Source organism: Pelophylax lessonae (assembly GCF_965119305.1).
Source record: "Pelophylax lessonae genome assembly, chromosome: 8".
Classification (NCBI taxonomy): domain Eukaryota; kingdom Metazoa; phylum Chordata; class Amphibia; order Anura; family Ranidae; genus Pelophylax; species Pelophylax lessonae.
Genome location: NC_138775.1, coordinates 252349997 through 252494175, shown reverse-complemented (window position 1 = coordinate 252494175; position 144179 = coordinate 252349997). Strand labels below are relative to the sequence as shown.

Sequence of the window (144179 nt, the reverse complement as noted above, 5' to 3'; positions counted from 1 at the left end):
TAAAATGATAAAAAATTTTGATTTTTACATTTTTTTAGGGGGGAATTTCATATAAAAAATGTGAAAAATATTGTTATTTTTTCAAAATTGTTGCTCCTTTTTTGTTTATAGTGCAAAAAGTAAAAATTGCACAGGTGATCAAATACCACCAAAAGAAAGCTCTGTTTGTGGGGGGGAAAAAGGACGTAAATTTTATTTGGGTAAGGCGTTGCATGACCGCGCAATTGTCAGTTAAAGTCACACAGTGCCGAATCGCAAAAAGTGGCCCAGACGTACGACAGCAAAATCCTCCGGTGGTAAAGTGGTTAAAATACGTAGTTTTCTCAGGAAACCCAGATACAAGAACATACAAACTCCATGCAGATAGTGTCCCTGGCTAAAAATAAAACCTGTAATAATACTGCAGGGCAAGTATGTAAAATGTGTCACATTTATAGTAACGTGGCAGTAATGAAATATGACTATTGCTAAGATAATTTAAACTGACCAATCAAAATACATCTGGATGTAGAAGGTGGTACCAAAGTCCAATAAAATCTTTCCTTACAGAACACTGGCATGCAGCATTACTTTGAGAGGGAAGTGAAACATCTGGAATACTACGAACAGCGAAAAACCTTCCGAGCCTCAGAGAAGAGATCACTGGAGCTGAAGGAGCTGAGCAAAAAAAATGTAAGTGAGCATTTTCCAAAAATATCGCAATCATCTCCATCTTCTAGTCATCCAACCCCAGATTGAGGGGATAACATTTGCCATACATTAAATCCAGGATATTTGTGCCATCTGGTGAGAAGAGATTACTTTTTGTCAGGTTTGGGCAAATACTGGAAAATGTTTATCAAATACTGTAGTTTTCCTTCCCTGGTGCCCATCCATGGCAATATACTTATGGATAGGCACCAGAAATTTGTTTAAAATGCTTACCATAATTTCCCATTCCTGGTGCCCAGCCATAGGTATGCTGCCACATAGGCACCAGGAAACATGTAAATCAGGCATGTGCAGGCTGCTAGAAACCATCCCACAATATGCATGTATACAGCCACATGGCACCAACCGATAACTTCCATCCCAGCCAATCAGGTATTGGAACTTATTTCAATTGTAATTTTGACATATCAGTAGAGCTCCACACAAAGAGGCATTCTGGTATGCAAATACATTTTGGCACATGAGCACAACCCTTCACAACTTTGTGTACATTACTGTTGGTTCATAAGTATGACTTGGAGGCTCACTAGGAGGGCATGGGAGGTGGGTTTGTGTTTGGGCCAATCACCAACATCAGGAAGTGAAGTGACAACTTTTGGGGCTCCAGGACTGCTCCACAGTTTTACCAAGTGTGTTTTAAGGTCCCTTTCATATATTTATTTGTAGTATAGGTTTATTGTAACGTCATCCCGCTGATGTGGTGCATATACGAGGCCCTATGTAAACACATTTCGGTGCCCTGCACGCTCCCAACACAGACCAGAAAGCTCCTGATGCATACTAGCGATTGGGAGCTTCTTGATCATGTGACTGCTTTGACAGCCAATCACAGTGATCACATGACTTGAATGCCCGCCTCCTACCATTTAGAAGCTCTTAAACCAGGGTTTCTCAACTAAGGTTCCTCCTGAGGTTGCTAGGGGTTCCTTGAGCAATGGACAAATTCTGCCTCTCAGATAAGTTTCCAATGACACCATTATTCCTTTTAGCTATCTGTAAGGGAGTAATTCTCCCCAATGATGACAAGAGTAAGGAGTGTTCTTCCCAGTGACTGTCACACTAATGTATCATGAGTTGTAGATTTTTAATTTTCAGCAAGGCCAGAAATTTATTTTAAGGGTTCCTCTGTGTTGAGAAAGTCTTAAACCATCTGCAGGCACCCTTTAATACACGTATGTGGTCTCCCCAAAGTCATAGTATCATATTTAGCTTGTGTATTAAAGCGGTATTAAACCCAAAAGCAAACATCTATTATATTGCAGCTTACCGATTCTTAGATGTTTTGGCTGCATTCATTTTCTTTTTAGGCTTTTTTGCCCTTATTTTCACATGCTGATCCTGACTGTAAGTTTGTCGTTTTTCAAAAGAACACGCTCTCCAGCAGAATGAAGCAGTTACAGGGATAGAACAAACCATTTACCACTGACTGGGGTGCTTACAATGATCAGATTTTGTGTATTTATGTAAAACCTTTATCCCAAAAGGAAATAACTGTTTGCTGTAACTAATTATAAAGTGTTAGCTGCAGTTGGGTTTCAGTTTGTTAGTGTATTTAAACCTGCTAGTCCATCTAACAGGCCCCTCCCCCTAGACTGAAAATGCTGCTGTCTGCTGTGCCCCCTGTGCTCCTTTATCCAGAGTGGGGGCACACTAATACAGAATGTGTGTTACTGGCCAGATCATCAGGTGAAAACAGAGGGGGAAAAAGCCTAAAAAAAGAAAATGCAGCCACCGCCTCTAATGATTGGTAAGCTGCAATCTATTACATTTTTGATTTTGGGTTTAATACCGCTTACAGTATAATGTGCCTTTATACTGAGATACACATCATCTCTAAAGTGGGTTATAGGACTCATTCACACTACAGCACCCATTCACATTACAGCACCCATTCACATTACAGCAAGGTGCACTGCAAAGCATGCATTTTGTACATAGGCAGAAAAGCAGACACCATTGGCACTTGTGCATTGTGGTGTGCTGTAGTACAGCCAGGGCTGCCATCAGGAGGGTACTACCAGTACTCCTGTATGGGACCCAGGCACACAGGGGAGCCCGGACAGCGGGAGGATTGATGGAAGGGGGATCAATGACAGAACGATGCACTGTGTGCCTCTTCCTCCACCAGCTGAAAGCCGGTTTCTCCCCCTCATCCTCTCAGCTGCTTGTCTCCGCCCACACTCAGAGCTGGGACAAGGGGACGGCAGCCTGGAAAAGTGGTGGAGAGGAAATAACCAGGAAGAGGTGCGCTGTGTTGTGCTCTCCGGGCTCTCTCCTCCTGTCAGAACAACACTTGTCCATGCAGCATAGGAGAAAGGATCGCTCTTATGGCACTTTTCCACTGCAAGTACCGGCTCGGCTCTACTCGGCCCTGCTTGGCCCGGTTTGCTTTTCCACTGCTGGTACCGCATGGTATAGTGTTGGAACGGTTCGGTACGGTATGGTTTGCTTTTCCACTAAAGTAGTACTAAAGTTAAGTGGGTGGGATAACAACGGGGTGGGTGGAATTCTCTGACCAATCAGTGGCTAGTAGTGACTGCATGTGAAGGATTGTGGGATATGGTACCAGTTTGGTACCTGTTGGAACCACAATCGAGTAGGTACTGTTTTTTCAGAGCCGTACCGTACCGTTCGGTTCCATGCAGTGGAAAAGCGCCGCCGTACCGTACCGAACCGTTCCTACACTATACCATGCGGTACCAGCAGTGGAAAAGCACAAAAGTGTGCCAAACTGTTCGGTTCCATGCAGTGGAAAAGCGCTAATACATTGCATCAGGATGTGCGCACACACACACATACACACACACAGTTTGATTACCAGAGGGGGTCAGGTAGGCTGTACGGGGCCCTGGGATTTCTAGCGGCAGGTACATCAGCATGCAGTAGATATGCATTGGGGTGCAGTTGACACTGAATAGCACAACACATTGCAATGCGGTGCGTTACCACGTAGTATGAACATCTTAGAGAGCGTGCCTGCTCAATAAGCTTACAACAGGTACTTAGGGGAGCTTAGGGGGGAAGAATACTGGAGGAGGGCATCACCAATAGAGATTCTCACTAGAAGTCCAAAATGCAGGCAGGAACCTGGGCAGAGCACAGAACTGGCATGGAGTCAGGTTCTGAAAAGCATTGCCAGTCTGCTCTTCTCCTTCCCTCTATGTTTAAAACCTTCCATAGAAACATGAGAGGTCAGCAGAGGAAAATGTAAGCCAAGGCGTCCTGGTAAAACTTTAGAGGGACATTGAGTTGTTTTACTTGGAGTTGCAGTTGAACAATGGCCAGTTCCAGGCTCTGTGGCTGTTTTTTTTTTATTATAAAAGTCTGGACCGGTTTCCATTTTTTGTCAGTACACTGCCCCGAGCAGAATGTGGCTTTTCTGCTTCTTTTTTTTGGTTGGAATGAACAAATTCTTAGCCATCTTGTAAAAAGTCCTAACTCCTAATTGAATCCTTTTGCAGCAATGTTGTGGAAACCATAATATGAATAAATGATGTTCAACATATCAACAAGTATTTAAAATCCTGCCTTGTCCAGATTGTCATTTCAATGTTTGCTTCGATTTATTCTATACATCAATCATCATTAATGTGGTTACTGTAATCTGAATAACTTGCCTTGTTTTAAATCGAAGGAAACGGCTCTACCAATCAAGACGAAGGAACAGCTGGAGGAGGAGCTAAGCAAAGAATATGCTGCGTATTTGGCCTCGGAGAACGCCATCCTCATAGGACTTGGTGTTAGGAAAGAAACCGAAGAAAAAGCAGTCAAAAGTTGATGTTTGATGTTAAAAAACTGTAAAATGATTATGATTGGACGTTACGTGTTGTATGGAAAATAACAGACGGTTTGCAGTAGATGGTGTGAGATGGTGGTTTTTTTTTTTTAATAGGGTGGTAAATGGAACAAAAAATGTAAGATGTATTTTCACTTTAAAACAGCTGTGGCCCGAGATCAGAAAAAAAAAGATTTGAGTGGTGAGCAGAATGCAAAATCAGCTTCCTGTAAAAGGAAAAGTGAGATATGGGAAATGCTGACTTGTTTTTAATGGCACAGGCTTCAGGGCTTGTCATCCTGATCCTTGCTTTATGACCTCTTAAATCACCTTATATAAGCGTTTAATCACTCTGACATCACCTTTTAGCACATAGCGTTCCCAAAATATAAAAGATTATAAACTATAGAACACAATGGGGTGATTTACTAAAACTGGAGAGTGCAAAATCTGGTGCAGCTCTGCATAGAAACCAATCAGCTTCCAAGGTTTTTTTTTTGTCAAACTCCTATTGAAGAAGCTGAAGTTAGAAGCTGATTGGCTACCATGCACCGCTGCACCAGATTTTGACCTCTCTAGTTTTAGTAAATCAACCCCAAGGTCTGTGGATACCTGATGATCCGGATCTCCAAGGTCCCATGTTTCCAGTAAAGTGCAGTGTTAAATGTTTCCAGTAAAGTGCAGTGTTAAAGTGTTACTAAACCCAGGAGCCTGCATTCACTAAGAGCCGGTTCACACTATTACGACTTGGTCAGCCTGGCAAGTCGCGCACCGTCGGGTCCATTGAGTAGTAAAGGACCGGTTCTAATAGGAGCGACACAAGTCACTCCGATTTAGAAAAAGGGTCCTGTACTACTTCGGGGAGACCTGGAGGCAACTTGCATAGACATTCATTTTATGAAGTCTGTGCAAGTCGCGCCGAAGTCGCGGTGCACGTGACTTCACAGGTCGCCCCCTAAGTCGGAGCGACCTAATGTGAACGGGGGCTAAATCTGTGCTCCCACAGTACACAGAAATTTAATTATTTTAGTAAATATAAACCGCTAAATACCTTTTCTCATCAGCAGTTAGAGCAGTTCTGTGACTTCTATCAGAGTCCAGGCAAGCACTGGTTAAAGCTTGTATGAGGAGTTTCCTGACTGTCCTATGAGACTGCAAGACCCCTGACCCTCTGTCTGGAGCGTGCTGATTGGCCCTGTGCTGATCACATGCATCCTCTCAAAAAAAAAAAAACATCTCTAGCGATACACACCAAACTGAGCATGTGCAGCCTGACTCCATAAACTCTGTGTTATTAGGAAATGATAAGGGGACAGTGGAAGGAGAGGAGGGTCAGAGAAGACAGAATCAAACAGCCTTTTTATACAATGTGGAAGATTAACCCCTGAGGTTCCACAGTGAGTATAACAAGCATGCTTTACTGCATATACAGACTGATTTTACTGTTTTGGGGTTTAGTAACACTTTAAACTAGCCATAGATGGATCAAATCTCAGCCAGTTCAGAAGGGACCGGCCAAGATTCCATCCCAGGGCTTGACAAATTTGCTTGAAATCTAGGAGCCAGCTAAAAAAGTTAGGAGCCAGCTTTTTTTTTTCGCACATGCCGAATGGCCGGCTTCTGTCGGACCGGCTGCCATACACACAGGCCCAATGGTGGCCAGTTTTATTTTAACCGGCTGATGTTACCCGGCATTCAACCAGTGTGTACTTTTTTTTACTTCTTCTGAGAGCTATTAAAGGAACACTCCAACCACCATGACCACTTCAGTGATTTTAAGTGGTCATGGTGGTAGGAGTCAGAAACACTGCACATGCTGGGATATTTACAATTATGTGCTGGGGGCTAGTTGCACCCCTAGCACATGTGACTTACTGCTGGAGGTTACTGCTGCCTGGTACTGCTGGTGGGTACTGCTGGCAGAGATCACTGAGCAGCACTGGAGGAAGCATACAGAGCTGATGCTTCCTGTATCTCTTCTGTCACAGGTGGAGTGCATTTGATATCACTCTGCCTGTGACACAACGGAGCCGGAACTACACTACAGGACGAATTGGCTCTGTTCTGTCACACAGAACATACCGTTCTTTCATCCGACATTCCAAATCTCTTGCGAGGTGCGGGAGTCTCCCGCATGCGGGCGCGGCACTTGCGGGTGTTAGGGAGCTGCAGCCACCATGCGGGAGGCTCCCGCAACCTCGCAGGATACTTGGGATGTTTGGCAACAAGAACTCTTCGGCAGGGTAACCCAGGCGCCAGGCCGCTAATTCTAGTCGCCAATGTGACCTGGTGCCCAGGGTTTGTCAAGCCCTGCTCCAGCCATCTATGAGTAGACTGATTGTACCCAAGTTGATCCATTGATCAACTTGGGTACAATCAACAGGTCTGATTTATAGCGTGTGATTAGAGCCGCTAGCAGTAATCACTGTGTTCTCCCGGCAGGGATTGCTCCCTGCTCTCCCCCCCCCCCTCCCAGAAGAACACAATAGTTCCGCTGGAGGGATTCCTCCCATCAACACTGACTGTGTTGATGGGGGAATTAAGGGATTTCCTTTCCTGGTTGCAGGAAAGAAAATTGCATAATCTTTGTCCTGCTTTAATGCTACAGAATACAAAGACATTTTAGACAATCATGCACTTCCGACTTGGTGACAAAAGTTTGGTGAGGGCCCTTTTCTGTGCCAGCATGACCGTGCCCGTTTGTAAAGCCAGCTTCATTAAGACATAGCTTGATGTGGAGGAACTTGAGTAGCCTGCACAGAACCCCAACCTCAACCTTATAGAACACCTTTAGGGATGAATAGAAACTAATTGTGAGCCAGGTCTTTTCCATCCAACATCAAATCCCAACCTGACAATAAGCTTATTGTGCTGAATGGGCACAGATTCCTATACACTTTACAAACTTGAGGAAAGCCTGAAGGGTGGAAGCTGCTAAAACTACAAAGGAAAGGCTAACTCCATAGTTAATGCCCATTATTTTAAAATAGAATGTTTCACAATCCTGTATAGGTGTGAAGTCAGGAGTCCACAAACACTTGGCCATAAAGTATAGTTTCATTTTCTTGATGGCACTGAATCTCAGGCTGAAAAAGAGGCCAGTATGTTTCCTGGTTCCAGCACTGCAGTCCCTGTATACTCATTAATGTTTTCCAAAATATAAGATGTACTTCCCCTGCCATTGGTACAATGAACATTTTAGAACTTCTGAGGAGAACTGCCTTGTGAGAGGCACAGTGCAACACACTGGAAACAACATTTGCACCTGTGTCCTGTAGAGCTTTGCTTATCTGTGTTAGGGTGCAAATAAAAATGGTAACAAACCACAGCACACAAATAGACGGTTCCCATGTAAACACGCCTAGAGCTAACCATACACGTCTCAAATTTTGGATGATTCCTACTGAATCAGCTGAATTTTGAGCAGTGTGGGGCCCTGTCAGCACCACCTGGCACCACAAAAGTCAACTGAAAAACCAAAGTTGCTGGATCAAAAACAGTTTATCTAAGGCCCCTTTCACACTTGTGTGACCTAAAAGTCACACGATTTTGACTGGACATGAAGCAATGCCTGTGTAATCTTGAGGTTTATGGACCTCAAAACGCATCAAAGTACAGCGCAGGGACTACTTTGAAGTCGTTGCTACTTGAAGTTGCACAGATATTGAACGGTACTCACTGGGATTCATGGAGTACGACTTGTTATTCGATTTTGCAGTCCCAAGTCGCACAAGTGTGAAAGGGGCCTTACAGAGATTGCATCCTATCATATTGGTATCCAGAGATCGGATGGTGCTGAGGCTGGCAGTATACAATAGCCCGTAGTGAAGATTCCTCCAGTCCTGCTGCTTTATTTGCATGGGCTTGCCTTGGAGTCCTTTCGCAAAATTGTCTTAGTGGAGGGGATTTATGAACAGATCCCATGATTAATGAAGCGGAATGGAACAAACATCACTTTTGTGACATCTGTTGTTTAGTTGCTTTCTGCTTTTTGACAGTGGACCTTTCCCGACCAATGCTTGATCTATGGGCTACCTTTGATTCCTCACATTTAGATCCAGAAAATTGAAAAGGACGAGACTTGGATGTAAACAGGTGCACGTTTGTTTACATTCCCCTGCCCATAGACTTGCATGTAGCTTCTGGTCCAGTCTTGCCTGTAAAACGTAAAGTGCTTGTTACCACAGCATTTCATATTCCAGATATGTGCCTGCTGTACCATGTACTTGTATAAGAAAGTATCATGCTTCCTTTGTGTGAAATCCCGGGTGTTCCTGCCAGTCCCTTTTGCTTTCCTATTAAAAACTGACCACACTAAGCAGGAGAACACACCATGGTCAATGCTCTAGCTGTGCTGTGAAATCAGCCTGCTCTCCTCCAATGATTACACTTGTCCTGACACACCCACTTTTGTTGCCAGCAGTTTAGACATGACTGTGTGTTGAGTTATTTTGAGGGGACAGCACATTTACACTGTTATACAAGCTGTACACTCACTACTTTACATTGTAGCTAAGTGTCATTTCTTCAGTGTTGTCACATGAAAAGATATAATAAAATATTTAAAATGTGAGGGTTGTACTCGGTGCTGTATCTTGACCTAGGCCAACAAGGCCCAGGCCGGCACTTTCCAGCTGGGCAGCAAAAAAGCTGCTCCCCCGCATGAAAAAAAAAACAGCCTCCTCACGGCTTCCGCACGAAAAGGGTCCCCACCAACTTGCGCTACACTGTTAGTATAGTGCCAGTCTTATGGGGCGAATTGGGCCAGAGGGTGGTGTCCAGGAGGCAACTCAATCTGGCACCACCATAGGTGAGGACATGTGGACAGGCCGCCAACCACATTTAATACAACTGACCCAAGAGGCCGCCAATGCTAATAAGTGTGGCACTGCAGCCTAATGCTCCACCTACCCTCCTCCGCTCCCAGGGATGGCAGGCATCGTGCCAATAATATTAAATTTCTTTAAGCATCCTTGTCCTTGAGCGAGAATATTGATTTGCATCATATACAAATAAGACTTTTATTTGTATATGATTGCAATAATATTTTGGACCTTCTCACCTCATATGTGCTATCGCAATATGTCACTGGGTTAGTAAGATTACTCCTATCTGATAAGATATATGGACTTGTGTTTGCTGCCCCTGAATATTTCACTTATTTATATGACTATGGACTTCCTATTCATTATACAAATAAGTGGCAGCAAATACAAGGATTACAATCAGTGGCAGCAAACACAAGTCCAAATATCCTAAAATAAAGAAGTAATCTTACTAATCCAGTGACATAATGCTGTACTAATGGGCACTGATAAGGCTGCACTGAGGGCCACTGATGAGGCCACACTGATATGCTGCACTAATGGGCAGTAATGAGGAGGCACTGATGAGGCTACACTGATGGGCACTGATAGACTATGGTTTACAGATGACAGGGCGGGTCAAAAACAGGAAAGGGTGGGTCTTATTTAAATTAGGGGTTGCACAAGTTTAGTCAGGTCTGGGGCAACAAACAACCTAAATACACCACTGGGTGTACTCACTTTTTTGAGATACTGTAAATATGTAATTCTGCACTTCCGACTAGGGGGGGGCGCGTGCCACCGCTGTGATTAGTCACAGCAGATGCTGATCAGCAAGTGCCGGCCAATGGTGTCCGCCGGCACTCGCTGATTGGTGAGGAAAGGCACAAGACAGAACTCTGCCTATGTAAACAAGGCAGAGCTCCGTCTGGTCAGGGATGTGGTGGATTCGGTTTCCCTGCAAAACAGGGAAAAGAAATGAATTGCATCCATTAGTAAAATATCACACTGAGTACACAAACACTGGTTAGGCACCCATTTAACCCTTTGATTGCTCTAGATGTTTAACCCCTTCCCCACTCAGTGCCATTAGCACAGTGACAGTGCATACTTTTAGCACTGATCACTGTATTAGTGTTACTGGTTCCCACAAAGTGTCAGTGTCAGATTGTCCACCGCAATATTGCAGTCCCAATAAAAGTCAAAGATCGCCGCCATTACTGGCGTGTGTGTGTTTGTGTATGTATGTATATATATTCCAGTATATATCCTAGTTTGTAACCACTATAGCTTTTGCGCAAATAGTTGTTTTTTTTTTTTATCAAAAATATGTAGCAGACTACATATTGGCCTCAATTTATGAAGAATATTTTTATTTTATGTTTTATAGCAGAAAGTAAAAAAAGATTGGCGTTTTTTTTTTCCCCCATAAGGCTACATTCACACCTGAGCGTAGCGTTTTTCGCGCGTTTTTTACCGCGATTTTTGCGGCGTTTTTTACCGCGATTTTTACCGCGATTTTTGTGCAGGCGTTTTTAGATTGAATAGAGATCAATGGAAAACGCCTGTAATCTGCCCAAAAAGAAGCTCATGTACTTTTTTGAGCGTTGGGCGTTTTGTATACAGCGTCAAAACGCTCAGATGTGAACAGGGGCCATTGAAATGAATAGGATTTGTCTTGTTGGGCATTTTGAGAGCTGATCCTAGAGCAGAAAAACGCCCCAAAAACGCCCCAAAACGCCTAGATGTGAACGGAGCCTAATTGTCGGTCTTTTCTTTGTTTATAGTGCAAAAAATAAAGAAAAAACCCAGAGGTAATCAAATAGCACCAATAGAAAGCTGTATTTTTTGGGGGGGGGGGGGGGACAAATTTAATTTGTGTACAGCGTTGCAGAACTGCACAATTGTAAGTTAAAGTAACGCAGTGCCGTATCGCAAAAAAAAAAAAAAATGGCCTGGTCATGAAGGGGGGGGGGGGGGGGGCTGAAATCTTCCAGACCGCAAGTAAGTGGTTGATATACACAAACACAATACAACACACACAAAAAAAAGAGAACAATAAATCAAATATTTTATATATTAACAGTTTACCAGATTGTGTTGTAACAGTTGTCGAATACAAGAAAAAAAAAAAAAAAACATAATATATATTTTATATTTATATATAAATTACATGATGTAGAAAATACAAATTTTGAAGCATTTAATAACAGCAGAACTTTTTACATGTCAATAAGCAAGACTGAGTTCACATTGGGTTGTGTAAACAATTTTACCAAAAAAAAAAAAAAAAAGTGTAGGGGGGGGGGGGGGGAGTATGTAACATGTGAGTAAAATAAGAATAATACAGGCAGGCGTGTGTATGTTACAGGTGCAAAATACTTCCATTTTCTTTTTTTCCTAAGAAAACAGCACTGGCTGCCTTAAAAAAAAATACCATATTGCATTGAGTACAAAAATAGAACTTGGTGCTGTATTGTAAAAATATCTGTACCTCATCACCGCACGTTTCGAGCATCTGAGAGACCAGATCTCCCACCTCAGTCCAAGATTTCCCAGAACCCTCTGCTGCTGTCTAGTTGTACAGCAAAGGTGGTGGCAGCTGGCAGGCTATGGCTAGGATACAATGAGCCAGCTACAACCGCTGTCCCAGGAGCTCACAGTAACCAGCACTGTCATCTACAATCCGGCACTGCAGGAAGAAGTCATTATTATATCTTATAAATACAAGTGGGGAATTGTACTATTTAGCAGGGTCCAAACTTTCCTAAAGGGTTAACCCTTCCAAACTTCACATTTCAAGTAACATTCTAAACCCCAAAACAAGAATAAAATATATTGCAGCTTACCAATCCTTCCATGTGATGGCTGCATTATTGTTCTTTTTTTCACACTAAGAACATTTTCTGCAATTACAGAAACATTTTATTTGATTCGGATGGAATTTCCTGTGTACTGGACTGATATTTTGAACAATGTAATCATTTTCCAAGCAATCTTCTGTGAACTACAAACAAAACCACTCCTCTCTATGTAATGCAGGAGAGGTTTAGTGTCGGTTCACACTAACGCTGCACGACTTCGGGGGCGACCTGTGAAGTCCCGTGCACCGCGACTTCGGCGCGACTTGCAAGGACTTCATATAATGAATGTCTATGCAAGTCGCTCCAGGTGGCCCCGAAGTAGTACAGGAACCTTTTTCTAAGTCGGAGCGACTTGTGTCGCTCCTATTAGAACGGGTCCTGTAGCACACAATGGACCGCGACTTGTCAGGCTGACAGGTCACGGTAGTGTGAATGGACACTTATAGTCCAAATGAGGAGAGCAGTCCATGGTGGCAATGATGCTCCTCCATAGACCCAGCATGGTGAGGGAGTGTTGTCACCCCAGGACATGAAGTGTTACTGGCAGGATCACAAAGGGAAAATAAAAGGATAAAAGCCTTAGAAATGAAAACAAATGCAGACACCATATTGAAGGACAGGTATGCTGCTACATATTACACTTTTTTTTCTTTGGTTTAGATACACTTTCAGATTTGGGTGGATGCCAGAGAGTAAAAGTGTTTGTCCTTCCAATTTTTATTTTTATTGTGGATAGAGGAGGAGAAGAATTGGAATCACTGTCAGGTTTCTATAACTACCCAGGTCTCTGCTAGAGACTTTCCCTCCTTCACTCGCTGTCCCAATGAATTATTTTACCAGACCCCGAAGTGTGAGGTTTCACCAGAGACATAGGGGGTTGATTTACTAAAGGCAAACAGGCTGTGCACTTTGCAAGTACAGTTGCACCTCTGAAATTCCAGTTGCTCCAGAGCTTAGTAAATAAGGTGAAGCTTCACTTTGCTGAGAATACCTGCAAGGAAAAATGTAAAAATTATATATTTTTTGCTTGCACGCGATTGGGTGATGGTCATTTACTAAGCTCTGGAGCAACTGCACTTGCAGGAGGTGCAACTGTACTTGCAAAGTGCACAGGCTATTTGCCTTTAGTAAATCAACCTCATAGATGGCAATAAAAGCGTAATGGGGTTCTAGCATTCCCCTACTCAAAAAAAAAAAGGTTTGATTTCTGTTGCTGTTGGAGATTTGCCATCACCTCGTTTGTGGTAAATCGTTGTGACAAAGACAGGAAGTGAGGGGACAATCTGTCTAATATGGCCCCTGATAGCAGCCAAAGCTGGACAGGGCTTCTAGCTAATAAAAAAAAGACAACAAAAAAGGGGGGGGGGGGGTCATTTGGCTGAGCATACACTTCAGGTCATTTGCTGAATCTTATGTCCGTCAGGGTATCTGCATCGGAGCCCAACTCACCAACTGATGCAGTAAGAGCCCTTAGGCCCCATTCCCATCTAGTGCTTTGGGATTGCGGGCTGAATTGGCGTGATTCTGCTTGTGTTTCCAAATCACACTAAAATCGCAGCAAGACACTTATTTGGGTGCCATTTATTAATTGCACCCCAAATGCAGTGCGATTTTGCATTGATTTTGTGCAGCAAAACATGCATGAAAAAAAACAAGTCTGGTTCAGGACCAAAATTTGGTTCTCAAGTTTCTGTGGCGTGACAAACGCAAATAGGACAAAGCCATTTATGTGAATGGGCTGTCCTGTTTGTGACACGTAGGAAGAAAACGCAAACATGAATGCGCCATCCTGCTACATGAAATGAGAACGGGGCCTAAAGCCCCGTACACACGTAGCGATTGTCGGCCGTAAATATTCGGCCGCCGAACGATCGGCCGATTGTAGGCTTTTTAGTATGATGCTTCGGACAACCGACAGTGACTTTTCGCCTGAACAGAATCTATTGTGCAGGCATTAAAATTTTTGTTGGCCAACACCAGAACGGCCGATTGTTCGCCAGTCAGTACAGATTTCGGCCGACAAACAGCCGATTAGCAAGACTGGGCATGCTCAGAAAAGAAAAAAACACACGGAAAGTTAACCATCACATGACATCACTTCTGCAGCCGGCTGTTGTTGACCGACAAAATTCATGTGCAGTCTTTTGCAGTTTTCAGCCGACAGGACAGCACCGGACAAAAGACGGCCGATCGTTCGGCCGACATTCGGGACGTGTGTACGGGGCTTTAGACGATAAATTATTTAGAGGTCAAACCATACAAATATAGAAAACAGGAGCCAAAAGGTCATAAAGCAAACTTATATACCATGAAAAAATGTGACCTCTTACATGTGGAGATCTTTTTTCATCCAGGCGCCCGTGTGTATGAGGCCATAATGGTCTGTAAGTGCTTCCATCTATTCTAGACCCATTAATGTTCCTAACCGCCTACCTAAATAAAATTCTTCTTGCATTCCTCTAGCTCAGTTTTCAATCCCAGAATGATCAATTTATGGACATACATGCACATACGTGTTAATTACTGACCACGGACGCAGAATTTCCCATATTTATTTTACGCATTTTTACTGAGATCAACCCAGCTGTGTGAATGGTGCTATTTAAATGCTGCATTCAAATCTGTAAACAGATATACCCTGTATGGATCAGAATGCAGCGTATCTTACGTCTGTACGTGAGCCCCAAGCCCCAGTTCACACTGATGCAGTGTGGGAAATGCAGCGAATCCTGTGCGTTTCCTGCACTGCATCACAATTGCACTGCGTTCTGCGATCTGCTGTGGGTGTCAAAAGTTACCAAAACCCCAAAAGCAGGACGCAAACAGTGCATTTTCCTGAACTGGATCACATGGGTATAAAGTAACACCTATGGGATTTAATTCCGGAGCGGCTTAAAAAAAAAAAGGGGGGGGGGAGGCGGCACCTTTTTGATGCGGATGTGGTGCGATTTAAGCCATAGAAATGAATGGGCGCAAAGTGCACCTCCCAGAATTGCATGTGATTTGCATGGGAGTACGATTCACATGTGGTTCCCAGTTTGAACCTAGGCTGAGAGGTGGAATTTTGTTCATGGTATATAACTCCCACAGCAGAAGGACACAGCAGGATTCCATGGCTTTGTGGGGGGGGGGGGGTCAAGATCTCACTCCTGATATGCCAAAAAAAATACAAGAAGCCAGCAGGTGCATCAGGCCAGCGACATCCACCCATATCAAGTTTAGGTGGATCGACCCTTTAAATAGACCCTTTGTCTACACACAGTTGAGCTCAGCCACTTGGTGAGCTAAAACACAATATGGCTTGTAAATGACTAGGAAGATGTCACAGTGCTAAAGACATAGAGCATAAAGTGGCCCCCTCCCCTCTGAATTCACAGACCGCGGTCTAATGCCTCGTACACACGCACCGATTGTTGGCCGACCGATCGGCCGTCTTTTGTCCAGTGTTGTTGTGTTGGATGAAATGTGCTCTAGACTGCACACAAATTTTGTCGGCCAACAAAAACCAACTTCAGAAGTGATGTCATGTTCTGGTTTACTTTTCGTGTGTTTTTTCTTCTCTGAGCATGCCCAGTCTTGCTCATCTGACTTTTGTCGGCCGAAATCTGTACTGACTGACGAACAATCGGCCGTTCTGGTGACGGCCAACAAAAATTTTATAGCCTGCACACCAGATTTTGTTCGGCTGAAAAGTCGCAGTCGGTTGTCGGAAGCATCAAACTAACAAGCCGACAATCGGCCGATCGGACGTTGGCCGAAAATTTACGGCCAACAATCGGTGTGTGTGTACGAGGCTTAACTATCCATCAACAAAATAATCACTTCAACTATGAGTAGGGGGACAATTCTGTCTTCATTTGAAATACAAGGACCTGCCAGACACTTCAAGGATTCACTGCAAAGTCCAACGTGTCAGCTAAATTGGATTGCACCTTTAAAATATTTACAATATAAAATTTTTTTTTTTTAAAACATTAAAAGATATTTAAAGATTTCTATATACACGCACACATATATATATATATATATATACTCATTAAATAGCCACTTGAATTATGTTGTCGATGAATACTTAGAGTGATTCTCTCTCTGTATATAGTTATATATATATATATACTCTGTCACCGTCTTAAAAGATGTCAGATTTTGCTGTTATAATGGGAAGGGATATATGTACAATTATATTGCACATCCTTGTATTGCATATAACATATTAGCATAGATTAGCATAGATCTGCAGAGTTGGGACTCAGGGTATTGTATCTCAGTATACAGAAAACAGGAGTAACCTCGGACTTCCATAGAGACAGAAGTGTGCAGAATTCACACAGCCGTTCAAGTCACGGGAATATCCTAAAAGTGTTCCTTCACCTTTTTAATTTTTTCTGTAATGGTGAACTCACTCCATGCACCCTCCCCACTTACCAGCTGGTGAAGCTGAGCTGTCAGTGTTCCCACAGCTGGTCCAACGGTCCGGGAATTTGAAATCCGCGCTCTTCTCTGTGCAGCACTTCCAGGACAGAGCAGAGCAATCAGAATCAATCTGGTCTGTCCTGGAAGCAGTGCACAGAGAAGAGGGAAAAGAACGGGGATTTGAAATCCCAGGACTGCTGATCCAGCTGCATGAGTCCTGACAGCTCAGCATAGCTGGAGGTGTGTATAGCAGTGACCCGGCAGGGGGCGGGGTTTAGGGAGGGTGCACAGTGTTCATCTTTTCATTTTACTGTAAAAGGTGAACGAACACTTTAAGTCCCGGTTCACACTATAGCGATGACAGACATCGAATGTGATTTGGAGCGAACTGCTCTGAATATCTCATGCGATGTCTGTGCGATGTGAATTCAGCCACACAGATTGTATGGCTGAATTTGCATCGCATTCACACAACTCGCACAGGACCCTTTTTTGGGTCTGCAGCAGAATCAGATCGCATGGTGGTTCACACCTATGTGATCCGTTTCATGTCTGAATCGACAATTCGCACTGCGATATGCAAACTGATCTGGGGGTGTCGTTTGTATTGACACCCCCAGCAATTCACATATGGCAGTGTGAACTGCCTGCGATTTGAATGCGATGCGGGAACCCGCAGTGAACCGGCACTCAAGTTGTACTCTAGGCAGATAGATATTAAAGGCACAAATTATTGCAGCTCTGTAATCATTAATAAATCATCAAAATGTAAGCAGTGCCGGTACCAGAACTAGGATTGGTATAAGCCGCTTGTATCCCTGTGTAGCAGAGCTCAGGCTAGGAAAAGTCAAAACAGCACAAGGAAGCAATTGGTTGTGTTGCGGGAACAACAAGGAACATGCTAACCGGAGGAGAGAGCAGAGTGACAGAGAGAGGAACTCATCAATCAGTACAGTAACAGGCCAGGAGAGGGGAAAACCTGGTAACTGCAGCAGGGAAAAAAAAAATGCAGTCTTCTCTGTAGGACAGGGCTGTGCTGTGTGGCAGAGCTGCATACATTTCAGAAGCGGATCGACAGAAATACAAATTCTACAGGTAAACCAGCTCCCGTGTATGTATTGGTCTTTTCAATGACTTGCATGCAGTTCAGCTTCAATAGAATCAGAAAAGCCATCAATTAATGCAACAGGCTGTGCAGACGAATCAACCCCATTTTCTGCCTTCATTTTGTGAACTGACAGGAGGTCCTCGAAGGATCCGTCCACTAAAAATAGATCTGATTGTATCCAATGGTTACATGTTAATTTATCTGCTTTTAAGAATGCTGATGTCAAGTCCCCAGGTTTGCCCCATTTCCACACCCATCTTGATGGTTTCTTATTCTCACTAAGGCTTCCTACAGATTTATTGATTTTCTCTCCTTCCACCACGGGTAAAGGAAAGAAAAATCGCTAGATTCCCCCATCAACACATTCAGTGTTAATGGGGGGATGCCTCCCACATTGCTATTGTGTTCTGCCAGCAGGGGGGGTCATGTGAAGCCTTCCCAGCTGACAGAACACAATGATTACTGCTAGCGGCTATAACTGATACATGCTGGTTGTATCAAAGTCGATCGACGGATGGATCAACTTAAGTACAATCAGAATGCACTTTAATGAATTTTGATCCATGTATGGCCAGCGTAAGGAATGAGATTCTTCTCTGCTTCAGCAACAGAAGGGAGACTACAAGATGAAAAAAGGGAGCAGCAGGGAAATCTTAACAGACACCCAATGGGGGATATAAAGAGTGTTATAACTAGTCTACATCTGCTTTAAAAATAATAAAAGAAACTTGTTTGGGTGGACTGACTTCTAAAGATCCCCTACACATATCAGAGCTGAAGTCTGCTATGTGATTTCAACTGGCATTAATATCCATAGACTGAAGTGTGTGAGTAGTAATACAGCTGTGAGAATACACTTTTTAGCAGCTCCAAGTCTTTCTGATTAGGCGCTCGCTCACACACCGGTGCGATTTGTCATGTGATTTAATGGCTCCAAATAGCATGACAAGTCGCACTCCATTGTCGCCAATGGAACCGTTCTAACTGCAGCGACTTTGAAAAAGGTTCCTGCGCTGCTTTCTTCCGATTTGGTTGTGACTTGCATAGACTTTGTCAATCGCTTAGCGACTGGGCTACTACAAGCTGCGTGGAATTTCAGAAGCACAGACCTTCTATTCACTGCAATAAATTTCTTCCCTAGCAACAAAAACACTAAGGAAAGCAATTCTCTAGCTGCTCCATATTTGTCCGTCGAACATGACCCTGGCCCCTTTCACACATGCTGTCCGTTTGTTCGTTTTTCATCCATCCGTTGACGGATGAAAAACAGACATCAATGTATCTCTATGTAAAAACGGATGACAACGGATGATCATCAGTTAACATCAGTTTTCATCCGCTTCCGTCAATGTCTGTTTTTTTGAATGGACGAATGCCCTATTTTTCATCCATCACAAAAACGGATCGGATGAAAACGGATAACAACTGATGAAAAACGGATAACAACTGACGAAAAACGGATGAAAAACTGAAACATTTTGACGTGACTGAACTTATGAACTGAACAGATGGATAGGGCTCGTTTACACTAGCAGTTTGGGGGGGGGTCAGTAAAACCCTGCGGTTGAGCTGTGCTTTTATCCCATTAAGGTGCAGAGACACAGCAGTCAGGAGCATCCATAGCCAGAATTGTACCCCCGTCGCCTCCTCACCTCCTGTCAAATGTTCTCTAAATAGCAATCCAAACATTTATCACTCTTCAGAGACCAAGACTAGTTTGTGCAGGCCCTTAGAGCAACACTCACTATTCAAATAAACTACAGTGTAAAAATCCACTTTTCCTGCTACCCCTGAACATCTCATGGATTGGATACCCAGAAATCTTCTGCTGAAGTCCGCTGAGAAATAGCAACTTCCAGGAGTATCATTTTCCTGGGTCCCCTACAGCTCTTGATGGTTCCTCTTAGTGACCTCTAGGTCATTACAGGACAAGAAGTCAGCAGATGGAAGCACTGGGAGATGTGGGAGACCCCAGAGAAAATCTGATGCAGGCAAACATACACAGACATACAGCTGTTCTGAGCCGTCATAACCGTGCATACCAAGCTAGCTTCCATAGCCTGCATGAAGCGCTCTGTCTTGTGTACACAGAGAAAAGGGACACATTGCTGTTCTGTACTGACAGACAAGCAGTGGTGTCCCTAAACACGGATTCATGTTCTGATTGTCTGCCCTGTACCAAGGGTTGCAGGAAAGAAATTTGCACAATTCCCCCATAAACACAGAAAGTACTGACAGGGGAATCCCACCTTTCAGACTCACCTGCCCCCTATCTATCCATTAGCTTGTATGCGCTTCCACTGTGGAGACTCTCCTAAATTTACAGGAGTTAGGACTGCAGGTAATACAGGGTGCCGTGAAGTGGCCCTGCAGCTTACACATGTGTTTGCAAATGTGTGCTAACTAAACCCCTGTTTTGACGCAAACTGTTAGACAGGTTAATTTGGTTGGTCAGCAAACTGGTTAGAAAATTGAACTGGGAAATTTTTATCGGTATTTGTCTCATGTGCGTTGCCCTTCCATGTGTTCTTTGCTATGAAGGCCAGTTATAGGTGGGGGCAGAGGCCATTTTCTTTGAATCCCTCCTGCTGAGCAACTATCTTCTCCCGGCGGGGGAAGACCGTGATCATCACTAGCCGCTATAGCAGCTGCTGAACCGGCCAAGATTCAAACCGTGTATGGCCAGCCTTATTCTATCACTGGTGTACTTCATATGCTTAAATAAATCTATGCATTGGTTTATTCACCCATACCATACCAACATATCCTTAGCTCTCCTTCCCTCTCTCTTCGCTTTGTTCAGCTGGTGGGAGCAAAGAAAATGCCCCGTACTTCCAGGTTTGAAGAAATGTGCACCTCACTTGCATGTGAAAGAGCCAGGCCAATTGCCAGCGTTGTCACAAAGAAAAGGCCGTTAGACTCATATTTAGGGTGTAACATGCATTATGCTCCTATCCACAAACCTCCAGCGACCAGCGCTCCCCATTCTGTGGGCTGAGGATATTATCCCCGCATGCTGCTGTAAATATCTGAAAATAGCGGGGCTCTGCCCACACAGCCGTGTTCTTTGTTCGCAGTGCCCTCTTACCTCCCAATGTTGATCTTTTTAACTGTTTTCACCCCTTTTTGTCCCTCAAATCCACCCTGCTCTATTACTGATCTGGCTGCAGCATAGTTTTTTTCCTTCTGAAGACTACAAGTACTGTCCTCCATTGAAGCCGACGTCTTGTAGTTCTCAATGAGCTACAAGGGCGCTGGTAAGTGTCTTTATAGTTCATTGATCTTCCTGCCATTCAGTAACTGCATGCCTGCATCTGAGGTACGGACAGACAGGGGTCGATTTACTAAAGGCAAAAAGACTGCATTTGCTCCAGAGCTTATTAAATAAGGTAAAGCTTCACTTTGCAAACAATACCCAATCAAGGAAAATTAAAAAAACAGCATTTTCCTTGCATATGATTGGATGATGAAAGTCAGAAGAGATTCTGCTCATTTACTAAGTTCTGGAGCAATTGCGCTTGCAAAGTGCACAGTCTATTTGCCTTTAGTAAATCAACCCCACAGTGTAATGAGAGTCTGCAGGATCCTGATATTGCACCTGCCGTCTGTTGATCACGGGTGCTATGCTTTACAGGCTTCCAAGAAAAATAATAAATGCATGTTTTTTTTACCTGTAGAAAGATGTGCATTTACTATTTTATTTTTTACAAAAGGTGAACCAGGCCTTTAAGTGTATCCTGCTGGGTATGGAAGGATTAAAGTAAACATTCACATTAAAAGGCAGTCCACCAAACACTGAAGTTCTGGTTACAGATGGATGCTAAATCACCAACTCTGACAAGATCTCTTCACTGGACTTAGTGCGGTTGAGCTGGTTTAAATAAACACAGGCTCCAGGGCTGTCATCCTCCCTCCTTAAGCTTGACACAGATGGTTTGGTTTGTTTTTGTTCAGCCAGCAGACCTCCACACAAACGAGGTGGATGGAGGAATCCTCTCCCACTGGAACATTGTATTCTGACAGCAACTCTTCACTGTCAAAATACACTGATCAGTGGCTGCAGCTGCTGATCAGTAAAAGTTTTCCAGCCCGTTTGATTTGACTTCTGTCAAATGGGAATGGCCATACACAGATCAAAGGTCGTTCGGTCCCTGCTGAACCAGGTTGCATCTAAGGCCAGCTTTAGTGAATCACTGGCAAAAAACAACACATCGGTCTGTTCACTCTTTATATGGTGCTTCCTTGTTCAAGTTCAGTGACTAACCCAGTGAAAAAAAGATAAGGAATACAGACCTCTGCACCTTTTAAGGCAAGTCAGCAACAGAAGTACATTGCCCTCCTATGTGTCCTTTATTATAAAACTCATCGGAAAGTGTGGGACCACCTTGCCATGGAAGCTGCAGGTAGGCAAAAGGTGGGATTTCCGTGTCCGGGGTTGAGATCATATTATTCTTTAATGGGAAGCCATTTGGATATCTTCACACCTCTACATTTTGTGTATTTTATGAAAAATAATAACCCTGCTTGCTGCATCTTTGGTAAAAAAAAAACTTCCACCAGAAAGCAACTTTATGGCGATGAATAGTAACACAGACAAAACATGTCTAAAACACAAAACAAAAACAAACACCCAAAATGAAAAAATGCAGAGGTGTGAATATAGCCTTAATGTAAAATCAGCATTTACCTAGAACTGAGATCCGTTACACTTTACAGGCAGTCCCATAGGCACTCTATAAGGGAAAACATGTATAAAAATAGCATAGTAGTTATTGCATAAAAGACCTTTTGTATCTATTCTGTGTGAATCTCATTCAGCAGAAAAAGAGAAGCCCTCTGCCTTTCAGACTGGAGATCTCCTGCACACAGAAAGTATCACAGCTTGTGGTCTTCAGTTTTGTGTATACGTGTGACTATTCCTACTTTCGGTAAACTTGTAGTGTTTAGAGCATACCCAAATTATAAAAAAGGAACTTAAAGAAGAACCCTGGTAACCACAATTATTGCCGATGAAGATAAAAAATTAATGTAGCTCAGTATTCAATACCACATCACTAAAGCCAAACTCTGGCCACACAGAAACTTACCAGCATGTAATCAATCATATTTTTTGCACAGATTTCCACTCACTTCCTGTTTGGCTACGGAACAGGAAGTGAGGGTAAATCTCCCCAATGGGACACAGATGGCAAAAAATAAACCAACCCTTACCTTATCTAAAACGGAAAAAAACAAAAGAAAAACGTTTTGCCTATAGTCTACTTTACCTACTTCCCTACCCCGCTGTATTCCATTAAAAAAAAAAAAAGGCAGAGAGGTAGACGTCTAATTCTGGGATGACCTTCAACGCCTACATCAGAGCAGGGCAGATGTGCAGCAGGAACTGTACTCATCCCCATCCCGTCCTCTACATGTAAAATAGATGATCTAAGAAAGTCAACGTGGCAGGGGTGGCATTTTAGGAACGCAATATATAAATGATTTAACGCTGGTAACTTTTTGGGCCCAGAGTTCAGCCCCAAATGTATTTTAGTTTTTTCAATAGAAGCAGTGTAAGTACCTAGATTTCATTTGGTATAAGCTAGGGATCGACCGATATAATTTTTTCAGGGCAACTACCGATTTTCCGGCCACCCTTCAAGCCAATAGCCGATATAAGTTGCCGATATTCTGTTCCTTTTCAAGTTTTTATTTTTACACTGTCCTTTTAAATGTATTTTTTTTATCACTTTTATTGCTTTCACAAGGAATGTAAACATACCTTGTGATAGTAATAGGCAGTGAGAGGTACTCTTTATGGAGGGATCTGGGATCTATAGGACCCCGAACCACTCCTCTGCACTTAAAAGCATTCAAAACGCTAAGTTTGGTTGTTTTGAATACTGTAATTTTTTCAAATCTGGCGCCTTTAAGGATCGAGTAACCGGAAGTGATGTCATGACATTGCTTTCGGATTGCTAAAATAGGAGACCCGATCAGAGCTTATTCTGGCTTTGGTCGGGTCTTCGGTCAGCCGGCGGACGTGTCAGCTGGTCGCTCGGGCCTCCTGGTGGGATGGGAGACCCGGACAGGGCGTCGGGAGGCGTCCCCTCTCGCTGCTTGTAACACCAGCCGAACGGCTGCTTAGCTGCATCGGTTGTTATTACAAGAAAGCCGACTGTCGCCTCTAAAATCTAGCTGCATGCATCACAACGGTACAACCACTTGAAGCAATATCAGTCATATTGGCAAGTTTGTGATGGATACTTCAAAAAAAGTGAATATCGGCCCCTGATAATCGGCACTGCCCATGGGCTAAAGGACATGCTAACAGAAGAATGAGAGCAGAGTGACAGAGATGAGCTCATCAGTCTTCTGCTTCTACTGTCCACACAGAGGCTGGGGTGAGAACAAGACCCTAAAATGTTATCAAACTGCAGCAAAGAAAATATGGTCTCTTGCCCTGCCAAACAGGGCTGAGTTGTGTCTGGAGTTCAGCTTTAATGTTACCTGACCACATAACGTAAGCGCATTCTCTGACCCAATGATCCCACCGCTCTGAAGTACCTCCTCTATGGTATCAGTCAGCATGATCTAATGGAGGGGAATAGACACTGCTGGCTGTCAGTTCTTGGACTAGATAATGCTGCTAATACAAGACAAGACTACAAGCTGCTGACAAAACATGGAACAGAAAGCGGAAATCTGACTGTATTCAGCGATTGGCTGTATTCAGTGACTTTTTTTTTTTAAATAGCTAATTTTAAATTTATATCTTCGGTTCTTTTTTATGTCCCCTAAAGTACATTTTATACAGTAATACAATGATTTCCTAATTTTGGGTATAAATAACAGGCACTTGAACTTTTCTTCTGTTTTTTTTTTTCATCCATTATGGAAGCATTATAAAAGTTTATCGACACGGCAGAAAATAAACAGTGATACTAGTACTGCCGCAAACAGGTCCCATTAGATTTGCACTTAGTGTTAGGAAAGGTTTATTATGAGAGAGAAGTCCGTATTTTCCATTCCACTGACAGACCAGCAGCTGCGGCAGCATGCTTCAGACCTAACAGCGGAGGGATATTTAAAAAACCCAACAAACCGCGATGCGGCCATCACTGAGCCGGCAGCCAATATTTTCCTCTAAGAGGATACGTACCATAGAATTGTTTATTTCCTGGAAATCCTGCCATGCACATGACAGGAAGCATGGAGACAGACTAATTTCTTAAATGCCATCGCAGCAGAATGCTGTACAGGCATAGACCCTCATAGGGTTAAAGGAGGACCATTCTTCTAATGAGAAGAGATAATAGCAGAACAGTGAGCAGAGAGGATTAGAAGGTGACGTTCAGCCGATTCTTGCTCAGCTCTCTCTCCAGGTTTCCTATCAGGGTGTCTATGCTCTCCTGCAGATCCTGGAGGTTAACGTCCTGCTCCTCAAACACACCTCCTGCACTGACTCCTACCACAGAGTTCACCGATGCTTCTTTGGCTGTGATTTGCTCACTTGAGTCTTGTGTCCGGACGCAGGTGTCCGGGAGTTGCGGGGTTTCCGATGGAACGTCTGCATAATCAGCTTCCTCTCTGGGGGCCAATAAGTAGCTTCCTTGGCAGCTGCTCCAATCTCCTGCATATCGATTGCTGGAGGGGCTGTCCAGGCGGGCTGCCCTTGGCCTCAGGACTCTGCAACCGTCCGAGCTGTTTAAATTAAGCATCTGTGGCCGTGACTTCTTCCTTCGCAAGCACGGCTGGGACTCTGCTTGCATGCGGTTTGGTGTGGGGTGTTTGGGAGATTCGCTCTTTACTGTAAAAGAATATAATTTACATTATTTAAAACAAATTAAAAACTATATTTCACCATACATGATAACTGAGCAGCTTACAGGGCAAGTCTTCCCAAAACTGATTTTTCAGTTCTGGGTAGAGTCTGATGGACTGAATTCCCCTCCAGCTTCATAGATCACTTAAATTACCCATCTGGAAGGCTCCATTGTGAGTTGTGTGGGGTGGAGGGTTGCAGTTGAAAAGCCAAGAACAACAGGAGAGACAAGTCAGTGCTGGATTGCAAAAGGGATATAAAAGGCCATGATTCAGCCCACCACTGTCCACCCATAACTGAAATACCAGGTCAATCTTTTCAAGCAAAAGCACAACCATGCTTAAAGAATTAGGGTTTTTTTTCCTATATGTAGAAAGCACGTTTTGTTTGCTTGAATGCAATCTTTTTGAATGGGTATTACTTTGTGACAATCAAAGTGCACCTGTTCTGTTTCGATAACTACAATGCTGGTAAAAGAAAGAAGGATGCTGTACTTTACTTTCATAATGAGGTCATTTTAGTAAACCCAATAGGGTTAGTAAACCTTTACCAAAAAACTGCCTATGTAGGGGTAGGGCAATCTTGTAGATAAAAACAAACTGTGCAGCTCTGACTAAAACTGGATAATGCCCTTGCTATAGGTGTAGGCCTTTACCGTACCCCCATAAGCCTGATGGAAAAGCTTTCAGATATTGCATCATTCAGTCCTGCGTTGTTGCTAGAACGTTACTAAGACACTCCCGCTTGCCACTCACTTCTGGGGATTACCCTTCAGCTCGGTCTGGTCACCTGATTGATGACTAGAACGACGGAGCGGCGCCGGACCCGGGTTTCCAAGATAGCGCTGGCCCACGCCCAGCCTTTACTGCTTATCCACATCATAACAGGAGCGAGCCTTCAAACCTCCACACGTGTGGTCCACTATTACCTCCCAGCATCTCTGAGCTCAGAGCTACTGCCACAGGGGGCAGAGAGTGTATGCAAGGGGCTTTGAATCAGCTGAGAGTCTTAGCAACATCCAAACACGAGGCAGAACAGGATGATGCCATATCTGGGAGTTTTTCCCGCAGGCTTGCGGAGGTACGTAAATGGCCTATACTCATAGCAAGGGCATTATTTAACTTTGGTTAAAGCTGCACAGTTACTTTGATAAAGGTGGATTAACCCTTTAAAACTGTCATGTATGAGACATCTCTAGTCAGGTGAGCCTCTGTATAAAAGGAAGTGAGGCATAAAGAATATGTACACCCAGTAACTAAAATTTAGTATAAGCTTTAACATAGTAATGTGCTTTAGAAAGCAGTTTTCAATTGTTTAAAATAAAATCTGGTGATCTCACCATATAGGCCCTTGTTCAGGCACTTCCTGTTATGGGGTGACAATGCCCTTTCCCCATCCTCCAATTCTACTCCTACGTTGTCACCCTGTCACATACACTTACTGGTAGAAACTACAAGTTGCCATGCCAACAAATATTGCACAGGCGCAGTCCACCACTGTCACTGTTAGGAGGCTGGTCCAGGGCAATGATCAGCAGATAGACGGAAGTGAGTGCATGCAGACAGAAGTGACCTCCAGCACCGAGATGCACAAAAACCCAACCGTTCTAAAACGAATATTAACACAGTAACTTTTGTATGATTTTTGCAGCAACTGTAGTGTTTTTTTTTTATGCAGCACAGGATTACGCTAACTGCGATTATCATCTAATATACATAAAAGCTTCATCATTAAAAGAGGACACAATTTTTTTTTTCCTTTAACAACATATCATTTTTGCCAAAGCTACAGGTGCACTTTATATTTTTGTTTGTTTAGTTCAAATTATTAGTATTAACATTTAGAGTGTTAACTTTTAAAGTGTTATTTAACTATTGACATATTACTAATAATTATTACACCACCCAGGTGAAATATGTTATTGGAAACAAGTGTATACAGATTAAAGCTTTACATGTTAAGAGCAAAGACACATTAACTAAAAAAGCTCAAACACGTCCTGGCATAGGTGGGACCCTTCTCACCTGATCACATGACGCTTCATGTGTGTGTACTGGCAGTAAAAATGTTTCACCATTTGCAAAATAGTATAAAAAAGGTGGGGCTAAGTAGGAAGGGGTGGGGCTAAGTAGGAAGGGATGGGGCAGGGCACATCAGTCAAATGTCATGGGATGTTCCATCTCCGCTCCATTTAGAGTGGAGAAGTGACGTAGAACTGTAGTGGGTTTTAATGGATTATCACAATGATTAGAAATCCAAAGGATACCAGCTGGCCTTAAAGTTGTTCTAAAGGAAGAAGGTTTTTTTACTCTAATGAATTCTCTGCATTAAGGTAAAAAAAAACTCCTATATGCAACAACTCCCCAGCCCCCCCCCCCCTCCCCCCCCTTATACTTACCTGAGCCCGATTTTGATTCAACGCTGTACTCCATAGCAGCTGCTCTTGGCTCTCTCTCCACACTGGACAGAGGCAGCAATGGGAACCATTGGCTCCTGCTCCTGTCCATCTCAGCCAGTGAGCAGAGAGCAGGGCTGAGCTGTGCTCCACGGGACACACAGAGCGCACCTTTTGATTGAGCCCACATGAGCGGCTTGCTATGGAGGCACTTGGCAGAGGGGAGGACCCCAGAGCACGGGTTGGGGACCGGAGAAGAGGAGGATCGGTGAACTTGAAGCTCACAAAGAGAGAACATTTGAAAGGGGTAATTTTTTTTTTACTAAGCATCACCCTGAAAATGTGTCCATTGTCTGGAATTCCTCTAGAAAAAAAGCATTTACTGGTATATGCAGTGTGGAAGCACTCCTGTGCTTACAGCCTCATAGCTGTATATCTTCAGCATGAGATCTAAGGCACCGCTATCTCTGACTGCTAGTCTCTGAAGATTTGGAGTTAAATTTGGTGATGTCAAAATCGTGCTGATCACTGTTGGAGGTCCTGACAAGAAAAAGCAAAGCCCTGCCTCCACACAGAGACATCATGCAAAACAAGTCAGGGTAAGTCAGTAATAAGGAAATATCCCTTCAAGGAAACCATAGGCATTAGTGGGGACTAGTACTTTGCCCTCTGCCTGCTAACATGTCTACAGACACAATGGATAAAAAAAAAAAGTCTACACACCCCTGTTAAAATGTCAGGTTTCTGTGATGTAAAAAAATGAGACGCAGATAAATCATTTCATAACTTTTTCCACCTTTACTGTGACCTATAAACTGTACAACTCAGTTGAACAACAAACTGAAATCTTTTAGGTGGAGGGAAGTAAAAATAAAAAATAAATAAAACAATGTGGTTACATAAGTGTGCACACCCTCTTATAACTGGGGATGTAGCTGTGTTCAGAATCAAGCAATCACATTTAAACTCATGTTTACCCACGTTCCCATTGGTCTGATTTGACATGTCAAATCAGAGCCAATTGTCAGCAATTGCACAGTCCGTATCAGTGCAACGCCGACTTTGCGGAACGGCCCCGATTTTATAAAATTAGTTGTTAATGTACTACTTTTGGCAACTTCGGAGGGAGATTTCCATAGACATCTGTGCAAGAACCCGCACAGATGTCTGTGAAATCGCCCCAGAAGTTGGACTAAAATGCCGGCTTGAAATCGTTCAGCTTAACTCGCATGATTTTAAACCGGCCTCAGTGTGGTGAATCTGGGCTAAATAGGAGTCAGTACACACCTGTCATTTAAAGTGCCTCTGATTAACCCCAAATAAAGTTCAGCTGTTCTAGTAGATCTTCCTGACATTTTCTTAGTCTCATCCTACAGCAAAAGTCATGGTCTGCAGAGAGCTTCCAAAGCATCAGAGGGATCTCATTGTTAAAAGGTATCAGTCAGGAGAAGGGTACAAAAGAATTTTCAAGGCATTAGATATATCATGGAACACAGTGAAGACAGTCCTCATCAAGTGCAGAAAATATTTTACAACAGTGACATTAAGAACTGGACGTCCCTCCAAAATTGATGAAAAGACCGGAAAGAAAACTGGTCAGGGAGGCTGCCAAGAGGCCTACTGCCACATTAAAGGAGCTGCAGAAACATCTGGCAAGTACTGGCTGTGTGGTACATGTGACAACAATCTCCCGTATTCTTCGTATGTCTGGGCTATGGAGTAGAGTGGCAAGACGAAAGCCTTTTCTTACCAAGAAAAACATCCAACCTGGCTAAATTTTGCAAAAACACAACTAAAGTCTCCTAAAAGCATGTGGGAAAATGTGTTATGGTCTGATGAAACCAAGGTTGAACTTTTCGGCCAAAATTCCAAAAGATATGTTTGGCGCAAAAACAACACTGCACATCACCAAAAGAACACCAAACCCACAGTGAAGCATGGTGGTGGCAGCATCATGCTTTGAGGCTGTATTTCTTCAGCTGGAACAGGGGCCTTAGTCAAGGTAGAGGGAATTATGAACAGTTCCAAATATCAGCCAATATTGGCACAAAACCTTCAGGCTTCTGCTAAAAAGCTGAACATGAAGACGAACTTCATCTTTCAGCCTGACTACGACCCAAATCATACATCCAAATCAACAAAGGAATGGCTTCACCAGAAGAAGATTAAAGTTTTGGAATGGCCCAGCCAGAGCCCAGACCTGAATCCCATTGAAAATCTGTGGGGTGATCTGAAGAGGGCTGTGCACAGGAGATGCCCTCAAAATCTGACAGATTTGGAGTGTTTTTGCAAAGAAGAGTGGGCAAATATTGCCAAGTCAAGATGTGCCATGCTGAAAGACTCATACCCAAAAAGACGGAGTGCTGTTATAAAATCAAAAGGTGCTTCAAAAAATATTAGTTTAAGGGTGTGCACACTTATGCAACCATATTGTTTTAGTTTTTTATTTTTACTTCCCCCCACCTAAAAGATTTCAGTTTGCTATTCAACTAAGTTGTACAGTTTATAGCTCACATTAAAGGTGGAAACAGTTCTGAAATAATTTATCTTTGTCTCATTTTTTTACATCACAGACATTTAAACAGGGGTGTGTAGACTTTTTATATCCACTGTACCTTGAGCTTGCAACCAACTACACTATCCAAGAATTATGTGCTGTATGAACAGCGCTAGGCCTTCTTCTGGAACAAAGCATTAGAAGGTTAGAAAACAAACAGAAAAATAAATTGAACCTATTGTTCCAGGCAGCAAGGTAACTTCTCAACTGAGTCCCTGGTGAGACATATTGTCAATGCCATTTCACATCCTCATTTAGAGAAGCATCCGCTACAGTTAGGTAGACACTGCGCAGAGCAGAGCCAAATATGTAAATAAGACATGCTCCGCCTGTAACGCCATGCTCACTGCACACGGATACGCCACTTCACTCACATTACAGACCAATTACCTGTGTCACGGCTGCAAAACACCTCCGTTGTGTCATCTGCCTATGGCAAACAGTACACAGTGCTTTATCCCCTTACACCTTTGTGATTATATTTTAAAAAAGACATCTCTATACTTAGTATATGTATGTAAAGGCGCTTGTAATTTTCTGTGAATCACGCACAAGGCTAGAACAACATATCTGTGGTTCATAGGGAACCCCACTAAAGGCAGCATTACTTAGTTTTAGGGACGGTATTTAGATCTGATGGCTTTAAACAAGGATCTGGCGACTAGCAAGTTTGATAAAGAACCTAGATAGCTTCCAAAAAATCTCAGAGTAATTATATTAGCCAAAGGCAAAAACACAAAAAAACTGTGTTCGTGGTGAGGCCAAACAGCATACCTGGCCATAATTGCAGTAAGTAATGAAGGACTTCAATGTGTTTTTTGAAATCCAAAGCACTGGCAAGCTCTTCTGAGTCAATGAACACCCGATTATTGTGATTGGACGTTTCTTGTCTCTGACTCAGGAGGACCGGTCCAAAGCAGACAGCCAGGTTCTGGCAGGTCATCTTGTTCACTTCGTGATAGGAGGCAACCAGCTTCAAGTGATCCAGGAGCATTTTTAAGGTTGCCTGAAAGACAAACATAAAACAATAAGAGCAGTCCCGTGTACTCTTCAGGATATAAAATGCACACAACTGAAAAAAGAAATACAATGTTTACAGATGTACCAGAGGATACTGAAAGTTACTTAAATGTCAACAGAAAGGCAAGACTGCTAAACGTTTTAGTGCCCATTCACACTACCGCGACTTGTCAGGCGACTGGTCAGCCTGACAAGTCGTGGTCCATGCAGTGCTACGGGAACCGTTCTAATGGGAGCGACTCAGGTCGCTCCGACTTAGAAAGTAGTTCCTGTACTAATTTGGGGTGACATCGGAGCGACTTGCATTGACATTCATCATATGAAGTCCGTGCAAGTAGCGCCGAAGTCGCGGTGCACGCGGCTTCACAGGTCGCCCCCGAAGTCGTGCCGCGCTAGTGTGAACCGGCACTTAAAGTGGAACTTTAATTGAAGCAAAATGAGAACGGACATTTTTTTTTATAATGCAGTACAGACGCTGGGGCTGATTTACTAAAACTGGACCGTGCAAAATCTGTTGCAGCTCTGCATCGAAACCAGTCAACCTCCTAGGTCTTTTTTGTCAAAGCCTAATTGAACAAGCTGAAGTTAGAAGTTGATTGGCAACCATGCAAAACTAATTGCAAGACTAATTGCACTCTCCAATTTTAGTAAATCAACACCGCAATGTCTCTTCTAAAATTAAAGTTCCTTAAAGCGGAGTTCCGGGCACAGAAACCATTTTTCAACAAACATACCCCCGGGACAGTCAGGGCTAGTACATTCCACAATGGCTAGCCTCTGATCTGTCCCGGTTCGCACTTACCTGCAAGAAGAAATACTCACTTATAAAATTTCTTCCACAGCGTTGCCATCTCTCTTGTGGGCAGCTGAAGCCGGCGCGATCCTCTTCCGCGTCTTATCCGCGCCCTCTTCTCCCAGAATGCGCCTGCACCGGCCCCTCTCGTCACTTCCGGTGCGGCGCCGCATTCCTCCACAGCTTCTGGGCATGCCCAGAAGCTGTTTAGCAGGGAATGCGGCGTCGCCCCGGAAGTGACGAGCGGGGCCGGTGCCGTCGCATTGATTCCTGGGAGCGATGACGTTCAGCTCCCAGGAATCATTGCAAGCCAGGAAGTGACGGCGGAGCCGCGGCGCAGAGGGAGGAAGTGAAGAATAGGTGAGTATATTTGATCTACAATTACAAGGTGAGTACAAAAAAAAAAAAAAACCTAACTATCCAATCCTGTTTCAGGTGAAGGAGAACAAGCGGAAGGGCACAAAAAAAAAAGATTGATTTTGTGCCCGTAACTCCGCTTTAAGCTGGATACACACTATACAACTTTTGTTGTTAGATTTCCTTTAGATTTACCTTCAACTATGTAGTGCAAGGGCCTGGCAGATTGCATACAAATTAAAAAAGTGTTTAGATTTGACCTTGTATTATATGGTTTTGGTAAACCTAAAGGAAAAAGTCTAAAGACAATTATATAGTGTGTATGGCCCATTAGTGGGAGTTGAATGAACTCCCATGCATTGGCACTGGTTACACTTAGCCTGTCCAATAAAAACTACCAAAGATCTGAAACCGGAAGGTTGGCTGAAGATTTCTGCAGAGGATAAGGGAACTCGGGAGGCATTACAGTTCCACGTTAAAGCTTTCATTTTCATTAATAGCAAAGATCAGAAGTGCTCTGCAATCCAAGTACCGATCAGCCTCCTGGTTCTAGAACTGACATTGCCCTGTTTGCTTCATTATTCAGGCCACTTATCAAAAAACAGAAAAATAGTACTATTTTTGGAATGGGAGAAAACTGAACAAGCCACCTGAAAGCTGGTGAATATTTGCATAATAGAGCACACTTGGATTTAGAGGTGCAGGGGAATATAACACTTTAACTCGTAATTGTACTCCCCTCCAGCAATGTGACCTCCACATGCTCTCCTGATGGCATCTTCACCTCGTCCTCTTCTTGGTTCTGGATCTATGGCCTTCTTGATTGGCCAGGCAATGATGAAGTAACTACCGTGCATGTGTGTAGATTCTGAAATTGTACACTGAAGTGTGAATGCAAAGTTCAGTGTACATATTTGAGGATTGAAAACAGGCTGGTAAGAATCCCTTATTACAGAAGAGATATAGTATGGTGCCACTGGTCTCCTTGCTGGAGGCTGACATGGGAAAGCAAAGCCCTGTACCTCTGCCAAGATGACTGCTTCCACACAGTGACAGTGCAAAACAAGGCATGGTAAGTCAGTCATGGAACAAATATCGGCTGCAGAGAGACCCCACAGGAAATACTGGCGACTAGTCCTTTTCCATCTGACTGCATTTGTTTTGGGCACAACTTCCAGAGTTCAGTTCCTCTTTAATCATGATGTTAGAATCATTTTATGATCTGTGCTGGATTTAGTGTTGGGGAATATTTGTATACCATTCAGTAGTGCACATTCTAGTAATAGCAGTACTCACTCTCTCCACATCAGGCAGCCAGTTCAGGAGCTCCACTGTGTGCTCGGAGTCCCGCAGGTCGTTTTCACAGCCATTCCCAGACATCTTTAGCGGTTTCTCTGCCATGGCATGTAGAACGGCTTCATATAGCTGCTTGGTAATCAGTGGAGAAGGAAGCTCTCTCAGGTAGTCCTTTAAAACACCTACAAAATAAGAGGCAGAAACTCATGAATATTTATAAAAGAGTAACTTGGTGCATAGATTTACTATAGAATACCATAGATGTACACAGTACAACAGACGGTAAATTCTTAAACTCCATTAAAAATGGATAACCTGGTAAAATGCCAGTGGCAGATTCACTTACCAGCATTTATACCACATAAACCTGAGCTGTGTTTAAGAGAATCTGAGGCTCAAAAGAGCCAAAAAAATAAACAATTTCCCTTGTAAGACATCATTATCCACTCAGTAAATTAGACAGGCTCTGGTTGAGGTCATGTCAGGCCGTTCAAAGTACAAATCCTGCAAGCCAAAATTACAGTCTGCTGTAAGGCAGTATTTCACTATAACAGTCTGCTAGTTCGGACAGAGGAATCAACAAACCCAAAAGTTTACCCAAGGCGGAAAGATAGGATAGAATATCGCTTCTAATACTAGGTAGAGCAAAACTCACTCCAACCCAAACTGATAGTTTAGTTTTGAGTGGGCACTGGTAGCTTGACTTACCCAGAATCCTATATCTCTCTTAAAGATTCCAGTATTAAACTTATCTTGCAGTAATTTGTGTCTCGCCTCCTCCTACAAGGCTACAATATTGTTATCACTCTCTTGCTGAGAAATAACAATATCTGCATTCTACACTACTACTTCCAACTGGGAATTCCAGTGTTGATACCCTACAGGGTTTTAGATGCAAAATAAGCTAGCATGTGATTTAACTGTGCAAACGAAAAATTAGATTTTTGACTTACCATAAAAACCAATTTCTCTGATTTTTATTGAAAGACACAGCTCCTGATCTTCTTAATTGGGTTATAGTGCCCCCTACAGGAGTAGGACACTAGGCAGAAAAAGGTCTGGCGATGCCTATGGGCAGTCCCAGGGGGTATACTCCCTCTCTCTGCTATAGGTACTCTCTGTTAAAAGGTTTTTTACAAGCAATGTCAGAAGAATTACAACTCCACAGGAGGAGTGGGTGCTGTGTCCGTCAATGAACATCAGAGAAATGGATTTTACGGTAAGTCAAAAATCCCATTTTCTCTTTCGTTCATTGACGGACACACCTCCTGGTCTTCTTAACCATCAGGACGTCCCAAAGCAGTGTTAAGCATGAGGGGTGGGAACAGCGAAAAATAAACTCCCAAGGCTAAACTATAGCCAACCAGGTAAATCAGGAGCTCAACCAAAACAACTGGCGCTCACCTGAAAAAAACAATACACCCTCAAAGAGGACAAGTACGCTAAACAGCAGCCTGCATAACCTTGCGGCCAAAGAAAGCATCCGCAGATGCCAAACACATCCACTTTGTGAAAGTGTGCAACTACGACCAGGAGGCCACCCTGCAAACCTGCGCCACTGACGCCTGATGACGGAATGCCCAAGAGGCATTGAGCGCCGGAGTAGAGTGTGCCTTGACAGGGAAAGGAGGAACCTGACCCTTGATGGAATAGGCCTGAATCATCGTCTGTCTGATCCATCAGGAAATGGTCGCAGAGGAAGCAGACAACCCTTTCTGAGGCCCATCCATGAGCACAAATAGGGAGTCGGATTTCCTAAAAGACTCCATAGCTGCCAGGTACACCCTAATTGCCTGGACCACATCCGAGGCATGCAAGGCAATTTCCTTTGGATGTTTAAGCCTGGGACACAGGGAAGGCAACATGTCTTCATTCAAATGAAAATCAGAGACAACCTTTGGAAGGAACGACGGACAGGGACGAAGAAGCACCTTATCTCTGTGAACCACTGAGTAAGGTGAATGACAGGATAATTCTGACACCCTGCGCGCAGAGGTGATAGCCATCAAGAAGGCCACCTTCTGGGACAGCATAAGCAGGGGAATCTCCTGAAAATCTTCAAAAGGAGGCTTCTGGAGGACTGAGAGCACTAAATTGAGGTTCCAAGGTGGCAACGGAGACCGCACTGGAGTGGCCAAGTGCCTACCTCCCTGAAGAGAGGTACGCACCAGGGAGTATGTGGCCAAAGCTCATGGAAAGAAGACCACTAAGGCCGACACCTGAGCCTTGATAGTACTTAAGGTCAGTTTTTGCTCAAACCCCCCCCATTGAAGGAAGGTCATGAGACGAGCCACCGGAAAAAAACGAGGATAAACCCCGAGAGACTCACAAGAGAGACTTCACGTACGATGGTAGATCTTCCTAGAAGTAGATTTCCTAGCCTTTAAAAGCGCTGGAATCACAGACTCAGACAAACTTCTATCCATTAGCACATGGCATTCAACAGCCAAACCGTCAAAACCAGCGAATGTAAAGCAGGATGGAAGATTGGCCCTTGGGACAGCAGATCCTCCCTGAGAGGAAGCTTTAAAGGAACATCAACGACCAGCCACACCAGATCGGCATACCAAACCTGGCGAGGCCAGTCCGGAGTCACTAAGATGACCAGATGTACTTCTATCTCGATCCTGCATAGAAGTCTTGGCGGAAGCTGGAGAGGCGGGAAGGCATAAATCAGACGATACTGACCCCACGGGGCCACCAACGCGTCTGTGGCGTCTGCCAGAGGATCCCGTGACCGAGCCACAAACCTAGGCACCTTTCTATTGAGCCAAGACGCCAACAGATCCACCTCAGGGATGCCCCACTGGAGACACAACTGATGAAACCCCTCCAGATGAAGGGACCACTCCCCTTGGTCCAACGCCTGCCGACTGAGGTAATCCGCATGCCAGTATTCCACCCTGGGAATGTGTATGGCAAAGAAGGCTAGAATGAACCGTTCTGCCCACCTTAGAATGCCAGCTACCTCCAGAGCCGCCAGGACACTTCTTGTACCCCCCTGGTGATTGACATAAGCCATGGCTGTGGCATTGTCCGATTAAATGCACACTGGAAATCCCTGAAGACAATCCGTCCAATGGTCCAGGCAGTCTGATCGCTTGGAGTTCCAAGATATTGATCAGTAGTCTGGACTCTTCCAGTGTTCACAGCCCCTGAGCAGAGTTTATGCCGAGGACGCCTCCCCAGCTGGACAGGCTGGCATCCATGGTGACCACTGTCCAATACAAGGAGAGAAAGAATTTGCCCAGCCAAATCGCAGGAGAACGAAGCCACCATATCAGGGACTCCCTCGTTCCTTGGCTCAGCCGGATCCGATTGTCAAGATTCTGGTCCCATTTGGCCAGAATCTCCCTTTGCAGAGACCTAGTATGGAACTGTGCAAACTGAACTGTAACGAAGACAAGTTTTCAACCAGAGCAGTAGGAGACTCCGCTCGCAGAAGGAGGTTGTCCAAGTAGCCCAGTACCCCAATCCCCCATTGGCGTAACAATGCCAGCACCGGGGCTAAAACTTTTGTGAAGACCTGAGGAGCAGAGCCGTAACGTCACAAACTGATAATGCGAAAATGTGTGCAAGCAAGCATCCTTGATGTCAATAGAGGCGAGAAAAATCCCCCTGATGCAGGGATGCCACAACCGTGCGAATGGACTCCATTTTAACTTCTACACTCGCACAAAGCAGTTCAGCGCCCTGTGGTCCAGGACAGAACACACCTTGCCTTCCTTCGTGGGGACTGTAAACAATTTTGAGTAAAAACCCTGAAAACATTCTCAAGTCCGAACCGGGACAATCACCCCTTGAGGTAACAGGTCTTGTACCGTCCCAAACAGACCCTGTAAGCGATCGGGGGATAGGAGCAAGTTGGAAAGAAAGAACCTTGCCAGGGGAAAAGAGCGAAACTCAATCTTGTAGCCAGACCTGATACGGGTGAGGGGGCACCTTCATGCTGAAGGAGCCTTGTCCGCGGGTCTGGAGAAGCCAGCTCTCGGTTTGCCAAACCAGAAACGTCTGGATCCTCCACAGGAGGCCCTGACAGGCTCAAGCCCTTGTAAATCGACCCTGAGGAACAGAGAAAAAACTTCTTAGGAGCCAAGGAGGAGGGTCCACGTCTACGACGAGGGTCCTTGCCCGTAGTAGCCTGCGGAAGAAAGATACCCTTCCCCCCTGTGAGACGTCCAGGGTAGTTCCAAACAGGCGATCTCCTTGAAAGTGGAGAGCAGTCACGTCCTTTTAAGAAGTCTGGTCCACAGACCAACATTTAAGCCATAAGACACGCCGAAGGACCACTGCCGAAAAAGAGAGCCGAGCCACTAGGGGAGCCGCATCCAAAGAGGCATCACAGATAAACTGCAGCCCCTAGACCAGCTGGTCTGCCAGCTCAACAAAGGCAGGGGGGGGGGGGGGGGCAGTTCACCTTTCCTGGTAACGGTGTAAAAGCTTAGCTCACTCAATCGGAGTTTGCAACACCAGGGCAATGGTAAATACCGGCCTTAGTGCCGACCCAGCCACAGTAGCCTCTGCCTTCCTGTCAGCCAGATCCTTAAAGGCTGAGGAATCTTCAATCGCCGGGGCGGCCAAATTAGATTCAGGCTCTGATGAGACAAATGATGAGGCAGGGGAATGCGGGGCGATTTTCGCTAGTCCGTCGCTTGAAAAGCCACCTCCACCCGGGACACAAAGGACTCCAGGATCGCCTTCAGTGCATCAATGAATAGTTGGGACTCGGAGGGCCCCGCAGCCTCAGAGAGGGGATAAGGTGGGGAGATGTGCTCCAAAGACTCCATTATTTACCAGGGGCACTGCACAAAAATGTTAAAACACTGCAAAGGGACAACCCCCACCGGGCCGGCAGCAGGGGGAGAGGGGGACAGCTACACACCATACCAGGAACCAGGCGGGCACCACTCCAGACAGAACCTCCTCTACATCAAAATATGGGGGGCTGTCAGCCAGGAGGAACGCTGCGACTCGGGCCGAGACTCTGTCAACTGCGACCTCGCAGAGCATTTAACTCGCAGGCCAGCCCCTGTCCGGTGGGGCTATGTCGCGGCCGAACTAGCGTGGAGTTAAGGCCAGCATGCGCTCGCTGGCCAGATTAGGGTGACTAGATTATCCAGCCCATCGCCCAGTCCGGTAGTTGATTGTACCAGGAGAAAAATTTCCATCTAAAAATAAAAATATTGCCAGGACCAGAGATCCGAGCAAGGAACTAGGTCCTTACTCCTGACTAGGCAGAAAATAAACCTACAGAGAGTACCTATAGCAGAGAGAGGGAGTATACCCCCCTGGGACTGCCCATTCTGCCTAGTGTCCTACTCCTGTAGGAAGCAGTATAACCTAATGGTTAAGAAGATCAGGAGCTGTGTCAGTCATTGAACGAAAGAGAAATGTCAGTTTTGGATCATGCTGGTATTTAGGTTTGTGAATGATCAAAAGGGAAAAGAAAAAAAAATACTCTTCTTTCTATTTAATTATTATTGTGGCCAATACCCCCCAGCCCTACATCACATCTGTGCACACGACAGCCTGTACCTTGGCCCGCCCCCAGCCTGGACAAGGAAGGAGCAGCATTAGCATATTCTCTGCACTCTCCTTTCCTGTATTGCATGTTCCCTACAAGCAATGGAGCCCCGACAAGTAAGATCACTGACCATCTCTCCCCCCTGTACTGATACTTTTGAAGATTTGGGTAAAATGTCATCAAGATAAAAGGGACTTCTGCTATATCTCTATACACATAAAAAGTACCTACTGCTAGACATAGAGTTAAAAAAACAAAACAAAAGACCTGTTCCCCAAATATTCCCATATGATCTGGACCCTGGATCACATGGCCTCTGGCTACCTACAGCACTATGAGTCTTTTATATCACTAAAGAGAAACTTCACTAAAAAGGAATGCTTTTCCTCCATCACCTCCTCCCCTACCACTACTTTTGGATGTTTGGTTGTTTTTTTTTTTTTTTCTGGGAGTGGGTACCTATTTCTGGAATGTACCCACTCTCATTTCCGCTCGGCTTGCCTAGGCATTCGATTGCATGTACTGGGAGGCTGCATGTCTATACAGAAAGAATGGCACAGCTCACACATGCTCAGTGGGGAGCCAGCTATGAGGCCACAGAAAGTCACAGCCAGCTGATCGCCGCCATTACTAGTATAATAAAAAAAAAAAAAAAAAAAAAAAACAGTATTTATCCCACATTTGTAGATGCTATAATGTTCACGTAAACCAATCAATATACCCTTATTGATTACAGAATACATATTATTGTAGCAGAATACATATTGGTCTAAATTTATGAAGAAATTTGATTTTTTTTTTTTTTGGATATGTTTTATAGCAGAAAGTAAAAAATATATCTATTTTTTTTTTTTTTCAAAATTTGCGGTCTCTTTTTTTTGTTTAAAGTGAAGAAAAAAAAAACCCAGTGGTGATCAAATACCACCAAAAGAAAGCACCATTTGAAGGAAAAAAACAGCGTTGTATGACCGTGCAATTGTCAGTTAAAGTAACAGTGCAGTATAGCAAAAAGTGGCCTGGTCATTATGGGGGTAAACCTTTCGGAGGTCAAGTGGTAAATATGTGTTTAATTCCCCTGACACAAATTAGGATTATATACATTACGATGACCACTTGTGCACCGAGAAAGTCTATAGTTCTTAAAAAAATTTCTCATGAGCAGCTCATTGAGAAAATAACATGAAGAAACCTAAAACATTGAGCAGAAGGGTAAAGTCCATCGGTCGGTTTTGTTTTGAAAGTAGAATTCCTCGACGGACCGCAATGTGTTCCCACTGTCACGCAAATGGCTCGCAACTCCCTGGAGTATTTTACACAAGTATGTGACGGTGAAAAATTCTTCCCCATGTCATGTTGTGACATGAGTAAAGAACTCAAGACAACACTGAGACCATGCTTGACCTCCCCATACAGTCTGCGCGGGTATTATCCCAGTGATTGTCTTCTGCACTGAAAATACATCAGCAGGGAGCCTCAGCTCCCTTGTCTCGTGTGATGACGGATTGCTCTGCATCAGACTACTCAGGCCCAGCTAACCTCTCCAAATAAGGAATCAGATTTTCAGACTCTACTGCAACTTTACCGTGGGAGAAGGAGGAGGGGGAAAATGTTGGATGAAAGAGCCTGGATTCATTTAAAGGCATGTTTCACATTTCTTGGGCTCTATGCTTCACACTGGAAGATTTACTAGGCAAAAATATGTGCAAATTCCAAACTCAAGAACATAGTTTACAAAAAAGAAAAAAAAACAGCAAATGCAAAATCACAAATATTACCACATAACTGACGATGACTGAGACCACATTTTAAACAACCATAATTAATTTTGATAATTGAAATATGTATTCTGCATTGAAATATGCATTATGGCTAACATTTTAAACTGAAATCCAGTCTTCCTTTTAGTATTGCACAGTTGTAATATACAGTGGGTACGGAAAGTATTCAGACCCCCTTAAATTTTTCACTCTTTGTTATATTGCAGCCATTTGCTAAAATCATTTAAGTTCATTCTTCTTCCTCATGAATGTACACATAGCACCCCATACTGACAGAAAAACACAGAATTGTTGACATTGTTGCAGATTTATTAAAAAAGAAAAACTGAAATATCACATGGTCCTAAGTATTCAGACCCTTTGCTCAGTATTTAGTAGAAGCCCCCTTTTGATCTAATACAGCCAGGAGTCTTTTTGGGAAAGATGCAACAAGTCTTTCACACCTGGATTTGGGGATCCTCTGCCATTCCTCCTTGCAGATCCTCTCCAGTTCTGTCAGGTTGGATGGTAAACGTTGGTGGAAAGCCATTTTTAGGTCTCTCCAGAGATGCTCAATTGGGTTTAAGTCAGGGCTCTGGCTGGGCCATTCAAGAACAGTCACGGAGTTGTTGTGAAGCCACTCCTTCGTTATTTTAGCTGTGTGCTTAGGGTCATTGTCTTGTTGGAAGGTAAACCTTCGGCCCAGTCTGAGGTCCAGAGCACTCTGGAGAAAGTTTTTGTCCAGGATATCCCTGTACTTGGCAGCATTCATCTTTCCCTCGATTGCAACCAGTCGTCCTGTCCCTGCAGCTGAAAAACACCCCCACAGCATGATGCTGCCACCACCATGCTTCACTGTTGGGACTGTATTGGACAGGTGATGAGCAGCGCCTGGTTTTCTCCACACATACCGCTTAGAATTAAGGCCAAAAAGTTCTATTTTGGTCTCATCAGACCAAAGAATCTTATTTCTCACCATCTTGGAGTCCTTCAGGTGTTTTTTAGCAAACTCCATGCGGGCTTTCATGTGTCTTACACTGAGGAGAGGCTTCCGTCGGGCCACTCTGCCATAAAGCCCCGACTGGTGGAGGGCTGCAGTGATGGTTGACTTTCTACAACTTTCTCCCATCTCCTGACTGCATCTCTGGAGCTCAGCCACAGTGATCTTTGGGTTCTTCTTTACCTCTCTCACCAAGGCTCTTCTCCCCCGATAGCTCAGTTTGGCCGGACGGCCAGCTCTAGGAAGGGTTCTGGTCGTCCCAAACGTCTTCCATTTGAGGATTATGGAGGCCACTGTGCTCTTAGGAACCTTAAGTGCAGCAGAAATCTTTTTGTAACCTTGGCCAGATCTGTGCCTTGCCACAATTCTGTCTCTGAGCTCTTCAGGCAGTTCCTTTGACCTCATGATTCTCATATGCTCTGACATGCATTGTGATCTGGAAGGTCTTATATAGACAGGTGTGTGGCTTTCCTAATCAAGTCCAATCAGTATAATCAAACACAGCTGGACTCAAATGAAGGTGTAGTACCATCTCAAGGATGATCAAAAGAAATGGAAAGCACCTGAGTTAAATATATGAGTGTCACAGCAAAGGGTCTGAATACTTAGGACCATGTGATATTTCAGTTTTTCTTTTTTAATAAATCTGCAACAATGTCAACAATTCTGTGTTTTTCTGTCAGTATGGGGTGCTATGTGTACATTCATGAGGAAGAAGAATGAACTTAAATGATTTTAGCAAATGGCTGCAATATAACAAAGAGTGAAAAATTTAAGGGGGTTTGAATACTTTCCGTACCCACTGTATATTGAACTTGCCTACTCTGATTTCACTGCACACTTTGAGCTACAAGCCACAGCTCTGCTTTTTCTAGACCAGCTTCCTGGGTTACATTATTTTAAACTTAAAGGAGAAGTACAGCCAAAGCTTGTTTGGTTGTACTTCTACTGTAAAACACAGGAGTGGAGTTTGTTCTGCACTCCTGTGACCAGTTTTCAGCAGACAGCGGGCTGAAGCCTGCTGTCTGCTGACATCAAAGAGCCAGTTGCCGAGAGCCTAAGCCGGCCACTCCCTCCACAGCCCAGCGCTCCAGTGAGCAAGTGGGGGGCAGAGCAGACAGCGGTGGGAAAAAAAAAACCTGACAGTCAGCAGCTCTCTGCTCAGGGAGCCTTGAGAACCAAGCAATCGGCGGTGTTTGATCGCTTGGTTCTCAGTGTTAAGAGTCGACCGATGCTGCATCTACCTAGGCAAGTGTGATTCTGCAAAGAAAAAAAAAAAAAAGTAATTCTCAATAAAGAAGCACTCACAATGGAGCTGGAAGGGGCAGGACTCTGAACTAATAAGGGTTCTATAGGTTTGTTCAATGTTTGTGGGTACCCAAGGTGACATAACACAATTAATTAACTAGTACTGTAGGTCCTAAACTTACAGAAAAATTAAAAAAAGAGGAACATCCAACAACCTCCTCATGAATTGTGGAACATGCTCCAAACTCCGGGAGAGGTTTGGGGTGTAACTGTGGGCCACAGCTGGAGCTATACATTGACAACAGTGTAGTTTGCCAGGAGACCCAGGACCCAACTTATGTTGTCTGGCAGAGGAGCCTTGATCACAACATAGGGTAAGCACAATTGACAGGCACTAACGTCAATAGCGCTATAATTTTAAATGTGATGACCACAGTACCTCTTCAAAAGAGAAGTCCACTTTTCTAATCATGTTTCATGGTACACCCATATTTATTGTGGAACATGAAACATGATCACAGTCTGCCCCCCTCCCCTCTAAATTTGGAGGTTCTTCTCCCTGGAGTGCCCTCTTTTTTTTTGACAGGGGCAGAGGGACTCCGCTTTCAATGAAGTCACCGCACTTGTAATCCTTGGATACATCCTTCAAACCCGTAAATAAAGGTCTGTACCCTCACCCTGGACATTGTCTAGACTCTAGAGCAGGGGTCTTCAAACTACAACCCTACAGTTGTTCAGGAACTACAATTCCCATCATGCCTGGTCATGTCTGTGAATGGCAGAGTTTACAATGCCTCATGGGATGTGTAGTCCCGCAACAGCTGGAGGGCCGTAGTTTGAGAATCCCTGCTCTAGAGGAATAGTCTGCAGAAACCTGAGTATTGCACCCACAATTTACTGATCACAGTTGCAACGCTTTGTGGGCTTCAATGCAAAATTATAAACAATGCACATTTTTAAACCAATGTGGGTGAATTTAATATTTTTTTTTTTCCAAAGGATGCATAAGCCTTTAAAATATTACATGAGACTTGGATCTTGCTGTAGTGAAACCATTCTTTTGTTGATTTAGAGATATGCAATGGGTCGTTGTGCTGAAAGGTGAAATTCCTTAGGTTTTTGTACCAAAATTGACTGATATTTGGAATTGCTAATAAGTCCCTCCACCTTGACTAAAGCCTCAGATCCAGCTGAACAAAAACAGCCTCAAAACATAATGCTGCCACCACTATGCTTCACTGTGGGTATGGTGTGGTTCGCAGTGTTGGTTTTGTGCCAAACATACTTTGTGGAATTATGGCCAAAAGGTTCAATGCTTAACTAAAGAGAAATGTATTCTCTGGGATTTTAAAGGTAGCCAACTAATTTTATTTTTATAGCACTAAAAACATGTAGTTTATTGATTTCAACAATTGATAAAATAACCTGTATAAAAACATTATTTGTGGTTACAGATCTAGTAGCCAATGGATGGTAATACACTTGTCATACATCACAAAACAATTCAACCATGATATGTAACAACAACACCCAACGCGTTTCAGGGTAGTTGCCACATATCATGGTTGAATTGTTATGTGATGTATGACAAGTGCATTACCATCCATTGACTTCTAGATCAGTAACCACAAAAAATTTTATTCATTTTATTTTATCAAATGTTGAAATCAAAAAACTACATGTTTTTGCTACTTTAAAAAGAAACTTGGTGGCTACCAGGAAGTATATGGGTGCCAGATTCAGATGCCCACATAAGCAAATCGCTGCCGCCAACATTTCATGACCACAGGATCCGAGAGCAACTTGGCAAGTAAAAACTGCACAGACATAAAACACAGTAACAATATTAGATGAGGCAGCTTTTAAGTCTCCATTCACACTGGTCAGCCTGACAAGTCACGCACCGTCCCATAGTGTAGTACAGGACCGGTTCTAATAGGAGCGACACAAGTCGCTCCGACTTAGAAAAAGGGTCCTGTACTACTTCGGGGCAACCTGGAGCGACCTGCATAGACATTCATTTTATGAAGTCCATGCAAGTCGCGCCGAAGTCACGTTGCACGCGACTTCACAGGTCACCCCGAAGTCGGATCCGACATAGTGTGAACGGAGTCTTAGAGTCACAATTATGTTTTTATTTACACTTTGGATCGGAGACTGTAGCTCCTCTTTAACTGACGACATTTATTTTGTAGTATAAATAACTGCCATTTTTTTTAATACGGCTTTAGCATTTTTCTTTTTATACTTTTTGCATCTCAGTGCTGCTGAGCACCTCCAGTTTCTTAAAATCACTTTGGGGGATATTTACTAAAACTGGAGCAAGCAGAATTTGGAGCAGCTGCTCATAGTAACCAATCAGCTTCAAACTTCAGCTTGTTCAATTAAGGTTGGACAATAACCCACGTTCACATCGGGCTGATTTTACATGCGATTTGACATGTCATATTGCATGCAAAATCGAAGTCTATTGCCAGCAACTGCACCATCTGAATCAGAGCGACTCATACTTTGCGGCGCCACACCGAACCGATTCCCAAACGTAGTTCTTGCATTATTTTTGGTGACTTTGGGGGTGATTTCAATAGACATCTGTGCATGAACCCACACAGATGTCTCTCAAATTGTCCCTGAACTCGGACTGAAATGGTGGCTTAAAATTGTGCGAGTTCAGATTTCAAACCTGCATTCAGTGTGAACCTAGACTAAAACCTAGATGATGATTGGTTACTATTCACAGCTGCAGCAAATTCTGTGTGTATCCACTTGCTCCAGCATAGTTGCAGACCATTGCTCTGGACCGCCTTCCTGCTACAACAAGGGATCATGTCTACACAATTTTTGTCACCTCAAAAGAGAAAGTGCCTCTACAAGGACTTTCAATAGAAAATCACCAGGCATTATATAAATAAGGCTGCAGATATAAAAAAAAAAAGAATGAAAACCACTTTTGAAATTCCGGAAATACTTAGCTTATATGAGATTTGGGCGATTAGGTATTAGATCCATTTTATTGGCACACTTGAAGATTATAGGACAGTTTAAAAGTTCAAGGCAGACACCCATACATGAGATCTACCGACTGGGTCCAGATTATCAATTGACTGTATCACCTGAGCTTTATATCACAACTGCAAGTCCTCTGACACCCTCATGACTGTTTTGCAGACAACACTCTACTCAGCAGCTGCATTGTCACTATAAGCCTAGCACATCTCAGTCATATTGCTAGAAGAAAAGCCTGTGTGTGCGTGTGTTGGGGTCGGCAACTGCCAAGAAATAAAATTACAAACAGGAAGTCAATCTATCAAAGGCCTCTATTTCGTTAGCTGGAGGTACGATTGCCAAGCTAGAACGGCTAATCCCCAAAAGCATGACAGAAATACCATCTGTGTTTGCTCTAAAACAAAGGAAGGCTTGTTACTGAAAGTCAATGTGGTCTCTGGAGCAAATTGTGAGCCATCACCACAAAAGAGAGCCTTTGCAGGAAGAATTCTCCTTCTCAGAACGCAACTTTCAATGCAGGCAAGAACAAATGCACAATCGGAGCCTGAAAAGTTGGCTTAATTGTGGCTCCTGGAAGGGAGCGTTTTATGCCTTGTGTTCCAATGCAGTGACACCGCCGACACGCGCACAATAACGAACACAGGGACTCCGACAGGAGAAGGTAAACATGCTGAGAAATGCAATAGAACAGCAGCTAGGGAGTCTTTTGTGTTCTTTTGGTCTTCACTTTGTGAATTATCATGGAAGAAGTCCGGCTAACTAAAGGAGGGGAACCTTGTTAAAAAGAAGCCAACAAACACAAATGGAGAAGGAAGCTAAGAAATCATTTGATGTAAAGGAATGCTACTGTCAATCTTTAATGAATGCCTATCATAAAGAAACTCTAGGTCTACAGCTTCCTCTTTTTTTAATAGAAAAGGCAGCTAGATTCCACAAGTACTTCCCTATCTCCTGATGTAGAGGGGTTGATTTACTAAAACTAAAGAGAACAAAATCTGGTGCAGCTCTGCATAGAAACCAATCCGCTTCCAGCTTTTTTTTTTTTACAAAGCTTAATTGAATAGAACAGAGCAAAAAATAGGGACCAAGAGAGGTTCCAAAAAAGCGGGACTATACCGGCATATAATGGTTGCAGGAATACAAGACAACACTGATATATAAAAATATATATATTTATTTAGCTTAATTGAACTTAAAGTTAGATGCCGATTGGCTACCATGCAGAGCTGCATCAGATTTTGCGCTCTCCAGTTTTAGTAAATCAACCCCAGAGTTTCTTGGAATTCTGCACGATGACACCTTCACTTCTACTATTTCATGAATCTGTGTGAAGCAGAGACACCAACAGGGTGCTCAGGAAAAGACAGCCATTCAGCGATTCTGCCCTACAAAGAGCTGCAATGAAGGAAACGTGAGGGTGGCTGGATTGCAGAAAACCCTGATCCAGCAGTGGGGAGGATTAATCCATCCCTGTGTGGATGGGGGAATCCTTTCGCTTTTAAATAGAATAAATAAAAAGGATCCATCTATGGCCAACTTTTAGGCTAGGTGCACACCTATGCTGGTTAAGGGTGATGCGTTTTTTATGTTTTTTTTACACGCGCTTTTAATGTGTTTTTGGGAGGTGTCTTGTCATATGGGGAAAAACAGCAAAAAAGGAACCGGGTGAAAACACACATATGTGCGTGTCTGCAAAACTGAAAATGTAAAGCAAAAAATAGTGCAGTGCTGTGGGCAAGGACAGAACTGCGATTTCTTTCTGCACCCAGAGCCGCTTTCCAGGGATTTCCTGCTGCTGTCTCTAGAGCAGAGTAGTTCCTGGTTTTACCAGATGATGACCTTCTCTTACCACTGTGGCTGATGAGCCAGTATACACATAGGCGTTTGTTGACCGCTCCTACAGGGGTCACACGAGATCTGCTAAGCAGGATTTGAGTGTGAGAGGAGTCATTGGGTTTATATCAATGTTTCCTAACTATTACTATGGTTGTGGGAGTATAACTTTCACTGGATTTTGGGACTTTTACATATGATTACTGGACAGTTTTTTTCACAGCGCTGCACTATTATTTGCTTTATATTTGTTGTGTTTTTGTATCATGAACACAGTGTTCAGCAGCTTTTTCAGTTTAAGGTCCCTTTCACACGGGTTTTCCAATCTGGTCCGCCTGTCAGTTTTTCAGACGGACCGGATCGGATGCTCCATGCAGCCCTATGGAGCAGCGGATGTCAGTGGAGACATCTCCGCTGACACCCGCTGCTATCCGATTCGATCCTGTTTGTGAAATCCAGACGGATGGAAACACTATTTTCCATCTGTCTGGAGGATCGGATTGGATAAGATCTGATGAAAACAGACAGGCGGTCCGTTATCATCCGATCTCCCATAAAGGACAGCAGGGCTCTGACAGCTCCGTCTCTGCACACAGAGCAGAGACGGAGCTGTCATCCACCTGCTCAGCGGGGATCGGTGAATCGATCCCCGCTGAGCAAAACGGACACCGTCGGGCGCACCACCCGTGTGGAAGGAGCCTTATTCTGGTGAAGATTTGATTTGTTTGTGAAGATTCAAAACTGAAAATGTGCTGCAAAACGCACAGGTGTGAACCCAGCCTTAGAGCATGGATGCTCAACCTGTGGCCTTCTAGCTGTTTGCGGAGCTGCAAGTCCCATCTTACCTCAGCCTTTGGGAGTCATGCTTGTAACGGTTAGCCTTGCCATGCCTCATGAACTTGTAGCTCTGCAACAGCTGGAGGGCCACAGGTTGAGCACCCATGCCTTAGAGTCTACCTGTATAGGTTGGATAGGAGTTCTTACAAATAACCACTGCACAGTGTTGTTTAACCCAAAAGTGATACTCCAGTTACAAGTGTTTGGGTTCCATCATCATGGAGACTTCAGCAACAAAATCCCCCAACCATAATCTTGGCTATATTCCCAGTTCCGGCTTTTGCCACCAAAGAGGTGATCATTTGCTTTATTTCTCCATAATATGAAATTACAGGACTTCCTCTCTTCACTCCCGCAGATGAATTGAGCAGCGGGCGAAGGGGAGAAAACCAAAAGTAGCTTTGAGGGACCAACATAATTCGCAATGTCACCAGGCATGCACGATCGTGAGAGGAATTCTGGGTATTGTGGTCTGCAGATCTCACCATACTTGTTTGTTCTTTTAACCTGTGTAAAAAATGCTGCATTGAGGATTTCATACTATGTGAGCGTTGTGCTTTTTTTTTTTACTTTCCCAGAGTACTGATCTTGAGAGGTGCGTATGAGGTGGTGGAATGTGTCTGATTAGTACAAGCACTTTTTGACTTCTCATATATTGAGAGCCATATGCTCTCTGGTAAGTGTATATATGTATATATGTGGTGTCCTTTGGGTGTTTTTCACGTATGAACTATGAAGATAATTTAAAGACACAGAACACTTTTAAAGATTTATTCACAGGTGTGTGGATTTTTTATGTGTTCATTTCATCTTTAATTGGTAGTTTCCACATTTATTTATATATCCCACAAGGATTTATTAATTTTATGTGTGTTTAGATGTTTACAATAAGCGTGGCGGGATTTTGAAATTATTTTAAGAGCCGGTTCACACAGGCGCGACCCGACTTGTGGGGGCGACCTGTGAAGTCGCGGTGCGCAGCTCGCACCGCGACCTCGGAGCGGCCGGCACGGACTTCATATCATTGAAGTCAATGCAGGTCGCTCCCGGTTGCCCCAAAGAAGCTCAGGACCCTTTTTCTAAGTCGGAGCGACTTGTGTCGCTCCTATTAGAACGGGTCCTGTGCTACTCTATGGCAGGCGACCCACGGCAACTTGTCAGGCGACCAGGTCGCCTAACAAGTCCCCCCAGTGTGAACGGGGTCTAATGAGAAACCTACATGGACAAAGTGTAAGTTCATTTTTAGCCGATGTGGCAGGATACATTCACCCTTGTTTTAAGCCAACATTCAAGCAAAGCTTGCACCCCCTTTAAAACCAGTAATAATTTACCTATAAGGATTGAAGCTCTGTAGTCAAGGCCTGCCAACAACAGGTCCTTATATTGCCCCTCGTTGGGACATCGCGATTTTACTGTTTTCTGGAGCCTGTGAAGACCCCATCACTAGTCAGCCAATGGAAAGTGTCCACGTCACCCAGGCAGAGATGTGGGCACCTAAAGAAGGACCCTCTCGTTCTGCAGCCTGGAAAAGGGAAGACTTTGAACCAAGCATGTCACATGATCATATAATCACAAACTCCGGTCTTAGAGCCTGTGTCGACTGGTTTTGGACATGTCAGTGGCATTAGTTTTACATCAGTTAAAATAAACTCCAGAGATCATTAAGATTTCATTGACAGATGTATTTGACCTGCAGTTGACCTCTTTTTAATCCAAATTTGACCTGCTTCAAAGGGGTTTTGCATTACCATAGACTTGTAATGAAATGAAAACCTGAATAAAAGCCCTTCAATACAGACCTCCTACACCTACCAATTAGTTAAAGGGGGTGGAGAAGTTCTCTTGCCTATATTTTAGACACTGACAACCTCCGAGTATTCAGGGCTAGTATTTACCCGATTTGACTTGTAGTCCCTCCACAGCTGCTGAGCCCCAGGTGTTGCTGCTTGTGGCCTCATATTGTTCATACAGAGAATGCAGTACAACAGTGCCAAATAAAGTGGTAATTACTTTCCTAGATGAACAATACAGAGTGTCATTCTTCCTCTTCTCAATTCCTCCTCCAGTGACTTTTACCATACTAATCCCTCCACAAAGGAATATTGTAGGAATTGGGAGATGCCCTTTGCCCTCAGCTAATCCTCCAGCAAGCTAGCTGCTAAATTAGCTCTGTTCCAGGTCCCGGTTATTTTTTCTAGCGTTAAGCTGCTCGGACCCTCGCTGCCAGGCTGCCGCATTCTCCTCCACGCAGAACAAATTTAGACAGCAAGCAAAAAGCGCCATCCACTTCATTAAATCCTCATTTTTCAGAGTCAGTGAACTGTTAAGTGTATGACATGCTTTACTTGGAATCAAATTCACATGGACGAGGGCAGACATGATGCAACGGGACAACTATGAGCCCCATAACCAGAAGAGGACCCGATTAATAATTCTCACACACCAAGAGTAGGAAGAACTACACTTGTAAAGCTGATTTCCCCTTAACCACTTAAACTTGGCTTGCTGTACTTTGGTAAGTGGATTCACAGATGACATATAAAAACACACTCGATGTTTAATGATCAAAAAAAAAAAAAAAAAAAAAAGAAGCAGCAAAACATGAGAACAATCCCCATATAAACCCTTCCATCTCTGCTAGATCACACTGTATTTTTCAGTCCTAAAAAAATGTTCCTCACCCACCCAAACGCATAACAAAAATCAAGCAGAAAGTGCTTTTAATCTGCTACAGTGCTAATGTCAGAACATTGGCACTGCTCTCTGAAGTATTAAAAACTATCCACCATCGCTACATGAAGAAGAGGATCCCAAGATGTCACCTCACCGGCCAGAAGACCACCCCAATTAAAAGCTGTACTAAAGTCAGCTTTAAAAAAAAGTTAAAGAAGTAGACTGTCAAACTAGCCAGGGACAAGTGTAAATTAGCACCAAAAAAGCTGAAAACTTTGTCTTTTTTATTCTTACTTTCATGCAGCACTGTATTTTCAGTGCCGCTATTTAGTTCCACAGTTTTCTTTTTGAGCACATACCCATGCGTGCCACTGTCCATTCTCTTTTTAGAACTACCGGTTACATAACTTTGTGCCCAATTGTGTCCATGGCAACAAAGGAGGCCTGAAAGTGCAGGCATAGGACTCTCGTAGAGACTCTCGTGACTAATCTTCAGCATACCACAGATTTGATTTTCTTTCCCTCCACCACGGGTGGAAGGAAAGAAAATAACTTGATTTCCCCCCATCAACACTGACTGTGTAAATCCCTCCCGAAGCACTATTGTGTTCTGCTGGTGGGGGATGCCCTCACAGCTGGCAGAACACAATGAATACTGCTAGCGGCTATAGCCACCGGCAGTAATAGTATGTAAAAAAATCCAACAGGCTAGTTGTACCCAAGTCGATCAATGGATCAACTTGGGTACAACTAGCCTGCTCATAGATGGATCGGATCTTGGCCGGTCCCTGCTGAACCGGCTAAGATTTGATCAATTTATGGCAAGCTTTGGCTGGCTTTCTAATTACACCCCCAACATTGATCACTACAAACACAAGGGGTTGATTGGAGGGTGGAAGGGGTTATTCTAGCAAAGCCCAGCATGTGACCAGAACAAGAATGTCAGGTTGTAAACATATTCTTGATTATGGTCTATGGCAAGATGGTCCTACCAGATGAATTTTATAACAATAAAGGTAATAAAACCAACAATAACTAAGGCTAAGGCTAGTAGTACACACTGGCCGAATATTGGCCAGTTCAATTGAAACTGGTTGACATTCGGCCAGTGTGTACAGCAGCCTGTCCGGCTTCTGTCGAATGAGCATACTGGAAAATAGAGCTGCATGATTCTGGATAAAATAAGAATCACAGTTTTTATTGCTTAGAATAACGATCATGATTCTCGGCGTAACATCATCTTTCACATTATACAAAAAAATTGGGCCAACTTTACAGTTTAGTTTCTTTTAATTCATTAAAGTGTATTTTTCCCCAAAAAATTGTGTTTGAAAGACTGCTGTGCAAATACAATGTGACATAAAATATTGCAATGACCACCATTTCATTCTTTGGGGTCACTGCTAAAAATACGGATTTTAACTTGTAAGCAACAAGTGTCAGAAAAAGGCTTAGTCTTTAAGTGGTTAAACTGACCTCATTGAGCCCCGGTTCACACTTGTGCGTGTGCGGGGTTCGCATGTAATATCGGAGCGCACTGCTCCGACATTACATGCGATCGGCTGTGCGGTGCGAGTTTAGCCATACAGTTTGTATGGCTAAATTCACACCGCAGCCGCACCAAACACGCACAGGACCCTTTTTTCTAGCCGCATCAGGATCGGATCGCACAGCGGTTCACACTTGTGCGATCCGATCCTGTGCGAGCTGCACGATCGCACTGCGATATGCGATCAAACTGGGGGTGTCGTTAAGATTACATTGACACCCCCAGCGTATCGCATATGGCAGTGTGAACTGCCGGGGGTGCGTGTGCGATGCGGGAACAGGCTGCAAATTCGCAGCCTTCCCGCATCGCATATATGTGAACCAAGCCTTACAGACTGAAATTCAACCTTTTGATCTAAAACCAAATGATATTTTGTAAGACATGTTTATAGTTACCTCCTAGCCTGAGCAATGTTGATAAACATTTGCTGATGGAATTTTTTTTTTTTTTTTACAACTGTGAGTGAGCAGAAAATGGCTCTGCTCTATATGAATCGTGGAAATGCAAGATTAGGATCGTGAGGGGGGTTGAATCTCGATCGCAATTTAACGATTAACTGTGCAACTCTACTGGACAACCAGCAGCTGATCGCCATACAATCAACAATTGCAGCCAATGGCTATGAGCGCTGACGGGTGTGTTTTGGCAGGGGGGCATCCCCCTGTCAGATCATAGCTCAGCGGGGGAGACTAATATTGCATAGTTAGTACATCAAGCTCCTCAGCTTTATTTCCCAGGTTTTGTCCCAGGCATTCAGCAATAAAAAGTATACTTTTTTAGCTATTGAAAGAAACATGTTAGTGAAAATAGTGGAGGTTGTGAATCACATGCAATATAATAAATTTGTATGCTTTTATAGTTTGATTTCTTCAATATAATCAAACAATTCTGCAGGATGTTGGGTGACATTATTACCTGTTATCACATTGATGTCTGGGTACTCATTCTCACAAAGCTCCACAGATTTACTATCCCTCTCAAATGCCTCTCTTAGTTCTTTCTTCACCGCTGCTGATCCACAGAGCCGGTATAATCCTACGACCTAATACGCAAAACAGAAAACAAGGAAGATGACCGTTCATTATCCTGTCACATGCTAACCAACATAGGATTACAATACTGTAAACTCACACACAATATTGGATTTGTGACATTTTCCTCCCTCAGTTTCCTCTAAATGCTGCACTGTACAGATTTAAAAACAGATTGCCAGGGGTGGACAAATACATGGGGAGTTCAGGAGCTAGTCAGTCCAATCTAGGCAAAGAAGGAGTGAAAACAGCAACTCAAGCTACTAAGACATTCTCCGACTTTCAACTGATCCACCTCCATGAAGTTCTCTAGGAAACAAACACTTCTAGCAGTGTTGCCCTCCCGAGTCTCCCACAGCTCCTACTGGTTCTTCTGCTGGTCTTCACAACATTACCAGAGGCAGTAATGATGTGAAGGTAGCAGCAAGAACCAGGTAGAGGGCACTAAGCAGAATGGGCTGCAGGAAAGGTAAGTACATACACTCTTCTTATACAGGTAAACTCTTCCCTTGGAAATCTCATAGCAACAGGGTCACTTTAAGCATCTATTATTGGGTTTTATAATTTTTTCCCCAGGAGGAAGGATGAACTTACATTTTACAGACAACTGGCAAGAATATAAATATGGGAGTCGGCCACCACTGGAGGCGCATGCTCCACATGTGTTACCCTTGAGCTAGTCATACATTATGTGTTTAGATTTCTCACATTCAGCTCCAAAATATAGAGCCGTGTTTGGCCAGATTAAAGTGTTACTAAACCCAAGACAGTAAAATCAGTGTGTATATGCAGTAAAGCATGCTTGTTATACTCACTGTGGAACCTAAGAGGTTAATCCGCTGCATTGTGTAAAAACTGGATTTTTTGACTTACCATTTCTCTGATGTTCATTGACAGACACAACTCCTGTAATTCATAACCATTGGGTTATACTGCCGCCCAAAAGAGTAGGACACTAGGCAGAAAAGAATTCTGGCTACACCCATGGGTAGTCCCAGGGGGTATACTCCTTCTCTCTGCTATAGGCACTCAGTTTTGTTACAAGCAGTGTCAGGAGAATTATAACCCCATAGAGGGATGGGTGATGTGTCCATCAATGAACATCAGAGAAATGGATTTTACGCTAAGTCAAAAAATCCCATTTTCTCTTTCGTTCATTGATGGACACGGCTCCTGATATTCATAACCATTGGGACATCCCAAAGCAGTGTTAAACATGAGGTGTGGGAACAACAAAAAATTCCCAAGGCTAAATAAACAGTTGTCAACCAAACAACTGGAGGCCACCTGAAAAACAACAACACACCCTCAAAGAGGATCAAGTCCTCTTAAACAGCAGCCTGCAAAACCTTGCAGCCAAAAGAAGCATCCGCAGATGGCAACACATCCACTTTATAAAACTTTGTGAAAGTGTGCACTGATGACCAGGTGGCTGCCTGTCAAACCTGCGTCACTGACGCATAATGACGAAAAGCCTGAAAGGCACTAAGCACCCTAGTAGAGTGCGCCCTGACAGGTAAAGGAGGAACCTGACCCCTAATTGAATAGGCCTGAGTCACCAACTGTCTGATCCATCTGGAAACAGTCGCAGAGGAAGCGGACAACACTTTTCGAGGTCCATCCGTGAGCACAAAGAGAGAGTCTGACTTCCTGAAAGACTCTGTAGCTGCCAGGTACACCCTAATTGCCCAGATCACATCCAAGGCATGCAAGGCAATTTCCTTCGGATGTTTAGGCCTGGGTCACAGGGAAGGCAACAAAATGTCATCATTCAAATGAAAATCAGAGACAACCTTTGGAAGGAATGACAGACAGGGGTGAAGAACCACCTTATCCCTGTGAATCACCAGTTGAAGGAAGGCTACAACAAAATGGCAGCCCGGCGAGGCACCACAAGGCTTACAGGGACCCAGGAGAGAGACCAGACCTAAAGGAAAGATCGAGGCGTAGGGGGGCCCTGGTAGGAGCCCCACCAGATACAACCCCCCCCCCCTCGCACAGTCGCCAGTTAGCGCCCTGCCCCCATCCCAGGAAAGTGGCCAGACCACCCAAACAGCCCCAGCGTGGAGGGGGGGGGCAGGATGGAGGGGAACCTAGGGGTCCAACTGTTCCAAAGAGGGCCCACGTCCACCCCAAAACCCTCCATGGGGAGAGGAGGGACAGCGACTCACCATACAAGGAACCAGGCAGGTACCGCTTTGGACAGTACTTCCTCTCCATTTAAATGGCCAGGAGGAATGCTAATGTTACTGGGGCAGAGACTCGGTTGTATGCGACCTCGCGAGGCGTTTATCTCGCAGGCCAGCCCCCGTCCAGTGGGGCTATGCCGCAGGTGACCTAGCACGGAGCGGAGGTCTGTGCACGAGCGCCAGACTGTGGTGACCACTGGATCTGGATTATACAGCCCACTGCCCAGTCCGGCAGTTGATTGTAGATCTCACAAGGGAAAATCCAGGAGGAAAAAAAATATTTCTATCTAAAAAATGTTGCCAGGACCAAAGATCCCAGCAAGAAAATAGATCCTTACTCCTGACTAGGCAGAAAAAACTGCTATAGCAGAGAGAGGGAGTATACTCCCTGGGACTGCCCATAGGTGTTGCCAGAATTATTTTCTGCCAGGTGTCCTACTCCTGTAGGGGCAGTATAACCCAATGGTTATGAATATCAGGAGCTGTGTCCGTCAATGAATGAAAGAGAAAAGGCTGTTTGACCCTGTCTTCCCTGATCCTTCCCTTCTTTGACAGTTGTCAAACCATCTCCTGATAGTACAGAGCCTTGGAGGCACATGCTTAGCTTGGTGTGTATTTCTAGAGTGCATGTGATCAGCACAGGGCCAATCAGCACTGTCCAGAACAGAGGGTCAGAGGTACTGCAGCCTCTTAGGATAGTAAGCGGAGAATGAAAACTAGCCTCCTACAAGCTTTAACCAGTGCTCAGTCGGACACTAATAGAAGTCACAAGACTGCTATATACAGATGATGAGAAAAGGTATGTTAGCAGTTAATTTTACTAAAATAATTTCATTTCCATGTCCTGTGTATTGTGGAAGACCAGATATAGTGAAGGCAGGGTCCTGGGTTTAGTAACACTCAGAGAAACCCTAACCCAGAGAAAACAAGGGCACAGTAAAGTTGGTTATACGCAGTTTGATTATCGTTCAAATCCTTCATAAGGAAATTCTAAAAAAATTGTTTTGTCAGAACATTCTTTCCTGCCATTGAGTCAACTAATTTTGCTCCAAAGCCCTAAAAATGTCTTCCAGATCTGCGATTTGATTGGAATTTCAGATGCATTGTACAGGTTCTATTACAATATGTACAATTTTTCACAAATTGAAACCACATTCACAGTTGAGGTTCATTTGTTCAAGAAAAATGTTGCCATCTTGTATATCACATTAACCATTAGGAAATTGAACACTAATAAAAAGGAACATTTTATAACAAAATGATACTAGTGTATGGCCAGCTTAAAGCGGAGTTCCACCCTGGATTTTTTTTTTTTTTTTAATACCCCCGGGACAGTCAGGGCTAGTGCATTCCACAATGGCTAGCCTCTGATCTGTCCCGGGTTGCACTTACCTGTTAGGACAAATACTTACCTTGAAAAAGTCTTGTCCAGCGCTGCCATCTCAGATGTGGGCAGCTTGAAGCCAGCGAGATCCCCTTCGGCGTCTTCTTCTGCCTTCTTTGGTCCCACGATGCTCTGCGCCGGCCCCGAACGTCACTTCCGGGTCGCGCGCGTCATCCCTCCACAGCTTCTGGGCATGCCCAGAAGCTGTTTAGAAGGGGATGATGCGTGCGACCCGGAACTGACGTCGGGGCCGGTGCAGGCGCAATGATTCCTGGGAGCTATGACGTTCAGCTCCCAGGAATCATTGCAGAGCCAGGAAGTGACGACGGGCCACGGCCGAGGAAGGAGGAAGAAGGAAGTAAGGTAAGTATTTTTTCTTCGCTACGAGGTAAGTAAAAAAAAAAAAAATATGCGATTATCCATTTCTTTTTCAGGTGACCCGGAGCGAGAAGATGGAGGTAAGTATAAAAATAGGGTGGAACTCCACTTTAATAGAACTTTTAACTAATTTACATAGTTCGTTTTGGCCAAGCTGGCCGAAATGAACTACGTCTGTCCCTAAGCTGCCAGCCCGTTGCATGTGTGGTAAAACTGTATGTAGCTTCGGCTACATACAGTATATCACACTGTGTTCCGGGTACGAGCTCAGACTTCCCGGAACACAGGCTTGTCTAGAGTCTAGTCTATAGCAGCGGCTCTCCACCAATTACAGCGAGTGATGTATTCTATTAATGAATACAAAGCCTCCTCAGGTTGGCTGAATCAGAGGTTGTGATATAATCAGCCCGCCTCTCTGACTCAGCCAACCTGAGGAGGCTTTGTTTTCATTAATGGAATACATCACTCACTGTGATTGGCTGGGCAGCGCTGCTGTAGACCAGACTCCAGACTCGCCTGTGAGCTCATACCCGGAACACAGTGCGGTATACTGTATGTAGCTGCAGCAACATAGTTTTGCCGCACATGCAGCGGGCTAACAGCTTAGGGACAGACATAGTTAATTTGGGCCAGCTTGGCCTAAACGAACAATGTAAATTAGTTCAAAAGCTAAAGTTCGCTTTTTGCCCCTTTTACACGGGCGCACCGCCCGACGGAGTCCGTTCTGCTCAGCGGAGGATCGATCCACCGATCCCCGCTGAGCAGACGGATGACAGCTCCGTCTCCGCTCTGTGTGCAGAGACGGAGCTGTCAGATCCCCGCTGTCCTCTATGGTGAGATTGGATGAGAACGGACCACCTGTCCTTTCTCATCCGATCCTCCAGACGGATGGAAAATAGGGTTTCCATGCGTCTGGATTTCACATGACAGGATCGGATCAGATAGCAGCGGCTGTCAGCGGAGATGTCTCCGCTGACACCCGCTGCCCCATAGGGATGCATGGAGCATCTGATCAGGTCTGCCTGAAAACTGACAGGTGGATCGGATGGCCCATGTGAAAGGGGCTTTTAAGTTTTACAACACATAGTATCTATGTGCATGCTCCATGTCTGCAGCTCAACATTCAGTGATTAGGATCACCTGTAGTTACAGGGGGCTGAAGTTACACTTTGCAGAGCTCAGGGAGGAGTGCTGATTTAAGTGGAGGGAAAGGACTCCCCCCCTCCCCTCTTCACAGCACACAGGAACAGAGCTGTCAATCCCAGGCTGTGTGCTGGAGCTCCCTCTCCCGTCACCTTTTTTCTCTTGATGTTAGAAATGACTCATACAGATAGCAGAATTCCATTTTTTTTTTTTTTAATTAACTAAAAAGATCGTTAGGAGGGGAGGGGTGATTTCTATATCAGAGAGGGGCTTTAAACCAAAACATTTATAACATTTCTGGATAAAAATTAAATAAATAAAAAAAAGGAAAAACTGCAATAAAAAAATAAATAAATAAAAGGTTTCCACCAACCACACAAGGTACACATTAGCCTTCTATAACGTTGACCTCACATTTTCCTAACAGCCAATATCCTCTAGAAAACACATCACCAGGCGACACACAGACACAATTCTGTAGGAAATGACAACAGTGTTTGAACAGACTTTGAACCCAAACTGAAACCCCCAGTAACCAGGTAACATGACCCCCCCCCCCCCCCCCCCAAGGACGGCATCTGCCACCAGCATGTGCAAACATTTGTGTACAAGGACAGACCGCCATTTACTGGAACACCTGGCAGGTGTTAAATCACAAGACATCAATTTTCAGTTGAGTAAACACGACGCGGACTGTGCGCTCACTGTTATGATGTAGAGACAAATCCAGGTACACAGGTCATTATGGAAAAACATAGGCCTACGCTGCAGAACAAGAGTCCCATTATAAGGGCACAATGTAGAGAATTACACTTCTATGATTACACCATTCACATAGAATGAAAATATTATCTTTGTTCCATAAATTGACAGATGTTGTTTGATTAACGCCCTGTCCTTGGTTATATAAAACCTCATCCTGAAGAACGTAAGCGTCTGTTGTACGTTATCAACCCAATATTTGTTTTTGTACAAACAGCTGTCCACCAAAAATCACAGACTACTCTCAACCTTGGATTGCTCATAATACTCTCAGTTAGAGACGCACCGAAATTTCGGCGGCCAAAAATTGTGCTATCGGCAATTTGCAGATAAGAGAAAAAAGGTGGCGATAATGACGCTGAAAACGCACTTGATTTTGCCTTGATTTTACTGTGCTTTTGGTGTGTTTTTCAAAGCTCATGTGACTCAAAAACGGCATAAAAAAAGTAACACGGGTACGTTATTGATGCGTTCTTGCTGCGTTTTCAATGCATTTTAACAGGGAGGAGCATCTTTAGTGCATTTTTTTTTTTTAACGGACTAAAAATGCAGCAAGCAAGATTTTTAACACCACAACAGAAGCGCAATGGACCAGCGTGAAGACATACAAGGAATTTAAAGGGTTACATTTATATTGAGCTTTTCCTTTCGCTAAAGGTACCAATAATGGGTGACAATAAATTCATATTATTCATTAAAAAGTCTAATACAATTTTATATAAAAAGAAAAAAATATATATATATATATATATATATTTTTTTTTTTTTTTTTTTTTTTAAACTGTCATTTTTAATTTCCGTTTTCGGCCAAGTGCATCCTGCATTTTCGGTACTAACATTTCCATTCAATGCACCTCTACTCACGCTGGTTCCAACCGAGACAAAGGCAGCAACAAAAACCTGACAGAAGTTCTATTTATCCACTACTCAATCCATTACTTAAAGTGGATTCCAGAATAACTTAAAAAATATCCCCTCCCCTTCTGCTACCTATCCTGTCTATGTAAAGAACATCTGCACTTACTTATTTTTAGCCCCCTCTGCTCTGGTCATATGATCCCCTGTGTTAGTGAGCAGTGTCTTCAGTGGAAAGGAGGGAGCATTCCATCACAGCTGGTAACTCCAGAAGCGGCGATGCCACCCATAGGTTTCCTTGGCCTAGCCATTGTTGGCACTCCCTCCTCTCCCCTGCAAGCGCCGCTCACTGACACAGGGGGACAGAGCTGCAAATCAGGAGATGGGAGCAGATTAAAAATAGGTAAGTATAGAAATCTTTTTTACACAGGTTAGGCCGGATAAGCAGCAAGAAGGGCAGGGAAGATTTTTAAGCATAGTTTGTGTAAAGGAGGACATAGATTTGGAAAAGAAAATAAATTTGCTCAGTATCCCCCAATAGCGCAGTCAGTGTTGATGGGGGAATCACTTCTGCATCCTTAATATGTTCTGCCCGTGCTGAGCCTTCCCTGCCGGCAGAACACAATGATCAGTGTTGCCTGGTATAGCCAGCGGCACTAATTCTTCAGAAAAAATATGACAGGCTGGTTTTACACAAGTTAATCGATAGATCGATGACTAGAGTTTCCATACATGGACCAAAATTCATCTGGTCCTTACTGAACTGGCTGAATTTCGATCCATTTATGGCGGGGTTAAGAATTCTACTATAAGGCTAGTGATTGGCACAGGAATCGCACTGCATTTCTGTGCGCATCACATGAGATGTCTGTGCAGTAGGATTTTCGCCATACATTTTGTACGGCTGAAATTGCATCGCATCCACACCAAAATGGCGCAGGACCCTTTTTTCCCCCTGTACCTATATCACACCGTATTGCAGACATGGGAGTAAGTCACACATGTGCAAGTCACAAGCAAGTCTCAAGTCTTAACCTTCAAGTCTCAAGCAAGTCCCGAGTTACTGTGGCGAAAAGCAAGCAAATCAAGTCGAGTCCCTGCTAGATGTCAAGCAAGTCAAGTCAAGTCATTTATTTTGGTCAAGTCACAAATCAAGTCAAAATACTGATCTACCCCAATTTTCACCTTTAAATCAGTTAAAAGTCAGTGGTCAGGAAAGGTTTTGTTTTATTTTCAACATTAACAAAACTGCTTAGTGCTTTTTTCTTGGAATATTAAAGAAACACTTTGAATGCCCAAACAGCTCAAAATCCTTCGTCCGGTCATGTTTCAAAACCACAGTCACTAAAAACATGTTAAGTATTTCCTTGTTAAACAGCCAGTGTCCTAAAAATCAGAACACACTGAGGTGTTTTAAGTGACTGTGGTGTCAGAAAATACAAATATTTAATAACTTAAAAAAGTAAAGTCATTTCGAGTCATATGTCTCAAGTCAAAGTCAAGTCGAGTCTTTTATTAATTTTAGTCAAGCAAGTCTCAAGTCCTCAAACTGGTGACTTAAGTCTGACTTAAGTCAAGTCATGTGACTTGAGTCCCCCACCTCTGCCGTATGGGTGTTCACATCCATACAATGCGATTCTGGCAATCACACGTTTTTCCATCTGTTTGGGGGTGTTGTTAAGATGACATTAAATCCTGCAGCAGATCGTATGGACGTCGTGTGATTGCTTAGAGTGTAATGTGAGGAAACACAGCGAATCTTGTGCGTTTCCCGCATCACATTAGTGTGAACCCGAGACTTAAGCTGATCTCTAGGTAGATATAAAAGACAGCTCTGTAATCAATACCACAGATTTAGAAAGAGGAAGTAAAAAGAAAAGATCCTTAGCCTGGAAAAAGACTAGGTGAAGATGTCGGCACCAACAAGGGAGGTGCGTTTGCTTCTGCTTTAAATTTTTTTTTTTTTAAATGCAAGCAGTCTAAGTTGCTGAATTTGACCTTGTGTCAGCTTTTTTGCAGTCCTTATAAAACAGGGCTAAAGGGTGAGAGGACGAACCAGCACTAAGAGCCAATCAGGTCATGCACTGACAAGAAGCATGCCGATAGGTGGAGAGAGTGGAGAGAGAAATGAGCTCCTCACTGTGCTGCTTCTACATTCACTGTCCAGTAACATGCTGGGGTGGGTCCAGCGGAAGTGGGTTGAATGATGGTGTTCATCAGATTTAGAACTTCTAGCAGCAGAAAAAAAAGAAGAAAACTACTGAAGGGAAATCCGTGGACTGAAGTTGAATTCTACAGCCAAAGATGGTTCTGTTATTTTACTTTAAGTCTCAGTTCACACTGCCACAACTTGTCAGGCGACTTGGTCAAGTCGTGCTCCATTCTGTGCAATGGAACCGTTCAAATCAAAGCGACTCAAGTCACTCCGACTTATAAAAAGGTTCCTGCACTACTTGGGGGCGACATCGGAGCGGCTTGCATTGACTTCTATTAGAGAAGTCGTTTGCAAGCCGCGAGGAAGTCGTGCTACACAGGGCGGCTCCAAGTCAGGAAGACTTTGAGTCACCCCAGTGTGAAACGGCTCTTAAATTAATTTAAAACAACAACATTTCTCCACGAGCTTGATGAGCAATTAGCCAGCAAATTCACATAACCTATATACAGTATATATATATATGGATCATACCAAACCACAGATAGCAGTTATAGGAGGTTGGTATGATTATCCTTTAAATGGTTTATTTGTTTTTATCCTAATTTGGAGTTCTGTTTGAAAATGTATGTCTGGGCAAAATGTAAAAATAACATAACATATGACAAAACATGTTTGGAATACATGCACGATTCCTGCGTTTTGTCACTTAGAAAACACTGCAAATACAGAAAAATACTCGTTGAGCTACAAGAAATCCAGTAAGCCCCCAACTTTTGTTTGAACGCTTTTTCTGTACCGAAATCCCAAGCAGCAGAGTTTTCAGTACTGATAAATTTTCTCTTGGACAAGAGAACACTCCTTTCCCCCTCCAAAGCTCTGTAGTCCAGCAAGGGAGAATGGACAGATTTGATATTAACGTTCAATGCGGCAGAGTGCACAGGAAGTTAGGAGTTTACTGGATTTCTGGCCGGCAATAGGTCTTTCTCTGTACTTGCAGCAATTTTTCAAAGGATAACACATAGGGAAATGTGCATGCATTACAGAGAAGTATTGCACATGTTTTACTTATTTTTCGCAGACATATACTCTGAAGTGGTTTTTTCATGTTTTCTCAGAAGCAACTATGTAACAATCAATATTGTAAAAATTATGTAAAATGTTCTATTTTTTTCAACGTTATATTTCAATTTCACTAATGCAATAATTGTTCACTTTTTAGAATAATATGTGGTGATACCTTGACAAAGGCTAAAAAATTCCTACAGCCAAAACGCGTCGGAAACCGTCTGTTTTGACTCACATCCCCTCGGGATGTCTCCACAGTTCAAACAACGGAATCACCGATTAGACTCAAGTATAAGTTGGAACTAGCGGCACCGACCGCCACTGCAATCTCTATGTGTTTTTTCCATATATACTGAATATACTGCATTGTACCAAACTTGTAAAATAAATATAATTGTTTTAATATATGCTTTTGCCTACACAATCCCATTTTTTGGCTTGAGGAACCAACACAACATTGTTCTATTATTTAGGGATGACGGCAACCACCCATACTCCTAGTAGTTCCTTAGACCACTTATAAATAACAAACATGTTATACTTACCTGCTCTGTGCAGTTGGTTTTGCACAGAGCAGCCTGGATTCTCCTCTTGGGTCCCTCTTTCCTGCTCGAGGCCCATCCCTCCCTCCCATCGAGTGGTCCTACAGCAAGCAGCTTGCAATGGGGGCACCCGAGCCGAGTCACAGCTTTGTGTGTCCATTTAGACACGGAGCGGTCATTCAGCCCAGCCCTCTCTCTCTCTCTCCCGATTGGCTAACTGACTTTAATTGACAGTCATGAGAGCCAGTGGCGCCAGGGCTATGTCTTAGCCAATTTAGGAGAGAAAGTCCCGGATGGCCGAGGGACTCGTAGACATTGCTAGATAGAGAAGTGGCTCAGGTAAGCATTAGGGGGTGCTGGGGAGGCTGCTACACCCAGGTTTTTTATCTTAATGCATAGAATGCATTAAGATTAAAAGCCTTCTGACTTTACAACTCCTTTAAGGCTTTACAGCCTCTTTAAACAAATGTGACACTGTGGTGACAGGGCAACACAACAACCGGGACAGATGTCATCTAAGTACATGAAGAACAAGTGCTCCTAACGTGCATAGTAACCAAATAGTTTCCCCAATTCTTGCAGCACCTTAGAACATCATGAGCAAAATTAAAAATGAGTAAACAGTGTTACAAGAGACAAGAACAACTCTTCCATTAAAAAGTAAGCCAAGTGTAATAAACTCTCTTTACCTGACAACCTCTCTTTTCAATCTCCATAATACACTTCTCCATGAGAAGCGGGACCATCGATCCCGTGTTCTCCTTTTCTACAACATGTCGAGCATCTACCCCGAATAGGACAGGGTCACGGTCCACACCAAGGCGGTCTGAAGAGTTCTCCCACTGCTCCATGAGAGTCAGTTTCACGTAGATCAAGCCACGAGGTTCCAACTTAACTGCCAGCTGGTGGGTTTTGGTCACCCTAAAAAGTGCCGGCAGGACCACAGTGCCATGACAACAGACTCTGTTCCTCTTTGGGGTTGGGTCCCAACTAAACACAACCAGTTTTAAGTGCTGGGCATTTTCAAGTTCAATATTGAAGGTGTGATCCATGTCTAGGAATGACGTCCTACATGTAAGAAGAGCTGTTCTGGCTTTGTTGACAGAGTCGACTTGGATAGCACAAAACACATCCTTGGAGTCTATCTTAGGAGGCTTTAAATCCTCTGCACCATAAAAGTGAAGGCTCATCAGCCCTGAAACATACTGGAAGCACTTGGGTTGATCAGACAAGCTATAGTGCCTGAAAGCATCGATGTCGAAGTCCGACTTTGCATTATTACAAGGAAGTGACTCTTTTCCCTTTGTAGACCTGTTCTCCCCACCATGTTTGCCAGATTTGGTTATAAGCTCAGGGGAGTCTCCATCACTGAGATAGCCCCCTTTGCTGGAAGATTTGGAAGTGCCTGAATTTTTTTTCTTGTAGCTCTGTTGGGAAGATACGCTGCTATCAAGGTGGTATCGGCTGATGACATTCCTACTGGCGGCAGAGGCTGCCGGCCCAGTAGATGACAAAGATGGTGTGTGACTTACATCCTGACAGTTTCTTTTGGAAGTGGAAAACAACTGGTCAGAGTTACTGTGGCTCGATGTCCCTTTGATACTCAGCTTTCTGCTGAGTTCCGGTAGCTTTTTCATCTTCATAGACAGCTTACGAACAGTCCGTGGGGATTTAATTTTATCTGGGAGGGACCAGTTAATGCTTCCTCCTTTCTTTGATGGGTTGGGGCTACAAGGTGGAGAGAAATCGGCTGGGGCGGGTGAAATGGCCTTTTGACTAGTGGGGGCACTTGGACCTTAAAGAAAACAGAAAGAAATTAGCTCTTCCACACGATCACCTCACATGTCAACATATCACGGTATCAGTAGTGGCATTTCATTAATATCTACTTTTCCAAAGCAAAAAATCAAAACATATATTGCTCTTCTCTTACAAAGCTGATGATTGGAGATTGTTCAACACACATGTGTAAATGAGGCCTTAAAGTGATTGTAAACAATAGCCTTGTAAAACAACCCATTCAATTTAAAATAGAAATGAAAAAGGCAAAACATATTTGTATAGACATAAAAAAAAAAAAAAACATTATAAATATCCATTTTTCCTTTTTTATAAGTGATCACATTCCCTTCTGTTCTCAGCTGTATAAGAGCTGAGTGGAGGAGAAGAAGCAGCACACTAATGGCACTTTTCCACTGCAAGTACCGGCTCGGCTCTACTCGGCCCTGCTTGGCTCGGTTTGCTTTTCCACTGCTGGTACCGCATGGTACGGTGTTGGAACAGTTCGGTACGGTACGGTACGGTATGGTTTGCTTTTCCACTAAAGTAGTACTAAAGTTAAGTGGGATGTGGGTGGGATAACAACGATTCTCTGACCAATCAGTGGCTAGTAGTGACTGCATGCAAAGGATTGTGGGATATAGTACCGGGTATGGTACCTCTTGGAACCACAATCGAGGTGGTACTGTTTTTGAGAGCCGTACTGTTCGGTTCCATGCAGTGGAAAAGCGCCGCCGTACCGTACCGAACCGTTCCTACACCATACCATGCGGTACCAGCAGTGGAAAAGCACAAAAGCGAGCCGAACCGTTCGGTTCCATGCAGTGGAAAAGCGCCATAAGCTTCCCAGTGAATGGTTGTGCATGAGGGAGGTGTCAGGACAAGTCTGATCATTGGAGGAGAGTACACTGAGTTTCCAGCATAGATAGAGAACTGACCACGATGTGCTCTTCTGTTTAACGTGGTCAGTTTTTAATAGTCAAGCAAGGAGACTAGCAGGAACACCACGGATCTCACAGAAAGGAAGCAATACAATGAGAACATGGTACTTTCTAATACAAGTACATGATATAGCAGGCACATATCAGGAATATGAAGTGTTTGGGTAACAAATGCTTTAAGCATAGTACACATGATCAGAAAATACTGCTTTCGAAGCGATCGTACGGTAATCTGATTATTCGTACACAGCTTTTGAGAATTGATCAGGACAGGTGGTGCAAAATTATCCGATGGGACAAGCACAAAAAGTTTTTTTGTACGATATCAGATCATATGAATTTAATTTAATCAGTATAATTTTTTTCGAAAATACAATACAATAAAGAAATTATTCTCCCACTCTACAAGACTCTGGTCCGGCCACATCTGGAGTATTCCGTCCAGTTCTGGGCACCGGTCCTCAGGAAGGATGTGCTGGAACTGGAGAGAGTCCAGAGAAGGGCAACAAAAATAATTAGGGGAATGGAGGACATCAGCTATGAGGAAAGACTACAAGCACTGAACCTATTCTCTCTGGAGAAGAGACGATTGAGAGGGGATATGATATCAATGTACAAATACTGTACTGGAGACCCTAGCATAAGGAACAAACTTTTCAGAGAAAGGGAATACAATAAGACACGTGGCCACTCACTAAAACTAGAGGAAAAACGGTTAACCATAAAATATGTAAGGGGTTCTTCACTGTCAGAGCAGTAAGGATGTGGAATTCTCTTCCACAAGCAGTCGTATCAGCAGGGAGCATCGATAGTTTCAGAAAACTATTAGATGGGCACCTTAAAGATCACAACATACAGGGGTATACAATGTACGGTTAACAGCAAACACACACACACATCATAGCTTGAACTGGATGGACAGATGTCTTTTTTCAACCTCACTAACTATGTAACTATGTAATATGTGACATAAATTCTGAATTTTTATTGTGTCGTACCAGAATTTTCCTAACTTTAGTAACCCCTTTTCAATATAAAGACTAGCATTTAAAAAAAAAAAAAGGAAGATCATTCTTCCGATAATCTCATTGTGTGTACCAGGCTTTATTGTGGATGGAGGAATCAAGTGATTTCTTCTGCTCAAGCCCCATGGACTGTGAAATCTATGTGTGTATGGCTAGCCTTATTTAACCTTTTTACATTTTAACCTAATCATTAGGTTTTCCATCACAGAACATATCTCATTTAGCTTACAGCCACTATTTACTTTGTGTTCCGCTGATCAAGTGACGCAATAGAAGAACTAATCTTCATTCCTCTCACCACTGATATCAACTAACCCGCAGACAACACAGACAGATGTGTGGGCCAGACAGAAAACACCATGACTGCTCAACCTCACAAATCATAGGCCTTATCAGGACTGACAAAGCAGAGGGCAACACATTCTACTTGGGAAGGTCAGAGCAGAAATATGGCCCACTGTGTACAGAAGATGTAGAGATAGTCATTGCCTATCAGGGTATAGGCGATAACCTTGCAAAATACAACAGACAAGGAAGCAAAAGCTTGGGTACACACTGCCTGAAAATCAGCCAGTTCAGCTGATTTCAGTCAGTGTGTACAGCAGTCTGTCCGAAAGAAGCCAGTCTAATGACCGGAGCCAGTGCTGATCAGTGTATTCTGCCCACGAGGAAGCCCCCCTGTCATAATACAATAGCACAGCGGGAAAGATTGCTGCACCAATATCACTTATATTGGTACGGTGATCTTACAAAGGTACAGGTTTTTTTTTTCCCTTCAACCCACTTTGTTGAACAAAAGAAAACTTGCAGTGTATACTAAGCTAAGAGTGTGAATGGAGGAAAATCTTCCCTGCTGGCTGTTGTATTCTGACAGCTGCTGCCTTCCAAGAGAAATACTTTATTTTTACAACATTATTATGATTTTGCTATATTGGACAATTTCTAATGTCTGTGGCAGGCTTGGATTGCTACTGATCCCACCCTCAATCAACCAAAGTCAGCCCCTGGTTCGTGGATCACTAGCCTTCTCATCTCCACTCAAACGTGGAATGTCAGCTCTGCGTATAGCTTGCTATGAGAGTTGGTTTGTTGTGCCTGTAATCCTATGGACTTCCTTACAGAGGACTGACTGTCGCCGAACACATGAGATCATGCAGCTTTGGCATATAAGGAAAAGCAGCTTCTTTGTTGAAAAACTTTGCTAACTCACTAACCAATAATGTACTATTCCGACAGACAGCTTTTCACTAAGCATTTTTTTATCTAAAATAGTCAGGGCTTTGCACCCTTGCGTCTGTGTATCGTCACTCCTGAACATAAACATATCCAGCCATTCAAGGTTTGAATTAATTAAAAAAATTGAATTTCCATGATACAGCATCACCTTCTATTGAGCCCTATGTAAGCTGCAACTCTGCTAGACAACACAATTTGGCTGATTTACTAAAACCGCAAGAGTGCAAAATCTGCTGCAGCTCTGCATGAGAGCCAATCAGCTTCTAACTTCAGCTTGTTAAATTAAAGTGGAGTTCCCCCCCAAATTTACATCAATGGCTGTAATTGTTGAAGATCGCACCCCCAGCGCAAGGTCTCTAACAATCACCGCAGCAAGGTCAGCGAGCGCAAGGTCTCTAACAACCACCAGCAATGTGATGTCATCATGAAGGAATGGACTCCAGTGGCAACCTGTGAAGCTCTGGGGAACTCCATGCCCAAGAGTGTTAAGGCAGTGCTGGAAAATAATGGTGGCCACACAAAATATTGACACTTTGAGTCCACATTGGACATTTTCACTTAGGGGTGTACTCACTTTTGTTGCCAGTGGTTTAGACATTAATGGCTGTGTGTTGAGTTATTTTGGAGGGGACAGCAAATTTACACTGTTATACAAGCTGTACACTCACTACTTTACATTGTAGCAAAGTGTCATTTCTTCAGTGTTGTCACATGAAAAGATATAACATATTTACAAAAATGTGAGGGGTGTACTCACTTTTGTGAGTTACTGTATATATCAGTCGGAACTCCTCTTTAAAAAAAAAAGAAAACCTGGAAGCTGATTGGTTTTAATGCAGAGCTGCACCAGATTTTGCACTCTCCGGTTTTAAATCAGTACCAGTATATTTTCGTTTTCCATAATGTTGCATTCAGGGCCCTGTGCTAGATGCTCTTTAATTGCAAGTAAAGGAGGTATATGGGGTTATCATTTTCCCCCAAGATTTCAACAACTACTTAATTTAAATCTGTAAATCAGTAGTCTATTTTTTAAAATGAGTTCTTTAAAAAGAAGCTTGTCGACTCCCAGAGCCGATTGCCTGTCTCCCGATTTTTCTATTAATTTGTGTACCCCAGACCTAACACCACACATTTTTCACAAGTTCCTCTTTAAGGTCAGCTTCTGGTATTTTAATAAAGGACAATTTGAATTTCTTGATACTGTGTTCTTCTATGGAGTTGTGCTGACTTGCTACTAGTGAATGAGAGGGTCTTTGTCCCTCTCTGGTAAACAGCCCGTCCGGGGCGTTGCAGAAACGCACAGCCCTCCCTCCACAAACACTTCTTATGCAGACAGCAAACCTTCTCATGAACAGCTTTAACTTTCTATAGATTTTAATGCTTCAGGTAAGCCGGTCATTAATAGGCCAATCAACACACCAATCTAAAGCTTAAAAAAAAGAAAAAACTTTCAAAAATCAGGAGAAAAAACACAAATACAGTAACAAAACCGGTGTACAACTGCGAGTAAGCACCGTCGGGAAACAAAACACACTGCTGGCCCTCCAAACTGCCTACACAAATGATTCTTGAAAGTTACATAGAAGCATAAACACGGCCCACCCAGCATCCCACAGTGTGTCTAGCCTGGCCACTGATGAATGGGATGGGATTAGGGGATGTGTACCCATGCTTCAACTTGCAGAGAACCAAACTGACACATCATAGTGTATGCCAGGGGTCCTCAGACTATGGCCCTCCAGTTGTTCAGGAACTACAATTCCCAAGTCAGTGAATGTCAGAGTTTTACAATGCCTCATGGGATGTGTAGTTCCACAACAGCTGGAGGGCCGTAGTTTGAGGATCCCTGGTGTATGCACTTGAAGGTCAATATTTTACGTTTTTGCACTAACAGCACATCTGGTTTGCAGCTGACCCTTCCCTAATCTCCAGTGTTTACATCCTTTCTGCATGTGAGTGGGCAAAATCCTCAGTGGCACTTTTATTCCAAGAATAAACTAGGACCTCGCTATGATAATGTTACCTCAGACCCAGTCTAACTTCCCAGGCTTCAGCAACATACACATACATGCACAGAGACATAGGAAATAAAAGCAATATGCAGTTTAATCTTACATTTCTTTGCAGAATTTCACCCAAAATGGGAAGTTCTGCTTGTCTGAAACCAACCCCCCCCCCCTCTTCCTCCGCTTTAGATTTTGGCTTTTTTTTTTTTTTGGGCTGGTACCTGGTTTTGACAGGTACCTGCTCCGACTCCTGCTGGGATCGCCAGGGTGAACCGAGCGAAATTTCGGCCCCCGCTTCCCTGCAGCCTTCTGGACACATCACAGGTCCCAGGAAGCTGAGGGACAATTCAAAAAGCGCAGCGCCGCGGAAGCCATCTGTGAAGCTGCAAGGAGTCACCGCTGACTTCCCAAAAAAAAAAAACCCAATGCTGTCGTCTGGCCCTGAAGATGGCGCAAGAGGGGTCTCGGGTGAGGATGTTGCTGGATTCCTGGACATGCAATGGCACTTTTCCACTGCAAGTACCGGCTCGGCTCCACTTGGCCCTGCTTGGCCCGGTTTGGTTTTCCACTGCATGGTACCGCATGGTACGCTGTTGGAACAGTTTGGTACGGTTTGCTTTTCCACTAAAGTAGTACTAAAGTAAGTGTGTGGGATAACAACGATTCTTTGACCAATCAGTGGCTAGTAGTGACAAACAGTCAAGGCTGCATGCAAAGGATTGTGGGATATGGTACCGGTATGGCCCTCTTGGAACCACAACTGAGGTGGTACTGTTTAAGCGAGCCGTACCGTTCGGTTCCATGTAGTGGAAAAGCGCCGCCGTACCGTACTGAACTGTTCCTACACCGTACCATGCAGTGGAAAAGCACAAAAGCGAGCCGAACCGTTCGGTTCCATGCAGTGGAAAAGCGCCTCAAGTGTCCTATTATTAAATGTCAGTAGCTACAGTATTTGTAGCTGCTGACTTTTATTTTTTTCTCTCTAAGGTGAAGAACCTCTTCAACAATACATCCTTGTCAAGTGTTAGTTTTGGATTGTCAAAGAGAAAATAGTATAATACATGATTCAATATTTTTTTTTTTTTACACCCCCCCCCCCCCTTTAGGCTGATTGGCCATTAGTGACAAATCGCCAGCTTAAAAGTGCCATCCACTTACCTCTTTGAAATTGCTCACCCCAAACCCTACTGCATCTCAATCACTATTAATGGGAGTGACATCTTACTGCCTTCAGCTAGTAAAGGAGCAATTCCATAGGGAAAGAAAGGCAGCTTCTTAACTGTCCTACCACTGGCCATTTGTCTCCAGGAACAAAATCACCCTTTATTAAATCACCCATTATTGAAGAGCATGAAATGACCCTGAATGTGGTCAAACATAGAATTCAAAAGAAAATTGAAAACACAGTTGGAAGAAGGTAGGAGTGCTCTTTGTGGTTATAAACGAGGAGAGTTTGGTTTGTGAATAAACCTCCAGAAACTGCACATACATGACAGCACACAGACAGGCAGCAAGCCCAGGTTAACACCTCAATATCAGAACATCTGCAGCTATTCTGCAGCAATGTTTCCAGAAAAATATGTCAAGACTTTAGGCTTATGTATGAGGCCCACAGCATATAGATTGCAGAATTTCTTTTAGCACAGGTTGGAAAATTAAACCTACTCGATTGCCATAAAGACAAAAAGGTTTTATTAATACATGAAGCCAACTGTGATTAAATGTGAACCCTTCATCTATGAAATGATTCAGAAACTCCACATTTATGGTCAGAGCTGCACATGTCCCTGCCATGTCCAGGGCTGGAGACTTTCCAGAACCCAAGTAGCCTCACCTCCCCGGAGAGGTCCCCCCCCCCCCCCCAAAAAAAAACACAGAGGATGGCTGAACACCGATATGATTCTGGTATATAGACAGTTTATTGGATTATACGATCAGAACAAGGGATATGGGAGTATCCTGTGTTATTTTTCTGCTTTTAAAGCAAACTGACTAAAGCCCCCTACACACGCACAGATTGTTGGCCGTAAATTGTCGGCCAACGTCCGATTGTAGGCTTGTTAGTATGATGCTTCCGACAACCAACTGCAAATTTTCGGCAGTAAAAAAATCTGGTGTGCATGCTATAAAATTTTTGTTGGCCAACAAAAAACGGCCAATTGTTCCTCAGTCAGTACAGATTTCGGCAGACAAAAATCAGATGAGCAAGACTGGGCATGCTCAGAGAAGAAAAAACACAGGGAAAGTCAACCATCACATGACATCACTTCTGAAGTTGGTTTTTGTTGGCCAACAAAAGTCCAGTGCAAGTCTAGAGCACATTTCAACCAACAAACAACACTGGACAAAAGACGGCCGATCGGTCGGCCAACAATCTGTGCGTGTGTACGGGGCTTAATAAAAAAAAAAAATATTTTTCTAATTAAATGTTCCTCTGTTGAACCTCTTGTTAACCCCTTAGTTTACTTTACAATTGAATGGAGAATGAGATGATGATTTTTTTCTATTTTAATAACTAATAGTTAAACTATTTTTTGTTTTTGTTTTGTTTAATAATATTTTTACACATTTTACATATATTTACACAAATCAAAAAAAAGTGCAACATTAAGCCCCGAATCACACTTGTGCGTGTGCGGGGTTCGCATTTAATGTCGGAGCGCACTGCTCCGACATTACATGCGATCGGCTGTGCGGTGCGAGTTTAGCCATACAAACTGTATGGCTAAATTCGCACCGCAGCCGCACCAAACACGCACAGGGGCCCTTTTTGGCAGCCGCATCAGGATCGGATAGCACAGCGGTTCACACTTGTGCGATCCGATCCTGTGCGAACTGCATGATCGCACTGCGATATGCGATCAAACTGGGGGTGTCGTTAAGATTACATTGACACCCCCAGCGTATCGCATATGGCAGTGTGAACTGCCAGGGGTGCGTGTGCGATGCGGGAACAGGCTGCGGATTCGCAGCCTTTCCGCATCGCATAAATGTGAACCGGACCTTAAAAACCCACTTTACTTAATTTGTAAATATTTTTGCAATACTTTGTACCAAAATCATAATGTTTTAAAAAGGACAACACACTTTTTATGTGCAGTAACCCTATTTATGTTTAAACGCGCTCAAAAAAAGAATAATTGCCTTTTGTTTCGTTTTATTACGTATAATTGTCTAAGGATTGCTAAAAAATTATTGTTGCAGGACAATGTTCACAAAAATGATTGTCCTTAAAAACAACGTATGTATTACATTGTTATCTTAAGTAATGACAAAATGATTGCTGAATAAACAGGCTCATAGCAATAATTTGAAAATTGCTGTGGTCCATAAGGGGTAAACAGGTGTGAAAGCCGAAGTGTTTAAATGTAACCGTTTTGGGAAACCATTAAATCGATGGGTTTAGGGCCCATTCACACCAAAAACTGCACATAACAGTGTGTTTTTGACCTCATGTTTGCATGCAATTGAAGTGCATTCGAAGCTTGCTTGAATGTCTTTTACGCTGTGCTTAGCACTGCGTTTGCAGTGCATTGCTCTATACTTTCTTGGCTTAAAGGGGCACGGAGCAGTGCATTTGAAGCGCGTTTGTAGCCTATTCCCTGCATTTGCAGTGCAGAAAAATGCAGCATGCTCTACTTTTTTTTTTTTAACTACGCTAAACTGCACTGCAATGATGTGAACTATGCCCATAGGATTACCTTGATTTTGGGCTGTCTATGCAGTTGGAGTGCAGTTCAAAATGCATCAAACTTGAGCCAACCGCATCCAACGGCGTTCGGTGTGAAACAGCCCTTAGTTCCACTTTAGTCACCGTGCCATGCTTTCCTGTTCTGTTGCTTCTGTGAGGTTTTCCTCTATTACCTTTTATTGTCTGTTGTATTGTAAACTTCAATAAAGAATATATTGTATTAGAAAAAAATATAAAACCACAGGTACTATTTTAATGAAAAATGCTGATATACAAAAACCATGATCAGCACTGATCAAAACAGTAAACAGCATAATGAGTTTTAGGAAATCAGTGCACTGCCCTACACAATGCACAACATGCACCCACTGGTGTGAATAGGCTCTTAAAGAAATAAATGACAGGGCTACAAAGTAGACTATAAAAAGGGTGCAGCCACACCTGCACAATTAGATGTGGGAACCTCAGTGGGGGTGGGGTGGGGGGGCAGCTCCATTAAAAGCAATGGGAGGCTGCTGGCTTCTGCAGCTAATCGTGGCTACCTGCAGGTAACCGCACAGCAGCAATCACGTGCAAATGCATGCTGACTGTATTCAGGGCCGATCACATGGTGATAGTTGATGAGCTGTTACATGGGAGTTGCCACGATTCGCTGTGAAAGATTGAAGTCTCCCATTGTTTTCAATGTGGCTGACCCCCACTGGGGATCCTGCGTCTAATCAGAGTGCAGGTACATTCGCAGGTGTGAATACACCTGTAACAGAATATATTGAATGGTATTGAGGGTATGAGTAGTGGAGCGCACGGATCTATTGTAACCATGATATACATGAATGGTGATCAGACCTTGTGAGGGACAGTTCTAGAAGAGAGATCAAGATTGACTCCTAATCTCTGTGAAGTCTATTTGGAGCTAAATCGGGTCTGATGAATGATTTGGCGCTGTTAGACCGCAATGTCTGAGGGTAAGAGGCCCAGTTGTGCTTTGGTGGAGGCTCTTTTCACCCCTTATATGAGAAACATTTACACTGGAGGTGCCTTATATGCTTTGGATATATATGGAAATATTTGAAGGACTTCTCTACAACTAGAAAGCGCTGCGTTTTTACTTCTTTATTCATGTTAACAGAATATATAAAGATCTAATCAGCCGAGTTCTTCAGAGCTACACTGACAAAATTATAAACGTAACACTTTTGTTTTTGCCCCCATTTTTCATGAGCTGAACTCAAAGATCTAAGACTTTTTCTATGTACACAAAAGCCTATTTCTCTCAAATATTGTTCACAAATCTGTCTAAATCTGTGTTAGTGAGCACTTCTCCTTTGCCGAGATAATCCATTCACCTCACAGGTGTAGCATATCAAGATGCTGATTGGACAACATGATTATTGCACAGGTGGGCCTTAGGCTGGCCACAATAAAAGGCCACTCTAAAATGTGCAGTTTTATCACACAGCACAAGTTTTGAGGGAGTGTGCAGTTGGCATGCTGACTGCAGGAATGTCCACCAGAGCTGTTGCCCGTGAATTGAATGTTAATTTCTCTACCATAAGCCACCTCCAAAGGCGTTTGAGAGAATTTGGCAGTACATCCAACCAACCTCACAACCGCAGACCACGTGTAATCACACCAGCCAAGGACCTCCACATCCAGCATCTTCACCTCCAAGATCGTCTGAGACCAGACACCCAGACAGCTGCTGCAACAATCGGTTTGCATAACCAAAGAATTTCTGCACAAACTGTCAGAAACCGTCTCAGGGAAGCTCCTCTGCATGCTTGTCGCATGACCTGACTGCAGTTCGCCATCGTAATCGATTTGAGTGTGCAAATGCTCACATTCGATGGAGTGTGGCACTTTGGAGAGGTGTTCTCTTCACGGTTTTCATAGATCTTTGAGTTTAGCTCATGAAAAATGGGGGCAAAAACAAGTGTTTCATTAATAATTTTTATCAGTATGCAAATCCACGAAGCAGGATGAAGCACTGACCATAATGTTTTACTACACTGTGAGGCCTCATATACACTGCTGCCATTAAAAGCAGAACTCCAACTAGTTTTGACAGGTACCTGGCACGGAAGTTCAGGCCCCCCCTTCCTGGCCCCCAAGCCTGTTGTCCACTAGGACCCCCAGGTCCTTTTCCATCTTAATTCACCCAGAGGTTGCCCCCTAGTGAGTAGCTTGCTTTCTGGTACCCAAGTGCATTACTTTACATTTTTCAACATTAAACCTCATCTGCCATGTAGTTGCCCACCCCGTTATTTTGTTCAGGTCCGCTTGTAAGGTTTCCACATCCTGCATAGAAGATATTGGCATGCTTAGTTTAGTATCATCCGCAAACACCGAGATTGTGCTGGATATCCCCTCCTCTAGATCAATTATGAATAAATTAAACCCGGATTGGTCCCAGGACAGAACCCTGGGGGACCCCACTTTCCACACCCGCCCAATCTGAGTACTCCCCATTTATCACCACCCTCTGGACTCTCCCCTGGAGCCCGTTCTCTATCCAGGTACTCGCCCTATGGTCCATACCTACGTACCTTAGTTTGTACAGTAAGTGTTTGTGGGGAACGGTGTCAAATGCCTTTGCAAAGTCCAGATACACCACATCCACAGGCCTTCCTTTATCTAGGTGGCAGCTCACTTCATCATAGAAGGTTAATAGATTGGTCTGGCAAGAACGATTTATCATGAATCCATGCTGATTACTACTAATAATACCGTTTACATTACTATAGTCTTGTATATAGTCCCTTAACATCCCCTCCAAAATCTTGCAGACTACTGATGTTAGGCTGACCGGCCTATAGTTACCCGGGATATATCTTGGCCCTTTTTTAAATATTGGTAACGCGTTGGCTTTTTTTCCAATCAGCTGGCACCATACCCGTCTGTAGACTATCCGTAAAAATCAAGAATAACGGCCTAGCTATCACTTGGCAGAGTTCTTTAAGAACCCTCAGGTGCAAGCCATCCGGTCCCGGTGATTTATTTATGTTAAGTTTCTCTAGTTTAGTTCTAAGTCTATCTTCTGTTAACCTTGGGGGTACTTCCTGAGGTGTATTAATTCATTTATCATTACAAGCTGGGTTAGTGTAGCACTTTCACCTTCTCTCTGTCCTCTGTGGCCAGGTTCCCTTCGTCGTCTTTTATGGGGCCAATGTGTTCTGGTCTCGCTTTCTTACTATTAACTTTTGTATTCCTCTTTAAACTCACGTTTATGCAAGTTTTTTTTCTGCCCTTAAGCTCCCCTCTATGCTATCCTATGTGTCTATGCACACATGGACATTTTTCTAAACGTTTATCAGCAGAGAAGTTATAGGTTGTTCTGTATGCCCTAAAATTGCAATCAGGAGCGGGAATTCTGACCACATAAAACGCTGTTAAACGTTCATAAACGCGCATAAACTCTAGGCACATTTAGCATTTATTTCTATGGCCAAAATAAATAAAAAATTCTGACCAATGAAATGAACTCCCAAACTCTGGTAATCTCACCTAGACTATTTTGAAAAAAATGCAGCTTATGTGAGTTTATAACCCTGATTTTCTCCTGTCAGGATGAACAGCATTTACAAGAAATCAGTGTGCATTAGGTAAACATAAGGCTGTGTGGGCAGGTTTTCAAATTACGGGAAAAAATAATCTGAAAAATTTGTAAATAAAAAAAATTGTAAATCCTAGAAATTACCATACTTCTGAAATTAAACTTTTTTTCTGACATAGTCCGGATGCTTGGTGCTCAAAGGTATTATTATACATTAAGAAAACAGCAGCCAAGTCCAAAAAAAAAAAAAAAAATCACAAGATTTTCTTTTCTTTAACCACTACTATCCAATAAAAGTTATTTTTTAACCAAACAAGATGGGTCAGGCTTTGTGACACCTGGGACATTCGTCTGAATACACCAATCTGCATCACAAACTACAACTCTAAACCAGTTTGTGGCCAGAACCAATTCTCGGTATGACCAGATACAACCGTATTTTGGCAAGCTAGGCAACTGCTTAGAAAATCCAACAAAAGCCTGATGCTAGAGTCAATTGAACCCAGTACTATAAAGCCGGTCATACATTTTTTTTCTTTTTATTTACCAAACGAAAACCACATACACTGTTAGAAATTTGTTCATTCAAGAAAAAAAAAAAATTCCATCCTGCTCATTCGAATTGTTTCCTCACTGCGGTAGAAGAGGAATGTAGATTTGACCCCTACTAATGATTAAGAAAAATGGTCAAACTTTTTTTTAGGACCTTCTTTTCCCAAGAATGTTCGTTCGAATTTCTATCCATCTATGGCCAGCTTTAGTAATGGAGATCGATTTTTATTACAGCTGTACTGATAATGGCCCAATGGGGCATCTGGGTGATAGGAAAGCTGCTTCCCCATACCAAGGAACTGCCCCAGAAATATCAAGAAGCCAATGCAATGTTTGAATCTAGAAATCGAAGCACCACCTTGGAAGCATTAAGGCCTGTACACACGAAGCGATTGTCGGCCGTAAATATTCGGCCACCGGCCGATTGTGGGCTTGTTAGTATGATGCTTCCGACAACCGACTGCGACTTTTCGGCTGAACAGAATCTGGTGTGCAGGCTTTAAAATTTTTGTTGACCTGGCCAACACCAGAACGGCCAATTGTTCGCCAGTCAGTACAGAATTCGGCCGATAAACAGCAGATTAGCAAGACTGGGCATGCTCAGAGAAGAAAAAACACACGGAAAGTTAACCATCACATGACATCACTTCTGCAGTCGGCTGTTGTTGGCCGACAAAATTTGTGTGCAGTCTTTAGCAGTTTTCAACCGACAGGACAGCACCGGACAAAAGACGGCCAATCGTTCGGCCGACATTCAGTACGTGTGTACGTACGGGGCTTTAGAGTTCAATGTAGTGTTACATTCCAAACATGCAACATGTGGAACAACCAACTTGTCTCAGGGGCCACACAACGCACCCCCCAGTCAGCTGCATCCAGTTTCGGACATCTGTCTCTAACCGCAGCTATCTGCTCTGTGTGTGGCTACATGTGAATAATAGTCAGACCACTATAAGATTAAATGGGCTGAGTGGCCACTGCTGATCCCATAATGCAGTCATTCATGCAGCAAGAATCCACTAATTTTTTGCCACAGGAATCCAGCAGTGGCAGCAACCGGACCGTGTGGAAGAGGCCCTAATCAACACAAAGCACACACTACACCACTGGACAGGGGAACTACATACTTCAATGAGCCAAGACCACCAGAACACTAACTATAAAGTGAATGATCATTTAACAATTTACACAATCTTAAAGCAGACTTCAAGGCACTAACTCAGCCTTTCTAAACCTTTTCAACACGGAGGAACCCTTGAAATAAATTTCTGGTCCCGGGGCACCCCTGCTAAAAATTAAAAATCTACAACTCATGACACATTAGTGTGACAGTCAGTGTGAAGAATGCTCCTTATTCTTGTCATCATTGGGAAGAATTACCCCCTTACAGATAGCTATGGTGTCATTGAAAACTAAGGCCCCTTTCACACGGGCTTTCCATTCAGGTCCACCTGTCAGTTTTTCAGGCGGCCCTGATCGGATGCTCCATGTACATCTATGGGGCAGCGGATGTCAGTGGTGACATCGCCGCTGACCCCCGCTGCTATCCAATCCAATGTGGTCTGTAAAATCCAGACAGATGGAAACCCTATTTTCTATCCGTCTGGAGGATCGGATCGGATGAAAATGGACCTGGCGATCCGTTTTCATCTAATCTCCCATAGAGGAGAGCAGGGATCTGACAGCTCGATCCCAGCTGAGCAAAACGGAGTCGGAAAGCCCGTGTGAAAGGACCCTTATTCGAGAGGCAGAAATTGCCTATTGCTCAAGGAACCCCTAGCAACCTCAGGAGGAACCTCAGGGTTCAACTGAACCCTGGTTGAGAAACCCTGCTCTAACTAAAAAACTGTTCCCACCTCCCTTTTGACTCCCATGCTAACTACCCTGTAGAAAGAAAATGCTTATATTTAGTTATTCCCAGAGCACTTTGGTCCGGTCACATGATTGGCTCCTAGTGGCTGGCTTTAGGGGAGAGGAGGGACAGATGACTACGGATGCCCCATAGTAGGCCTACAGGGGATGTCACTGCCTAGGCACTCTGTTGGGGGCACTCTCTCCTCTGCCCTGAAGCCCCCACTGGAGATATCATGTGACCAAACTTCTACAGGGTACTTTAAATAGGAGTTAAAAGGGAGTTTGGAGCAGTTTTAGGCTGGAAAAGAGCAAGGAATTCCACTTTAAGAATCAATAAAGTTAAAGCAAGCTCACACAATGTCTGTAGCTGCAGCAACTGTGAGGCAATTCATTCACAAAGTTCACAGCAGAGCTGCACGAATAATCATTAAAAAATTGCGATCTCAATTCACCCCCCCTCACGATCTTCAGTGCCGGTTCACAGATATGCGATGTCAGGACATTGCATGTGTTTTTCAGTGCACTGCTCTGCAAATCACATACGACGTCTGCGTGTTGCGAATTCAGCCATGCAGATGGTATGGCTGAATTTGCATCACATTTTGACCAAAGTCACACAGGAATCTTTTTTGGTCCGCACCAGAATCGGATCGCATGGGTGTTCACACCTATGCAATCTGATTTATGTCTGAACTATCGCACTACGATATGTGAACTGATCTGGGGGTGTCGTTCACTTTGTATTGACATCCCCAGCGATTCACATATGGTAGTGTGAACTGCCTGCAAGTTAAGTGCGATTCGGGAACCTGCAGTGAATTCACAGGGTTTCCGCATCGCATGTGTGAACCGGCACTAAAACGGCATTTCCTGGATTCATACAGAGCTGTTCTCTGCTCATTCACAGCTGTCAAAAAAAAAAAAATGAGCCTCCAGCAAATGTCTATCAACATTGTTAAGGCTGAGACCCCGTTCACACAGGGGCGACGCTACTTGCTGGGGTGACCTCGGCGCGACATGCACTGGCTTCATATCATTGAAATCAATGCAGGTCGCCTCCAGGTCGCCCCAAAGTAGTACAGGACCCTTTTTCTAAGTCGGAGCGACTTGTGTCGCTCCTATTAGAACGGGTCCTGTGCTAATCAATGGCAGGCGACCCACCGCGACTTGTCAGGCGACCAAGTCGCCTAACAAGTCGCGCTAGTGTGAACCGGGTCTAATAGATAACTATAAACACAATGTTTTACAATGTATCATTTTGTTATTTTAGATCAAAGGAATGAACTTCTGTCTGTAAGGCCCCTTTCACACTAGTGCGACTTGTCACCGCAATTTTGGACCGCAAAATCGCATGACAAGTCGTTTTCCATTATTTTCAATGAGCCCCATTCATATTAGTGCGTTTTGAAGTTGCACCGACTTCAAAGGAGTTCCCGCACTACTTTGCCACCATTTGATTGCGTTTTGAGCCATAGCCATAGCTTTCAAAATCGCATCAAAATCGCGGCAAAGTCGCGTCAAAATCGCGCCGCAAAATCGCGGTAAAATCGCCTTGCATAAGTGTGAAAGGGGCCTAAGTGAGGGCAGTCTAACCTCTTAAAGATTAAGCCTTTTTTCTCTAGGGTTTAGGAATGGCTGCTTCTATCAGAGTCTTTTCACACAGGTGTATGGCTGGGTGATGGTCACTTGAAGAAACGGGGCATGCAACTTTGTACAGGCTGAGCTCCATATCATTGTGGGGGATGGGAGAGGGCAGCGTGTGCGACAACTAAGTTCCAGCATTCATAAGTCTACAATGGTGATCACTGGAGGGTTATTTTATTGGTCCTGTGAAATCAAGAGTCTTTTGAAAGCCACCATACTACCCGCAGAAACCACCTCTTGTGGTAGACAATTCCACAATCTTGTAGCCCTAACAGTAAAGAACCCTCCTCGTTGCCTGAGGTTAAAACGCTTATCCTCTATTCGCATTGTATGTCCTCGAGTCCTCATGCAATCCCTTTGAATGAACAGCTTTTTTTCTAAGCTGAGATGCCCATTAAGATATTTATAAATTGCTATCATGTCCTCCCTCAGACGTCTCTTCTCCAGGGAGAATAAATCGAGCGATTGCAGCCGCTCTTCATAGTTAAGGTCCTCCAATCCCCTAATCAGTTTAGTTGCCCTTCTCTGGACTCTCTCCAGCTCCAACACATCCAATGTTAATCCCGAGAATCATGAGAGACACGTGATCTTTATTCGAAGCAAAAAAATTGTGACTCTCATTTTATCCAGAATCGTGCAGCTCTAGTTCACAGCAAAGGTACCGCTGCATCCCTACTCTACTGATCCCTCACCTAGCAGTGACATGGCAGCCTTCCAATTCAAACAAAGAGCAGGTGTTCTTCATTTATTACTCTAACGTGTAAATACTTTAGGCTGGATCCACACTTGCAGTACGGCACCTTATCCATGTTGGGGTGCTGCAATGACATTCATGATGCATGTTAACAATATGCATCAAGGCGGGCAAGCATGAATGGGACCTTATGTCTAAAGCTGGGAAAGTGTTTAAGTCCCCAAAAACCTGGATGCTGGGTACATACTTAATTGAGGCACAAAAAAATCTTACATAACAGCATGGTGGGACTGTGCAGAGTTGAGTTTCTATCAGAATCGTGGAAAGTACTGTATGTGTGTGTGTAAAAAAAAGTGCACCAAATAACCACATAAATAGAAATATTGGAGAACAAATTCTGCTTACCATGCTCAGGTGACCGACTGACTGTGGTGTCTTCAGCAGTCTTGCACACAACCCTCTGCTTGCACAGCTGCACGCCATGGTCTGTGGAATGTGAGGAATCTCCGGCGTTGCTCTCAGTGGAAGGAGACATGTGTGAAGGGTCCCCTGTGTTTAGAACCCCTCCAGCTTTCCCCGGTGCCTCGAGCACCTCCTGTCCTGGATCAGAAACCATGTTAGAGGATGCTGAATTGGGACAGGTATAAGGATCATCATCTTCGGGGATGGGGTTGTACCAAATTTCTCCTTCATCATCGGCATCGTTCTCTTCGGTGAGGTCAGTGGCGGGCAAAGCTAAAGGGCTAGCAGGAGTGGCGGGGAGGGTTTCGGTCTCTTGTGCTTTAACAGGAATATCTCGGTCTGTCCTGGATAAAAGGAGCTCCGGTTCTTTATTCCCAATTTGGTAAGAAATGGAGGTCTGACAAATGGCTTTATATTCGTATCTGTGAGTGCTTTGTGTCAACCAGTTCCGTTTTTTCGACACAGTGATATGGTTTCTCTGCAAGTTATGTTCATTCACGTCTGTGATCTTAAAGTCCCGTTTAATAAGAGAGGTTGTATAAGCATTTTCAATGAAATCTGTCAAAGAAAACAAAAAAAAACATGGAATTAAAGGAAAGCAGTAATTTCATATATCATATATATTCCCACTAAGGCATTCTGTATTGTAGTGTCATAAAAATTCCTTTTCTACTTTAATTTGCTGTGCCCAAAAAAAATCAAACTGTAATTTTCTTGTAACTAGGCCTGGTTTGTTCACTGCTTAACAACATAACAGGCACTCGGCATCATAAGAGATGCTCACGTGTAGTCTGCACAGAGCTTAAAGTCAAGATAAATACCATTCCCTGCAATAAGAGTTTTATTGTTGGTGAGACACGTTTTGCAGGCTAAAGCCTCGTACACACGCGTCGAAAATTGGCAGGGAATTTTCGGCCAACGTCTGATCTGCTGATTTTCGGCTTGTTAGTATGATGCTTCCGACAACCAACTCCGACTTTTCGGCCGAAAAAAATCTGGTGTGCAGACTATAAAATTTTTGTTGGCCGTCAACACAACGGCCGATTTTCGTGCAATCAGTACAGATTTCGACAGGGAAAAATCTGATGAGCAAGACTGGGCATGCTCAGAGAAGAAAGAACACAAAGAAAGTAAACCAGCACATGACATCACTTCTGAAGTAGAATTTTGTTGGCCGAGAAAATTTGTGTGCAGTCTAGGCACATTCCAACCAACAAAACACCACTCTGGACAAAAGTCGGACGATCGTTCGGCCGATAATCGTTGCGTGTGTACGAGGCTTTAGGCCTCATGCACACTGGGTATAAAAAAATACTGCTTATACACTTATACAGGCGTTTGGCGTTTTGTCTTTCAGCCTGTAGAAGCAACTCTGTGTTAAGCCTCGTACACGCGCAACGATTGTTTGCCGACCGATCGGCCGTCTTTTGTCCAGTGTTGTTGTGTTGGTTGAAATGTGCTCTAGACTGCACACGAATTTTTTCGGCCAACAACAACCAACTGCAGAAGTGATGTCATGTGATGGTTGACTTTCCGTGTGTTTTTTCTTCTCTGAGCATGCCCAGTCTTGCTCATCTGATTTTTGTCTGCCGAAATCTGTACTGACTGACGAACAATCGGCCGTTCTGTTGACGGCCAACAAAAATTTTATAGCCTGCACACCAGATTTTGTTTGGCCGAAAAGTCGCAGTCGGTTGTCAGAAGCATCATACTAACAAGCCAACAATCGGCCGATCGGACGTTGGCCGAAAATTCACGGCCAACAATCGTTGCGTGTGTACGAGGCATTAGACTGTGCATTTTGCAAGTGCAGTTGCTAGAGAGCTCAGTAAACAAGGGGAAGCTCTGCTGACTACCATCCTCCAATCACTTGCAAGCAAAAATGCAGTTGTTTATTTTCCTTGCATGCGATTGGGAATTCTTCGTAAAGTGAAGATTTACCTCATTTGCCAAGCTCTGAAGCAACTGCACCCGCAAAGTGCATAGTCTATTTGCCTTTAGTAAATCAACCCCTATTTGTCCATGCACATTACAGCATTTATAGACTAAAAAAAAAAAAAAAGTGCATTTTTGAGAAGAGCTTTTGGGTAGAGAAAACGTGCTTGACACATCTAAACGCGGCATTTAGGCCAGTCAATCATTTAGGTGTAAATTTTTCTAGTGTTTTGGCAAAGATGCTTATAAGCGTAAGGATAAGGCTTCTGCAATATGCTCCATGGGGGTGTTTTTCTGCTGCTTTTTTTTTTTTCTGCCAGAATTTCTGGCATTTTTTCTTCTGCCTAGTGTGCATGGGCTCTAAAGATATGCAGAGGCTGAAGCTTATAATTTTAACACTGAAACATCAGATGAGGTTATAATAAAGACAGACTATCCACTTAATACGTTTTTGAGACAGAATGCTTTTAAGATTTGCAATTTTCTCAAATCTGTAAAAAGGTCCTAAGGAATATATGCTATAATTTTGCTAAAATTCTTGATATACAAAGTTCATCTAGAAGAGATTTTATTATAGACAAAACTGGAACTTCACTTCACTCAGTAATTACCCTAAGATAACCCGTCACTGGCAAAAAAAAAAGATGGCCCATATGCGCACAGGGCCTATAATTATGACAACGTGGTCTAATTATTATAAAGCAGACTGTGACAAAAAAAAAGATTAAACTACCTTGTCATGAATAACGTGGTGCATTCCCTATTGTAAACACAGCCCAATGCTAGCATAATAATAGTAGTACCTCATCTGATCAAATGAGCACAATTCAGGAAGCAAACAATGAATGGCAAGTACCAGTGATGGCTTCAAATGGCACTTTTCCACTGCAAGTACCGGCTCGTACCGGCTCGGCTCTACTCGGCCCTGCTTGGCCCGGTTTGCTTTTCCACTGCTGGTACCGCATGGTATAGTGTCAGAACGGTTCGGTACGGTACGGTATAGGTTTGCTTTTCCACTAAAGTAGTACTAAGTTAAGTGGGTGGGATAACAACGGGGTGGGTGGAATACTCTGACCAATCAGTGGCTAGTAGTGACTGCATGCAAAGGATTGTGGGATATGGTACCAGTTTGGTACCTGTTGGAACCACAATCGAGTAGGTACTGTTTTTTCAGAGCCGTACCGTACCGTACCGTTCGGTTCCATGCAGTGGAAAAGCAAACCTATACCGTACCGTACCGAACCGTTCCGACCCTATACCATGCGGTACCAGCAGTGGAAAAGCACAAAAGCGTGCCGAACCGGTACGGTTCCATGCAGTGGAAAAGCGCCAAAAAAAGTAGACAGTTAAAATGTTCATACACTGACATAACGTGAAAGAAATTAAAAGCGTAATAGGACATTATACAATTTTCCTTTAGATTTACCTAAACCATACAATATGAGGTCCAACCTAAACACTTTCAATTTGTATGCAATCAGGCAGGCCCTTGCACTACATAGTTGACAGTAAATCTAAATTGAACAAGCAAATTGTATAATGTACAGCCAGCTTTACTCCAGGAAAAAAAAAATTTCAACCTTTGCTTTATACAAATAATTTATCTCCCATGATGGTTCTCCTAGGTCCGAATGGCTATTGTGCAAGGTCATAATACTGGTTCAATTTATGCCAGATACTACTCTTAGCGCTGCAGCTCTTGTACAGCAAAGGGATCCTTTCCCTCTACCTTTCTCCAATCACAAAACAACTTGAATTACTCTATTTACAGAAAACCAGACATTCTGTGAACGGACAAGGGGCGATTGTGTTTACTTGCCCCTTCGCTCCACTTGTCCATTCACAGGCTGCCCTGAATTCAGTGAAAGGGAGAGGAAGGGCTGGTAAAAAAAAAACAAAAAAACGGAATCTCTTCACTGTATGAGAGCCGCACCTCTCAGCCAAAGTGAAGTATTATATGGCATGAAATAAACTGATAGTTGTACCTTTACACAGCAGCCATCCAGGGTTGAGAAAGCCATCATTACAAGTAACAAACTTAGGTAAAAAAAAAAAAAAAAAAAAGGCAGAAAAAAAAAAAAGGTTTTTTTCCTGCAGTTCCACTTTAAAAAGTTGGTTGCCAACTTTTAACTGTTCGGTTTTAAAAAGTACAAATACCACCGCACTAAAATCTGCTGTGTTGAAAAATTATGCAATTAATATGAAAGGAAACAAAAAATAAAATGGAAGAAAAAAAAAAAAAAAAGGAAAAAGAGAGTAAAAAGGAGAGAGATTTCTTTTTTTAATTTAAAGCAGTCTCAAAAAAATAGGTGGGCATTAAAGTGTAGCTAAACACAATTTTTTTTATTTTTTTTGAGGATAGAGTGGAGAGGGATTAGAACATCTTTTAATTTTTTATGCAGTTTGTGCACCTGTAAGGAAGACTTAAGCCCCGTACACACGTACTGATCGTCGGCCGAACGATCGGCCGTCTTTTGTCCAGGGCTGTCGTGTCTGCTGAAAACTGCAAAAGACTGCACACGAATTTTGTCAGCCAACAACAGCCGACTGCAGAAGTGATGTCATGTGATGGTTAACTTTCCTTGTCTTTTTTCTTTTCTGAGCATGCCCAGTCTTGCTAATCTGCTGTCTGTCGGCCGAAATCTGTACTGACTGGCGAACAATCAGCCGTTCTGGTGACGGCCAACAAAAATTTTAAAGTCTGCACGACAGATTTTGTTCGGCCGCAAATGCGCTGTCTGCTGTCGGGAAGCATCATACTAACAAGCCTACAATCGGCCGAACGGTTGTCGGCCGAAAATTTACGGCCAACAATCGGTACGTGTGTACGGGGCTTTACCTTCTCTATTTGTTCAGATTACCATCCAACATCACCGCAAGTGAAAGTAAAAGAAAATCCCAAATGTTAGGTTGAGATCAGAACTGTAATAAAGGGGAACACTAGTTCTGGTGACATTGGTGGCTCTCACTTTCAGTTTTGGCTAGGGGCTTTTGGACATGAAGTGAAAAGGCTGGCTGGGAATATAACCCTCCCTTTGTCTATCTAAATTGAAAAAGAAAAATTGCCACATTCACAATTTGCGTAGTGGGAACAAGCGTTCCTGCTCGCAATTTTGGTTAAGTGATTTGTACACAATTTTGTGTCTCTCACACATGGCAGCCCTATGTGTGCTTGTCCTCCGAAAAGAAGCTTGTGCTCTATTTTGGGTGACGAGCGTATCGCGTTTTTAAAACCCACCCTTTTGTGATGATTGCATGATGATCACGGCAGAATCGCATCGCATTTAGGGTGCCATTAAACAATGTGGCGCTATCCCAAATAGCGAGATGTGAACGGAGCCTTAAAGATGAAGTGACAGCACTAAACTCTCACAGAGTCAATAGCAACTGTTTAACCACTTGCTGACCGCTCTATAGCAGTTTTACTGCTACAGAGCAGTAGCGCTGCACCAGATCACATGTATATGCGTGATCCTGCACTTCCGTCGCACGGGCTGCTTCTGTTGTCATTATTCACTGCAGAAGCTGATCTGCAACTGCCGGGGCACGCTATGTCTGCCGGCACCCACTGATCGTTGGGCAGAGACTCATAACGTGATCTGCCTATGTAAACAAGACAGATCTCCAGCATGACAGGGGGGAAAGGGAAGGATCTTGTGTTCCTGCAAAGCAGGAGCGAAAATTCATCTCCTCCCTTAGTAAAAGCAGCGCATAAAGTACACAAAAACACTGGCTAGGCACACAGTTAACCCTTTGATCACCATAGATCTTTAACCCCTTCCCAGCCAGTGTCATTAGTACAGTAGCAGTGCATATGCTTAGCACTGATCACTGTATTAGTGTCACCGGTTCCCACAAAGTGTCAGTGTACGAATGTCTGCCGCAATATCATAGTCGCGCTATTGACACTGATCGTCGCCATTACTGGTATAAAAAAAAATTACATAAATATATGCCATAATTTGTAGAATCTATAACATTAGCGTAAACTAATCAATATACACTATTAGGATTTTTTTTTCTTACCAAAAACGTAGCAGAACACATATTGGCCTAAATTTATGAAGAAATCTTTTTTTTTTTTTACATTTTTTTATTGGATGTGTTTTATAGCAGAAAGTAAAAAATGTTAGGTTTTATTTCAAATTTGTCAGCCTTTTTTTTGTTTATAGCACAAAAAATAAAAAATGCAGGTGACCAATAGAAAGCTCTATTTGTGTGTGTGTGTGGGGGGGGGTATTGGATTTTTGACTTATCATAAAATCGTACAATCCATTTCTCCGATGTTCATTGACAGACACAGCTCCTGATCTTCATAACCATTAGGTTATACTGCCCCCTACAGGAGTAGGACACTAGGCAGAAAAAGAATCTGGCTACGCCTATGGACAGTCCCAAGGGGTATACTCCCTCTCCCTGCTAAAGGGACTCAGTTTTGTTATAAGCAGTGTCAGAAGAATTACACCTCCACAGAGGGGTGGGTGCTGTGTCCGTCAATGAACATCAGAGAAATGGATTTTACGGTAAGTCAAAAATCCCATTTTCTCTTTTGTTCATTGATGGACACAGCTCCTGATCTTCATACCCTTTAGGACGTCCCAAAGCAGTGCTAAACATGAGGGGTGGGAACAGCAAAAAAATTTCCAAGGCTTAACAATAGCCAACCAGGCAACAGGAGCTCAACCAAAACAACTGGAGACGACCTGAAAAAAACAATACAACCTCAAAGAGGATCAAATCCTCTAAACAGCGGTCTGCAAAACCTGATGGCCAAAAGAAGCATCCGCAAATGCCAACACATCCACTTTTGGAGAACTTTCTGAAAGTGTGCATGAGGCACTGAGTGCCCGAGAAGAGTGCGCCTTAACAGGGAAAGGAGGAAAGTGACCCTTGATGGAATAGGCCTGAATCATCGTTTGTCTGATCCATCTGAAAACACAATGTCTTAATTCAAATAAAAATCGGAGACAACCTTTGGGAGAACGATGGACAGGGGTGAAGAACCACTTTATCTCTGTGAATTATCAAGTAAGGTGATGTGATATCCACCAAAAATGCCACCTTCTGAGAAAGCGTAAGCAAGGGAATCTCTTGAAGATTCTCAAAAGGAGGCTTCTGGAGGACCGAAAGCACCAAATTGAAGTTCCAAGGCGGCAATGGAGACCGCACTGAAGGATTCAAATGTCAGACACCCTGAAGAAAGGAACACACCAGGGAATGAGCCGCCAAGGGTCACTCAAGGCCAATTTCTGTTCAACCCCCCCGTTGAAGGAAGGTCAAAATCCTAGCCACTGAGAAGAAATGAGGATGAAGCCCAATAGACCCATGCCACGCAATGTATATCTTCCACGTACAGTGGTAGATCTTCCTAGAAGTAGATTTCCTAGCTTTTAACAGCGTTGGAATCACTGACTCAGATAAACCTCTATCCACCAGCACCTGACATTCCAACAGCTAAGCCGTCAAACCCAGCGACTGTAAAGCAAGATGGAAGATTGGTCCTTGGGACAGCAGATCCTCCCTGAGAGGAAGCTTCCAAGGAACGTTGGCAACCAGCAGCACCAGATCAGCGTACCAAGCATGGAGAGGCCAGTCCGGAGCCACTAAGATGACCGGAATCCCTTCTGCCTCAATCCTGCATAAGTCTTGGCAGAAGGTTGATAGGAAGGAAGGCGTAAATCAGACGATACTGACCCCACGGGGCCACCAGCGCGTCTGTGGTGTCTTCCAGAGGATCCCGTGACCGAGTCACAAACCTCTACATATTTATGTTGAGCCAAGACGCCAACAGATCTACCTCGGAGTCACAACTGATGAAACACCTCCGGATAATAGGACCACTCCCTTTGGTCCAACGCCTGCTGACTGAGGTAATCCGTCAGCCAGTTTTCCACCCCGAGACTGTATATGGCGGAGAGGGCTGGAACAAACTGTTCTGCCCGTCTTAGAATGCCGGCTACCTCCCGAGCCGCCAGGACACTTTTGTTCCCCTTTGGTGATTGACATAAGCCACGACCGTGGCATTGTCTGATTGAATGCGCACTGGACATCCCTGAAGATGATCGGTCCAATGGTCCAGGCATAGTCTGATCGTTCGTGGTTCCAAGACATTGATCGATAGTCTGGACTCTTCCAGTGTCCAGATTCCCTGAGCAGAATTCTTACAGAGGATGCCTCCCCAGCCGGACCGGCTGGCATCTGTGGTGACATCTGTCCAATACAGGGGGAGGAAGGATTTGCCTAGCCAACCGCCGGAGAACGAAGCCACCATATCAGGGACTACCTCGTTCCACGGCTCAGCCAGATCGGATTGTCCAGAGACTGCGGAGTCTTGTCCCATTTGGCCTCAATCTCCCTTTGCAGGGACCTTATATGGAACTGTGCAAACGGAACCACCTCGTAGGTAGACACCATCAGGCCCACCACCCGCATTCAAGTCCGGAGGGATGACCATTTGCTGGACAGCAGGAGACGATTTGCAGCCTGCAATTTCTGGGAGTTTGTCCAGAGGAAGGAGCACTCTGGCTAAGGCCAAGTTTAGAGTTAGACCCAGATAGTTTAGCTTTTTGGAGGGAACCATAGCAGACTTCCAAAAATTCAGAATCCAGCCGAACTCCCTCAGAGTTTGTATGGTGATTTCCAGGTTTTCCACCAGAGAAATAGGTGACTCTTCTCGCAGAAGGAGGTCGTCCAAGTGGCTCAGTACCGTGATTCCCCATTGGCGTAACAACCCTAGCACCGGGGCTAACACTTTTACGATGACGCGAGGAGCAGAGGCAAGACCAAAGGGTAAGGCCACAAACTGATAATGCTCCTCTCCCTCCAAAGCCGAGGAAGTGCTGGTGACATATTGGAATGCAAAGGTAAGCATCCTTGATGTTGATGAAGGCAAGATAATCCCCCTGATACAGGGGCGCCACCGCCATGTGAATGTACTCCATCCTGAACTTCTGCACCCGCACAAAGTAGTTCAGCGCCTTGAGGTCCAGGATTGGACGCACCTTGCCTTGCTTCCTCGGAACTGTAAACAGGTTTGAGTAAAAACCCTGAAAACGTTCCGAAGTCGGATTTGGGAAAATCACCCCTTGTGGCAACAGGTCTTGTACAGCCCCAAACAGACCCTGTAAGCGGTCTGGGGGACAGGCGGAAGTTGAAAGGAAAGAACCCTACAGGGGGAAAAGAGCGAAACTCGATCTTGTAGCCCAGGGGTCTTCAAACTATGGCCCTCCAGTTGTTCAGGAACTACAATTCCCATCATGCCTATCATGTCTATGAATGTCAGTGTTTTACAATGCCTCATGGGATGTGTAGTTCCACAACAGATGGAGGGCCGTAGTTTGAGGATCCCAGTTGTAGCAGGACCGAATTACTTTGTGGACCCACTTGTCTTGTACCAGGGAAGTCCACAGGTTCCGGAAACAAGCAAAGACTTCCCCCCACCCCTGATACGGGTGAGGGCGCACCTTCAGGCTGAAGGAGCCTTGTCTGTGGATCTGGAGAAGCCCGCTCTCGGCTTACCAGACTAGGTTAGTTTGGATCCTCCAGAATAGGCTCTGAAAGGCTTTGAGCCCTTGTCAGTGAACCCTGAGTGATGAGAAAACTTCTTATGAGCCAAGGAGGGCCCAAATCTACGACCCTGTCATGGCCGCCACTATTTCCAATGGCAAACCACAGCAAAATGGCCGCTGTGCATAGAAACACACAAACTACAGCAAAATGGCGGCCCTGCATGGCACCACGAGGCTCCCAGGGACCCAGGAGGGAAACCTAGGCATCAAGAGACCCAGGTAGAAACGAGGGCCCTGGCAGGAGCCCCCACCAGGTAAAACCCCCCTTCACAGTCTCTCTCATCTGGTTGCTGGTGGCGCACCCCCCCCCCCCCAGGAGGTGGACCAGACCACCCACACAGCTCCAGCATAAGGGGGGGGGTGGGGGGACAGATGAAAGGTGGGGTGCCTGATGGGAAAGAGGGGAACCCGGGGGTCCGACAGTTCCAAGAAGGGGACCACGTCCACCCCAAAACCCTCCAGGCAGAGAGGGGGGACAGCTACTCACCATTCGAGGAACCAGGCGGGCACCGTTTCAGACAGAACCCCTCTTAATCGAAATGGGAGGCTGTCGGCCAGGGGGAGTGCTGCAACTCAGGCCGAGACCTGGTCGTATGCAACCTCGCGAGGTGTTTAACTCGCAGGCCAACCCCCGACCAGTAGGGCTATGTCGCGGCTGACCTAGCACGGAGCTGAAGTCTATGTGCGGTCGCTGGCCAGACTGGGGTTACCACTGGATCTAGATTATCCAGCCCATCGTCCGGTCCTGCAGTTGTTTTTGGATCTTACAGGAAAAAAACAGAAGAAAGAAATTCTATCTTAAAAAAATATTTGCCAAGACCAGAGATCCAAGCTCCTGAGTCCTGACTAGGCAAAAAAATAAAAAATAAACTGAGTACCTATAGCAGGGAGAGGGAGTATACCCCCTGGGACTGCCCATTGGCGTAGCCAGATTCTTTTTCTGCCTAGTGTCCTACTCCTGTAGGGGGCAGTATAACCCAATGGTTATGAAGATCAGGAGCTGTGTCTGCCAACGAAAGAAAGAAAAAAGGAAAAAATTTTGTGTACAGAGTTGCAAGACCGCGCAATTTGCAGTTAAAGTTTCGCAAAAAATGGCCTGGTCATGAAGGGGAGGTAAATCTTACAAAGGTCAAGTGGTTAAAACTGAAAAAACTATTTGCCTGGACTGACTTTTTCATAGACCTAATTTTTTGTAATTTTACCAAAAATACATAAATTTTAAATCAAAGAAACATATCCTTGAAGACTTAAGCAAAGAGTGTACAAGTTGTTCTATTACATAAGCTCTGTATAATTCTAGCGTTTTTTTCCTTCATCTAGCAGGCCCATTACTTCACTTGCAGTCTTGTCCCCGTCCACACCAGGAACAATGCAAGGATTATGAACGCAGCAGCTTTCGCTGAGAAAAAAAACACAGGGAGAATGTGTAGACACTGAGCAAGCCTTGAGCACACTTCATTTCACAGCTATAGCCTTACATTCTTGGGGAAGTTAAACACTGCCAGAATATAATTTGGCCAGACAAGTTCCTTGAAGTCCTAACAGAAAGTCTTTTGACACGGCAATGGGTACGATACCACAGGCACGTTTTAACTTGTACTGAATTCCATGAAAAACACTGCACGGGACTGTAACACATCAAAAATCTGCCTAGCAATCTCCCAGTGGTGGTTTATTATTAACCCCAGGTTACTAGATATATTCTATTAATGAAGGGGAGGGGAGGGGAGGCAGAGATACAATTAAGTCTATTCAGCGTGAAGAGGTCTCTGGCTACTATGGGGAATAAACTGCCAACTGTTAACATTTCAGTTTCAGGGAATATTTCAAACCCAGCAACAGCGCGGGTAAGAGTGGAACAGGACATAAGGGGAGATCTTTTATTATTATACAGGATTTATATAGCGCCAACAGTTTGCGCAGCGCTTTACAATGTGAGGGAAGACAATACAGTTACAATACAATTCAAAACAGGAGGAACTAGGGGGCCCTGCTCGTTAGAGCTTACAATCTAAAAAAAAAAAAATATGAAAACAACCTTTGTTAGTACAATAAAGAAGGATGAGATGATTTACCCTCGCCTCCAGTACTAGAGTCAACTAACATGACAAGAAGTGAAGGCAATCATAGAACCGGTGCTTACTACAGTAACTTCCAGCTTCCAGAGATTGGCCAGGTACAAGGTTTAGGGTTACACTATGTACAGAGTGTAGGGTTGAGGGGTACACTATGTACAGAGTGCAGGCTTTAGGAGTGTGTTACGTACAGAGTTCAGGGGTGCGCTGTGTACAGAGTGCAGGGTTCAGGGGTGCGCTACGTACAGAGTGCAGGGTTCAGGGGTGCGCTGTGTACAGAGTGCAGGGTTCAGGGGTGCGCTGTGTACAGAGTGCAGGGTTCAGGGGTGCGCTGTGTACAGAGTGCAGGGTTCAGGCGTGTGCACTACTTACAGAATGCAGGGTGTGCAAAGCCAGCCCCCCCCCCCCCCAAAGTTTCCTCACATCTGCCTCTCCTACCTAGCCTGGCTCTAGTATCTCCCTGTGTAGGCAGTGATCCTTGCAGAAATCATACTCTCCTCTCTGGAGATCTGTCCCTGCTGTAAGTGTGTGCAGGGATCTGTTCAATCTGGGAGCTGCTGAGCAAAGCTGTCCCTTGTAAACACAGGAGGCTTCTGTGTTTACAAGTGACAGTGGGAAGCGGAGTGGAGGGTGAGAGCCGGAGGTGGCCTAATGGTGTTCCGCCATGCCGGCTGCAAAACTTGGTGGGAGGGCCACATTACAAGGCCCGGTGGGCTGGATTCGGGCCACGGCTGTTGTGTTTCACATTCGTGATCCAGGATATTATATGAACTTTGTTTACTATTAAAAAAAAATTAAGATGAAACATATCAGGAGTGGTTCTGGTCCTGGGGCCATGGGCTGAAGCCTGCTGGCTGTTTAAATTTTGTAAAGACATCATTGGTGTGCAGCCTCTTTTGGATTATACTGACCCATTTACCTAAAACCAGTCGGTGTCCTATTGGGGGGGGGGGGGCTTCTCTTTACCTCCTATCCTGCAGAACCAGCAAGAAGTGAGTGCATCTTTCCAATGTGATAAATCCACTCTCAAGTAACCCAAAGATTACTTGATTTTCTTTCCTTCCACTACAGGTGGAAAGATTAAAAATCCCTCAATTTCCCCATCAACACAGTCAATGCTGATAGCGGAATGCCTCCCGCAGCGCTATGGTGTTCTGCTGGCGGGGGGGGAGGGGGTGGGTCGCAGGAAACCTTACAGGCCGAAATAACTTTTGCCGCCGGAAGTAATCAAATGTTAAAAAAAAATAAATAAATAAAAAACAGACTGGTTGTACCCAAGTCGATCAGTGGATCGACTTGGGTACAATCAGCCTGCACATACATGAATAGAAACTTGGCCGCTCCCTGCAGACCTAAATTTCAATCATGTATGGCTGATTTTAGGTAGTTGTCAGGGGAGCCAGTGTTCCAACTGGAAAATTTAAACTCAAAATTTTAAATTACCCTCCCTTTCATTCCCAGATACAATGGTAATCAGGACAAAGGTTCACCTTCAGTTATTCTTTAAACACTATATCCTATATTCCTCCATGTAAACTAATTTAAACTGTTACACTAACTGGATTGGACTGGTGTAATTTTCCACTAGTACGGCTGCATACAGGGTCTAGTGTGACTTCCAAAGCAGCTCTTACTTCCTGTACCGAGAATCCCTGAACACAGAAATAGATGCAATATCATGGGGAACCAATCACAGTTGAATTTGGACAGGTCAATGCTTACATTAATACACAAAACCAACAAACTTCCTAAAGCATGTTTTAGTATCATTAAACAAAATGAAGGAAATAAAGAGATTGAAATCTCTACCAACCACTCCTCCACTATTAAAATTATTTAAAAAAAACATTTACATAATCAGAACCTGTCAGCAACTTCAAGTAGCAGCACTGAGCACCTTATGGTTCATGGTTCCTACTTACTTTTCAGATGGTGAGTGAAATCTGTCAGAAAGCTACGGTAGGTTTCTTTAATGATACTACTTTTTAAGTTAGCTGATACTGTGCACCAAGTCATTTTACATTGTTTAGCTAACCCTTGATTTCTCCCTTTTGGTATGTGAACATACAATTGAAAGCGTTTTGTTATATCTTGTCAATAAATGTGAAAAAAAAATAAAAAACAAACTGTTGATCCTGCCACAAATCCCGTGCTGTCCTGTACAATCTGCAGTCTTGTCTCCGTCACCTGAACTTCAGAATACCTTCCTACAAGGTTATAGAGAGGAGGAGAAGAGGTCCTCTGTAGTCCTAACACACTGCCTGCCCTAGGGTGACATGCTCTGATCCTCCATAGATACAGTATGGAGAGTTAGCGTTGTCATCATAGATCAGGATTTGTGTTAGTGGCAGGAGCTTTGCTGTGCCCATAGATTGATTTCAAGGCAAAAAACTTTATTTCAATAAGAACAATGTCTGCTAACTTTTACGGAAAGCCAGTATTCTGTAGATGTATTTGCTATGGGGGGGTGCTCTTTTCCTGTTGTTGAGTCGTGGAATTTTGTGTACAGCAATGGGCTTTTAAAAAAAAAAAAGCAAAAAAGCATGCAACTGTTCTTTTTACTATCATAAGGCCTGCAGACAAATGACACCCCAGTCAAAATCTTATAGTTTTTGCTAATGGATAACTGGACAGCTAGCAAAGGAACCAATATATGTTAAAGAAGTTCTTCACCCAGGAAAAAAAATAAATCAATAAAAGTGGGCAGCTACATACTGTATACTGTAGCTGCTGACTTTTGAGATAAGGACACTTACCTGTCCAGGGATCTAGCAATGTCCTCACCTGGGGTAGTTCTTCACCAGTTCATGGCACCAGCATCTTTTGTGTGGGAAGCAGGTTAGGACAGCTTATGGTTTCACAGACAGCTTTCTACTGCACATCCAGCAGACCAGCAGCCTTCTGGGTGAAAAGGAGGCCGAACTTGCGCTCAGATCATGGCTTCTGCTTGGTGATCCGAGTGAAAGTGGGAGTGGGTACACGTCAAGGCTAGGTACCCATAACCCCCCCCCCCCCAAAATAAAAATGACATGCCAAATGTGGTAGATGAAGAGTGGGGGGGGGGTTAGGACTTAAAGCGGAACGTCCCCTATTTGGGTGAAGTTCAACTTTCATTTCAAAGACCTCTGAGAAAAGTGTCTCAGAGGTCTTGGTGCTGCAATTTTCTCAGACATGCTCCAGTACCAAGTCTTCTGTCCTTTGTTTATTATAGATGGGGACTTTTTTCAGGTGTCCATGACACTGCCTACATTCCATGGTCATTTCAGAGACCAGACAGTGTGCTCATATCTGCATTACTAGATGAATGGCCGCACCCATACACGGCACCGGTAATGGACCCTGATGACAGGCTTAAAGTGGACCTTTCCCCACTTTCATTAAAAAAATCACATCAGCATATCGTTCTGCGCGCTGATTTGAATTTATTTTAGAATAGTTTAAACATTTTTTGATTTTACTTACAATTACTGTTTTTCCACTTCCTGGTTTGTTTGACCCACTGCTGATGTAACTCAGGCCTTACAGCTGCATCCTGGGAAGTTTCTGTCACATGTTCCAAGAGACAGACCCAGAGTTCTAGGCAGAGATCCAGGAAGTAATAGTAGATGGATTCATCTGCCCTTAATAAAAATAGCCACTATAAGAATAATGGGAAGGAAAGGAAAAATAAGGTATGCCAAGAATAAAATGCCTGCAACTATCTATAAGTATCTGTTTGTAGATTACCATTAACAAACTATTTTTTAAGGTGCCCTTTGTTGTAATTTTTCTGATAAGGGTAAAATTCCTACACTCTTCTTTCCAGGGTAAAATTGCAGTATTGGTTATGAGGAAGGATAGGGAGTTCACAGTTTGACAAGAGCTGGGCTTTAAAGAATTCTTCTATACCAAAAAAAAAAAAATATATATATATGCAGGTTGCCTCTAAAACATTCTAGCAGAGTGGCTTTCATCCTGATCATCTGAAATGTACTCTGGTGCTGATTGGGAACAAATATATTTTAAGGAGTTAAAGCTTAAAGTGCAGCTCCACCCAAAAGGGGAAGTTCCGCTTTAGAGCCTCCTTCCTGGCTCTTGTTTGTGGAGAGGGGGAGCGGGTTCCAGATTTTCACAGGTACCTGATCCCACGTCCGTTCTGGTCGCCTTAGGCCATCAGAAGTTCTCCTTCCCGGCCCCCCTCCCTCCCGAAGTCTCCTGGGACACATGACAGGTCACAGAGCGCAGCGCCGCTCGCGCATGTGCAGTGGGTACCTGGCTGTGAAGCCGCAAGCAGTCACAGCCGGGTGCCAATAATAAAGATGCAAATTCCACCGAGGGACGACACAGTGTGAAAACAGCTGGGTGAGTGCACCGCTGGATCATGGGACAGGTGAGTGGCTGTGTATTAAAAGTCAGAAGATACACTTTTTCTAGCTGCTGACTTTTAATAAAACACAAAAATGACTGGAACTCCGCTTTAACGTCCCTTTAACCACTTAAGGACTGCCCCACTTACATTTACTACAGCAGGGCGGCCCTTAAGCGCAAAATTACGTACCTGTACGTGATTTTGTAGAAAGGCTCTAGGGAGCGTGGACACAGTGGGAGCCAATCAGTGGGTCTGACAGCCGCGATGTCCGCCCGCCACCCACGATAGTTCAGGGGAATGACAGAAAGACGGTCTGCCTATGTAAATAATGCAGATTGGCATTCTGTCAGACAGGAAGAGATCTTGTGTTCTTCTTACTAATCAGGAACACAGATCTCTCTTCCTGCAGTCAGTCAAATCCCCCTACAGTTATAAAGCACTCCCTAGGAGCACACTTAACCCTTTGATTGCCCCTGATGTTAAAGAGGAAGTAAACCCTCCTCTGACACTTTTACCTATAGGTAAGCCTATGATAATGCTTACCTATAGGTACTGTAAATATCTCCTAAACATGTACCGTTTAGGAGATATTTACCTTACATGCAGCCAGTGACATCACTGGCGCATGCGCTCTGAAGGAACGGCCGCTGGTGCCGTTTCTTCAGAGCCCCGTGCCGTGACTGTCGGCTCCTGTCCGCGTGCGCGGGAGTGACGTCACCGCGGCTCCGGCCAATCAGATGGCCGGATGCCGCGATCCCAGAAGACGGGCGACTGGACATGTCGCCCGTCATACAGGTAAGCGGGCGGCACGGTGGGGGCTTGTTCTAAGGTAAGTATTGCATAATGAGCTAGTATGCGATGCATACCAGCTCATTATGTCTTTCTCTTACAGGTTGCAAAAAAAAAAAAATGTTGTATGGGTTTACAACCTCTTTCTTTAACCTCTTCCTGCCAGTGTCATTTATACAGTAACAGTGCATATTTTTAGTACTGATCACTGTATTGTGTCACTGGTCCCCAAAAAGTGTAAGATTTGTCTGCGGCAATGTCGCAGTCCTGCAAAAAACGCTGATCGCCGCCATAAATAATAAAAACAATAAAAAAATAAAAAGTCCATACATCTTGGACGCTATAACTTTTGTGCAAACCAATCAATATACGCTTTTGGGATTTTTTTGACCAAAAATATGTAGCAGAATACAAATTAGCCTAAACAGATAAAGAAATTAGATTTTTTAAAAATGTTTTACTGGATTTGTTTTATAGCAGAAAGTAAAAAATATATATCTTTTTTTTTCCCAAAACTGTTGGCCTTTTTTTGTTCATGGAGCAAAACATAAAAAACTGCAGAGGTGATCAAAATACCACCAAAAGAAAGCTCTATTCGTGGGGAAAAAAAAGGACATCAATTGTATTTGGGTACAACGTAGCAGGACTGCGCAATTGTCAGTTAAAGCAACGCAGTGCTGTTTCGCAAAAAATGGCCTGATCGTTATGGGGTTAAAACCTTCTGGAGCTGTAGTGGTTAAATAGCTTGTTTAAGCCTAGCTTTCCAAAATTATCTATTTACTGCACTTATAGCTGCGCTGTATTAACTGTATATAGCCTCAGCTACATACAGTGAGTATACAGTTCCGTATTCCGGCTTCTCAGCCAATCACCGGAAGCTATGTATTCTATGAATGCTTCCACTGATTGGATGAGGCAGAGATTGCAACATCCTCTGTCCGCCCATCCACCCCAGCCAATCAGAGGAAGCTTTGTATTAATTCATAGAAAAGCTTACCGTGAACGGCTGAGCAGCACTCGGCCCCACTGTTTTGTTCCATTTCACCATCCCCATGCCAGAACACAGCACTGTATACTGTATGTAACTGAGGCTACATGCAGTTAATACAGTCCGTCCAGCACGCTCACCTGTTAGGCCCAAACAAACTATTTAAAAGGGACATTAAATGTGGAGTTAGGCTTTAAAGTTCCTGATCTGAGAAACTCTTACGGGACTCTTATGTGACAGAGACTATCCCATAATCAGCAGGACAGCCAGACAAGCACCGTTTTCAGGAGGAAAGTTCAGCAATGGCAGCATACGTATTTTTCTCAGTACAGGTTCCCTTTGAACATTAGTCACTACAGAAGAATTACAAAATTAGCAAAAATTCCAGAGCACCAAAAATCTGTCAGAGTCAAGCAAAAAAATAACAAAGCACCTGCCAGTTTGCACCCAACTCTTAGACCAAAATGAATGTCTATTCTGCCTGTGGATGTCCTTTTAACACAGAACTATGCAGTGTTGACAACAGCTGTCCGTTAACAGCAGTCATTTCATTAGGTGACCTTTAGGTAGTAGAATCTGTTTCCCCTTCTAAATGTGTTTTACATTATAAATAGCTCACCAATAGCTTACTGAACCTAATAAAAGGACAGGAAGAAATGTCTGACGGGATTGCATTCTGTTATGAAGTGCCAACAATACCAAACTTCAGGATACAGAGTTCCAGGCTGAACAAAAACTTTTTAGTAAATTGTTTAGATCTCCCAACATAAATAAGCTTTTTTGTCCGTTTCTGAAGCTAGGGGGTTGCAATTAGGCAAATCAGCTCATTTCCTCAGCCAGACACCCAGAATAACTTATTTTCTGTATCCATCCCCTGCTGCAAAAATCGATTGTACATATTCCCTCCACTGCGTCATCATAACACAAAGACAAGGAAGGAAAACAGTTCCAGGTTCTGAGGAGTTCAGAAGTTTCACGATTCAGACTTCTTCAGCTAAGACAGGCAGGCCTGGCTACAAACATTTCCTAACGTCTTTATATAATCCTAAATTTTGATAACTGATGGCAAGCATTCAGACCCAGGAAACTATTCATCTGCAAGTAAAGCCCCGTACACACGTACCGATCGTCGGCATACAAATGTTCGTCTTTTCTCCCCGGGATGTCGGTGTCTGTTGAAAAGTGCAAAGACAGCACAAGGACAGCACAAGAATTTTGTCTGCAGACTTCAGCTGACTGCAGAAGTGATGTCATGTGATGGTTAACTTTCCCTGTGTTTTTAATTTTCTGAGCATGCCCAGTCTTGCAAATCTGCGGTCTGTCGGCCGAATTCTGTACTGACAGGCGAACAATCGTCCGTTCTGGTGTCCGCAGACAAAAATTTTCATGTTTGCAAGAAAGACTTTTGTCCGCGGATTGTGCGCAGACAGCTGTCGGAGGCACCATACTAACACGCGTACAATCGGCAGATCTTTCGTCCGCCGACGTTTGTATGCCGACGATCGGTACGTGTGTACGGGCCTTAAGGGTCCTTTCACACGGGCGGTCCCCGTATGTCCGTTTTTCATCCCATCCATTTGTGGATGAAAAATGGACATAATGCATGTCAATGGGATTGCGGATGTCAGCGGATGACCATCCGCTGACATCTGATTTGCGTCCTTTCCGATCAGTTCAGTTTTTTGGAACGGAAGAGAACCCTATTTTTTTTCTGTTTAAAAAAACAGAACGGACGCAAAAACGGATGTCAGCGGTGTCATCCGCAATCCCATTGACATACATTATCTCCATTTATCATCCGCAAATGGATGGGATGATAAATGGACATACGGAACGGACACACCAGAGTGTCATCCGTGTCCGTGTAGAAAAAAATAAAAAGTGCCTGAGCGGAGGAAAATACGGCCGGCCTCGTGTGAAAGGACCCTAAAAAGGCAAACAAAGAATACAATTTAAAAAAGTACACATCGGTCTTTAGCTCCATGCAGGCTGGGCATTTAGACCTGATGCATGGCGCTCGGACATTTAGCTGTGGACGCACGGCACAGGTATACAGCCAAACCCTGCTACTGGCAGCCTGTCAAACTATGAAATCCATGTCAAACACAAGAACCATGGGTCAAAACAGGCCCTCCAGGCCTTTTCATGTTGCCCTCGCACCTCTCCTGCAGCTGCAACCCCCCCCCCCCCCTTGTCTCCACAGCAGTTGGCAGCAGAAAGGAGGACATAACTCATCCGCCAGATCCTGCGCTTAACTGTGCAGCCCTGTGGAGATGATCATCTCTGCACCAAACCCCCCCCCCCATCCCCCCACCGTCTCAGCGGTCAGCAGTAGAGAGGACGACAGAACTCCACAGCATCCTCTCCCTCTCCCCTCGTCTCAGTATTGAGCAGACTCCAGCAGCTGACTCGAGCCCTCCTCCAGACCCTGCATGTTCTGCTTCCCAAATCCACCCCAGCTTCTTCCCAGCAACAGCACAAGGAAAGGGGGTGCACTGTGATGTAAAGGAGGGCGGGGGACATCTGATGTAGGGGGGTGGGGTGCTCTGGACATCTGCTTAGGATTATGAATAATACAATTTCATGCTAGTTGAAAAGAAGGGTCACACACCTCTGGTATCATCTATAAAACTTTATTGGAAACTGCTCAGACAGAACACAATGGCAGAACCATGTTATTTCAGAGCAGTCTCTTATAAAGTTCCTTGTTGAGGATACCACCGATGTGCCACCCTCCTTTTTCAGACTTGCAACATCTGCTACAGGAGTGTGAGTAGGCTCTGTGCCGGTCTTAAGTTATTACTAAAACCAGTAATAAATGAATGCAGCGGCAATTATTTAATATGATAAAGGAGTAGATACATTGTACAGTCTTACAAAATACAATCGGCAACAAGAATGCTGATGCGGCCCACAACGAAATTGAATTTGACAGCGCTGCCCTATGAGATACTGACAGCTGCAGGTGGACCGTGTACCTGGCGGATGGACTGTTTAGGGCAGTATACGCCCAGAGAGTAAATCTTTAACAACGTACACCATGAATAATTTATTCAGTTTCAGGGTCACTTCAAGCTCCTGTACAATCCTAACCAAATGAGACAGATGACTTCAGGTTCAGTCGAGCTGCACAGCTGTCGCTGCAAACTCTCCATACTTTTCCCTACTTTTTCTGTGCATGCATAAGTTAGGAAACTTAACAGACAGTCAATCCGTCACTCCATAGGAATGAATGGGATGACTGAATAGAAGTTAGATATCGGCCAGGAAGTTTGCAGCTATGGCTGTGTAGCTCCTCATGTGGGAGCCCCCCGTGCCCATCAGGACCTATAGAGTCTCCACTTCGTGCACAGCCCTGTTAACGGGAACTTATGTGCAGACGCTTCTCACGCCATGCATACAGACAAAGCAAGAGATGCCGAACAAAATCAAGGTCTCTCCTCCTCCACATAAACTTTAAGAGTACAAAACGGAAGTGTGCAAAACATGGAGACTCCTGCAAGCCTCCATAGGTCTGGGCAGGCACAGGGGGCACACACATACCTGAAGTCAGCCAAGCACGACTGGGGCACCGGAGCAACAACAGAAGAGAACATTTGAAAATGAATAGCAAGCGGATGCAAGCCCTGCTATACACATCTCATTTTTTAAAAAAACTGAATTTTTTTACCTATTGAACAGATATAACAAACACAATTTTGATTATATAATTAACACAGCAAAAGGCTTCTGAGTGAAAACTGTAATTCTCTATAAAAACTGCTACTATACAGCAAATACAACCAGAGCACACAGAAAAGCAGCTCTGCTTTAATAGTGAGGTCCCGCCTAAAGCGGACAGCATAGAACAAGCAAGACTCAGTCCAGCCAACAGCCTGATATTATGTGGTTTGTTTTTCTTTTTGAGGCGGAATAAAGGATACCATTTAGCCACTGCTGGCTGAGTGCTAACACCGCTGTAATATTTGTGTCTCTCCCACTAAAGGCTTTAAAGTAGAACTCTACAGTCTACAGAATCATTTTTCAATTACTCCTAAAGGCAGTGCTGTTTAATGTTTTCTGTAGTCCTAACACACTTCCAGTCCTTGGGTGACAATGCTGAGGTGAATGTTATCACCCTAGGACTGGAAGTGTGTTACTGGCAGGAGCACCAGATGAAAAAGGGGGTAAAAGCCTGAAAAAAAAAGAAAAGAAAACTAATGCAGCCACCCCATCTTAGTACTCTTAACCACTTGCCAACCAGTCACGTTGACTGTACTGCGGCAAAGTGGCTCGTTCCCGTCCAGCGACGTAGACCTACGTCGCTGGACTCCTCCCCTTGTGGGCGGCACGCGCGCGCCGCCGGAGGCTCGCTCCCGCTGTATTCAGTCACAGCGGGAGTCGGGCCAGGGGAGGAGCGGTGGTGATCACCGCCGCTCTTCTCCGATCGTCGGGGAATCGAGTCTGGAGATCCGCCCGCTTGTGTAAACAGAGCGGGAGGATCTCCTATGTGACAGACAGGGTCAGATTGCAGGGTTCAGCATAGCTGAACATGCGGTCTGTCCCTGTGTCACTCAGTCACCTCCCCCCACACACGTTAGTAAGCACCAGGCATACATTAACCCCTCCCGCTCCAATAAAATTAACCCCTTCCCTGCCAGTGTCATTTTTACAGTAACAGTGCATATATATAGCACTGATTACTGTAGTAATGTCACTGGTACCCCCAAAAGTGTCAAAAATGTCAGTCAAGGGTCCGATCTGTCCGCCGCAATGTCGCAGTCCCGCAAAAAAAAATAAAAATTGCAGATCTCCACCATTACTCTTTTAAAAAAAAAAACACCAAAAATGACAGAAATCTTTCCCTTAGTTAGTAAACGCAATAACTTTTGCGCAAACCAATCAAAATACTCTTATTGTGATTTTTTTTTAACCAAACATATGTAGCAGAAAACAAATTGGCCAAAATTTTAAAAATGTTTTGATTTTTACATTTTTTTGGGGGGAATTTCATATAAAAAAATGTGAAAAATATTGTTATTTTTTCAAAATTTACGCTCTTTTTTTGTTTATAGCGCAAAAAGTAAAAATCGTACAGGTGATCAAATACCACCAAAAGAAAGCTCTGTTTGTGGGAAAAAAAGGACGTACATTTCGTTTGGGTACGGCGTCGCACGACCGCACAATTGTCAGTTAAATTCGCACAGTGCCGAATCGCAAAAAGTGGCCTGGACGTAAGACAGCAAAATCCTCCGGTGGTAAAGTGGTTAAGCTGCAATATCTTATATTTTTGTTCTTGGGTCTAGATAAATTTCAAATCACTAAAAATATTCATTAAAAATGGTTTTCCTCTATGTTTTGTACCTATACATTTCAATTTAAAAAATAAAATGTGATTTTTGACTTACCGCAAAATCCAATTCTCTGATGTTCATTGACGGACACAGCTCCACATTCTTCTTAACCATTGGGTTATACTGCCCCCTACAGGAGTTGGACACTAGGCAGGAAAAGTGTTGACTACGCCTATGGGCAGTCCCAGGGAGTATACGCCCACTCTCAGCTATAGGAACTCAGTTTTGTTACAAACAATGTCAGAAGAAAGCCAACTCCACAGAGGGGTGGGTGCTGTGTCCGTCAATGAACATCAAAGAAACGGATTTTACAGGAAGTCAAAAATCCAATTTTCTCTATTGTTCACTGAAGGACACAGCTCCTGATTCTTCTTAACCATTGGGACATCCCAAAGCAACGGAGACCGCACTGGAGGAACCAAATGTCGGACACCCTGAAGAAAAGGTACGCACCAGGGAGTGAGTGGCCAAAGGTCGTTGGAAAAAAGACTGCTAAAAACCAATATCTGGCCCTTGATGGTACCCAAGGCCTATTACTGTTCAACCCCCTGTTGAAGGAAGGTTAAGATCTGATCCACTGAGAAGGAGCAAGGATGAACCCCAAGAGACTCACACCATGCAATGTATGTTTTCCACGTACAATGGTAGATCTTTATAGAAGTAGATTTCCTCGCTTTTAACAGCATCAGGAATCACAGACTCAGACAAACCTCCATCCTTCAGCACCTGGCGTTCAACTGCCAAGTCATTAAAGCCAGGGACTGTAAAGCAGGATGGAAGATTGGTCCTTGGGACAGCAGATCCTCCCTGAGAGGAAGTCCCCAAGGAGCATCGGCGACCAGCCGTACCAGATCACATACCAAGACCGGTGAGGCCAGTCTGGAGCCACTAGAATGATCGGAATCCCCTCTGCCTGGATCCTGCACAGGAGGTCATGGAAGAAGTTTGAGAGGCTGGAACGAATCGGTCAGCCTACCTTAGAATGCTGGCTACTTACCAAGCCACCAGGACACTTCTTGTGCCCCCTCGGTGATCAATATAGACCACAGGTGTGACATTGTCCGAATCAATTCGTACCGTACACCCTGAAGACGAATTGTCCAATGGGCCAGACAAAGTCTGATTGCTCGGAGTTCCAGTAAATTAAATCTGCAGTCTGGACTCTGCCAGAGTCCAAACCCCCTGAGCATGTCTGTGCTAAGGACATCTCTTCCCAACTGGACAGGCTGGAATCCGTGGTGACAACCGTCTAGTACAGGGGGAGAAAGGATTTTCCCGGTCGAAGTGTCGGAGAACAAAGTCACCTCTAGAGAACGTGGATCCTTGTCCGCAGGTCTGGAAGAGCCTGCTTGTGGCTTGCCAGACTAGGTCATCTTAGAACCTCTGGTGGAGGCCCTGACTTTTGATCCCTTGTCTTGAGACGAAAAGACCTCTTATGAGCCGAGGAGAACGGCCCACATCTACAACAGGGCTCCTTGCCCTTGGTAGCCTGCAGATGAGTACTCTTTCCCCCTGCAAGACCCTTAACAATGTCATCCAAGGAAGCTCCAAACCGGTGATCCCCAAAAGGGGGGGGGGAGGGGAATCAGATAAGGCCTACTTAAAAGTCTGGTCCGCAGACCAGCAGTTCAGCCAGATAATACGCCGAAGGACCACTGCTGACACCGACAGCCTAGAAATCAAAGGTGTTGCATCCAAAAAGGCAATACAGATAAACTGTAGCCCCTGGACCAACTGATCCTTCAGCTCCGCAAAGACAGGGGAAAGTAATTTCCACTCCAGCTCCCGGCATAAAAGTTTAGCCCCCCCGGTCAGAGTTTGCGACACCAGGGCAATAGTAAATACCGGCCTAAGTGCCAAACCAACCACAGTGAACATATGGCAGGCAAGAGCCTCCGCCCTCCTATCACCTGGATCTTTAAAGGCTGGGGACTCCTCAACCGGAATTAGGGTAGCTTTAACCTTTAAACCGACGAGTTCACTACAGGTGGGATCGTCCACCTTTAACGCAGTTATTCTCAAAAGGACACCGCAAGCAACAAGAGCTTAGGAACCACCGTGTTTTGGACAACCCCACTGTTCTGTGGTAATGTTGTCAAAGTGAGCAGAAAAGGGAACACCCTCGCCACTTTGAAGGGCCTGTGGGTGCCAAAAAAGGGACCGGTGTCTGACGCAGCATCAGTGCAACCTCCAATTTCAAAGTGTCACGCACAAACTGACACAAAGCAGGCATCCACCAGTGTCTTTTCATGTGCGGCTAGAGGAGCAGAGGAATCATTCTTACTATCTGAGCACTCAGGTTGCGTGGACGCAGACCCAGTATGGTCGCTATATACCAAGCTCACCTCAAAAACATAATTGGGGGGGGGGGGGCGAAAGACCCACAGTGACTACTGAAATTTTAGAGGGGCTGTGGGGGAAGGAGGGGAACCCGGGGGTCCCACCATCCCAGGGAGGGGCCCACTTCCAACCAAAAACCCTCCAGGGGTAGAGGGGGGGGACAGCTATTTACCACACCAGGAACCGGGTGGGCACCTCTCCGAACAGAACACCTCTCCACCAGAACGGGGGTGCTGTCAGCCAGGAGAAACGCTGCAACTCAGGCCGCGACCAGGTTGTGTGCGTCCTGGCGAGACGCTTAACTCGCAGGCCAGCCCCCATCCAGTGGGGCTATGTCACGGCCAAACTAGCGCGGAGCTGCGGGCTGAAAGCGCTCGCTGGCCAGACTGAGGGGGACCCTAAGGATCTAGATTATCCAGTTCTTCGTTCAGTCCGGCACTTGATTGTAGATAACAGGACCAAAATAATAAAAGGAGGAGAAAATTCCATTTAAAAATAAAAAATTGCCAGGACCAGAGATCCCAGCAAGGAACTAAGTCCTGACTAGGCAGAAAAAAAACTGAGTGCCTATAGCTGAGAGTGAGTGTATATATCCCCTGGGACTGCCCATAAGTGTAGTCAAGCTTTTTCCTGCCTAGTGTCCTACTCCTGTAGGGGGCAGCATAACTCAATGGTTAAGAAGAATCAGGAGCTGTCTGTCAAAGAACGAAAGAGAAAAATCATTTGCCTCTGGCCTCCCTCCAACACTTTTGAATCTACATGCTTGTTCCAAGTCAGTTGCTAACAATACACAGAAGCCTGACACAGCCTGGTAATTGGCATTCTAAGGATATAGGCAATGGCAGCTTCCATATTTCTATCAACACAGGTTTCCTCTAAAGGGAACTTGTCATGTCACTGCTAACTTGTATAGAAAGCTATAGGCTCCAGGTCTGTCATCTTATCCTCATCATAGTACTACACAGGGGAAAGACCGATGTCACGCTATCACAACATTTTCCAAGCAGGAAAATGTGCTTCTACTGGCTGCAAAAAAATGAAGGTACTCATGAACGAGAAAGGAAAAGTTGCCATTTCAGCCGCATAAATGACAATGTCTCCAAGATGCAGAAGAGCCCTGGGGCCATCATATTAAAAATGTAAACAGATTCTAACTTTCAATGTCAAATGTGGAAACTCTGGATTCTGTTTCATAAAGTTCCTTTAAGATGGCCCCATGGCCCCTCCGTAACCCAATGCTGTAGCCACCAATGATCAGAAATTGTAATTTAATTGGTTAGAAAACCTGTCCCAATTGCTATTGACCCAACACCCTAATGCCAGCCACAGATGGATCAAATATCGCCTGGATCAGCAAGGACTGGCCGAGAATCGATCCATCTATGGGCAGGCTGGTTGTACCCAAGTTGATCCATCATTTAACTTCTCTACAACCAGCCTGTCAGATTTTTTTTCTCACTGTCGGTGTCTATAGCCACTAGCAGTAATATTGTGTGCTGGTGGCCGGAAAGGCTCCCTGCTGGTAGAACACATAGGCACTGTGGGAACAATTCCTCCATCAACACTGATTGTATTGGTGGGGGAAGCGAACAATTTTCTTTCCTTACCGAACTACAAGTTTCAGCATTACTTTAAAAATTAAAAAACAATTAAATAAAAGAGAAGAGGACAAGCAGGAGCTTGCAGTCACTAAGAAGCTGTATGAGTATTGTACTAAGCCTCATAAGCAAAATGCCGATCTCCAAAAACAAAGAAAAAAAAAAAAAGAACTGCAAAAAACAAAAAACCCTTGGCAGCACATTATGCAGACTCTACCCTGGAGTGAACTGGTGACAACATATCTGAGTGTCCTACCACTGCTTGCAGGGTGATAAATCTCCAGCAATCTGTCAGATAAGACCAAGGGCCTGTATGAACACAGCTCCAAAATTCCATGTCTCTCTCCTGCCCATAGCAAGCAAGCTCCCAACAATTGGCACTACACTGCAAGGATATTTACATTCACAACACAGCCAGCAGTGATTAAATCCACACATCTTCTGGGCCACTTTTCGCTTTGTCGATTAAACAAAACAAACAGGGAAAAAAGAAAGAGCATTTCTACAGACGGTGTGACAGGTTTTAGCAAACCAGACATGCAAAAAGATTTTGTTGCTAATACAACTACAATTCTTCATCCTAAATGTGTCAGCAGCAACACATGGTGCAAATCTGCCAACCAATAAGAGTGGCTGTATGCAGCGCAATCAGCATTCGCATCACAGCAGATATAAATAAGTTGACCATGTCAAGCTGACCATAAAAGTGGAAATATAGTACATTACAATCTCTTCAACCACTTGGAGTTGACCATATGGTGGCAAATAATCACCAAAAACTAAATAATCATTCACCACAAGTAGGATTTGGTCATTCGCAAAGTCAAAACTGGGCAATAAAATTCAAAAGCGATTGCTTTTTCTGCCAGGTTTGGTTTGGGAAATTCAGATCCGAACTTCTTGCACTTAACCCAACTACTTTGCCTGGCAACAATGGAATTAAAAGTTCAATCACTCTACCAAACTGAAAGTCGAACAGCCAGCCTACAGCTCCTTATAATGGGCGCCATGAAGTCTATTCAGCAGATCTGTGATCAGTTCCCCTGCTAAACCAAACAGAACCGGGTAGATGATACTTGTGACATCCATGCCCATCCAGTGTCCAGCTTCATTTAAGAACTGGAGCTTTCTATATTACATCTACGACCAGCTGGATGTACAGAGACTTGCGTCATCTTTCATCAGAGTGACTCCAAACCATCACAATTAGGTCCGGAAAATGAAAACAGGATGCAGACCTCTTCCATTTTTTCTTGAACCTGGACAGACTTAGAGGTAAGCAGATGTAAATGGTTATCTTCATGTCCATAACCTTACATGAAACTTCTGATAGGTCTGTCTGAAAAATTGGCAAGCAGACCTGATCGGATTGCCCTTGTTATAGAGGCCTAAAAAGTGTATGTAAATCCATTAGCTCCCGCTTTCATTTATTGATAGTGCCTAAAAGCATTTAATCCATGGTCCATATATCCCACCTCTCTAATTACTAGAAAGACCTTTTTTTGCAATGTTTTGTACCCCAACACACACACACCTTCACCCCAAGCCTTTAGATGATTATAATGAATATTTCGCCTGACAGCAGTCGGGTCATCCGTTCAAATCCCAACTAGGGCACTACCTGTTTGGAGTTTGCATGTTCTCCCTATGCCTGCATGGGACATGCTGGTAGGTTAATTGGTTCCTGTCTAAATTGGCCCTAGTATGTGTATGTATAAATGCGAGTTAGGGACCTTAGATTGGAAACATGACCACCAGAGAAACAAGTGGAGTGCAAGTCTAGTTGCACCTTCCTGAGACCCTCATGAAATTGTTGATATCCAAAATTGCAAAACCTCTGCATCTACCACGTAGATAAAGTCCACTGGCTGAGTTTGGCACAAAAATGCTAGCAGCATGCAATACAGAGAAATAGGATGGATGCTCATGGCCACTCTATTGGTAATACCCAGAAAACTGTAGGAAACTTAATCGATGGCACCACTAGAGGTGAAGGTTAACAGGTCAACAATCACACAGTTCCGCAGCCGGTTATTTTTTTCACAGATTTTAGTAAACCATATAAGAAGGTGCATTGATTTACACTATTTGAGAGTATGCAGACAGTTGTATTAGAGTAGTGTCAATGCAGGTATCTACTTTATAACGTGTTGGTCATTACCAGCTGTTGAATTCAGACAGCTATCTGTCAGCAAGTGATATTAAAGGTTAAACAAAAAAAAAAGGAAACATGTTATACTTACCTGCTCTATGCAGTGTATTTGCACAGAGCAATGCTGATCCTCCTCTTCTCTGGTCCCCCACTGGCGCTCCTGGCCCCTCCCTCCTGCCGTGTGACCCCCAGAGCAAGCAGCTTGCAATGGGGGCACCCAAGCAGGCTCATTCCCATGTCGCAGCTCTACGTAACCATTCACACCTAAAGCTGTGGCTTGGCCCCAACCCCCCGCTCTCCTCATTGGCTCACTGGCTGAGATTGAGAGTTGGCTGCTGCACACAGGTTTTTTTACCTTCATGCATTAAGGTAAAAAAAAAAAAAACCTTGAGTCTTTAGAACGAATTTAAATGTCCTAAGCACTTTGTGCATCTAAATTGAATACAACTCCAAAGAAAATTAAAAAAAAAAAAAAACAATTGGCTGAAATTCGAGTCGTGGGTGGCCCCGTCGGCTGCACCTGGCTTGATAAACTTTAGGGCTCCATTCACACTAGTGCGATTTCAGATGCGACTTGAGATCACAGAACTGTATGGCAATGGAAATCACATTGTTTTCAATATTGCCCATTTCCATCAATGCAACTCAGCACAGCGCACTTATGGAAGAGACTCCCTACTTTGGTGTGATTCCAGCATGATTTTGGCCCCACAGAATATGCAGACCACTTTAAAGTAGTATGCAAGTTGCACTACACAATCGTACTGAAAGCCGGTTAAAAATTGGATTACAGCAGTGTGAACCTAACCCGACTGAAAACAAAAAAACTGAAGGAGCTAGGTGAAAAATTGTCAATCGAACAGCGACTGCATCCAATCAAATGAAGTCACTGTACAGGTATTCAACCGTGGGCACTGCAGTTGCCTGAAAGGACTTAGGCAAGGTTCCTCCATCCATGCTGTTTAGCATGGGTGGGAGAATCTTAGAATTCTCTCATTCATCCAGCGGGCTGAACACAAGTAAGCTATGTGTGTATGGTTATCATTTCTGTGTGTAAATATCTACCATGACATGAATGGTGGAAGAATTAAAAAAAAACACACACACACACAATTCTAGGACCAGTGTGCTGCCACTTCTTCCTTTTATATCAACTCAGCTGGTCCATTAATACAGCAGGACCTTCCCCTAGTTTTCTGAAAGAAAAGGGGAATTAAAGTGGAACGCTTTTTGTCCTTCTTTCTAATCTTGTTTGGTTTGCTAATAATCAGTAAACAGTCGTCATTCACAAGGCACACAGACCTGTACATCTGTGTAGAGGATGGGGTTTTATGTGCCCAGGAAATGATAGATTGTAAGCTCTTCTGAGCAGGGCCCTCTTAACCTCCCTGGCGGTATGATTCTTTTGGATTTTAGGTGTTGAAAGCGGTACCATTATTTTGCATGTAATTCTTGTGAATGAGCAGCCCAAACCAACTGTATACATTTATTATATATATTATATATATGTATGTATACAAATATTATGTATACATATATTATATATATTATATATATATATATATATATATATATATATATATATATATATATATATATATATATATATATATATTGAATACAGTTGGTTTGGGCTGCTCATTCACAAGAATTACGTGTATATATATATATATATATATATATATATACGTGTGTCTATATATATATATATATATATACATATACATATATATATATATATATATATATATATATATATATATATATATACATATATATATATATATGTATATATGTATATATGTATATATATATATATATATATGTGTGTGTGTGTGTGTATATATATATATATATATATAATGTATATGTGTGTATATATATATATATATACATATATTTACATAAAAAGTACAGTAAAACTGCAGGAAAGGGCACTGGGGGGCAATGTAATGTGATTTTATTTTATTTTTAACGGTATCAGTGTGTTTGGTGCATTATACATTTGAATTTGCCGCCGGTTCCACCCTCCCGGCGGACGTCACGTCGCCGGAGACGGAAGTCGGGGCTCGCAGACGATCAGGAGGAAGATCCGCCGCCGCACACCGCCCGCAGTCTTCGCTGGATCCCGGAGAAAAGGTAAGTAAAACCTCCTCCAGCATCCAGCGATCTTCTTAGCGATACCCCGAGTGTGACTCGGGGTTACCGCTTTTGGCACTAAAATCTTACCCCGAGTCACACTCGGGAATACCGCTAGGAAGGTTAATCCTCTTGTATTTTATTGTATTGTATATGTACTGTCTCCCTCTAATATTGTAAAGAGCTGCGTAAACTGCTGGCGCTAAAGAAATCCTTAATAATAATAATAATAGGTGTTCTATGCAGCCAGTCTGTTAAAATGTTTGACAGGCTCAGAGATAGAGCGGCTGTATGGATTTTCCTGCAGAAGCCACAGAACAGGGACAGACACACAGCTCACAATGCTGGTAATCTATAAGAAAATAACATGATGCTTGCCATTTTATGTTCATAGGGGTAATCTTAGGGTGAACTTCCAATTTTAACTGTGAATGATGATGTCCAAAAGCCAACTTCCCTAGCAAATCCACACACACACACCAACATATACTCTGGTGTAATTGCCTAACCAAGAACAAATTGTTACCTACACAACAGTATAATTTGACTGTTGATCTTTTCACCTGGAAAAAAAAAGTTGTCTCAAAGTGCTAATTTGTGAAGTATAGTTAGATCATCCGCAGTGGTTATGCAAATTCTAAGCAAATCATAGTTAGGAAGAAAACACGTCCTGCACACAACTGAAGCCTATTGGTCTAAATACACGCTCAATCTGCTATGTAAAGAGGGCTCTGTAATTAGAGAACTGGAAACCGTAAGCGACTTTTATCTTTATATGGTATTACCCAGCAAAGGCAGCAAAGGAATTTGCTTTGTTTAATATGGGTAGTGACAGTTGCATTCCTAATGTATACAAATGTTGGAAAGAAGGCCAAAAACACTGTAAATATACATTATAAAGTAAACAGAACATATATAATATCGTGGAGGAAGTTCTAGCAACACAAGTCGTCAGCAGTGAGGCACCATAGGTCCCGGCAGGTTTTTATGACCCTGATGCCAAGCTGAATGCTGCATCTACAAAAGCGGAGAAGCCACCATCATGACTTGCTGGGAGTTTTACTCACCGGGAAGACTGTGGGTTGCCCAAATATAAAAATAAGAAAAAAAAGGTCATGTGCGCTGTTTTTTGCACAAAACTGCTTCCATTCCTTTGGTTGGACTGCATGCTGCACTCTCTTTATCCTCAAAATACTTTAAAATCCATAGTTTTGCCTCTGCTAATGAAGTTAAGCTTTTACAAATCTGCATACACATTATCTTTCCTAAAATGTCACATTACAGCACAAGTAAAATACATTTTTTTTAAACATGCAGTAGACAAAATAGGGAAGAAGTGGCAACAATATGAAGAAGAAAAGACAGAAGAAATAAAAGTGGCATTAAGAACGCATAGATGTTAATGCATGAGCCTATAGCATATGCATTATTATACCATGCCAGGAGTACAGGACCCACCACCATGTCACCTATTAGTACACAGATATTGGGAGATATAGAAGACCTCTGATTTTCCACCACCCAAAAAAGAGAAGCTTTGGCAGACATTTGCAGGCCTGGAGCTGGGCCCATGCCCTGCTCGCCTACCTGTCATTGGGGGTCTTTCCATCTCTCCAGGCATCTTCAGGGATGTCGCTGAACTGTCCTGGAGATGCTCGGATTTGCAGCTTCCAGTTGGACTGGACTCCGGCTTGCTGGATCCGCTGGCTTTCTGAGAGGATCCAATGATGCGTTCCTTCATTTCCAAAGACAATAAGCGTCCTTTGTACATCCATTTTTGCATTTTCTTCACTGTTCGGCCCGATGGCTTCTGTGAGGCTCTGTGACTTTCCGCACTCATGTCTGCACCATGCCTGCCATTAGTGACTGTAACTGAGACCAAGTCCCCTGGTGTTTGGCGTATATAATCAGAGGGATTACAAATGCCACTCTCAGAGGCTCTCCAGTTCACAGAGGATAATATGTCCCGGGGGCTGCCCTCACTGTCAGCATCCGTGTGGTGACCAATAGAACCCTGGCTGTGCTCAAAACCACAATCAGATGACAAGTTGCTATGGACAGGGCTGTACTTTATCTGACTATCGCTGTGGCACTTGTACAAAGTTCTGAAGGCTGGCAGGCTGTAGACAGCGTCAACGCTTTTGCTAAATGTCTGCATCCTGTTAAGCTGGGAGCTTAATAAAGCATTCAAAGACGCCAAATCACTATGGGACACTTGTTTTGGGCTGGCGTCATCAGAGGACCAAACATCACTTTCTACCACCCTTGCAGAGGACTGGGAATAAACGCTATCCTGGGACTGGGAGCTAGAGGGGCACGTTTCTGTTCTGCACCTGATTTTGCTAGAGGGGATCTCAAGAGGCATGTCATGCATGGCATGAATTAATAAATAATAAGCCTCTTGCAACTGAGATCTCAGTCTGTCAGTCTCTAGGTACATGTCCACGCTGCCTTTCCGCTCTTGATGGCCATAATCAGCCACCGGGGAGGCCACGGCATTGTGCATCAATGGTGCTGGGGGCCCAGGAAAATGGCTATTGCACTGAGCCTCACTTGGACTAGTAATCAAGAGATGCTCATTATCATAATAATCATCTTCCTCGCTGTCCTCGGAATGGTTTCGGGTGTTCCCATAATACGGGGCATTTACAAGTCCCAGGGGAGGTATGTGGCAGTTTGTAGAGAAAGAACTGCTTCCTTCAAAAGTACTGGAGCACCACTGTGTGTTTTCAACATATCGGGGACCTGTATGAGGCTCCTTGGCTGGACTAGATTTAGGGGGATACATGAAATTAAGAGGGTATGACGGGGAAGGCCACTGTCCCTCAAAATGAGGGTTTGCGGTGTATGGAGCGCTATTTGGAGACTTAATCTGAGTCTCTGGTTGGAACTGAAAACCTCCGTAAGAGTAACGTCCCATGATGGCATCCTTACAATTTATACCACATGACAGAGGGTGTGACTTGGTGTTGTTGTCTCTTTCCATGCCATTGGGCAAGCAATCCGTGCTGCTGATATTGCTATAATGGGAGTACCGGCACCCCTGAGTGGGCTGATTGGAAGATGCGGGTCCTGATGCTGCTTCCCATTTGGAAGGATGAGAGTAATTGTTATTATTGTGGTTCTGAGAAGACCAATCTTTATTGTGATTGCCAGCCAGTTTGCTCTCTTCCGGGGTCACCGTCTTGATTCCACATGGCGGTCCTGCAGACCCCAATAGAATGTCAACAGGGCTGCTTAAACATAATTCCCCTTTGATGCTATCTTGGGACTTTAGACTGCACCCCAAAAATCAATTCTAAACCCATCCTTCAATTCATCTGCAGATACTACTAAGCAGTCCCTGGAAGCTTCATATACTGCTGTCTGGAGACTGTGGTCAGCCTCCAGAGAGGACCTTTATGGCTCGTTTCCACTGAGCGGTACGGTTCGGTTCGGTACGGTACGCTATTTTTGCCGTTTCCATTGTGAATGGTACCCTAATTCCGAACCGTACCGTACCACTTTTTTGGGACCCTTTCGTTGGGGTACCAAGCACATTAGTACCGTACCAACAGGGTGGAGCTACACTCTGCAGAACTTTGATTGGTTGACAGAGAATCGTCTATCACAGCTTTCCTGCTACACCACGCCTATCATGAAAGGGTACTATTGGCAGTGGAAACGCAAGGTGTACCGTTCCGAACCGTACCGTACTGAACCGAACCGTACCACTCAGTGGAAACGAGGCAATATGGAAGCATTCTAGTCTGCACTCAACCCAGGAGCTTACAATCAACCCAAACATAAGATACTAAAACCCTCAGTATCCCCTAAGAATTACCCTGGACACCCAGATGCTTACAGCTTTCATAGGTCTCTAATTTGTACTAACCACTTTATTTAAAATAGACAGAGGTATCTATCAGGGGTCCAAAATACATACCTAAAAAATCTTACACATACACTGTATTCCCTACGACTCACACCCAAAACCCATCTCCTTACATTTACCAGGACTGGAGCCTGCACCCACCAACAATTGTGTTACAGATTAGGCTGGCCATACACTCTACAAAAAAAATTGGTCGAAATTCGGTCATTTGGACAGTTCTTTTGTTTTTCGGCCAGTTAATGGGCACGAATTAGTAATCGGTTGTGACATTCTTGAGCCAAAACTAAGAACAAATATGGAAATTTTCTGCCGAATAAGGGATAAACTGAAAGGTTACTGTGCTTCTCGTCCAAACTGTTTGCACTAGGTTTAGGTGAAAAAAAACGAAAACAAAAAACGGATTCATTTATGTCCATTGAATGATTTATCGGTCATTACATGATGGCACAATCGTTTGCTCTCACGGCCAAGTGTTTGTTTTTTGAAAATTAGTTAGAACGATTTTTTGTATACTGTATGGCCAGCATTACTCTACCATGGCACTAACAAGTCCCCTTCCTGAATTCAAACCCTTGAGGCACTCTGACACCTGCAAAGCTTCTGGTAATTATCAAGACAATTTACCCTTAACTCCCAGTTCTTCTGTCATAAGTCTAAAAGATGCAATTTGTTCACCCGCATCTTTAAAAAGAATCTCTGTAGTATCTTTCATGATGCTCCTGGCCGTGGTTGTGGGGCTCTAACCCCTAACCCATCCCTCACCTCTTTATAATGGTTATATCCATCAATTCTTCTATAACAAATCTGAAATGTCCCTTCAGCTGACCTACCGCCAAAACATACATTATAGTTTACATGGCTCCCTGTGATGCACCTAGTCCTAGATTAAAGCTGTCTCTGTATTGCTTTAACTGCATTTTATTATATTACAGTTCTTAGGGGTCCCTTGCTGTGTAGCCCAACATGACAGTTCATTATTTCCCAGCTACTCCCACACTAAGCACTTCACACTTATCAGGGCACTCTAGCTGGCATTTTCCAGGGTCTGAGAAATGCACCCAGTATGATAAATCACATTCAAACAGTCCTTGGGGTAATCTAGCCTGCACTGTCCAGAACAGTCCCTAGGATGCTCTATTCTATACTCTATAGAGGAACAGTCCCTGCGGCGCTCTATTCTATACTCTCTAGAGGAACAGTCCCTGGGGCGCTCTATTCTATACTCTATAGAGGAACAGTCCCTGCGGCGCTCTATTCTATACTCTCTAGAGGAACAGTCCCTGGGGCGCTCTATTCTATACTCTCTAGAGGAACAGTCCCTGGGGCGCTCTATTCTATACTCTCTAGAGGAACAGTCCCTGGGGCGCTCTATTCTATACTCTCTAGAGGAACAGTCCCTGCGGCGCTCTATTCTATACTCTCTAGAGGAACAGTCCCTGGGGCGCTCTATTCTATACTCTCTAGAGGAACAGTCCCTGGGGTACTCTATTCTATACTCTCTAGAGGAACAGTCCCTGGGGTACTCTATTCTATACTCTCTAGAGGAACAGTCCCTGGGGTACTCTATTCTATACTCTCTAGAGGAACAGTCCCTGGGGCGCTCTATTCTATACTCTCTAGAGGAACAGTCCCTGCGGCGCTCTATTCTATACTCTCTAGAGGAACAGTCCCTGGGGCGCTCTATTCTATACTCTCTAGAGGAACAGTCCCTGGGGTACTCTATTCTATACTCTCTAGAGGAACAGTCCCTGGGGTACTCTATTCTATACTCTCTAGAGGAACAGTCCCTGGGGTACTCTATTCTATACTCTCTAGAGGAACAGTCCCTGGGGCGCTCTATTCTATACTCTCTAGAGGAACAGTCCCTGGGGCGCTCTATTCTATACTCTCTAGAGGAACAGTCCCTGGGGTGCTCTATTCTATAGAGAAAGAAAGGAACAAGCCGCTCAGGTGTGTCAGTCCGACCTGGTGCTGGTAAGACCCGTAATCCGGAAAATTGCAAATAGAAGTAGTGAAACCGCACTCAGGTAGATGAAAGCAAATGATGTGGTTTATTCTTCAAATTCATGGATATACAGACAGTGCAGGGAACAGATAATCCAGGTTAACGAGTTTCACGGCTCACATGGCCGCTTACTCATAACCGGATATGGTTATGAGTAAGCGGCCATGTGAGCCGTGAAACGCGTTAACCTGGATTATCTGTTCCCTGCACTGTCTGTATATCCATGAATTTGAAGAATAAACCACATCATTTGCTTTCATCTACCTGAGTGCGGTTTCACTACTTCTATTTGCTCTATTCTATACTCGTCTCTAGAGCAACAGTCCCTGGGGCACTCTATTCTATACTCTCTAGAGCGGCCGTCACTAAATGGCGGCCCGCGGTCCATTGGCGGCCCGCACGATGCTTCCGCCCGGACCGCGAGGCTGCCTCCTGTTATCAGTCACTGGTTTGCTGGGACCGCGGGTGTCCCAGCAACCAGTGACGTGCTGTGTGTGCTCCACGCCCCCTCCTTACACCGGCTCACTCCCAGCCGGTGTCCTGCCGGGCCGCGAGTAGGGGCGTGACGTCACGTGCGCGCCCCGCCCCCTGCTCCTTACTGCGGCTTCCATTCAGCCGGGCAGCGAGTTGGGGCGTAACATTATGTGCGCGCCCCGCCCCCTGCTGCTCGTGGCTCCTGGCTCGACTACTGGCTTCAGGTATGTGGAGCACAAGGGGAAAAAGCAATGTGGTCCCCAATTTTAAAGCTGCACTTAAAGCTGATGAGAGGTTTTTAAAGTGATGGGCATATTTTGTAGTGTTCATTGGAGTGCCCCATAAAAAAAAATGTGCCCATCAGAGTGCCCCCTAACATAAAATGTGCCCATCAGCATGCCCCTTATTTTACGCTGATGGGCATTTTTTATGTTAAGGGGCACTCTAATGGGCATATTTTATGTTAAGGGTCACACTGATGGGCATATTTTATGTTAAGGGGCACTCTAATGGGCATATTTTATGTCAAGGGTCACGCTGATGGGCATATTTTATGTTAAGAGCAACGCTGATTTACATGTTTTGTTTTGACCATCAGAGTGCCCCCTAACATAAAATGTGCCCATCAGAGTGCCCCTTAACATAAAATGCCCATCAGAGTGCCCCCTAACATAAAATGTGCCCATCAGCGTGCCCCTTATTTTATGTTAAGCGTCACGCTGATGGGCAAATTTTATGCTAAGGGGCACGCTGATGGGCACATTTTATGTTAGGGGGCACATTTTACACATTTTATGTTAGGGTGCACTCTAATGGGCATATTTTATATTAAGAGCAACGCTGATGGACACGTTTTGTTTTGCCCATCAGAGTGCCCCCTAACATAAAATATGCCCATCAGAGTGCCCCCTAACATAAAATATGCCCATCAGAGTGCCCCCTAACAAAAAATGTGTAAAATGTGCCCATCAGAGTGCCCCTTAACATAAAATGTGCCCATCAGAGTGCCCCCTAACAAAATGTGCCCATCAGAGTGCCCCTTATTTTATGTTAAGGGTCACGCTGATGGACACATTTTATGTTAAGGGGCACGCTGATGGACACATTTTATGTTAAGGAGCACTCTAATGGGCATATTTTATGTTAAGAGCAACGCTGATGGACAAGTTTTGTTTTGCCCATCTTTCTGAGTCAAAGCACAGACTTCAGATTCGGACCTCGGCCCAAAGAAAATTTTGGCGACCGGACCTCCTTGAATTTTAATTCATTACCCCTGCTCTAGAGGAACAGTCCCTGGGGTGCTCTATTCTATACTCTCTAGAGCAACAGTCCCTGGGGCACTCTATTCTATACTCTCTAGAGGAACAGTCCCTGGGGTGCTCTATTCTATACTCTCTAGAGGATCAGTCCCTGGGGCGCTCTATTCTATACTCTCTAGAGGAACAGTCCATGGGGCGCTCTATTCTATACTCTCTAGAGGAACAGTCCCTGCGGCGTTCTATTCTATACTCTCTAGAGGAACAGTCCCTGGGGCACTGTATTCTTCTGTCTCTAGGAGAACAGTCACTGAGGCACCAGCAGAAATGATAGAACTCTATTCTGCCCCCTCCAATAGACAATCACTAAGAATTGTATTCTGCCCTCTACCAGTCACCATAGCACTCAGTTCTCTATTCTCCAACACAACAGTAAGGAAGCTCTCTATTCTGTCCTCTCCAGGGGCACGATATTCTGCCCTTTCCAATAGAACAGCCAGCGGGTGCTCCATTCTCCACTCTCCAATAGAAACGCCATTCTGCCCTCACCAACAGTCACCCGGCAATCTATACAGCACTCTTGAATATAATTCTATTCGGCTCTCTCCAGCAAGACAGTCACTGAGCACTCTATACTACTCTCTCCAGCAGGACAGGCACCGAGAAATCTATACTGATCTCTCCAGCAGGACAATCACCAAGTACACTATTTACTGCTCTCTCCAGCAGGACAGTCAGTCACTTAGCACTCTATACTGCTTTCTTGAACAGAATTATATTCTGCTTTCTCCATCAAGAGTCAACAAGTACGTTATACCACTCTCTCCAGCAGGACAGTCACTAAGCACTCTACACTGCTCTATCCAGCAGGGCACTCACTAAGAACTGTATTCTGCTCTCTCCAGAAAGTCGGTCAACAGACTCTATACTGCTCTCTCCAATAAAATTCTATACTGCTCTCTCCAGCAAGACAGTCATCAAACTTTCTACATTGCTTAGGACAGTCAACAAGCACTCTATTTACTACTCACTCCTATAGAACTCTACTATGCTTTCTTCAGCAAGACAGTCTACAAGCACTCTATATACCGCTCTCTCCGGCAGGATAACCAACAAGTACTGTATTCTCTTCTCTCCAGAAAGTCCGTCTCTGAGCACTCTAAATTGCTCTCTCCAATAGAACTCTATTCTGCATTATCCAGCAATAAGTAAACAAGTATTCTATACTGTTCTCTCCAGCAAGACAGTCACTGAGCACTCTATACTGCTCTCTCCAATACAATTCTATACTGCTCTCTCCAATAAGATTCTATACTGTTCTCTTCAGCAAGACGCTCACTGAGCACTCTATACTGCACTCTCCAATAGAACTCTATTCTGCATTATCCAGCAATAAGTAAACAAGTATTCTATACTGCTCCCTCTAGCAAGACAGTCACTGAGCACTCTATACTGCTCTCTCCAATAAAATTCTATACTGCTCTCATCAGCACAACAGTCACTGAGCACTCTATACTGCACTCTCCAGCAAGACAGTCATCAAACATTCTACATTGCTTAGGACAATCAACAAGCACTCTATTTACTATTCACTCCAATATAGAACACCTCTATGCTTTCTTCAGCAAGACAGTCTACAAGCACTCAATACTGCTCTCTCCGGCAGGATAACCAACAAGTACTGTATTCTCCCTTTCCAGAAAGTCAGTCTCAGAGCACTCTATATTGCTCTCTCCACGAGGACAGTCACTGAGCACTCTATACTGATCTCTCCAATAGAACTCTATTCTGCATTATCCAGCAATAGTAAACAAGTACTCTATACAGCTCTCTCCAGCAAGACAGTCACTGAGCACTCTATACTGATCTCTCCAATACAATTCTATACTGCTCTCTCCAGCAAGACAGTCATCAAACATTCTACATTGCTTAGGACAGTCAACAAGCACTCTATTTACTACTAACCCCTATAGAACACCTCTATGCTTTCTTCAGCAAGACAGTCTACAAGCACTCTATACTGCTCTATCCAGCAGGATAACCAAGGACTGTATTCTCCTCTCTCCAGAAAGTCAGTCACTGAGCACTCTATACTGCTCTCTCCACCAGGACAGTCGCTCAGCACTCTATACTGCTCTCTCCAATAGAACTCTATTCTGCATTATCTAGCAATAAGTAAACAAGCACTCTATACTGCTCTCTCTAGCAAGACAGTCACTGAGAACTCTATACAGCTCTCGGCAGCAAGACAGTCACTGAGCTTTCTATACTGCTCTCTCCAATAGAATTCTATACTGCTCTTTTCAATAGAATTCTATACTGCTCTCTACAGCAAGACAGTCATCAAACTTTCTACATTGCTTAGGACAGTCAACAAGCACTCTATTTACTACTCACTCCTATAGAACTCTACAATGCTTTCTTCAGCAAGACAGTCTACAAGCACTCTATATACCGCTCTCTCCGGCAGCATAGCCAACAAGTACTGTATTCTCTTCTCTCCAGAAAGTCCGTCTCTGAGCACTCTATACTGATCTCTTCACCAGGACAGTCGCTCAGCACTCTATACTGATCTCTCCAATAGAACTCTATTCTGCATTATCTAGCAATAGAGTAAACAAGTATTCTATACTGCTCTCTCTAGCAAGACAGTCACTGAGCACTCTATACTACTCTCTCCAATACAATTCTATACTGCTCTCTCCAATACAATTCTATACTGCTCTCTACAGCAAGACAGTCATCAAACATTCTACATTGCTTAGGACAGTCAACAAGCACTCTATTTACTACTCACTCCTATAGAACTCTACTATGCTTTCTTCAGCAAGACAGTCACTGAGCCCTCTATATACCGCTCTCTTCTATGCATTCATACTGCACTCTCTAGAAAGCCTGACAACAAGCTCTCTATACTGCTCTCCCTCTATACTGCTCTCTCTCTCTGTATATATATACACTGCTCTCTATACTGCCCTCTCTCATATATATATATATATACTGCTCTCTATATCTATACTGCCCTCTCTCATATATATATATACTGCTCTCTCTATATACTGCTCTCTCCAGCAGGAATAGTTCAGTCCTCTCTCCCTCCATCTCTGGTGCAGCTCTGACAGTACATATTTCAGGTGGTGTTAGTTCCCGGGCACCCCTCTCCTCCTGCTGCTATAGAACTTTCTATTGGTCCCTGCGGTCCCCCCTGACAGTCCGCTCAGTGCCCCCCCTCGCCCCCCCCTTTACCTTCTCCGTTAGTCTCCAGTCCCCCCGGCGGCCCCTTCTTGGCTCTCTTTCCCCGCAGTTTAGATAGAGTCCTCCGCAGAGGATCGGCCATTCCTCCCCTGTGCCCTCAGCACTCGCAGCGGCTGCCCCGGGCGGCGGAGGGCTCCATGCTGCAGTCGGTGCTCCGCTCTCCGGGGCTCCTCTCCCCGCTGTACATATTTGGAATATTTCTGAGGTGAGAGGCCGCGGAGTCGGCGCATGCGCGCTCCTCCCCTTCTCTGTGAGGCGGGCTCTGGCCTACTACGCTACGGCTGTGTCAGCGCTGCACTCCACAAATCTCTGTGTACAATATGTGTGTGCGCCTGACAAACCTCTCCGTACCGTCTATTCTGAGGGAGAGAGTCCCCGTCCTCTCACACAATGTCTGCTGAATAAAACTGTCACCAGTGCTGACATTATTACCACTACAAGGCCCCTTCTGCCTCATAAAAACTCCTCTGACACTATGAGGTTTATTTACTAAAGGAAAATTCCCTGTGCACTGAAAGTGGAAGTGCAGTCATTGTAATCTGAGGGGGACATGGAAGGAAAATAAAAAAACAGCATGTTTGCTTGCACATGATTGGATGATAGAAATCAGATCTTCCCCTCAGATCTACAGCGACTAAACTTCCAATTTGTAGTGCACTGTGGATTTTCCTTTAGTAAATCAGCCCCTTAGGCCCTAATTCACTATAATGCCTTTGGCCCCTTTCACACAGGCAGACCGTTCAGATCCGTCTGTCCGTTTTTTTGGCGGATCTGAACGGTCCCCCCCATGCATCTCTATGGGGCATCGGATGTCATCAGAGACATGTCCGCTAACATCCGATCCGATCCATCAGGGCCTGGACAGATTGCTATCATCGAAGCAAAAATTAATTCCCAAGTTTATCAAGACATTTTGCAGGAGAACTTAAGGCCATCTGTCTACCAGCTGAAGCTCAACAGAAGATGGGTGTTGCAACAGGAGGACAATGACCCAAAGCATAGAAGTAAATCAACAACAGAATGGCTTAAACCAGGGGTGTCAAACTCCACTTCATTGAGGGCCGCATCAGCATTATGATTGCCCTCAAAGGGCCGGTTGGATCTGTAATACTAGATGTCTAGAGTATTCCAACCCCCTTACATCAGATGTCAAGAGTACCCCCCCCCCACCCTCCCTTACAACAAAGGGCACCCCCTTACCTTGTGTCGCTGCTGGGAAGACCCTGGGGGCAGAGCTGGGAAGCAGAAAGTGCAGGGTCTGGAGAGGCCCAAAAGAGCGGTGGAGTTCTACTGCAGCTCTGGGAGAGGTGTGAGGGCCACATGAAATGGCCTGGAGGGCCGGATTCGGCCCGCGGGCCTTGTGTTTGACATATGTGGCTTAAACCATGGGTGTCCAACCTTTTGGCTTCTCTGGGCCACATTGAGTGTAGAGAAATTTTTTCGGGCCGCATAAAAAAAAAAAAAAAAATACTATAGTTAACCACTTAAGCCCCGGAAGATTTTACCCCCTTCCTGACCAGGGGGTATTTTGCGATTCGGCACTGCTTGACTTTAACGGACAATTGCGCGGTCGTGCGACACTGTATCTAAACTAATTTGGCGTCCTTTTTTTCCCACAAACAGAGCTTTCTTTTGGTGGTATTTGATCACCTGTGCTATTTTTTGATCATGTGCTATAAACAAAAAAAGAGCATAAATTTTGCAAAAATAACAATATTTTTCACATTTTTTTATTTTTATTTTTATTTTTTATTAAATTCCCCCCCAAAAAAATGTAAAAATCTAAATTTTTTAACATTTTCGGCCAATTTGTTTTATGCTACCTATGTTTGGTAAAAAAAATTGCAAAAAGCGTATTTTGATTGGTTTGCGCAAAAGTTATCGCGTTTACTAACAAAGGGAAAGATTTTTGTCATTTTTGTTGTTTTTTTTTTAACGCGTAATGGCGGCGATCTGCGATTTTTTTTTGCGGCACTGCGACATTGCGGCGGACAGATCAGACCCTTGACTGACATTTTTGACACTTTTGGGGTTACCAGTGACATTTCTACAGTAATCAGTGCTATACATATGCACTGTTACTGTAAAAATACACTGGCAGTGAAGGGGTTAACTTTTTTTGAAAGGGCGGGGCTATGTGTGTCCCTAGGGGCGTGCTTTCTACTGTGATTGGCTGTGGCTTCAGATGTATGAACAGTGATCAACGGATCTACATAGTAGAACCGTATGATCATCCTTCATACACAGGAGAGAATGACAGGCAGCTTGTTTACACAAGCCGCCTGACTTTCTCCCTCTCCCCCGACGATCGCAGAGTGACCGGCAGACATCAGGTCCGCCGGTCACACGCGCGGGGGGGTGCGTGACCGCACGGGAGCGGGAGCGCGCCTCCGGCGGCGCGCGCTCGCTCCCTAAACCTTCACAGGCTAGTGACGTAGACCTACGTCGCTTTGCCTGTGAGGGGCTGACTGCCGACATAGATCGGCGTTAGGCAGTCGGCAAGTGGTTAAGGTATATAAGTAAATAAAATGGCGCTGCGCCCTTCCCGAGCTGCTGCGCCCCCGCAGCACTAATTTAACACGACTAGTGGATGATCCCCTCCGAGGCAGTCTCTGCCTACACTTTTGGAAGCCGCCATGGCCGTGCCCCTGACTCAACTTCCTTCCTCCCCAGCAAAAAAAAAAAATTGTCAGGGGGCAGTGGGCCGCATTGCCCGCAGGTTGGACATGCCTGGCTTAAACAGAAGAAAATACGCCTTCTGAAGTGGCCCAGTCAGAGTCCTGACCTCAACCCGATTGAGATGCTGTGGCATGACCTCAAAAAAGCGATTCACACCAGACATCCCAAGAATATTGCTGAACTAAAACAGTTCTGTAAATAGGAATGGTCAAGAATTACTCCTGACCGTTGTGCACGTCTGATCTGCAACTACAGGAAACGTTTGGTTGAAGTTATTGCTGCCAAAGGAGGTTCAACCAGTTATTAAATCCAAGGATTCACATACTTTTTCCACCTGCACTGTGAATGTTTACATGGTGTGTTCAATAAAAACATGGCAACATTTCATTCTTTGTGTGGTATTAGTTTAAGCAGACTGTGATTGTCTATTGTTGTGACTTAGATGATGATCAGATCACATTTTAACCAATTTGTGCAGAAATCCATATCGTTCCAAAGGGTTCACATACTTTTTCTTGCAGCTGTATATATATATATATATATATATAGAGAGAGAGAGAGATACTGCCATGTGCATTGTGTATGCCCAGGGACTTTTGTAATAGCGGATATATCTCTGGTTACACTGAGCATGCTCAGACACTTTGCTGTTTGACATCTGATAAGTGAATGGTAGATAATGCACTCCTTGCTCTCCATCGCACATAAATCTTAACCGAAACTCCCACGGCTGTCTTCACAACAGTGTTAATTTTGGCAGCAAATTTCAATTTAGTTTTAGTCTTAGTCTTAGGACTAAAATGGCATTTTAGTTTTAGTCCCATTTTAGTCTTCTGCAAGTGTTTTAGTTTTTTAGTCGTATTTAGTCGACTAAAACGTCCAGTACATTTTAGTCGACTAAAACGTCCTACATTTTAGTCGACTAAAACGTCCTACATTTTAGTCGACTAAAACTAATTTTAGTCATCTATAATCGAATGAGTGTAGGTCAATTGTAATTTGTAATGCATTATTTAGGCATTTCTCTACAATTTCCAAACTCTTTATATACTACTGCTGGTCCTGGAGTGAAAAATCTAATATGGTATTAAGCTTTGAGCATGCACCAGTGTTAATTTTGGCAGCAAATTTCGATTTAGTTTTAGTTATAGTCTAAAATGCCATTTTAGTTTTAGTCGTATTTTAGTCATCTGAATTGTTTTAGTTTTAGTCGTATTTTAGTCGACTAAAATTGTGTTAATTTAGTCGACGAAAACGTTTTAGTCGGTTTTAGTCGACAAAATTAACACTGCTTCACAACCCATAAACACAATACCATTGCTGCTGCAAATTTAAACTAAGTAACAATTTTGTGTGTTGTTTAGTATTTCCAAATGATAAGCTTTTTCACCAAAAAAATTTAATATGTGTACCAACATCATTAATCCAAACCAAAATGTCATTACCAAAATTTAGAGGGTAACTCCACTATTCTACACTCACACACCAATAATCAAAACATATTACAGAATAAATCAAGAAACAAAACTCCTGACCGAGCCAGAAATGCATTACCACGAAATTGGGTGCACATGCCCCCAGCCCCCAGAAGTGTACTGCTGCTCGGAGCCAAAAGCTTGATTTTGTATTTGAGGAGAATATAGATTCTCTTGATCTATGTTCAAGTCTGCCATATACTGTACATAATAGAGATATAACTTTTACATTAATGAGAAACCTCATTAGCAGAACAAGTCACAGCTACTAATTGTTGACAATTTTAGACAACAACAAGAGAAGGGCGCACCGACCTTGTGCATTACCACTAAAAAGTTTATTAACCACTTGCCGACTGCTCACATTGAGCGTACTGCGGCAAAGTGGTTTGTTATCGTCCAGCGACGTAGACCTACGTCGCTGGACTCCTCCCCTTGTGGGCGGCGCGCGCGCCGCCGGAGGCTCGCTCCCGCTGTATTCAGTCACAGCGGGAGTCGGGCCAGGGGAGGAGAGGCGGTGATCACCGCCGCTCTTCCCCGATCGTCGGGGATCGAGTGTGGAGATATGCCCGCTTTTGTAAACAAAGCGGGCGGATCTCCTAAGTGACAGGCAGGGACAGATTACAGGATTCAGCATAGCTGAACATGCGATCTGTCCCTGTGTCACACAGTCCCCTCCCCCCACACACGTCAGTAAGCACCAGGCATACATTAACCCCTTGATCACCAATAAAAGTTAACCCCTTCCCTGCCAGGGTCATTTTTACAGTAACAGTGCATATTTATAGCACTGATTACTGTAGTAATGTCACTGGTACCCCCAAAAGTGTCAAAAACGTCAGTCAAGGGCCCGATCTGTCTGCCGCAATTTCGCAGTCCCGCAAAAAAAATCGCAGATCGCCGCCATTACTAGCTAAAAAAGAAAACAATAAAAATGACATAAATTTCCCGTAGTTAGTTTTGCGCAAACCAATCAAAATACGCTTATTGCGGTTTTTTTTACCAAAAATATGTAGCAGAAAACAAATTGGCCTAAAATGTAAAAAAATTTAGATTTTTACATTTTTTGGGGGGGGGGGGGGATTTCATATAAAAAAATGTAAAAAAAATTGTTATTTTTTCAAAATTGTCGCATTTTTTTATTAATATCGCTAAAAATAAAAAGCGCAGAGGTGATCAAATACCACCATAAGAAAACTCTGTTTGTGGGAAAAAAAGGACGTAAATTTAGTTTGGGTACGGCGTTGCATGACCGCGCAATTGTCAGTTAAATTCGCACAGTGCCGAATCGCAAAAAGTGGCCTGGACGTAAATATGGAAAATCCTCCGGTGGTAAAGTGGTTAAAATCTAAATGGGTAGCGTACATTATACTCACAAAACACAGGATGTGTACATGCATGTAGGAAATGGGAACTACTCTCCTCCAGAACACTTTACTACTGGATGGCGTGATGGCGTCCACAAAGACCTGGTTTGGTTTACGCGTTTCGAAGGAGAACCCTCTTCCTCGAAGCCAAAATCACAGATTTTAATAAACTTTTTAGTGGTAATGCACAAGGTCGTGCGCCCTTCTCTTGTTGTTGTCTTACAGTGTTTTTGGATACCCTTGGTCCTGAGAGGGCAGCAAGACCACCTTATCTGTGCTTAAAAGACCATTCAGACCATTCACCTTCCTGCATACCACTTGAGCGCAGGAGAGATACTGTTGTTGACAATTTTACACTGATCTTGCATTTGAGCACAATATATATTTCTCAGATTTACGTTAATTAATCAAGCAGGGTACCACTTAATATTTTAGGTATAATTGTGCTCAGCTCAATGCTTTAATGGTTAGCACTTATATCTATAAACACTCAAATCATGGGTTCGAATCCCAGGCATGTCATCACCTACTTAAATTTTAGTCAGCTGCGAATGTTGAAACTAGGCAGACACCAATGTGCCACAGCCACATCAGCATGATTGTGAACAGAATTAGAATGATTCAAATGTATACAATGGTATTTTATGTGACAAGAATATCATCAATCTGTAAAATTGAAACAATCACACAGTATTGAAGACATTTTACTGTGCAGTGTGCTGATTTGCATTTGTGCAATCACTCCTGCGCTTAAAGATTTGCCAGAGCTACATTTAGGCGGCTGGTAGCATGATTGGGATTTGAACTTATGACCTAAGTGCCGCCAACTAACAGTGAGTGCACAAGATTGTCACTGTGCAGAATACAATTAGACCTATAATATAAAGAAGTACCAGGATTACAGAATGAACAGATAAAACTCAACATTTTCCAAAAATAGAAACGAGACATTCCCAAAGTCTCCCATATATATAATAGAGATATAACTCTTACATTAATGAGAAACCTAAAAATATCAGCAAAACAAGTCACAGCTACAAATTGTTGACAATTTAGCACTGATCTTGCATGTGAGCTCAATGGTTTAGTGGTTAGCACTCCTCTCTATAAACGTTCAAATCCCAGGAATGCCATCACCTACTTAAAGCGTAACTCCACTTTTGTTGAAAAAAAAAACATTCCCTTCTGGGTGATCTCTGTACATTACAAGGATTTTAACCACTACGGCGGTCAGCCCTGTACAGGCAAAGTGACGTAGGACTACGTCGCTAGCCTGTGAGCCTCTAGGGGGCGAGCGCGCGCCGCCAGAGGCGCACTCCCGCCCCCGCTCGTTCCCTAACAAGTCTGCGCGTGTGACCGGCGGACCCGATGTCCGCCGGTCACTCGCGATCTCCCCGTGGAGAGGGAGAAAGGCAGGCGGCTAATATAAACAAAGCCGCCCGTCATTCTCCCTGATCTAACTGCAGAGATCATACGATCCTGCTATGTAGGATCGTATGCCTCTGTGGTTACATCACTAGCCACACCCCTTTACAGTTAGAAGCACGCCCCTAGGGACACACTTAACCCCTGCATCACCAATAAAGTTAACCCCTTCCCTACCAGTGTCATTTTTATAGTAACAGTGCATATGTATAGCACTGATTACTGTAGTAATGTCACTGGTACCCCCAAAAGTGTCAAAAATGTCAGTCAAGGGTCAGATCTGTCCGCCGCAATGTCACAGTCCCGCAAAAAAAATCGCAGATCGCCGCCATTACTCGTTAAAAAAAAAAACACCAAAAATGACAGAAATCTTTCCCATAGTTAGTAAACCCAATAACTTTTGCGCAAACCAATATTGCGATTTTTATTACCAAACATATGTAGAAGAAAACAAATTGGCCAAAAATTTTAAAAAATTTTGATTTTTACATTTTTTTTGGGGGGAATTTCATATAAAAAAAATGTGAAAAATATTGTTATTATATTATTTTTTTTTTTTGTTTATAGCGCAAAAAGTAAAAATCGCACAGGTGATCAAATACAACTTAAAGAAAGCTCTGTTTGTGGGAAAAAAAGGACGTCAATTTCATTTGGGTACGGCGTCGCACGACCGCGCAATTGATCGTTAAAGTCACGCAGTGCCGAATCGCAAAATAGGCCCTGTTCAGGAAGTGGGTAAAATCTTCCGGGGCTTAAGTGGTTAACAAACGTTGTTGCATATTCCTACCTTTTGTTATTCTGAAAAAATCATTGTTTGTTCCTCTGTGCTGAGTTGATCTAATGGAAGTGGTTTTATAATTATCTGTCAGCTGTGGGAGCTGCGGGGCTCTAATGAGGAAATCTGCTGGACCTGCATCCCTTTAGACGTGTTCCTATTGGGAGTATATCAACCAAAATGATATTTTTGTTTCAGGGGATGCCAGAAATTTGACTTGCATCTTAGTGCAGACTTCTGGGAAAATCGGTGAGCCAATCACAGAAGCAGGAAATTATGTTTATGGGGGTGTGGTCAGTATACATTCTGTGTACAGAACACCTCCAGGCGGCCATATTGCATTTCCAGAAAATTACAACAGCTGCAAATTGAAAAGGAAAGGTAATTTTTTTTTTCAATATATTTTTATTGAATTTTCAGAAATATAGAAAAACAACAGTACATTCATTAGCAGACTTATACAACGGTTACAAGAAATGTACATCCATCTTCAGCAACATGTTAGTGTCATCATGACATATATACTGTAAAGCACGCACATTTGACAAAGACTGGGTATAAAAAACATGGATGTGTAACCAGGAAAAAGTATAACAACTCGAAGGGATAACAACCCCTTGTAAGAGGGGATAGAAACAGAGAGAAAGGCAAAGGTGTACCAGAATGACATTGAAAGTCATATATTACACAGGGTTTCCTGACTTAAGGTATTGACACCATGGTGCCCAGTTGGTAGCCACCTTCTTGGCTGATCCTTCCTCAGCGGCCATGATCCATTCATAAGCGTGGATCTCACATAATAAACCTATTACTTCAGATATGGAAGGAGAAATTTCTGACTTCCTTGGAAAGGTCATTTTTAATAACATTCAATTACAATATGATTTGTGTCGCAATTGTAAAAAAAAAAAACACCCAGCGATTTACTACCACTTTAACCACTTACCGCATACTAACGTAGATCTACGTCGGTAAACTTTGCGGTAGTGTACTGGGATGATGCCTCTAGCTAGAGGCATCATCCCGGTACCGTGGTTTAGAGCCGACGGTTTGCTTTCCGTCGGTAATGACCGATGAGGCTCGGGAGCCGCTTGATCGTTACCCGGGTGAGCAGGAGGGGACGCCCCCCCTCCCGCCGCCTTCCGTGGCTTTTAACGGGGCTCCCGTCACACCGGGACCCCCGAGCACCCAGTCTCCACGGGCACGTCTGCCGGCTGGATGGAGTCCTGATCAATGCCGGAAACGGCTTCGATCGGGTCTCCGATGACGTAACCCGGAGGCGGCGTCCATGACGTCACTTCCGGGTTACTGTGCTGCAAAAGGCGGCAAATTTAAAAAACGGCTGTATGCAAATTGCATACAGGGAAGTGTAGTGGAGGGGTCTAGGGTCTTTTAGACCCTCGATCCCCCCATAAAGAGTACCTGTCACTGCATATTGGTGTCACAAGGGATGTTTACATTGCTTGTGACAGCAATAAAAGTGATCAGATTATTATTATTTATTTTTAAAACTGTAATAAAGTTAAAAAAATAAATCAAATAAATGGGAAAAAAAATAAAAAAATTTAGCCGCCCCGTCACCGTTAGCTCGCGCACAAAAAAAACGTATACGGAAGTCGAGTCGCGAATGAAATCGCTGTTCAAACCACACATGTGAGGTATCGCCGCGATCGCCAGAGCGTGGGCAATAATTTAAAAAAAAGAGCAACACTCTTACTGTAAACTGGTAACCGTTAAATAAATTTAAATCGTCGCCTATTGAGATCTCTATTGACCGTAGTTTGTCGCCTTCCCACGGGGGGGGGGGGCGCAATTTTAAACCGTAACATGTTGGGTATCTATTTACTCGGCGTGACATCATCTTTCACAATATACAAAAAAAATGGGCTAACTTTACTGTTTAGTATTTTTTAAATGCAGTGAAATGTGATTTTTCAAATTTTTTCCAAAAAAATGGCATTTTAAAGACCGCTGCGCTAATATCGCGTGACAAAAAATATTGCGATGACCGACATTTTATTCTCCAGGGTCTTTGCTAAAAAAATATATATAATGTTTGGGGGTTCTAAGTAGTTTTCTAGGAAAAAATACTGGTTTTAACTTGTGAACAAAAAAGTGTCCGAAATAGGGCTGGGGCTTAAGTGGTTAAGGTGTCGCCCCAAATTCATTTGTGACACTTTTGGTCCCGACAGAGACTTGTGCGCCAAATTCAGGTAATTCTACACTGCGCTACTTTTACATTGTGGTGCAATGATTGTGTCAAATTCAAAATAAAAATAAAAAACGGACACAGACAGATTTTGCTAAAGTGTCCCACGTACATTTTAAAAGTAGCACAGAATACGCCAAATTCAAATGCAAGTTCTAGACAGGTACATTCATTCAGCACATTCTGCAACATTTTTAGATCACTTTCCCAAAATCTGTCTGCACCAGGGAATATTTTCTGCATATTTATTTAAAATGTTCGATATTTTCTTACAGAATATCATAGCAGCCAACATGAGGGACACACTAAGGGCTCATTCACACTTAAAGGGTTGGTTCACTTGCAAGGAAACTGCCTGGGTAGTTAAGGGTCACCGGTAGATAAAAACAATCCTTTGAATTCATAAAGACTGGTGCAGACAGATTTGCGAAAGTATCTCTCATGCTTTCTAAAACTGTTGCAGAACACACCAAAGTATGAATATTTCGAAATTTGCACTCCAAAAGTGGGACTGTGACTTATGGGCCATACACACTATAAGATTTTCTGAAGACTTTTTCCTTTAGATTTACCAAAATCATATAATATGAGGTCAAACCTAAAATCTTTCAATTTGTATGCAATCTGGCAGGCCCTTGCACTACATAGAAAAGGTAAATCTGAAGGAAAAAAGTCTTCAGAAAATCTTATATTGTGTATGGCCCTTAAATCTCTATTCTAGGTTTTCACCTATTATAACAACCTTCTCCCGTTGAAACCCATATCAATCACACACTGCCTTACATGCACGGGTGATCCCTCTCCCCAGCAGATACGCGCTCACCAAATCTCAATGCCTCCCACTCTCATGGTTGCCACAATACATTTGTGTGAAATATGCAGATGTTATGGTCTAAAGGTGTCACCATATATCTCCGTAGGGTTCATCAATGACCATTAACATGTGAAAAAAGCAAAGATATCATATTAAAAGCAAAAAGATTGCATATTGCAATGATGGCGAACCTTGGCACCCCAGATGTTTTGGAACTCCATTTCCCATGATGCTCATGCACTCTGCAGTGTAGTTGAGCATCATGGGAAATGTAGTTCCAAAACATCTGGGGTGCCAAGGTTCGCCATCACTGGCATATTGGTAAATTAGTAAGAGATAATATCAGGGACTGTCTCCAAATGTGATCAACTATAAAAGTCCCACCACCTCTGGACACCACAGACTAGCCTCCGTGCCTATTTCCGGTCCTGATGTCATCTGCAGTCGTCGCGTAACTACGCTCCAGCGCATTTCGTCACTACTGACTTTGTCAAAGGGGGTGGCTACACGGCGCAGCAACCTCACCTATGTATTCTACCCTCTATAATAATTACCACTCAGGTACTAAGCATTCACCGAGTGTCCACAGTGTGCTGGCTGTCTTCCCCTGCAGCCATTTAACCTTCCTAGCGGTATTCCCGAGTGTGGCTCGGGGTTAAATTTCTGAGCCAAAAGCGGTAACCCCGAGCCACACTCGGGGTACCGCCAGAAGCATCGCTGGATCCTGTAAGAGAGGTTACTTACCTTGTCACCGGGATCCAGCGATGTGTCCCGGCGGTGTCTCGCGGCGGATCTTCCTCCCGATCCTCTCCGTGCCCCGGCTTCCGTCTCCTGCGACGTGACGTTCGCAGGGGGGTGGAACCGGCGGCAAATTCAAATGTAAAAACACACCAAACACACTGATACCATTCAAAAAAAAACAGTTTTACTGTACTTTTTATATATATATATATATATATATATATATATATATATATATATACGTATATATACTTATTTATATATATATATATATATATATATATATATATATATATATATATATATATACGTGTATATAAGTATATATATATATATATATATATATACGTGTGTATATATATATATATATATATACGCAATTCTTGTGAATAATGAGCAGCCCAAACCAACTGTATACAGTTATTATATATATATATGTATACATATTATATATATATATGTATACATATATATATATATATATATATATATATGTATAATAAATGTATACAGTTGGTTTGGGCTGCTTATTCACAAGAATTACATGCAAAATAATGGTACCGCTCTCAGCACCTAAAATCCAAAAGAATCATACCGCCAGGGAGGTTAACTGACTGTGCAATTACTCGGAATGAGTTTGTATGACTAAATTTGCATCACGCAGACATCGCATGTGATCTGCACAGCAATTCGGTGCGAATCACATGCAATGTCTGTGATCGAACAAGTGTGAACCCAGCCTAACGTAAAGTTTTCAGGGTATACCCTCTACTTCTACAGGCCAAACAGTGCTTAAAAATTTCCAGAGACACGGCAGCTGAGTTATGTCGGCTATTCATGATATTGCCTTGGAGGGCCACAGAACACAAAAATCCCACCATGACATATTTACTAAAATTGATGATCAGAAACTTCCTTGTGGCAAGTTTTGAACAGAACATCATTTAAGGAGGTCCATAGTGAAACAATGTAGACTTGTTTTAGTCATCATTACTGAAGCTGTTAATCTACTTGTCTGTCAAAAATAACTAGGTCATGCCTCAAGGTCAAATACCGTTCCTTGTAAGCAGTGACCTTTAACGGACACCCACCTGGAGGAGGGCAAGGTTCCTGTACATATGCTGCAGATGTATGTATGGAAAGAAAGTCTATTGTGCAGAATCCAGATAGTAGAGATTCTAGGGGGCCTATTTATAAAGAGGCAAATTATGATTTGCTGATCATTTAGCATGATCATTGGATGTTTTTTCTTATTTATAAAACTTGTTCACCCTTAAAAGTAGCCACAATCTAAAATATTTGTAAAATGTCAGTAATTATTTCAGTTTATGGTAACAATAGAAGTATTATTATTATTGATATTATTCACAATTCATGTATCGCCAATAGTTTGTGCAGCGCTTTACAAAGTAAATTGAGACATTATAGTTACAATAAAATGTAATAGAAGAGGGTAGGGAGCAGAACCTTCAGGCTCCGTTCACATGTCAGCGTTTGGATCGCGGGCAGAACCGCCGCGGTTCCGCCCACGATCCGGAGATTTATTGCAAATCGTGGGACGCCTAGCGTTGCCCGTTGATTTGCAATAGCCCCCCCAAACGCCGAGCGATGTTGCCGCGATTTCCGCCTGCCGAATCGTGGCAACATCGCGCAAACAAAATCGCGGGACGCAATACGTTCCAAAGAAGCTCTTGTACTTCTTTGGAGCGTATTGCGTCCCGCGATTTTGTTTGCGCGATGTTGCCGCGATTCGGCAGGCGGAAATCGCGGCAACATCGCTCGGCATTTGGGGGGCTATTGCAAATCAACGGGCAAAGCTAGGCGTCCCGCGATTTGCAATAATCTCCGGATCGCGGGCGGAACCGTGGCGGTTCCGCCCACGATCCAAACGCTGACATGTGAATGCAACCTCAGGGTTCGGGTGCAAGAAACCATAAAACTTTCCTCAACTTTCATCGGAGGGAGGGGTAACTGTCAGTGCAGGATCTGGGCTGTATGAAAGAGATGCTCAACCCCTACAACCCCGCTGGTGGATCCCCCCCTCGAGGGGGGGTCTAGCTTTTCCAAATCTCTACAAGTATTACCTGGCATCACAGCTGATCACTGCTTGATAGTAGCTATGTCCTGACAGATTTAACAGCTCCGCGGTTCTGGAGGCAGCAGTTTTAAACTCCCTGGAGGCCCTGCAACACCTTCTTTTCAGAGGCCTTATGGCCCCTTACTCCCTGACTCCTTCCATGATCTCCACTATTAAGGCCTGGAAAGTGGGGTTGTCATGTGAGGGAATATCGCAGGACAATATTTTTTCTGAACACTCCTCGTGTGGCGTAATCCAAACCTAATACACCTGTACAACCTGCAAGACCCACAGATGTGGGCTACGTACAAAATTAAACTTATCTCTCATATGGTTGCTAATGGCTCCCTGCTATATGTCACATCACTCTCTGTTGATTATATTGTCCTGGCCTCCCACCTGTTCGGATACTTCCAGTTGTCCCATGCCTTCATAAAGCCAATTTCCCACCATCTCCCTAAGGTTGAAAAAGTCTGAGCTAGAACATGTTATTAGAACAGAATGTTCAGAGAAACATACCTCTGTGCTATATAACCACCTTCTGTTGGCCTCTCTTCCAGACCTTCAGCAGAGATGGTTGAGGGACATCCCTGAGCTTGCTGATGAAGACTGGGAAGACGGGTGGTATCTTCCTTTTTGTCATCTGGTCTCCCAAAGAGAAAGGCTTATTCAATTCAAAATCGTGCATAGGGCTTATTTTACTCCGCATATACTGCATACAATGAACCCTTCCATCTCTCCGGAGTGTTGAGATGTGTTCATTCTCCTGCTGACTTCTCAAGTTTTTTGGAGCTGTCCGGTCATAGTCAAATATTGGGAGGAAATGATTACTATTATCAACTCTATTGCTAAGATTTCCCTAAAGCCTTCTGTTAGTTTGTGTTTGCTGGGATTAGTGGAATCACTGGTTCCTACAGTGGCAGGAAGGACCATCAGTGGTGTATTTAGGTTTTGTGCTGCCCTAGGCCTGACTAAACTTGGGCGCCCCCTAATTAAATATGACCCACCCCTTCCTGTAAAGGCCACACCCCTTCATGTTTATGACCCACCCTGTTTTCTATAAACCACAGACTACACCCAGTTTATCAGTGCAGCCTCATCAGTGTAGCCTCATTACTGCCCATAAGTGCAGCATATCAGTGCGGCCTCATCAGTGGCCATCAGTGCAGCCCATTAGTGCCCATTAGTGCAGCATATCAATGCAGCCCCATCAGTGAAGCTTATCAGTGCCCACTTTTTTCCTGCCCCCTGCAAAGTGCCGCCCTAGGCCTGGGCCTTGTTGGCCTAGGCCAAGATACAGCACTGAGGACCATGCTTGGTCTAATACTTTTCTATGCCCATAAGGCTATAACTATGTCTTAAAGGAAGGCTGCTCCCCCATCCCTTACCTTTTGGAAGCATTTAGTCAATGTTAAATTGCCTTTATACAAAGAATCCTATGTTAATAGGGGCTGTCCAAAGAAATATGATAAAGTATGGTCTAAATGGTTAGCTGATTCAACCATTGCTGCTATGTAAGACAAATAATAATATCTCTCTTACCCTTTACTCTGTAGTGTCAAATGGAGATATGTGGTGATATTGGAGACATTCTCCTTCTTATTAGCACCAATGGTATACTCGAGAAGGTACCTTCTAAAGACCTGAGCCATACATAACCATAACATAGTCACCAGGAAATTGGAACGATGTAATGCTGTTTTCTAGACCCCTGTGTTAGCGACTGTGTCTTTTACTGAGACTTTTGTTTTGTTTTTTTGTTGTGTGACTGTACACTTGATAAACTAATAAAAAGATTTTATAAAAAAAACAAAAAAAAAACTAATAAAAGCCAAAATCAACAAATATAAAACATTACGAAAATAAAGTCCCAATAGTTGAATTGTCCCAGGAAAGAATATTCAGTCCTTGTGAATAGACACAGATAATTATCACATCACCCATGAAACATTATTTAATAATTTGGAAATTTTGAAAATGAAATTCTTCTAGTGTTATGGATATCCAATCACGACAAAGTGAGTGCAACCTCCACCTCCTAAATTGCACGCTTACCAGCTGGCATGGACCCGCTATCACAGAGGTTCAAACACCCTTGTGGCTAAAACTCAGCCAGGGCATTTAATCGTGCTGTTAGGGTAGATGGTATCATACACCCAGGGCTGGGACAAGGGGTGGGCAGGAGGTATTATGTGAGATTTAGGGGCACCACAAAGAGATTGGGGGGGGGGGCTTGTGTTCAGAGGAGGAATTGGGGAGGGAGGGTGGCAGGGGGTAAGAATTGGTTTAGGAGGGGAAATTTGGGAAGTTGCGCTAGGAGTGGTGGTTTGGGGGAAGGGAGATGGGGGAAGAGGATTTGTGCTAAGATTGGGGCATTTGGGGGGCTTGTGCAACATAAGGTAATATGGTGGCGGGGAATTTGTGCTAGAAGGGAAAAACAATTTTGGAGAGGGATTTGTGCTAGTAGGGATGCTTGGGGGGCACTTGTGCTAGGAGGGGATATTTGGGGGGGATTGTGCTAGGATGGGGGACTAAGGGTGGGGGATTTGTGCTGGGAGGGGGATTTGGAGTGGGGGGGAGGGATTTGTGTTTGGATAGGAAATTTGAGGGGTAGAGGATTTGTGCTAGGAAGGGGGGATTTTTTTTGAGGGGGGATGTGCAAGGGGCATATGTGTTATGAAAGGATTTTTTTTGGGGAGGGAATTTTTGCGGACATATAATGCTCATACATCTTGAGGGGGGCGCACTTTGGCATGTTAGCCCTGGGCTCTAGATTACCTTGTCCCAGCACTGCATACACCACATCAGGATTTGAAGTGGGTAGACACAGCAAGGAGGGGGCTCCCAAAAAGAGATAATGCTTGCTATAGTGTAAAACCAAACTAGTTTATTCAAAGGTCAGATTGTGATGAAATGCGTCGGTAGGAGCGAAGTTCTGACGTCACCGCGCTGTTTTAACGATCCCGGAAGGATGGGCATTTATTGGAGCCGGCCAGCTTTTTCATTCCATGCGTGTTATAAGTGTTTTGATGTAAGTGCAATTCTTTTAATTTGAATAAACAAGATTGGTTTTACACTACGGCGAGCATTATCTCTTTTTGGAAACCACTATGAGACCTTCTGTTTGAGAGAGGATCTTTGCCTCCAGTGCTCCGTTGATAGCTCTGATCACCATCCTTGCCGTGTCTACCCATTGCAAATCCTGATGTGGTGTATGATACCATCTACCCTAACAGCACGATTTAAGGCCCTGGCTGGGTATTAACCACAAACGTGTTTAACCCTCTGTGATAGCAGGTCCATGCCAGCTTGTAAGCGTTCAACCCAAAGGGTGGAGGTTGCACTCGTTTTGTGGTGATTGGATATCCATGACACTGGAAAAATTTAATTTTCAATATTTCCAAATTATTCAGTATTGTTTCACGGGTGATGTGATAATTATCTGTGTCTATTCACAAAGACTGATTATCCTTTCCTGGGACAATTCAACTATTGGGACTTTTCGTAATGTTTTATATTTGTTGATTTTGGCTTTTATTAGTTTAACAATATTCACATGTGTGTTTAGCGCAGCTCCACATGCAGTTGTTTATTCTTTTCACTGTGCCTCACAGTTGAGTTGCCGCTTTTAGGTTATGTTTTTTATTTTAGCGCAGTTTTTTCATCTTTTTTCACATTGGTTCACATATATGCAAATTGGATGTGTTTTTTTTTTATATCAAGAAAAATTGGATGTGTTTTGAAACGCATCCGATTTGCATGACATGTGAACTGAACTGGCTTTCTTCAGAGTTGGTTCACATATGTCTGGGCAGGCCGCAGTCCGTTTTTATATTTTTCAGTCCGGTTCAGGTTCGATTTCAAGTAAAAATTTGCACCTGATCTGGTGAACAAAACCACTCCGGACTCCTTTTAAAAATAGCACTGAAACCATGGCCGGACACATGTAAACCAAGCCTTAAAGTCTCCGTTCTTTCTCCAAAGGTTTGGGGGAAATAGGAATAAATATAATGTAGAATTTTAAAATGACTCCCTTCTTACCTAGTCTCCAGGAGTGAGCTGAAAATCCATACTCAATAAAGCCACTTCACTGCCTGGTCCAGCACCACCACCTTCTTTTTTGATGTTTTTGGAGGACAGCTTTCTCTTCTGGGTCCTAGCAGTGGATTCTACACAGCCCCGAAGTCTCCTAGGTTCTGTAACTTGGACACCCCAGGAGGCT

General features: G+C 43.8%; 2 protein-coding genes across 3 annotated transcripts in view; one reads left to right on the top strand and one right to left on the bottom strand.

The window, feature by feature from the left end:
* DNAI3 (dynein axonemal intermediate chain 3) overlaps positions 1 to 4578 on the top strand; it is a gene marked incomplete at its 5' end in the record, with an annotated part of 119222 nt that extends 114644 nt beyond the window's left edge. For both annotated transcript variants that reach the window (XM_082265820.1, XM_082265819.1), the window contains 2 exons: positions 550 to 672; positions 4346 to 4578. In XM_082265820.1, coding sequence (XP_082121946.1) covers positions 550 to 672; positions 4346 to 4489 — 267 coding nt within the window. In that variant the 3' untranslated portion in view covers positions 4490 to 4578. The remainder of the gene's footprint in view (positions 1 to 549; positions 673 to 4345) is intronic.
* A 19863-nt stretch (positions 4579 to 24441) lies between these two features.
* On the bottom strand, positions 24442 to 126599 carry SYDE2 (synapse defective Rho GTPase homolog 2). The gene is made up of 8 exons (XM_082265816.1): positions 126387 to 126599; positions 117119 to 118735; positions 84210 to 84824; positions 65519 to 66624; positions 54241 to 54367; positions 33899 to 34080; positions 31207 to 31438; positions 24442 to 25465 (listed from the first exon to the last, which is right to left on the bottom strand). Exons 1-8 carry the CDS (start codon positions 126475 to 126477, stop codon positions 24996 to 24998), a joined length of 4440 nt encoding a protein of 1479 aa, XP_082121942.1. The 5' UTR covers positions 126478 to 126599; the 3' UTR covers positions 24442 to 24995.
* Positions 126600 to 144179: the final 17580 nt, after the last annotated feature.

Bases quoted from the DNA above. Each gene is read 5' to 3' on its own strand.
- SYDE2 (XM_082265816.1), bottom strand. From the start codon at position 126,477: ATGGCCGATCCTCTGCGGAGGACTCTATCTAAACTGCGGGGAAAGAGA. The intron at 84,825-117,118 runs GTAGGCGAGCAG...TTTCTTTGACAG, and splicing joins GGAAAGACCCCCAATGACAG to ATTTCATTGAAAATGCTTAT. The intron at 25,466-31,206 runs GTATGCTGTTTG...ATTCTTTTACAG, and splicing joins CTTACTGCAATTATGGCCAG to TAAAGAGCGAATCTCCCAAA.